Source organism: Hyla sarda, chromosome 1, assembly GCF_029499605.1.
Source record: "Hyla sarda isolate aHylSar1 chromosome 1, aHylSar1.hap1, whole genome shotgun sequence".
Classification (NCBI taxonomy): Eukaryota; Metazoa; Chordata; class Amphibia; order Anura; family Hylidae; genus Hyla; species Hyla sarda.
The window spans coordinates 167,833,111-167,977,289 of record NC_079189.1 but is presented as its reverse complement, the minus strand read 5'-3'; the positions used below and the strand labels follow the sequence as shown (position 1 = coordinate 167,977,289).

Below are 144,179 nucleotides of genomic sequence, written 5' to 3'. Positions count from 1 at the left end.
TTGAGCTCAGATGATGGCTTCAAAGTCCACATTTAAAAATGACAAAAACGTATCTTTTACTTGTTGATGGATTTGGTAAATGTAAGGTATATTTTCTTCTCATTGAATCTGGTTGATGCATTCTACTTTTCTGTGCCAGCGACCTGAAGAAGTGCCAGCAAATAATTGACCAGGAGGGCCCATCAGTCCTGGGAAATTATGATGAAAAAGGACACACGCCAGTTCACTGGGCAGCCCTGGCAGGATCCATGGACCTCATGGGGCTCTTCGTGGACTGTAAAGGACCTGTGGACCTGCCCAGCCAGTCTGAGACAGGACAGCGCCCCATTCATTGGGCTACAGTCAATGGTTACATCTCTGTAGTTGACCTACTTGTGCAAGCAGGAGTTTCTATAGATGTAGAAGATCAGAAGGGGTGTACACCATTAATAACTGCTGCTCAATATGGACAGACCGCCCTATGTTGTTATCTTATTGGGAAAGGTGCCAAAGTACATCTGAGTGATTTGGAAGGAGACACCGCATTGCACTGGGCAGCTTTCAAAGGTTAGTAGATCAAGCAGTACATTTTACATTTATATTTTAATATAGTTTAAAAAAGTAACATTTATTGTATATTGCAATCTGTGTTAAAATCTGTGTCATTGTGTATTATGATGTTTGTATGATATTTGAAATTTTATGTGGCAGCTGGTCAGAGAATACTGGGATTTGTGTCAAACATAGATTAATGTAGAATATTTACTTTTTTTAGGAGGTCTGTTTTTTGGCAGTTCACTTCACCGTAATTTTTAATGTGTTTGTCACCAGATTAAAATGATACTCATATTTATATAACTTTTGTATTACCATACAACTTTTTTTTCTTTTTAATTGCCCTATTCTGACCCCTATAACTCTTTATGTTTCCATATATGGGGCTGCATGAGGGGTCTGTTTTTCATGTCGTGATCTGTAATTTCTATTGGTACCCTTTTAGTTGAGAAGGAACTTTTTGATCACTTAATTTTTTTTCTAATTTATGATGTTATGGAAAATGGCAAAAGGAGGATTTACATTTTTATTAGGGGGTAGGTAGGTCTTTTTATATTTTAAAAACATACTATTAGTTTATTTACCTTTTTGAGGTTCCCAAGTTTGATGGTGGAGGGTCTGTCAATTGGCATACTTCAGTCCTCATTAGGCATATAGATATAGATAGATGGATAGATAGATAGATAGATAGAAAATGTAAAATAGATGGATGAATTATACTGTCTTATTCTGTCTTCAATGGTCTGTTTCTAATGTACGTGCACCTTCCACAAAAGACAAAACTTCATATTTTGGGTGAAACGTACATAATGGCCCTTATTTACTAAGAGTGTTGTGTAGGTTTCTTTGTGGGTTTTAATTCCCTACAATTTATTTTCCACAGTATTTACTAAGGTTTCCCTACAGTTTCCACTTTCCCTACATTTTGCTTTTTTTTACACATGCTCTGACCTGTAGGGTTTTTCTCCACCACATTTTCTGTAGAAACCTTAGTAAATATGTTGGGATTTTGTGAAAATGTCGGGAACACACCCCTTTTTGGTGACCACCCCCCCTTTCCCCGACGGTCATGCCCCTTTTTCGGATTTTCTTAGCAAAATGGAGAGTTAGTTGGGGGTTTTTCAATTCTGGCGCAAATTCTGGCACAGACAGAATTTCTGGCACAAGATCCTGAGCAACTGCTTTTTAGAAAAGCCCCCTTTTATTTGCTTTACATATAGTACATAATGCAATTCATACAAAGCAAATGAAAAAATAAAACATAGTTAAAAAGGATAAGTGCCAAAAAGTGAGCAATAACACACTTAATGGCTATTATAGACAGCTTATCTGTGTATATAATACAAGAACACTCACAATTCTTTATTGTTTAACTGACATGAGATTTTTCTATAAATTTAGCTCACTATAGTACAAAAACCTTTCGGCTGATGTTTCATTCACAGTCCCTGGTGTGTTCCACAATCTACATATAATATACAGCTAAAACCAGAACATCTTTTTGTTTTAGCATCAGTAGATGTATTTATATTGTCGCTCTGTTGCATTCACATAGTTCACTGTAAAATCTCACATGGTCTCAAATTAACCATGACTGGGAGAAACACTGCGCCAGCATGTGCTAACACAACACTGAGGAAAATCTAGGAATGTTTTCCCAGCAGATAGAAAGGAAGTACTTTGAGTGATCTATTATAAGAGGCTGTCATGGCTATAGAACGAAGATTTACTGTAATTCTGCAACCTAAACAATCATGGTCAGCTTTTTTACTCTGAGTCAGTCATATGTCCCTGCCAATTCCCCTTCCAGATTTCTTGTAGAACATCTCATTTTACAGCAGACTATTGCACTGTGAGGTTGCAGCTGCTGCTGTACTTATTCCCTGCCTGTTCCTTTATCTTTGTCATTGTTCAGTACAAGGCAGCATGCTGTAAGCACACCTCATTCACCTCAAATGTCCCAATAAAGATATATGTGTATATGACAAGGAGATGATGATGATGGTTGTAGTGACTGGTCAGAGGTGGTGACATCACTCAGGGGGTGGGGCTTGAGCTCAGAGACAAGATCCAGCCAAGCCTCCTTAGATATCGGAGGCTTGGGAGAGAGGGGGGAGGCGGGAGCTGCTGACACAACACCACAATGGAAATGAAAGGACTACACAACTTCCTGTCAAAGATGAATTACGCAAAAATATGCTGAAGCCAGAACAACATGTGATTATGCTATATTAGAAGTTTCCTATCTTGGGATGTGTAAGGGTCAGGTGGTGGATCCTCTGGGCCTGTGTGGATGATGACGTGAGCCGTGCAAGGGAGCAGAGTTTAAGGTGCCGCTGGTTTTCATCAGAGCCTGCCGCAAAGCGGGATGGTCTTGCTGTGGCAGGCGGCACCCAGGTCGCTACCCCTGGTATGATTGGTACACACAGGTAGCTGGGATGAAGCGTGGTACAGAGGATAAAGACAAGATGTGGTCAGGATAGCTAAAGGTCAGGGCAGGCAGCACAGTAGCAGGATTATTTACAGGGGTAACAGGAACACAGGAAACACAGTAGCTTTCTCTCAGGCACTAGGGCAACAAAGATCTGGCACAGGACAGGGGTAGAGGCAGATACTTATAGACAGGGTGCATTGGATGACACTAATGGACCTAATGGACCTATAAATCCTAGAGCTCCAGCACGCGCGCCATAGAAGGCGGGGGCACACGCGCCGGCACTGAGAGCACGGAAGACCAAGGAGGTGAGTGACGGGCTGGAATTTGCATGCGGGTGCGTCCCACGATGTGAATCCCAGCCGGCCATGAGAGGAGAGCGGGGCTGAGAGGAGAGTGCTCACGGCCAGTGAGTCTGGCCGGAACGCATACGTTACAGGGTGATAGTCTTTTTTAAAGGCAATCTGTCATCAGACACTGATGATAATAATACTTACCGATCCCCGCTCCTTGCCTCCGTTCTGCCGCAATCGCCAGTTGTAAGGGGGAGGCATTGTATGGAGGAGGCATTGCTCTGTGGATTGTCAGTCGGACATCACTGTCCATAGGGGAGGTGGGAAGGATTCCATATAACTAAGAATGAGGCTGTGGTGGAATGTAGGCATGGAGTGGGGATCGCTAAGTATCATTGGCATCAGTGTCAACTGCTTTAGAAGTCTGTAACAGCAGGTCAGTGCAGGTGATGCTAAGGACAGATTTCCTTTAACTACGCTTTTCTGCACTTGGAATACTCCCGTAATGCCCCTATAATGTCTTTCCAATGTCAGAAAAACATTTAAAAAAATTATCAATTAACTGCCCCTTTGATTTTAATGTACTCTTTACCCTTCAACTGGCATCCGTTGTTTTTTTTGTTATTTCCATCAGGGTCAATCAGGTTATTTAAATATATGCTTCTTTACTGACACACAGCAGTTGTCCTTCCCATTTACATTATAATTCCATATTATAATCCCATGGGTTTAGTCATGATATCATACATACAGTTAGCCTGATCACGTCTATGGTGTATTTGTAGCTGAGACTGTGGTCCTGGACACCTCTTCATCTCTTCATTTCCTGAAACTCTGGCCACAACAACAGTTATAATTGTAGTCTTTCTACTTTTCTGCTCAGAGACTTCCATGCATACAGCTTCCAAATTAGAAAAACTGTGCAAAGGGTCATTATTATGTCATATAATTAGGATAAAAGGCTAACTATACCTTTACAGGAACATTACACTCAAGAAAGAAGGATTATGCAATAACAATGACAATCCAAGGGGCTGTTTCTGGTACAAGCCCGAAAGCAAAAAGAACGGACTAAAACATGACCTATTTCCTAGAGAAGAAACCAATACACAGAAACATTTAACAGAAATCAAATGCATATGCAATTCAGCCAAGTGTTCATAAATATATGTAAAAAATCCAAGGCATTTGTAATCCAGAAATATGAATAGTGTATACACAAAAATCTGATCAGTGAGGCACCAAAACCAGAAAAGTAGCTATTATTTGAATTAATGTCCCAATAGTGATACCAGACATTTAAACGATGTTTCTGATACCCATCCTGTTTCTCGCAGACCATAAAAATGATTAAATACCACTCACCTCTCTTCTGTTTCTGCGATGAGGCCTTTTATAGTTCTCTCCATTATCCTGAGTGGTGCAGGACCTTTTCCATCCCTCCATTATCTGGAGTGGACCTGTCAGTGAAGAGAATAAGGTGAGGGAGAAGGTCCTGCATGACTTCCAGAAGGATGTAAAGGTCTCAGCACAGGAGAAGAGGGTAGGGCATACAGTGGGGATCAAAAGTTTGGGCACCCCAGGTAAAAAAAATTATTAATGTGCATAAAGAAGCCAAGGAAAGATGGAAAAATCTCCAAAAGCCATCAAATTACAGATTAGACATTCTTATAATATATCAACAAAAGTTAGATTTTATTTCCATCATTTACACTTTCAAAATTACAGAAAACAAAAAAAATGGCGTCTGCAAAAGTTTGGGCACCCTGTAGAGTTAATATCTTGTACTGCCCCCTTTGGCAAGTATCACAGCTTGTAAACATTTTTTGTAGCCAGCCAAGAGTTTTTCAATTCTTGTTTGAGGTATCTTTTCCCATTCTTCCTTACAAAATTCTTCCAGTTCTTTGATATTTATGGGCTGTCTGTCATGCACTGCTCTTTTAAGGTCTATCCATAGACTTTCAATTATGTTGAGGTCAGGAGATTGTGAAGGCCATGGCAAAACCTTCAGTTTATGCCTCTTGATGTAATCCCCGTGGATTTCGAGGTGCGTTTAGGATCATTATCCATTTGTAGAAGCCATCCTCTCTTTAACTTCAGCTTTTTCACAGATGGCATCAAGTTAGCATCCAAAATTTGCTGAAATTTTATTGCATCCATTTTTCCTTCTACTCCTGAGATGTTCCCTGTGCCACTGGCTGCAATTCAACCCAAAAGCATGATTGATCCACCCCCATGCTTTACAGTTGGACAGAGGTTCTTTTCATTAAATTCTTCTCCAAACGTACCTTTGCTCATTCCGGCCAAAAAGTTCAATTTTAACCTCATCGGTCCACAGAACTTGTTTCCAAAATGCATCAGGCTTGTCTATATGTTCATTGGCAAAGTTAAAATGCTGATTTTTGAGGTGAGGATGTAGAAGAGGTTTTCTTCTGATGACTCTTCCATGAAAACGATATTTGTACAAGTATCTCTTTATAGTTGACTAGTGTACCACAATTCCAGTGTCTGCCAGATCTTTCTGGAGGGATTGTGCAGTCAAACGTGGGTTTTGAATAGTTTTTTTCACAATCCTGCGAGCTGTTCTGTCTGATATTTTTCTTGGTCTTCCAGATCTTGCTTTAACTTCCACTGTTCCTGATGACTGCCATTTCTTAATTACATTCCAAACAGAGGATATTGACATCTGAAAACGTTTAGCTGTTTTCTTATAGCCTTCTCCAACTTTGTGAGCGTCAACTATTTTCAGTTTCAGATTTCTAGACAACTGCTTAGAATAACCCATGGTGCTGATTGTTGGGGCAAGGACATATGAGTCTGAGCATTTAAAACCTTTGAGATTGACATCACCTGGTCTTCCCAGATGATGATTAAGAACAATCCATGACACTGGCAGGTCTCAGCTTTGCAAAGGGGGCAGTGCATGCTATAAATTCTACAGGGTGCCCAAACTTTTGCAGACGCTATTTTATTGTTTTCTGTTATTTTGAAAGTGTAAATGATGGAAATAAAATCTAACTTTTGTTGACATATTATAAGAATCTATCTGTAATTTGAATCTAATCTGTAATTTAATGCCTTTTGGAGATCTTTCCATCTTTCCTTGGCTTCTTTATGCACATTAATACACATTTTTACCTGGGGTGCCCGAACTTTTGATCCCCACTGTATACATAATAGGAGGTTTCCTATCTACCCGACTACCTACCTGCTGGAGGCTTCAACCTAATTCCTTACTTGCCAATCTTCTGGAGGCTTATACCTAAAATGGGAGAGTTCTCTAGCTACCTTTCTTCTGGGGGCTCATACCTAAAAGGGAAGGATTTTTATAGCTACCTACCTACTGGGGGCTTCTAACTAATACAGGAGTTTCCATACCTAACTACTGGGGGATTCTACTTAACAGGAATGATTCCCTACCTCCTCCCTACTGGTGACTTTTACCTAATAAGGGAAATTCCCTACTCCACTACTGGGGACTTCTACCTAATAGGGGGGATTCCCTACCTAACTACTGGGGGCTTCTACCTAATAGGGATTATTCTCCAACTAACAACTGGGGGCATATCTTAATTCGGTGTCAATGTCAGTGAGGTCCTCATGTTCGAATTTCGACTAAGGCTTCACAAAGTATCTCATACTTGGTCATAAATAAAATGGCTTCGGGACATCCCTAATTTAAATCAAGCTTTTATGTTTTTGTTTTTTTATGTTGTTTTTTTTTTATCTTCCATTTTAATTTCCATATTATCAAAAATTATCCTAAAATGGTGTCCTTTCTATTGGTTGCTATGCCAAAAGGTCAGCTTTTCCTCAGCACAGGTTTTGATGAATCTCTCCTATTGTGTCTAAATGCTATTAAAACAGATCAGGCAAGATGGCTGATAATATTGTACTAAAAAATTAAATAAGTTCACTATCAGAGAATAGAAACAAAAAAGAACATATTTTAATATCTGGACCTAATCAGTAAAAAAAAAATCTAAGCGATGCATTCACTTCAAGCCGATCAGTTATTTAGTAGAGCTGCTGCATCCGGGTGTACAAGTGTGTGTATCTGGAAGCACAGAACTCCAGTCATTGTGGCTGGGATACTGCAATGTAGTTCCCATTGGCCTGTCTTGAAGACCACAAAGTCCAGGAAAATTGCTTTAAATACATATCCTATATAAAAAATTAAGCAAATGATTCCTTATTTAATTTACTATGTTTAGTCTTGACAGCAGAAGGAATCTGTCAGTCCATGATATCTACAGCCTTTAAAGGGGCACTCCGCTGCTCATTTGGAACAAACTGTTGGCGCCAGGAGCTCGTGACGTCATAGCCCCCCCCCCATGACGTCATAGCCCAGCCCCGCCCCTAAACCCAAGTCTATTGGAGGGGGCGTGGTGGCTATGACATCATGAGGGGGCGGGGCTTTCACATCATGCCAAACGCTGAGCGTCGGAGTAACCCTTTAACTGTTATGTGTGTGTGACTGTATGTTATTTATTATGTTTTAGTTTTTTTTATATACACTCTATTGTTTATTATTTTTCCAGATTTGAGGCATGTCGAACTAGTATTAATGTTTTCTTGTATTAATGTTTCAAATTCTTGGCCCTGAAAGATAGCTGACACTTAAAATAGCATCTGAAGTGTATTATTATTTCCACAGTACTAGCAGAAAACAATATTTAAAACATGCATTTTTAATGAAAGCACGGAGAGCAAACTGAAGGGCAAATGCTGCTACTTGTATATAGTACAGTGTACAGTTACATCAGAGAAATAATAGGGCTATTTCTAGAGGTTATTGCATTCTATGTAAACAAATCACTGGAGACAGTAAATCCAAGAGATGACTGCAAAAGTTTTCACTGGTTTAAACTCATGTGCCCAGGGAGGACGTGTAATGCTATGCATAGGGATAAGTATGTTATACTCATTCATTTGGCAATAGACCAAACTTTATAGAACACTACAATATGTAGACAAAGGGCCAAACTTAAAGGGGTACTCTCATGGAAAAAAATGTTTAAATATATATCAACTGGTGCCAGAAAGTTAAACAGATTTGTAAATTACTTCTATTAAAAAATCTTTACCCTTCCAGTACTTTTTAGCACTTGTAGGCTACAGAGGAGCCTGTATGCTACAGAGGATTCTTTTTGAATTTCTTTTTTGTCTTGTCCACAGTGCTCTCTGCTGACACCTCTGTCCGTATCAGGAACTGTGCAGAGCAGAAGAAAATCACCATAGCAAACCTGCTCTGGACAGTTCCTGATTCAGGCATCAGGTGTCAGCAGAGAGCACTGTGGACAAGACAAAAAAGTAATTAAAAAAGAAGGGTAAATATTTTTTTTATAAAAGTAATTTACAAATCTGTTTAACTTTCTGGCACCCGTTGATTAAAAAAAAATGTTTTCCACCGGAGTACCCCTTTAAGGGCTTTTGACATGGATCAGTAATGACCAAATAAAAATTTGTTGAAATGTCTGTTCCCTATAAGTGACCCATGTAAAAGGGCCAGCAATTATTATCACAATTGGTCATTGCCCATCTAAAAGGGCCTCTAGGGAACTACATAAGGGTAGCATTGTCTGTTATAATTGGAGCTACATCCCACATAATGCAGACATTTAAAGTGAAATTACAGCAGAACCCAGGTGCCATTTGGAGCAATCCATTGGCTGTAATAAGGTTCCACTAAAGTTTTCCAATGATTACATATGAATTGAAGGGTTAAAGGGGTACTCCGCTGCTCAGCATTTGGAACAAACTGTTCCAAACGCTGGAGCCGGCCCCATCCCCTTGTGACATCACACCCGCCCCCCTCATGACATCAATCCCCACCCCCTGAATGCAAGTCTATGGGAGGGGGCATGACAGCCACCACACCCCCTCCCATAGACTTGCATTAAGAGGGTGGAGCGTGACAACATGAGGGGTCATGGCTATGACATCATAAGTTCAAGAGTTTATTCCAAATGCTGAGCAGTGGAGTTCCCCTTTTAATGAATTTGGGATATATTTGTGGTGTCCCGGTACAGTATTGCATACCGTACCTAGTGTAGAGGTCCCCAAAGTCAGAGTGACTGCATTCAGATAGGGTTCCTCAGGTGGGAGAGCCCCTAGTCACCTCTCCTCAAGTCTATCTCTAATAATAATATATATGTATATATTTAATAATTATATATATTTTATAGTAATGTACAGAACTTACCTTGTTCAGCGTCGCAGGACCTTCGGTCATGTGACCATGCTAGTAACCTCTATGGTATGTTGGAGGACCTTTGGAGGTCCTTGGGTCACGTGTTACCCAGCATTCTCTGTAAAGGGGATTGACATCCGTTTGGACCAATTAGCGTTAGTCCAGCCCCTGCCCATATAAGGGAGCTGCGTCCAATTATCGCTCTCTTGGGTTGCTGCTCTCGTGGATGCTGGACTAACAGGATGGTGCTACGCAACTTATAAAGACACGCTAGGCCTCAAAAACCTGCCAGCCTCAGCTGAACCAAAACCATGAGTTCAAATCTAAATCCCTGCTAATGCTAGTGTGACTACTCGACCGCAACTAAACCCCTAAATCCAGTGGAATAACGCACAGTACCAAAAGACTCTAAATGCTAAAGTCCCAACCTTTGTCAATCTCCAAGGAAAGCTGTTGTTGTGCTGAGAGACTGTTATGTTATTGAAGTTTGCAGAAAACCTTCAGTAAAAGTTAATACTGTTTCAGAAGACTCTCCTGTTGTGGACAATCTATTCTTATCTACCTCCCTATCGCTCTTGGGAAGGGTGGCGGTAGGAAAAGCATTATTGAGGAGCCCTCACCCTGGCATCACGAATAGCAAGGGTTAACAAGCACTCTTTAATTACTGCACAGCTACACTCCCCATACCCTACATCCCCCAGGCTATCACATATTCAATAAGGTAGCTCCAAATTGAATCCTTCGGTGTTAGTTTGGCGTATGGAAAAATTAGGTGAGCAATGAGTAAAGTAGCAGTAGATGCCCAATCTTGATTTAACCTGCATGTTGACAGATAGACATCTTTATTATAAACAAGTATAGCAACTTCTCTACAAGTCAAGGCATATGGCAGTATTGTCATTCAGCGTCATCAGTCAGTAACAGTCAGAAGGACACACTATGTCATTTTTGCTATAGCATTTACATTTATGGTCCAAGTCAGAATATACAGAGAGAGAGTATACAGAGAGTATACAAACTTCAGAAAATCAAACTGTGTTACAGGACCTGTCAGCAGGAAACAGGGGTATAAATAAGCATGTGGCTAGATTAGGCTATTCATCAGGATTCCAGGCATACCTTTTTTATTTCAATAGCCACCTTCATTGGCGAGATAGAAGCCTTTTGGCTATTATGCATATAAGCTTTAAGTGCCCAGGGCGTGTTGCCCAACATGGCAAGAGGCAAGTGCAGCCCATGTCCTTTTTATCTAGCTGCTTTCAGTCAAATAGTGGGGAAGCAAATGGGCCAATGGGTGATAATAAAGAGGACATGTGCCGGACTTACCTGGGCTCTAGCAGTGCTGGGTAAAGCCTCCTGGGCACTCGAGTTCCTTTGCATATTAACAAAAAGGCTTGTATGACGCCCATGAAGGGGACATTAGAAAAAAAAAAAAATTATGCCTGGAATCATAATGACTATTCCTATCAAGCCATGTACTTATTTACACCACTATTTTCCTGCTGACAGGTCCACTTTGGTGTTCGTAAGTTTTTTTAATAAATAATCCAAGAAAAATAAATTCAACCCTGATGGTGCCCATATTTATTTATATTTATCTCTTTATTTTTAGCTAATTTGATGACTGTTTTGTTGGACAACAGTTCCCTCTACACAACATATCTGTCTAAAATATGGTATTTTTAACTACAAATCTACAAGTTTTGGTTAGTTTTAATGGAATGTTTTATGTTATACAGGTTACTGTGAATTGTCACACCTTCTAATATACTCAGGTGCAAGCCCAAGGCATACGGACAATTTTGGTCAGGTAAGCCACAAAGTAGGGGGGATGCTCTCCTCAAAAGTACACATGATTTATAACTATAAGTCTGCTATAGTCATTCAGCCCTCCTATTAGCCATATGGTACATTTGCTTAGCATTTGACTACTGGGAGTTAGTACATGTAGCCATAATACAATACTCTCAATTTTAGCTAGTGAAAGAAATGATTGCTGAATATTACGTATTTGTGAAAAAACTATATCATCAAGAATTTCTCAAAGAGTATTATGAAAAAAAAACTATTACCCTGGGAGTCTGCTGTGTCAGAAATGGAAAATGGAAACAAAAGTTCAGCCTGGATTCTAACCACAGGAATGTCAGTTATTACTTTTACTATTTTTTATTTTTTTTTTAAACTTAAAAAAAAGCTCAAACGTTTAACAAAAGGCAAGTGCTGTGCTATACTTCTTATATTCACTTGGAACTTCAGTTTTAAGTCACTTTTACTATTACAGGATTGCATTTTAAGCAGTTTCCTAAAATAATATAACATAGGGGGAAATGTGCAGCCCTGATCTCCACTCATATCACTGTCCCTACCTACTTGGACGATCTGCCCTAAATGGTGGCCCCCAACTGCTTGAAGGTACCTTACCTAGGTAAGTGCACAGGGCCTAGCAGGGGCACAGCTATAGAGGTAGCAGAGGTAGTAGTCGCATCAGGGCCTAAGGGAGCCCCAAAGCACATCTTCCCCATAAGAGAGCAGTATTATCATTGGCGCATGGTGCCCTGTTGCAGATTTTGCATTGGGGCCCAGAAGCTACAAGCTGCGCCTCTGGGGCGTAGCTAAAGAAAGGAGGGTATGCCAGACAAACCGGGTCAAAACCAGACAGGCACAACATTGACAAAATCATTATCAGAAACAAAGTCAGGTGACAAGCCAAGGTCAGAGCCAGAGGGTAATGTCAGGACAAACATAGAATTAATCGTAAAGTCATATGCAAAGCAGGGTCAACATAAGTGGCAGTGTCAAAAATTAAGAAGAGTGGTCATAGACAAACAAAAGGTAAAAGGGAACCTGTCATCAGATTTTACCATATTTAATACATGGCAACACATTATATATGGTAAAATCTTCTTCCTCACTATCTCTGGGTGACGTTCCTTCCAGCAGGGATGGTGAGGATATACTGTTTGAATGTCTCCCCACAAGCCCCGTAAGTAGTCCCCTGGGCGGCAGCTATACTCAACTAGTCCCATCGTGCCCCCTTAGCGTGACTGACATGTGGAATTACGTGAGTATAGCTCCCCGCCCAGGAGACTACTTCCTGGGTAGGTACACATGGCATATATGGCAAAATCTGATGATAGGTTCCCTTTAAGATCCAGGAATCCAGTACAGAATGCAATGATAGTGAGGTTCAATAGGAAACCACCAATCACATGCATCTGTGGCCAGCATCTGCCAGAAGTTTGTTCCATACATCAATTACTGTTTTAGTAAAATAATTTTTTCTCACATTGCTTCCCCCCACCTAACCTCAGATTGTGCCCCCTTTTTCTTGTGTTTAGCTTCTTATTAAAGTCACATCCTTGTTTAATCCTTTAACATATTTAAATCTCTCCTCCAGACTGCATAGATTTAGTTCTTTAGGCTATGTTTGCAAGGAAAACCTCTGTGCGGACAACACGCAGACTGAGGGGTGCAGGCATAACATGCCGGTACTAGGACCGCAAGGGAATGCGCCGTCTGATAGACAGCAATGCATTCCGTGCGGATTCCGCTGAAAGAATAGACAGGCTCATTCTTTCTGCAAACACTGAAATCGGCATTTCAGCGCCAGATGTTGTGCCGTGTGCACAGCGCAGCAGAATCCCATTGAATACAATGAGACTCTACTGCTGCTGAATCTCCAGCGGAATTCCAATGCAGAATTCCACATGGAAATTCCGGACATGGCCTTAAAAGGGCCATGTCATCAGAAAGTGACCAATTGTTAAAATCAAGTTTTTATGTTAACAATATTTTTAAGAATGTTTTGGGGATTTTCTTCTAATTATTCATTTTACTATTCATATAATTAAATAATCCTTAAATCTTGAAGTTTTCATTCTGGCCACTAGGCCTAAAATTAAGCTGAAATTTCATGTTTTGTCTATGATGAAAAGAAGGAGGCTGCTAGAAAGTGATCTTTACAGCATTCCAGTGAAGGGTGACACCAGTGCATTGATGAGACAATAGCAGCTCAGCCTCACCCTCTCTGTAGAATGATCTCTGCACAGGTCACAGAGCAAGCTCTGTGCACTGAAGGCAAGCAGGGCTCTGTGCACTGAGAACAAGCATGGCTATGTGCACTGAAGACAAGCAGGGCTCTGTGAAATGAGGACAAGCAGGACTCTGTGTATTGAGAACAAGCAGGGCTCTGTGCAGTGAGGACAAGCAGGGCTCTGCAGTGAGGACAAGCAGGGCTCTGTACACTGAGGACAAGCAGGGCTCTGTGCACTGAGGACAAGCAAGGCTCTGTGCACTGAGGACAAGCAGGGCTCTGTGCACTGAGAACAAGCATGGCTATGTGCACTGAAGACAAGCAGGCCTCTGTGAAGTGAGGACAAGCAGGACTCTGTGTATTGACAACAAGCAGGGCTCTGTGCAGTGAGGACAAGCAGGGCTCTGCAGTGAGGACAAGCAAGGCTCTGTGCACTTAGGACAAGCAGGGCTCTGTGCACTGAGGACAAGCAGGGCTCTGTGCACTGAGAACAAGCATGGCTATGTGCACTGAAGACAAGCAGGGCTCTGTGAAGTGAGGACAAGCAGGACTCTGTGTATTGAGAACAAGCAGGGCTCTGTGCAGTGAGGACAAGCAGGGCTCTGCAGTGAGGACAAGCAGGGCTCTGCAGTGAGGACAAGCAGGGCTCTGTACACTGAGGACAAGCAGGGCTCTGTGCACTGAGGACAAGCAGGGCTCTGTGCACTGAGGACAAGCAGGGCTATGTGCACTGAAGACAAGCAGGCCTCTGTGAAGTGAGGACAAGCAGGACTCTGTGTATTGAGAACAAGCAGGGCTCTGTGCAGTGAGGACAAGCAGGGCTCTGCAGTGAGGACAAGCAAGGCTCTGTGCACTGAGGACAAGCAGGGCTCTGTACACTGAGGACAAGCAGGGCTCTGTGCACTGAGAACAAGCATGGCTATGTGCACTGAAGACAAGCAGGGCTCTGTGAAGTGAGAACAAGCAGGACTCTGTGTATTGAGAACAAGCAGGGCTCTGTGCAGTGAGGACAAGCAGGGCTCTGCAGTGAGGACAAGCAGGGCTCTGCAGTGAGGACAAGCAGGGCTCTGTACACTGAGGACAAGCAGGGATCTGTGCACTGAGGACAAGCAGGGCTCTGTGCACTGAAAAAAGAAGGGCTCTGTAAAGTGAGGACAAGCAGGGCTCTGTGAAGTGAGGACAAGCAGGAATCTGTGTATTGAGGACAAGCAGGGCTCTGTGCAGTGAGGACAAGCAGGGCTCTGTACACTGAGGACAAGCAGGGCTCTGTGTATTGAGAACAAGCAGGGCTCTGTGCAGTGAGGACAAGCAGGGCTCTGCAGTGAGGACAAGCAGGGCTCTGTACACTGAGGACAAGCAGGGCTCTGTACACTGAAGACAAGCAGGGCTCTGTGCACTGAGGACAAGCAAGGCTCTGTGCACTGAGAACAAGCATGGCTATGTGCACTGAAGACAAGCAGGGCTCTGTGAAGTGAGGACAAGCAGGACTCTGTGTATTGAGAACAAGCAGGGCTCTGTGCAGTGAGGACAAGCAGGGCTCTGCAGTGAGGACAAGCAGGGCTCTGTACACTGAGGACAAGCAGGGCTCTGTGCACTGAAAAAAGGAGGGCTCTGTGAAGTGAGGACAAGCAGGAATCTGTGTATTGAGGACAAGCAGGGCTCTGTGCAGTGAGGACAAGCAGGGCTCTGTACACTGAGGACAAGCAGGGCTCTGTGCACTGAGGACAAGCAGGGCTCTGTGAACTGAAAAAAAAAGTAGGGCTCTGTGCACTGAGAACATGCAGGGTTCTGTACACTCAGGACAAGCAGGGTTCTGTACACTGAAGACAAGCAGGGCTCTGTGCATTGAGGACAAGCAGGGCTCTGTGCAGTGAGGACAAGCAGGACTCTGTATTGAGGACAAGCAGGGCTCTGTGCAGTGAGGACAAACAGGGCTCTGTACACAGAGGACAAGCAGGGCTCTGTACACTGAGGACAAGCAGGGCTCTGTGCAGTGAGGACAAGCAGAGCTCTGTGCAGTGAGGACAAGCAGGGCTCTGTACACTGAGAACATGCAGGGTTCTGTACACTGAGGACAAGCAGGGCTCTGTACACTGAAGACAAGCAGGACTCTGTGCACTGAGGACAAGCAGGGCTCTGTGCAGTGAGGACAAGTAGGGCTCTGTGCACTGAGGACAAGCAGGGCTCTGTACACTGAGGACAAGCAGGGCTCTGTACACTGAGGACAAGCAGGGCTCTGTAGACTGAGGACAAGCAGGGCTCTGTACACTGAGGACAAGCAGGGCTCTGTGCAGTGAGGACAAGCAGAGCTCTGTGCAGTGAGGACAAACAGGGCTCTGTACACTGAGAACATGCAGGGTTCTGTACACTCAGGACAAGCAGGGCTCTGTACACTGAAGACAAGCAGGGCTCTGAGCAGTGAGGACAAGCAGGGCTCTGTGCAGTGAGGACAAGCAGGACTCTGTGCAGTGAGGACAAGCAGGGTTCTGTACACTGAGAACATGCAGGGCTCTGTGCACTGAAGACAAGCAGGGCTCTGTGCAGTAAAGACAAGCAGGTCTCTGTACACTGAGGACAAGCAGGGCTAGGTACACTGAGGACAAAAAGGGCTCTGTGCACTGAGGACAAGCAGGGCTCTGAGCACTGAAAACAAGGAGGACTCTGTACACTGAGGACAAGCAGGGCTCTGTAAACTGAAGACAAGCAGGGCTCTGAGCAGTGAGGACAAGCAGGGCTCTGTGAAGTGAGGACAAGCAGGACTCTGTGCAGTGAGGACAAGCAGGGTTCTGTACACTGAGAACATGCAGGGCTCTGTGCACTGAAGACAAGCAGGGCTCTGTGCAGTAAAGACAAGCAGGACTCTGTACACTGAGGACAAGCAAGACTAGGTACACTGAGGACAAACAGGGCTCTGTGCACTGAGTACAAGCAGGGCTCTGTGCACTGAGGACAAGCAGGGCTCTGTACACTGAGGACAAGCAGGGCTCTGTGTATTGAGGATGAGCAGGGCTCTGTGCAGTGAGGCTCTATGACATGTTCACAGCTCAAAAATCAGGATGATTGACAAGCCAGGAGCCTGCACAGAGCCCTGCTTGTCCCATCCACACTTCCTGTATTTGATCTCCTCACAGAGACACAAAGGCAATAACTGAAAGGAAAGCATTTTTTCACCCAAAAACATACACATTTTTTGACCAATGTATATTACAAATATACATACAGTATAATGGTATTATCTACATTAAATAAAAAGTTTTTGCAAACGACAGGTACACTAAGCCTTTTCTGATAACTTTTGAGCTTGAGACCTGTCGCTTTTTGTAGCCCGTCTTTGGACCGGCTCTATGTTTCATTTTATTTTTGAACTGCACTATTTTATGAAAGCCTCTTTGTGGGCGAAGTCTACAGAACTGAACACAGAATTCCAGATGTGACTGGCGTTTGGGTATGGACTGTGGGAGATTTGAATCTCGCTGCAATATCGGGCAGCATCAGTAGCGGGTCACCTGACAGGGGTGATTGCAGATGCCAGATCAGACTGCCTGGAAGCCCGCAACAAAAAAAAATGGAATTCTGCCGTGAGATTGAACATGTTCGATTATCCACTACAACAGTCATATGATTTCCATATTTTTTCCAATCACCTGAAACTTAGTGTTCCTTTAATAGTGTCTGACCTGAATAATTAAGGCAAAGGCAATGGAGGTTTTCCATATATTACATGTTATCTATCTTGATCTCATTCCCTCCTGTATCATGCTGCAATAGTAATTAGGTAATTACACAGTATATTGGAGATAACACTGAAGAACACCCAGCCCAGATTCATATTCATTTCTTTAAAGAAGTAGGAGTGGATGCAAAATAACCATGCAATTCCTACTTATATCAGATTGGAAAATATCTCTGCTTACATCTTGTTACTAGCATACATCACAGGGTTAAGTAAGGGTCAGCAGGGAAGTGACTTTAAAGTTCAACACAAGTACAACAAAGCATAATCTAAAGTTATTTTATTATACACTTTTTATTGTAATATTTTACTGAAAGAGTAGTAGATACTTGGGGCAGTCCTCCAGCAGATGTGGTAAATCCACAGTAAGTCAATGTAAACATGCCTGGCATAGACATATATCTTTCCTAAAGTAAAAAGAAAAAGTAAATGATACATGGGCAGAATAGACTTTTCCCAACAAGAATCTATTTCTATTTATACCTCCGATATATACTTCCGATGTAAGTCACTGGCACACAACAGCCATTGTCCACAATGGTAGAAAAAAGCATACATCATGGTGTCTATTTTTATTTTTTGCAGTGGCCCACTGTATAGGAAAGTGCATTCTTGTGTGCTTTCCTATACATGTTGTGAAAGGCATGAAAAGGCACGTCTGAAGGCGTCTGAAGCGAAAGTGACAGTAACCCGGCTGCTCAGTTGGGCTGTTCGGGATTTCACCGCGGCGTCCCGAACAGCTTACAGGACACCGGGAGGGCCCTTACCTGCCTCCTCGGTGTCTGCTCCGTGCCGGGATCCCCTGCATGGCTGGTGCTCTCCTTAGACGTCATCACGTCGTCGCGCACGCCGTCCCATCATCCAATAGGAGCGGCGTGCGTAGCCACGTGATGACGGCGACGGAGAGCGTGGATCCCGGGGAAGAAGACATCCGGAGCGTCGGGGACACCCCGGGGACGCGGCGACAGCGATGGAGCGACATCCAGGGCAGCGGTGACTGGTCCAGAGCGGCGGGGACACGTGAATATTACCTCTTATCCAGTGGTCTTCAACCTGCGGACCTCCAGATGTTGCAAAACTACAACTCCCAGCATGCCCGGACAGCCAACGGCTGTCCGGGCATGCTGGGAGTTGTAGTTTTGCAACATCTGGAGGTCCGCAGGTTGAAGATCACTGTTGGGTGCAGAATCTTTTTTTTCTAGATTTTGCACCTGTAAAATTGGGTGCGTCTTATATGCCGGTGCGTCCTATAGGGCAAAAATTACGGTACATTTTTTCTTACATTTTGTTTTTAAAGAGAAGCCATAAGAGTCATAAAATAGGTTTACACCGGATAACATATTTAACAACTTTTTATGGTTGCAATGAAAACCTTACGGTTAAGATCTCTCGTAGTCTTTTGAATACTTAATGTCTATTCCAGGCATGAACTGACCAACGATGTCCGAGCTGACTGATGTAAGGTGATAGTCGGAAGTAAAGTTACAGACTGATGACATTTGTTTATAACCTTTTCTAAATAAAGAACAAATGGGACATCTTGTCGGACCCTTATAACAGAATGTTGGCTGTGTGCCAGCTTCCGCTGACAGAAACGATGTGAGAGTTCTATGCTGCATGCTTTACAGTGCATTCAGAAAGTTCTCAGACCCCTTTTTGTTTTTTTCATATTTTGTTATGTTGAGGCTTTTGGCTAAAGAAAAAAAAAAAATCAAGTCCCTCCCTATTATTCTGCACTCAGTATCCCATAATGACAAAGTGTTATTTTCGAAATGTTTACAAATTTATTAAAAAGGATTCATGAAAATTTAGCATCAACCTACTGTAAGTATTCAGACGTTTTACTATAACACTTGAAATGTAGCTGTTGGGGCCTCCTATTTCTTTTGCTCCTATTTGAGATATCTCTGCGCCTGTGGTAAATTCAGTTGATTTGATAGGATTCAGGAAAGACACAACCCTGTCTATATAAGTTTTTACAGCTGACAATGTACATCAGAGCAAACACCAAGCCATGAGGTGAAAAGAACCGCTTGTAGAGCTCAGAGACAGGATTGCGTGGAGGCACAGATACAATAAAGGGTGCAAAAAAAATGCTTTGTTGAAAGTTCCCAAAAGCATAGTGGCCTTCATAATTCTTAAAGGGGTACTTCAGTGGAAAAAAAAAAGGTTTTCAAATCAACTGGCTCCAGAAAGGTTAACAGATTTGTAAATTATTTATATATAAAAATATTAATCCTTCCAGTACTTATCAGTTGCTGTATGCTCTAGAGGAAGTTGTGAAGTTCTTTACAGGCGGACCACAGTGCTCTCCGCTGACACCTCTGTCCGTGTCAGGAACTGTCCAGAGCAGGAGAGGTTTGCTTCTACTCTGGACAGTTCCTGACATGGACAGAGGTGTCAGCAGAGAGCACTGTGGTCAGACTTAAAAGAACTATGCAGTATTCATTAGTATCTGTAGTATTCAGCAGCTGATAAGTACTGAAAGGATACAGATTTGTAAATAGTAAAAATGTAAGTAATTTACAAATTTGTTTAACTTTCTGGCACCAGTTGATTTGAAAACATTTTGTTTATCCCTTTAAGTGGAATAAGTTTGAAACAACCAGAATTCTTCCTAGAGCTGGCTGCCCCCACCAAACTAAGTAACTTGGGGGGAAAAGTTACCAATAACCCAATGGTCACTCTGGCTGAGCTTCAAAGATCCAGTGTGCAGACGGAGAAACTTCCAGAAAGTAAGCCATAATTACAACACTCTATACATCTGGGCTTTTAGGCAGAGTGGGCAGGAAGAAGTACAGTTCTCAGTACACATGAAAGCCCCCCTGACGGACTCTTAATCTGTAATAAACAAGATAGATGAAACTTTTAAGCCTCAATTCTAAGTGTCCCATCGGGAGGAAACCAGGCACTGCTCATCAGCGGCTGGGTCCTCAATAAATTAACAAAGATTTCTAACATTCTGTTTTCACATTGTCATAATGGGGTATTAAAGGGGTACTCCGCTGCTCAGCATTTGGAGCTTGTGACGTCATAACCACGCCCCCTCATGATGTCATGCCCCGCCCCATCAATGCAAGTCTATTGGAGGGGGCGTCACGCCCCCTCCCATAGACTTGCATTGAGGGGGCGGGGCTGTGATATCACAAGCTCCCGGCGTCGACTCCAGCGTTCGGAACAGTTTTTTTACAAACGCAGAGCAGCGGAGCACCCCTTTCAGGGCAGGATGCGGGGGAGAAAAAACTGTTTTTTATTTTATTTTAGAACAAGGTCGCAACATAACAAAATGTAAAAAAGTGAAAGGGTCTAAAGACTTTCAGAATGCATTGCATATGCTCAGCTGCCTGAGAGAGAAGGAAAATGGAATAAAAGCGCCAAATTTCCCTGACCTGACATGACTACTGCTATAAAAAGTTCCCAAAAAAATAAAAAATCCAGGTCAGACATTTTATAAGGACAGCATTGCCAATTACCAGCATTGTCTTGTTTTTTGGAAAGTTCTTTGAAAGTTTGCTTGTTTTGTAAAACCATGACCACAATAGTGGTTTTTCCACTGCTAAATTTCTTTTATTGATCTACAGTGACGTTGTAACATAAATGCTATATGTAAGTGTACCCTAGCTATGTTTGGCTAGTACGCAGAATACTTTGTGTTTGGCAAGAAGCCTGAAAATCTGTATAATATAATGAACACTAGAGATGAGCGAACTTACAGTAAATTCGATTCGTCACAAACTTCTCGGCTCGGCAGTTGATGACTTTTTCTGCATAAATTAGTTCAGCTTTCAGGTGCTCCGGTGGGCTGGAGACTCTCTCCTAGGACTGTGTCCACCTTTTCCAGCCCACCGGAGCGCCTGAAGGCTGAACTAATTTATGCAGGATAAGCCATCAACTGCCGAGCCGAGAAGTTCGTGACAAATCGAATTTACTGTAAGTTCGCTCATCTCTACTGAACACATATATTGTAATACTTCAGCAATATGGTAAAAACATACAGCTAAAGAATGCATTCTTGTCTGCAGATGCACATAACACTCCAACTATCAATATAGGAAACTAAACGAACATTTTTGTACTGTATTATGTTCCCTTCTGAGTCCATGCCGTGATACTTACTGTAAAGATTATTAAAACTAGTATTAAAGGGGGGCCTGACATTATTAAATAGAGTCTGCTGTATATTAATTTTATTGCCAAGCCCCACCCCTCTTGTCTGTAGATACAGCCTATAATGTGACACACCAGTCTTGTCAATAGGCTGTGTCTATTAACAAAGGTAGACATTTGAATGGAGTAATATTGCAATACCATCCACAGCCAGTAGAAAAGAGTGGGGCTATGTCTGGCAAAAACTAAAAAAAAATTCCCCTTGAATTTTGTAATTGTTCCTTTTAGAAAAAAAACAATTAAAGGGGTACTCTGGTGGAAGACAAATGTTTTTAAATCAACTGGTGCTTTAAAGTTATGCAGATTTGTAAATTACTTCAATAATTCATTTTTTAGAATTCCTGTATGCTCCAGAGGAAGTTGTGTAGTTCTTTCCATTCTGACCACATTGCTCTTTGCTTCCACTACTGTCCGTGTCAGGAACTGTCCAGAGTAGAAGCAAATCCCCATAGCAAACCTCTCCTGCATTGTACAGTTCCTGAAACGGACAGAGATGCCAGCAGAAAGCACTGTGGTCAGACTGGAAAGAACCACACAACTTCCTCTGTAGTATACAGCAGCTGATAAGTACTGGAAGGATTAATAGAAGTAGTTTACAAATCTGTTTCGCTTTCTGGCACCAGTTGATTTGAAAACATTTGTTTTTTTTACTGGAGTACCCATTTAATGAATCATGTGCAGTACATTTTCGAAGGGACTGAATTTAATTTTTATAATTGAATTTAATTACATCAGAAATATTCCCTATTCTCTACCAACCCAGTCCACTATACCACCATTTCCTTCACAATATAAAGTTACGCCTCTGCTTTCCATTTATTTGGGGGAAACTTTAACTCTTTTCTTGGGATCGGTGGGGGTCCAACCGCTTGTTATCACCTATCCTTTGAGAAGGTCATACAATTGTGATGTTGGGAAAACCCTGTTTAACTCATTAAAAGTCTATTTTATTTTTCTGCAGACCGCACTACATTTAGCAGTATTAAGTGGAAATCTCCCTACTGTTCAGCTGCTATGTGAACAAGTAAGTAGAGTCCTAAAATCTGTCTTTGTATCTGTGGATTTATTTCTTTATCTTTAAATACATATAGCAAAGGTATAGAATGTCACGATGGTTGAAGAACAAAGAATGTTAAAGGGGTTAACCAGGAAAAAAAAAATGTTATACATCAATTGGCTCCAGAAAGTTAAACAGATTTGTAAATTACTTCTATTAAAAAATCTTAATCCTTTCAGTACTTATGAGCTTCTGAAGTTAAGGTTGTTCTTTTCTGTCTAAGTGCTCTCTGAGGACACCTGTCTCGGGAAACGCCCAGTTTAGAAGAGGTTTGCTATGGGGATTTGCTTCTAAACTGGGCGGTTCCCGAGACACATGTCATCAGAGAGCACTTAGACAGAAAAGAACAACCTTCTCATAAGTACTGAAAGGATTAAGATTTTTTTAATAGAAGTAATTTACAAATCTGTTTACATTTCTAGAGCCAGTTGATATATAAAAAAAAGTTTTTTCCTGGAATACCCCTTTAACTGCTGTTGTTCTTATATTGTAGCGCTGCGGAATCTGTAGGCGCTATATAAATAAATAAATAAATAACTACCTTTTTAGTTAGCTGCCAGATCTTAGCAATAAACATTTTTATTTTTTTTTTACCAATAGGACGGAGTTGACTTGGAAAGTGAAGATAACAATAGGAACACCCCATTACGTCTGGCTAAAGGACGGAAAGCAAAGCAAATAGTTTCTCTCCTACAAAGTGCCATTATGCAGTCAAAACATCTACAAGCAAAGTTTAACTGGAGGTGACTGATATTTTGACACACTTTTACGCGTTCTTATGCTGCTGTTAGTGAGGCTTTTGTCTTAGACTGGGTTCACACTAGCCTGTTATAGACACATTTTTGTGTTTTTATTATGGCCCTGAGTCCTGGCCCAATTTTGAGTCTGTTGACCAAAACTGCCAGGACTTATATTACAGACACAAAAATGTGTCTGTTTTAGGTAGGGTGAATCCACACAATGGAACTGAGTAGTGAAAGTGATCGGCACTAACTGAATAGCATAGACTTCATAAAACATCACAGTCCAAGCTGTCAGAGCAGTGGAACACACGTGTATGCACAAAACTAGTGGTGCTCTTTCTCTGTAGTGTAGATACAATTTCTGCATACATAGAAGAATAACGGAAGGCACTCACGGTTTTGATGTGCGGAACTTCTTTATTCGGGTTGCATAAAAGCTTCAACGGCGGGACGCCAGGTCAGGTTAGACAAGTAGCATGGTAGCAGCCATTTTGTGCTTGACAAACAGCGCTTTCTCTGACAACCTGGTGGTCTGAGGAAGTGCTGTTTGTCAAGCGTGAAATGGCTGTTACCATGCTACTTGTCTAACCCAACCTGGCGTCCCACCGTTGAAGCTTTTATGCACCCCGAATAAAGAAGTTCCGCTCATCAAAACCGTGAGTGCCTTCCGTTATTCTTCTGTTTATGCTGAATCCACACTATGGCTGCAAGTCCCAAACCAATTGTGGTTCTGATGACAGGTGTCAGTTTGGGTCGTCTGAACTTAAAAAGTCAATGATGGCTTATTCCAATAACAAGCTATGAAAGTTTTATTGTTGGGGTATGACCCCAAAGACCCCTGCTTACCAACAGATTATAAGCACTATAGAACATCCTTTCCTATAAACAAGAGCCTTGAGGGTTGGACTCAATTTGATGGCCTATACTTAGTAAAGGACAACTATGTTTTAGTCCTGGAATCAACATTTAGTTCTGCAACCAGCTGGGCCTGGAACAGCATTCCTTACCATCTTCAAGATCTCTGCTTACTGTATGAATGAAAGACAGTCACCCGTTTGCTTAATCGTTTCGACTTCAGGCTTGCCTAAACTAATACTTTTTAGCAAACTTTAAAGACAAGAGAAATATTTGTGCTACCTAAGGATTGCCTAGACTGGTATAATTCTATTACCTTTTGGCATTGAGTATTGTTACAACCATTAAATTTGGCTGGATTCACACAAATGAGGACATTTATCAAACCTTATAGAAGTTGTGTGCAGGTATTCAGCTCCACTCCTGTGTCCTGCAGCACCCAAACTGGTGTGGACTACACCAATACATACATGCACAACAAAGAAACGATATCCAGCGCTGCTTCTGTTAAAAGATTTCTTTTATTTCACACCACCAAGGTACAGACAGACATGGTGGACACTGGTAACGAGTTTCGGCTCGTTACCGAGCCTTAGTCATACATTTATCAAACCTTGTACAGATGAACAATGGCGACTTTGCCCATAGCAACCAATCAATTTCGGCTTTTGTTTTTAAAAAGGCCTCTGAAAAAGGAAAGCTAATTGTTTGCTTTGTGCAAGTGCCCCTCCGTTCCTCTGCACAAGAGTTTTGAAGCATTTTACTCTTCATTTTTATTGACATTATTGTTGTTCTCGTTTAATCCTCATTGTTTTCCACCTGAAACAAACGTGTGTGCAAATTCTAAGCAGAAATGCCATTCATGTGCATGGGATGTAGATTGTTGTCAGATTTAATATGGAGCTACACATGGGTTGAATTCTGCATGAACAAAACATCCCATGAAAATAGTTTTTATCCTGAAACACAATGGTCGGCCAAACTATGTCTGCCAAAAGTGTGAATGTTGGATTCAGTCATGCAGTTTTTTTTTTTGGCTGTTGTCAATGTATGGTATGATTGGCTGAATTTGGCAGATTTCTGCTGTTTTTGTCTACAAAAAAAACACAGTGATCTGCCAATTTAGTTTGGTGTGTACAGCAACAAAAGAAGAAAAAAAAAAGAATTGCACTCACCCAAAGTGATGTCTGTATAGTTTATTGTTCCATCACATAAAAGAACAAACGGGATGCTCAAGTCCCAAGCGGGAAGTAAGAACAGTCATTCTTACTCCTCTTCTGGACACTTTTCCTTAGCGTTAGCACCCCCATGCATGATATGCTCTCTGTTTCGTAGTGGCTCTTGTAGTGCATTTGGAGTTACATTGACCTTTCCTTTTTGTACTTTTTAGTCTGGTGCGTTTCCATAGGACTTGTTGGTCCTGTGCAGTGATCAAATTCCCACATCTATGGAAAGGCTGAGATTGCAACTTATCACCTATTCAAAGGATAGGGGATAAGTGTCTAATCAGTGGGGGTACTACCACCAGAGCTCCCACGATGACGAGAATGGGGGTCCCTTGTCCCCATGTGAATAGATCAGCTTTCAATCATGCTGTTTCTTAGAGCTGCTCATAGGCTTTATGATTTCACAGATGTGAATAATGAATGCTACGTATATAGTACTAAAAGAAATTGGTTCCAAATGATGGCAGTCTGATTAATTGGCCAGAACACTTATGTTATTATGCACTTCTGTATGTGAATAGCCAAGTACTGCTGTATGGGGAATGACAGTGAAAAAGCCACAGTGGTGAAAGAGGCCTCTTTATTCTTTAGATTATTGGATTCCAGAAGGTTGGATGCCCACTCATTATAAAGTGATGGTATATATGAGATGTGAATACCCCTTTTGTGGTAGGATCACACGTGCTATATTTTGATGCATATTTGCTGCTGCATATTTTCCTACCCATTGAATTCAATGGGTAGCAAAATCATCTGCATATTTTGCTACCCATTGACTTTAATGGGTAGGAAAATATGCAGCAAAATACAGCTCGTGTGACCCTGCCCTCAAGTTGCATTTTGTGTCTGGTTGTAATACATGATAATTTTTTTATGTTTGCATTCTTACCTACTGTTTATATGATATGAAATTTTATTTGCACTTGTTTTATTCAAACTTATTTGGTTTTTCTTTGTAGTACGTGGTGTTTTGGTCCCCCAGGGAAATCAAAAGCCCCCATACTATTCTTTTATGGTAATCTTTTCACTTGGGGCTATCCAACATACTTTTGTAAGGTACTGTTATTTTTATCGAATTCATAACTTATAATAGTGTCTATGTACACTTTTTGTTAGGACAATAAAGGATTAGTCTACTGCAGACTATTCCAACTCTGTTGTGCCCGGGCTGAAAAAAAAATGAAAAACAAACTTTCACTCACCTTTCTGTATTTCCCCGGAGTGCAGCTACAGCTGATCGTTCCTCCAGTCCAGTCTTCTGCCTTCTTCCTGTGCACAGATCATCACACGGAGCTCAGCCTATCATTGGCCGCAACGATGTCCCGCTTCAGCCGGTTGTAGGCTGATCACCGTATGATGATCCATGCACAGGAAGAAGGCAGAAGACGGGACCGGAGGACCGATCAGCTGTAGCCGCGTACTGAATGAATGCAGGAGAGTGAGTGGAAGTTTGTTTTCAAATTTTATTGGGCCCAGGCAGAACGGAGTTGGAATTGTGTGCCGTAGACTACTCCTTTAACAGAAAAAAAATAAAAAATAAACATTAAACACTTTTTAACTGGGTGCTATTCTTCCTTGTAGTGTATATACTTTTTATTTAAGCAAAATACCTTGAGAATGTGTTTTAATTAGTACTTTTGGTGGCACAAGATAGGGGATAATTGTGAGATCACAGTGAGTCCAACTGCTGGGACCTCCCGCGATCTCCAGAATGGGCCTTTGCTCTTTGTACTGAATGTAGTGATGAGTTGCGCGTGTCGCTGCCTTCTTTACTGCCTATGGATTTGGTGAAAAGAGCCTGGAACAGATTACAAGCTGTCATCCATGCACATATTGTACAAAAAACATCCATAATTCCATTGTTGGAAGTATGACCATTTCTTTACAGAATGTGTGTACTGAAGACTGCTTTTACATAGACTTTGATATAACAAATTATTTCATTCCAAAGGGCTGTCTTTCCTACCAATTTCCCAGCCTTTTTCTTTGTTTGTTTTATTTTTCATCTTAAAGTTTGTGAAAATAGCCTTAACCCTAAACACAGTTACATCATGGACAGGGATACGTTAATGCGAAATGACATATTTTTACATACTATAGCATTAACAGTCTATGAAGACGGTGAGAAATGGCCACTATCAGTAGACAGGATTCACCTTTAATGCCAGGCAGCGGCAATCCTGCCAGTGCCAGACATTAACTCCTTAGATCCTGCAATTAAAGTTGAATTGCTAAATTCCTGGCGCCAGTGACTACCGAAGAGTATTTGTGAAGTCCTACCTGCCTCCGTGCAGTCCCATTGGCGATCTAAGTATTCAAACTGTCTCAGCAGTCTGCATAAGTGGAGCGCCGATAACACTGATTAATGCTATGGCCTATGGCCTATGGCATAGAGTTGAAGAGTGTTAACAATTGTAAGAGTGTAAGTAATATTGTCCCCTATGAGAGCTAAAGAATTGTGAAAAAAAAATGTGACCCCCCCCCCACCTTAAATAAATGTTTCTATAACCTCTCTTTTCACATTTTATAAATCAAATGAAGAAAATAAAAGTAAACATAAACATTTGGTATCACTATGTACATAACTGTCAAAACTATTAAAATATGATATTAATGAAACTGCACAGTAAATGGCCTAAACATAAAGAAATGCCATAAAGTCCATAATTGTTTATTTTAGGTACGGTAATATACCAGAAAAAAAATTATAAAAAGTAATCAAAAAGTCACATGAAAACTAAATAAAAACTAAAGATCATAACGCAAAAGATGAGCTGTCAAAAAGGTCTGTACACAGAAAAATAAAAGTGCTATAAAGGTCAGAATAGGACAGTTTTAAGCATATTAATTTTCTTATAAAAAGTTATGATTTTTTTAAAGTAATACAATAAAAACAAAACTGATCCCCCATAACATAAGCCCCTATAAGGATCTGTAAGTGAAAAATTTTAAGAGTTATGAATTTAAAAATGCGAGAGAAAAACATAAAAACGCAAAACCAACAATTGGCCAAAACAAGAGGACATCACTAAAGAGTTGAAAAAGGTTTAGAGAAAAATATAGAAGTAAATATATTAGGTGAAGTATATGTACTGTAAGTGACCAATGGTGCCATTCATACTGTTCATGTAACAAAGTATGTGTTTCGGTAAATTATCTTTTTGAGAATATGACTGACTAAATATTTTTCTCTGTCTGTGTACAGATTCTGCCTGTCTTATACTATGCTTTCTGGGAATGGCATATCATATTCTTCCTTGGCAATGTATTGATGTGGATCTTCTTCTTAAAAGCATCTTTGATGGATCCTGGCTTTCTTCCTCAGGACACTGAAGAATATCACTATGCTGTTAAGCAGGTGCTGTATTATTGATCTAGACCACTGGGTCAACACAGATAAAGATAGTAAACTAACATGATAATGGATGTTGGCTATTGCATGTCCATAATACATGAATTGGTATTGTCTGCTTGGTACACTTTCAGGAGCTAGGAAGAGCACATTGAAGCAGCACTGAGTGAATGAGCATGCTACACTTGGTGCTTTGTACACTATACACATTGTGTCACACAAATTTGCACCATTTGTGGACATAGTCAAACATTAATCGATTTGATACAATAATGAGAAATAGTCTACTACGCATTCACTGAATAACAAGAGAGAACAATTCTTCAAAATTTGGCATAGTGTACGTTGTGTACATAGTGTCTGAACTAGCCATTACATGGACACTATCAGATATAAAAACCTTTGATATGTTGTACATCTTGGCAAAATAATAATTTTTCTAATCTACTTCTTTAAAAAAAAAAAAAATCACATTTATTAAAGAAAACTGCCTTTGAAAATCCCACCTCTAGGGGTCTCCATACCTTCTGGGAGACTGATGAGTCCCACAGCAGGATGAGGGTGTCCAAGGGTCATGGACACGAGATGGCTGATGGACAAGGCTGCAGGAGGAATACAGCCTGCAGCAACACTGCTGTATGGGTAGGTTCACACTACGTTTTGATGATACGGTCACCGGATCCGGCTGGATGGAGTGAAAACTGGGTGCTCCCGTATCCCAGCCCCGATCTCATTCATTTGAATGAGCCGACCGGAGTCAGATAGTGACTCCGGTCGGTTCATTTTTGCCCCGTATCCGGTTTTCTGACCGGACCTAAAACCGTGGTATACCACTATCTGACTCCGGTCGGCTCATACAAATGAATGAGATCGGGGCTGGGTCTGGCTGCGATACGGGAGCACCCGGTTTTCGCTCCCCCCAGCTGGATCCGGTGACCGTATCATCAAAACGTAGTGTGAACCCACCCTTACACAGAGTTTTACCAAACATGTGCCTCCAGCTTTTGCAAAACTACAACTCCAAGCATGCCTGGACAGTCAAAGGATGTCTGGGCATGCAGAGAGTTGTAGTTTTGCAAAAGCTGTGGGCAGAGTGAGGGAGGGGGAGGAGTCAGCACAGTGCAGGAAAGAGATGGACACGCCCCCTCCCTTTGACAAGATTGAAAAGACATTAGCAGCTGTAATATGCAATTTTTTTGTGAAATATCGGTGATAGAGACATAAATGACATGTACATGATCAGGATGAGGTACTAAGTAACATATAACAGTTTAGTTATTTTTTTGTGGGATCTGACAGGTACACTTTAAAGACAGTACTGTATAAGCAGAACATCACGTAAAGTTTCTTAAGGGAAAAAATCGGTCTGATGGTATAGAACAAAAGATCACACAGAATGAGTCCACAGGCTAAATTCTAAAACTATATTGTGCCCAAGTCCCACTGTTTCCACTCAGAGCTTTCCATTACAGGAAAAGACACAGCATTCATAAACAAAGGACAGGCCCGTCGCTACCTATAGGACAGGCAAACCAAGCAATTGCTTGGGGCCTCGAGCTGGCCCAGGGCCCCAAGCAGAGCCGATGCTTGCCCGTCCTGTAGCGACGGGGCAATTCCCCCATCACTATTAAGGACATCCCTGTGTCCCGACAGATGTTTCCGAGACACAGGGATGCCCCCGTTAACTCTCTGCGGCCCCCCCGTGCGTGCGCTGATAGCAACGGAGGCGCAGAAGACCAGAGCATCGAGGAGGGGGAAGACACGCGCTGGCCAGCTTGGTAAGTGACCAGCGGAATGTCATCTTTGGTGTTCTGACCACCGCTTCTTCGGTCCCGGGAACTAATGCTATGGCCGGACCGGAGGAGCGGTGGTCGGAGCACTGAAGTGGGGCAGTACACAGGCATGCAGCCTCCAGCCATACACTGTATATGTCTGGAGGCTGTATGTCTGTGTGGAACACTGCCAGCCTAATGTGGGGGGAACAATACTGCCAGCCTAATGTGGGGGGAACAATACTGCCAGCCTAATGTGGGGGGAACAATACTGCCAGCCTAATGTGGGGGGAACAATACTGCCAACCTAATGTGGGAGGAACAATACTGCCAGCCTAATGTGGGGGGGACAATACTGCCAGCCTAATGTGGGGGGGGGACAATACTGCCAGCCTAATGTGGGGGGAACAATACTGCCAGCCTAATGTGGGGGGAACAATACTGCCAGCCTAATGTGGGAGGAACAATACTGCCAGCCTAATGTGGGAGGAACAATACTGCCAGCCTAATGTGGGGGGAACAATACTGCCAGCCTAATGTGGGGGGAACAATACTGCCAGCCTAATGTGGGGGGGACAATACTGCCAGCCTAATGTGGGGGGAACAATACTGCCAGCCTAATGTGGGGGGAACAATACTGCCAGCCTAATGTGGGAGGAACAATACTGCCAGCCTAATGTGGGGGGAACAATACTGCCAGCCTAATGTGGGGGGAACAATACTGCCAGCCTAATGTGGGGGGAACAATACTGCCAGCCTAATGTGGGGGGAACTCTGCTGCACCTAATGTGGGGGGAACTCTGCTGCACCTAATGTGGGGGCCTCGTATTGACGTTCCCTCACGTCGCGTTCCCAGAATTCAAGGGCCGGCGTTACTACGTCCTGACGCCGGCCCTAGAGCGTGCGTGAACATCAGGGGGGGACCTCCATGTCCATTTTGCTTGGGGCCCCCAAATTCCTTCAGACGGCATTTTGCTTTACTTTTCAGCAGCTGACATCCTTGAGCAGCCCTCCGAAGGCTTCAGCCATAGACTCTTTCAAAGGGGGAGATTTATCAAAACCTGTCCAGAGGAGAAGTTGCTGAGTTGCCCCTAGCAACCAATCAGATCGCTTCTTTCATTTATTTTTTTTTGAAAAGGCCTCTGAAAATGAAAGTTAGCAGCTTAGCAACGTTTCCTCTGGACAGGTTTTAAAGGGGTTCTCCACTGCCCTGTCTTCCAGAGCTCCGCTCGCAGCGTCCGGAAGTTTATTACTCCGGATGCTGTGTGCGGGCTTCCGTGTTCAACGCCGCCCCCTCGTGATGTCACGCCCGCCCCCTCAAGGAAAGTCTTCCCATAGACTTTTGTTGAGGGGGCAGGCGTGACGTCACGACTAAGCTCAAAGAATCAATAGAGAGTAGTTTTTCAACATATATCTATCTATTCGTCCTTTGTCACTGATCATGTATAGCCAGAGTCTATGAAACGATTGGCCATTAAACCGGAATCATCTGTTCTACAGTTGGAATGGTTGTTCAACCTACTTTTATCTAATGCACTTAAAGAAGCTCATCATTCCTCCATATTCTAAACTCAGGCAGGGGCTGGCAGCCTAATTATCAGTTGGATAAGTATAAAATGTATAACATCAGAGAGAGCTCCTATGTAATAATGAAAATTCAGAAACTTACCGATATATCCCAGACACCACTCACCTCTCAGAAAGGAAGGTGGAGTTAAGAATTTAGGGGATATACCATCCCATATACCGTCCCCTAAATCCCTGTGAGTCTCATCGAGAACATTTAAGTGCCTGCGTTGTGGCAATAGTGGACCAAAATTGTTGTAGCTGCTTTTGTAAGTTTCCTCCAAAGATTTAGTGCATACTTCACCTCATTGCCTTCATTTTTCTTGTGTTCACCAGATTTTTAGAGGAAAACTTCTAGGTAATGACTAAATTATCAGCATATAACATAATGGAGAATAGTTGGTTTCTAACTATGCTTTACGTTTCAGAAACAATATTATAAATACCTTCAGACAATTTTTAATTATTAATGTTTATTGTTCCTTTTAGGCTATCAATTTTAATGACTGGAAAAATGGCAAAAACCCTCTAGGCAGACTTTGTCATACTTGTCATCTTGTGAAGCCTCTGCGTTCAAAGCATAGCTGCATGACAAACCGCTGCGTGGCTTATTTCGACCACTATTGCCCTTACGTCTACAACGATATTGGTCAACGAAATAGGTTTGGAGGCTCTTTCATGTACATTATACTGTAAGATTTTTAGCAGATGAGAGCACAGAACTCGATAAATGCAAACCTCCTACATTGATTTCTTAGTCGTGTAATGCTGGAGCAGAAAGCACTTATAATACAGTGGGGATCAAAAGTTTGGGCACCCCAGATAAAAATTTGTATTAATGTGCATAAAGAAGCCAAGGAAAGATGGAAAAATCTCCGAAAGGCATCAAATTACTGATTAGACAGTCTTATGTCAACAAAAGTTAGATTTTATTTCCATAATTTAGACTTTCAAAATAACAGAAAACAAAAAAATGGCATCTGCAAAAGTTTGGGCACCCTGCAGAATTTATAGCATGCACTGCCCCCTTTGCAAAGCTGAGACCTGCCAGTGTCATGGATTGTTCTCACTATTCCACTATAAAGAGATACTTGTACAAATATGGTCTTCATGGAAGAGTCATCAGAAGAAAATCTCTTCTACGTCCTCACCACAAAAATCAGCGTTTGAACTGTGCAGATGAACATATAGACAAGCCTGATGCATTTTGGAAACAAATTCTGTGGACCGATGAGGTTAAAATTTTACTTTTTGCCCGGAATGAGCAAAGGTACGTTGAAGGAGAAGAAGGGGAACAGAATTTAATGAAAAGAGCCTCTGTCCAACTGTTAAGCATGGGGATGGATCAATCATGCTTTGGGGTTGTATTGCAGCCAGTGGCACAGGGAACATCTCACGAGTAGAAGGAAAAATGGATTCAATAAAATTTCAGCAAATTTTGGTTGCTAACTTGATGCCAACTGTGAAAAAGCTGAAGTTAAAGAGAGGATGGCTTCTAGAAATGGATAATGATCCTAAACACACCTCGAAATCCACGGGGGAACATCAAGAGGCATAAACTGAAGGTTTTGCCATGGCCTTCACAAGCTCCTGACCTCAACATAATTGAAAATCTATGGATAGACCTTAAAAGAGCAATGCCTGACAGACAGACCAGAAATCCAAAGAACTGGAAGACTTTTGTAGGGAAGCATGGACAAAGATACCTCAAACAAGAATTGAAAGACTCTTGGCTGGCTACAAAAAGCGTTTACAAGCTGTGATACTTGCCAAAGGGGGCAGTACAAGATATTAACTCTGCAGGGTGCCCAAACTTTTGCAGATGCCATTTTTTTCTTTTCTGTTATTTGGAAAGTGTAAATGATGGAAATAAAATCTAACTTTTGTTGACATATTATAAGAATGTATAATCTGTAATTTGATGTCTTTTGGAGATTTTTCCATCTTTCCTTGGCTTCTTTATGCACATTAATACACATTTTTACCTGGGGTGCCCAAACTTTTGATCCCCACTGTACATAGCATAGCTAGACCTCTAATGCGTTTTCTTTAGGTTTTTTGTAGGACCCCAGAAAAAGAGGGAAAAATTTGTCTTCTCTTTAGATTTTAAAAAGTATATTTAAGTAAGTCTCACGTTATAAGCAATGATTATATGTATCACTAATTTGCCATTCCATATTATATATTTACATTACAGAACATACTTTGTTGGATTCCTATTTACCATGTGTATCAACTGCCTCCTCAGTATCTACCTGGGATGGAACTTTTTGCAGGTCGAAGGTCAGAGTCTATTAATTGGACTTGGTTCCCTGTTCCTTGCCGTCATTGGTTTTATTTCTGCTATGATGACTGGAATGTGTGTAAGTAGTTATAGTTGTCCAGATGTTGTAGCTAATAAAGTTGAGTTAACATCTCAATTTTAGAGGAGTTGGAGCTGATTTAGTGTCATAGTGCAGACTCTACTGTTTTGTCTATACTGTGTCTTATTTGTATGACGAAAAAGTCAAATTATTTAAATGGTACCTGACATTAGTAATAAAAATGAATATGTTATAGATTAGCCTATTTGAATTACTTTTCTAATATACTGTATAGAGTGTATAGCGCTGAATATTTCACCTTCCTTTCCCTTTGAGCTCAACTAGATTGTAAAGTCATGATGCCTTCAGTGCATAGTACTGAATATTGTGCTGAATATTGTGCTAAATAGTTAGCTCACTTTGCAAGCAACACACTCTAGATTTCAGTGCCAAGAGCTGAGAGGGGTGTGTGAGGCCTCAGCCAATCACAGCCCATCTTACACTAAATTGCTCTTGGCTGTGTGTAGCAGAGTAAGGGAGGAAGTTCTCCCCAGCAGAGCTTCAGATGATGTAACACATGCTGGGGAACACCCCTTCCCAGTCTGCAGAGCTCAGTGAGAGTGAGCAAAAAATATAGAACATAATCAAGGTAGAATATTAAACAATAATAAAAATAAAGGCAGGGAGTGGTTTATCACAATGGAAGGGAATTAACTTTTGAGAATTAAAAAAAATATCAAGCTCATGACAGGTACAACAGTGCTCTTGTCTCAACTAATGTATTACCCCTCATTACCTAATAGACAGTACTATCGCATTTATGAAAAATTTTGTTCAGATTGAGAATATAAAATAAATATAAAAAAAAAAAAAAGAAAGAAAAGGAAAAAAAAATAGACAGTACTAGACACTTTCCAGGTATTTTACTAAAGAGCAACTGGAAGCCCTGATGGAAACTAGTTTATTTTTGGGATGAATGGGAGTCCCAGTGGCCCAGCAGATTACATTAAGTTGAAAATATTAATTTATTAACATACATTTCATATTTACAGCTATACATGGCAGCTATCAACTTAACAACAAACGAGAATTTGAATGCAAAGAAGTATTTTTATCTCATGGATGAGAAAGGAAAGTTTTACAACCCATTTAACAGAGGAATTGTAAAGAACCTCCTTGAGTTTTTCCATTTAATTCCACCACTTTCTGAAGATTCAATTAGAAGAAAGCAAATCAGTGAAATTTAATCCTATTTCTGCTAAGATGTTTTTATGTTTACATGATGTTATTTATACCACTATTTATACAGATCTATTTTTATGGCATTTTTAAAATAAACTGAATATACGCTCTGTTAGTTAGTGTGTTGTTACTGTCTTCTTTTCATATTATTTTTTTATTCTACAGGTATATTTATCATTAACACAGTATGCAGAACTTATGTGCATATATAAGAAAAAGTCTGCCATTCATTCACTATACTAAAATGCAACATCTCCAAAATGACACTCATTGAAATGGATTGCTTCATGACAACCCCTTGTAAGGGTAGGGTCACAGGTGCGTATTTTGCTGCGTATTTCTTTCTGCAAATTTTCCTACCCATTGAAGTCAATGGGTACCAAAATACGCAGCTGATTTTGCTACCCATTGACTTCAATGGGTAGGAAAATATGCAGCAGCAAATACACAGCGAAATACAGTACGTGTGACCCTACCTTTAAACAGAAAGTGGCCTAGCAGTCAAATGAATATCTTATGTAATACATGAATGGATTTTTCCAGAACTAAAACCATTCCTCATCTGCATCTTTCCACTTTCATAGAGAGGGTTTCTGGGCAGGGGACCCCCTCTAGGGGATCTATCTGCATTATTGGGAGAGAACCCCTTAATTTAATGTTGAAAGTAATTTTCACAACACTATTTATTTTAAGTGAGTAAAACCAATATATTATAAATCAGTAAAAAAAAGTTATTCAAAGTAAAGGAAAAAGTAAAGGGATACTTCGGTGGAAACCTTTTTTTTTTTTTTAAATCAACTGAAGCCAGAAAGTTAAACAGATTTGTAAATTACTTCTATTAAAAAATCTCAATTCTTCCAGTACTTATTAGCGGCTGTATACTACAGAGGAAATTCCTTTCTTTTTGGATTTCTTTCCTGCCACGACCATAGTGCTCTCTGCTGACATCGTGATGTGACGACTCCACCCCCTTGTGACATCACGCCCCGCCCCCTCACATAGGCTTGCATTGAGGGGGCGGGCGTGATGTCACAAGGGGGTGGAGTCATTATGTCATGATACTCCGGCCCCGTGGTCATGAGGCTTCAGATTCGGAGCCTCCAGCGCTGCGTGCAGCTGAGACAGGTGGGTGCTGCATGAGAGATTGCGGAGGGACACCCGCGATCAGACATCTTATCCCCTATTCTTTGGATAGGGGATAAGATGTCTTAGGGCCAGAGTACCCCTTTAAGCAGTTTGTGGACGATGAAGACAGTGATGCCATTGACTGGTGCCTATGTTCCTCAGACAGAAATCTAATTGAGAATCTTTGGGACGTTATGTTTATGGGTGTAGTGAGTTGTCGGGATTTGCATGGTCACCTTTTGCTATCATGATCGCTGCTCGGGTGGCTTTTGCCTTAAAGGGGTACTGCTGGGGACCCCCGCAATCTTTCATGCAGCACCCCGCTATCATCAGCCTCCAGAGCGAACATCGCTCCGGGTGTGATGAATCACGATCACGGGGCCGGAGTATCGTGACATCACGGATCCGCCCCCGTGTGACGCCAAGCTCCGCCCCCTCAATGCAAGCCTATGGGAGGGGGCGTGACAGCTGCCATGCCCCCTCCCATATACTTCCATTGAGAGGGCAGAGCGTCATGTCACACGGGGGCGGAGCCGTGATGTCAAAATACTCCGGCCTCGTGATTCATCAGACCCGGAGCGATGTTCACTCCGGAGGCTGATGATAGCGGGGGTCCCCAGTGGCAGGACCCCCATGATCAGGCATCTTATCCCCTACCCTATGGATAGGGGAAAAGATGTCTTAGGGCCGGAGTACCCCTTTAAAGGTCCCCAGCTCAGTCTCAGGACTATTTCTGTAAATGTATTGCTATGCAAGTGTATTTTTCTATACATGTATATGTCTTTTGCATGTACTGAGCCAATACAAGTGCAATGGGTTAACTGTCTGTTCCCAAAATCCTTATCTTCACTGTGTAAAGCTGGTAACATGTCACATGTCCACCCTTCAACCAATTAAGGGTTAAGGGCTTTCCTGTCTCCACTCTATTCCCCAAGAGACAGGGAAGGAACCTAAAGCACAAGTCAGTTAGTTGAGCTCTGGCCTCTGACCAGGGAACATTACCCAGCAGCAGCTCTCACACCTTCAGTGGGAGTCTGCCTCCATCTACAATATTTTAGGGTTAGGTAACACGCTGCAATCTTCCTGGTGTGTCCCACTATAGGGGTAGTACCAACAAAATTGGATGCTTTAGGGACAAGAGCTCAGCTGATGGCCATTTAGCAAAGTAAGAATTAGGTTCAGGTATCCTCTGAGCCGGCTCCTCTAAAGTGATGGACTAACGTCTGGAGTCTCCCTTCTGGATGTCCTCAGATCAATGATGTCTCAGAGTAACCCAAGGGAAGAAATTTTGCAAAGTTTACCACGGAACACCTCTGTAAAGTCTCCTGAAGTACTCACTCACACTTGGATAGCTGCCAAAACAGAAGTACAGCTAAGTCAAGTAAGTCTTAAGTAAAGTCAGTTTTAAGTCAAGTCTCAAGTTGTAGTCAAAAGTCTCCAGTGTCTAATGTCATCCTACAAGAGCAGTATACTACAGGCCAGAAGTGCCGCACACCTCTAAGCTCAGTACGTATCACTAGGAATAGAGAACCAGTCTACTCAGGAGGACTACAAGTCAAACAATTCTCAAGTCTTTATTCTTCATATTGTTCAAGGACTGTAACAGCGACTTACTACCAGCTATTTCTACCTATTGGGTCTATCAAGTGTGATATTCCGAGACTGCATCATCATCATCACCACTGTTTTCTGATACAGTATATTGGATCTGCAACATAAATAAAGAACAAGCTGTTATCCATAAATCCTGGCTTTTAAGGTATTTATTTCCAGGGCATTAATACTGAGAGCTGCTTTATTTAACTCATTCCTGACCTATGACGTACCGTTAGTCATGGGTCGGGTGAGGGGAACATGACGTGGGCCCGTGGGTCGGGTCCTCATCATAACTGGCAAATCCCTGCTGCTGTCAGCAGCTGACATCTGCCGGTAATGACAGATATTGGAGCTGGCTCAGATGTCCGCCATTGAAATGGTTAAATGCCATGATCAATAGCGATCATGGCATTTAAACATTAAAGGCCAATAATCCATGGGGTCTAGGGGACCCATCTGCAGCTCTGCGATGTAATCGCGGGCTGCAGATGGGTTGTTGGGGAGGAACGGGGACTAACATGTCCTTCCCGGTGCTCCGCGGATCGTCGATTGCTTAAAGAGGTATTCCAGGCCAAAACATTTTTTTTATATATCAACTGGAAAGTTAAACAGATTTGTAAATTACTTCTATTAAAAAATCTTAATCCTTCCAATAGTTATTAGCTTCTGAAGTTGAGTTGTTGTTTTCTGTCTTACTGCTCTCTGATGACTCACGTTCCGGGAGCTGTGCAGTTCCTATGGGGATATTCTCCCATCATGCACAACTCCCGGGACGTGACATCATCATTGAGCAGTTAGACAGAAAACTTCAGAAGCTAATAACTATTGGAAGAATTAAGATTTTTTTCAAATTTACAATTTACAAATCTGTTTAACTTTCCGGAGCCAGTTGATATATATAAAAAAAAGGTTTTGCCTGGAATACCCCTTTTAAGGCTGCCTTTGGCAGCCCTTAACAATCCAGCGCCGAAAACAGATCAATGTAATGCAATAGCATTACACTGATCTATCTAAGCCATCTAGGGGGGTCAAAAAATGTGTAAAAGAAAAAAAAGGAAGAAAATGTATTTAAAAAATTTTTTTTTTTTAAACTCCCCCTAATAAAAGTTTAAATCACCCCTCTTTTCCCATTGTCCAAATAAAACACTGTAAAAATAAATAAACATATTTGGTATCACAGCATGCATAATTGTTCAAACTATAAAATTATGATGTTCCTCATGCTGCACGGTAAAAGGCGTAAACATAAAAAAAATTCCAAACACCAAAATTGCAGATTTTTGGTCACATCACGTCCCTGGAAAAACGTAATACAAAGTGATCAAAAAGTCATATATACGCAAAAGTGGTACCGTTAAAAACTACAGCTTAGGACGCAAAAAATAAACCCTAAAATTTTTAAATTAATTTATTTAGTTATTTTTTACACATTAACTACAACCCTACTTCTGGTGTCACCAACCTGCCATCCAAGTGTCCAAATCCGTTTTGCAGCATTTACGCCAGACCCCCACTCACCAGACATGGAACTACAGGCAAATCTGTATCCTGATAACTGTAGTCTCCAACAACAAAGCTTTGGGAGATTTAAACAGATATCCTGCTGCTGGAGTATGATAACAGTTTCGCTTTAAAGGGGTATTTTTTTGTTTTGTTTTGTTTTGTTTTTTCCATATCAACTGGTTCCAGAAAGTTAAACAGATTTGTAAATTACTTCTATTAAAAATCTTAATCCTACCAGTACTTACCAGCTGCTGAAGTTGAGTTGTTGTTTTCTGTCTGACAACAGTGCTCTCTGCTGACACCTCTTTCTGTCTCAGAAACTGTCCAGAGCAGGAGAGGTTTGCTATGGGGATTTGTTCCTACTCTGGACAGTTCCTGAGACAGACAGAGGTGTCAGCAGAGAGCACTGTGGGCAGACAGAAAAGAACAACTCAACTTCAGCAGCTGATAAGTACTGGAAGGATTACTATTTTTGAATAGACGTCATTTACAAATCTGTTTAACTTTCTGGTGCCAGTTGATATGAAAAAAAATGTTTTTTACTGGAATACCCCTTTAAGTTATATGTCTACGCAAAATCCACCCATTTTGCTGTATGAGACCAGTATCCCAGTAAGACTGCATTCACACAGCATTTAGCCAGTTCTTCTGTGGTATATGTTGGAAACCTGTCAAAAAGTTATTCCTTTTTTTTATACTGCAGTATACTTGCAGCAGGCCCTTTCAGGTTTATAGCCCTATTGTAGTTAACACGTGTCTGTATTCGGGCCATTTCTCAAACATATGTTTATTTAACATTCTCCAAAATGCAGCAGAACATGCTGGAGTCCCAATAAATATGTGCAGTAAATTGTTTAGTTGAGTGTGATGGAGCCATTATACTGAATGAGATGCTTCCAGTATGCCACAGTATACATCAGCATAACTTTTTGAGAGGCTGCCAATGTATACCACCAACAGACTGGCTAAACACTGTATGAATACAAGATTATGGTTAATCTTAAGTAAGATATATATTTTAAGCTAAATAAAACATAACTTCTACAGATCATGAAACTAATGTATTTAATACAGAAGTGTGGTTTACAGAGTTGTCAGTAGGTGGCGATCTTACTCTTGAAATAACTCCTAATGCTTTCTAAACATGAAACCACAATATATTAGCATAACATTTTGAGAGGCTGCCAATGTATACCAGCACCAGACTGGCTAACCACTGTATGATTACAAGCTTATGGTTAATCTATGACAGGTATCCCTGCTCCAAGGTGAGCTACTGACTTATTGACTATACACAGGTAAATATATATTGAGTGTTGCTCCCTAATGCTGCAAGCAAATTTAAATACCATACAGTATCAGAGACATAGAGAGACAAGCAGGAATTACTTTAGAGGATTTGTCCCGTTATTAACTATTATGTTTATCTGTTAGATCCCCTAAAACCTAACAATTTCTTAATTGGAATTATGTAATGCTCCTCTAACTAGATCAGGGGTCTCAAACTCAAATTATCTGGGGGCCACTGGAGGTAGAGGCTGGGTGAGGCTGTGCCTCACACATAATGCCCCCATCATGTGCCCCTCATCATCCACCAGCAACACCCCCCACCAACAGTAGCACCCCCATCATCCACCAGCAACAAGTAGCCGCAGCAGTTTCCCCACTTTAGGTAGCCTTAGCACAGATTCCACATATTAGGTAGCCTTAGCACAGATTCCCCACATTAGGTAGCCTTAACACAGATTTCCCACATTAGGTAGCCTTAGCATAGATTCCTCACATTAGGTAGCCTTAACACTGATTCCCCACATTAGGTTGCCTTAGCATAGATTACCCATATTAGGTAGCCGTAGCACAGATTTCCCACATTAGGTAGCCTTAGCATAGATTCCCCACATTAGGTAGCCTTAGCACAGTTTACCCAAACTAGGTAGCCTTAGCACAGTTTACCCACATTAGGTAGCACAGCACAGTTTCCCTACAATCGGTAGCACAACACAGCTTCCCCACATTAGGTAACCTTAGCACAGATTCCCCACATTAGGTAGCCTTAACACAGATTCCCCACTTTAGGTAGCCTTAACACAGATTCCCCACATTAGGTAGCCTTAGCATAGATTCCTCAAAGTAGGTAGCCTTAACACAGATTCCCCACATTAGGTAGCCTTAGCATAGATTACGCACATTAGGTAGCCGCAGCACAGATTTCCCACATTAGGTAGCCTTAACACAGATTCCCCACTTTAGGTAGCCTTAGCACAGATTCCGCACATTAGGTAGCCCTAGCACAGATTCCCCACATTAGGTAACCTTAACACAGATTCCCCACATTAGGTAGCCTTAGCATACATTCCCCACATTAGGTAGCCTTAGCACAATTTACCCAAACTAGGTAGCCTTAGCACAGTTTACCCACATTAGGTAGCGCAGCACAGTTTACCCACATTAGGTAGCCTTAGCACAGATTCCCCACATTGGGTAGCCTTAGCTGCATGTCCCAGGCATCGGGCGATACAAATTCCAGATCCCTGGTGAGGGCCGCAAGATGTCGTTCCATGGGCCGCAAATTGCCTGCGGGTAGTGAGTTTGAGACCCCTGCTCTAGATATTGCTGTAAAATACTTGATATGGCAACTCCTGGCAGTCCCACACTGCCTGTATCTTTTTGCGCAGCGGGGTGCTTCCTTCTGTTGTGTAGGCAGCAAATAAGAATGGACACATTAAGTGGTTGTGTCAGCTGATGACTGCCATCGGGAAATTCACAGTCAAGAGCGGACACACACAGAGCTATGGCAGCAGCAGGGAGCTTGCTCTGCTGTAGCTCTGTGACTGCCAGAAGCGCAGCTACTCCCGCGTGACCCTACCCTTAGAGTAAATTGGTCACTGCTAGAGTAATTCTTCTTATAATAATTTTAAAAATATACTTAGATATACAGTGATCCCTCAACTTCCAATGGCCTCAACATAAAATAGTTTAACATATAATGGTCTTTTCTGGATCATTGTAACTTGAAACCAGACTCAACATAGAAAGCTGCAGACAGTCCAGATCTGTGAAATGTGTCAGTGGTTGGAAGAACTGACCAATCAGAATGGCCATTTTTATTGGAAAAACACCTGTATTACTGAAGCGTATGCACTGACTGGCTGTCTGGTAGCGCCTCCCTACAGTACAGAGTGGTACTACATGTTCTGTACTACTCTTTACTAGTGTTGAGGGCGAATATTCTAAATGCAGATTTTTACCGCGAATATCAGCACTTCGCGATTTAGCGTACATTTAGAATATAATTAAAAGAACGTCCGTCCAGCACTCGGGATATGCAGGTAAAATCAAGTTGCATTGTCTGCCTCTATAGGCGGTACAACACTAGTCAGACTCCCTGATACAGGCGCATGTAAGTGAACTTTGAATATACAGCAAAATAGACTGCCATATGCAGCTTCTACAGTGCACCTTCTCTGTGTTTAAGGAAAACTGAGCAACTGAGCAGAAGAGAAAACTGCCTACAGGATGCACCCTATATTTCTAGGGCCACCTTTCTGATTGATTACTGATAATTACTTGTATATTTACATATCAGTTTAGACCAAATCATCTTCATGGTAGAACTCCATTAACATCTGATTTAACCCCTTAAGGACACCGGGCGTATCCATACGCCCCCATTTTAAAGTCCTTAAGGACTGAGGGCGTATGGGTATGCCCGTGGGAATTTTGGTACCCCCCGCGCGCCAGGCGGGGACCAGACCGGGGTGACTGCTGATATCCATCAGCAGGCACCCCGTGCAAACCCCTTCCGGGTCAATCGGGTCTCTGGTGACCTGGAAAAAAGGGTGAATGGGGCTATCCGAAACAGCCCCATTCACCCTTATCCAGCAGGAGTGAGGTGGCACGGGTGCCGCCTCACGATCACGTGATTGATCGGTCAGAACAACCGACCAATCACGACCCTGCTGGGCGGTGATTGGAATGGCGATCATGGCAGCGATCGTGGCCAGCTGGGGGTCTACTACCTCTCCCTGGTCCAGCGGGGGTCCCCTCTGGTGTGGTGGCAGTGACCGGAGCAGCAGTAGCCGCAGCAGTCCCAACGGCAGGATACAGCAGGAGGTGAGGCCTGTTCACCTCCTGCTGTTGCTTAGCAACAATTCTCAGCATGCAAAGCCAAAGGGCATGCTGGGAGTTGTAGTTTTGCAACAGCTGGAGTTCCAACTTCAACTCCCAGCATGCCCTTTGGTAGTCTGTGCATGCTGGGGGTTGTAGTTATGCAACAGCTGGAGGCACATTTTTTCTATGAAAAAGTGTGCATCCAGCTGTTCCATAACTACAACTCCCAACATGCACAGACTACCAAAGGGAATGCTGGGAGTTGTAGCAGTGTGCCTCCAGCTGTTTCAAAACTAAAACTCTCAGCATGCCCTTCGATTGTCAATGCATGCTGATTGTTCCAGTTTTGCAACAGCTGAAGACACATTGGTTGTGAAATCGAGTTTGTTACCTAACTCAGTGTTTTGCAACCAGTGTACCTCCAGCTGTTAAAAAAATACAACTCCCAGAATGCACTGAGACTGTACATGCTGGGAGTTCTAGTTTTGCAACAGCTGGAGGCACACTGGTTGCGAAACACTGAGTTAAGTAACAAACTCTGTGTATCGCAACCAATGTGCCTCCAGCTGTTGCATAACTACAACTCCCAGCATGTATGGTCTGTCAGTGCATGCTGGGAGTTGTAGTTTTGCAACAGCTGGATGTTTGCCCCCGCCATGTGTACAGGGTACATTCACACGGGCGGGGGTTCACAGTGAGTTTTCTGCTGCAAGTTTGAGATGCGACAAATTTTCCGCCACAGCTCAAACTCCCAGCGAGAAACTCACTGTAAACCTGCCCATGTAAATGTACCCTAAAACACTACACTACATACACATAACATAATAAAAAGTAAAACACTACATATACACATACCCCTACACATTCCCCATTAAAAAAAAAAGCCTTGTTCGGCACTGTTTCTAAAATGGAGCCTCCAGCTGTTGAAAAACAACAGCTCCCAGTATTGCCGGACAGCCACTGACTGACACTTACACCCCGTTTGGGAAACACTGCCGTAGGGTATTTTTGTGGCGGATTCAAATCCCCAATTTAGTCCTCAAATGCCCATGGGTCTCTCTCGCTTTGGAGCCCTGTCATATTTCAAGGAAACAGTTTAGGGCCACATATGGGATATCTCCGTACTCGGGAGAAATTGCGTTACAAATTTTGGGGGGCTTTTTCTCCTTTTACCCCTTATGAAAAGGTAAAGTTGGGGTCTACACCAGCATGTTAGTGTAAATAAAAATAATTTTTACACTAACATGCTGGTGTTGTCCCATACTTTTAATTTTTACAAGTGGTAAAAGGAAAAAAAGACCCCCAAAATTTGTAACGAAATATCTCCTGAGTACGGAAATACCCCATATGTGGGCGTAAAGTGATCTGCGGGCGCACAACATGGCTCAGGAGTGAGAGCATGCCATGTACATTTGAGGTCTAAATTGGTGATTTGCACAGGGGTGGCTGATTTTACAGCGGTTCTGACATAAACGCAAAACAATAAATACCCACATGTGACCCCATTTTGGAAACTACACCCCTCACGGAATGTAACAAGGGGTACACCCCACAGGTGTTTGACGAATTTCCGTTAAAGTTGGATGTGAAAATGAAAAAAAAAAAATTTCACTAAAATGCTGGTGTTACCCTACATTTTTCATTTTCACAAGGGAGAATAGGAAAATAGCCCCCCAAAATGTGTAGCCCCATTTCTTCTGAGTAACAACATTCCCCATATGCGGATGTAAAGTTCTCTGCGTGCGAACTACAATGCTCAGAAGAGAAGGAGCGCCATTGGGCTTTTGGAGAGAGAATGTGTCTGAAATTGAAGGCCATGTGTGTTTACAAAGCCCCCAGTTGACCCCCCCCCCCCCCCACATGTGACCCCATTTTGGAAATTACACCCCTCACATAATGTAATGAGGGGTAAAGTGAGCATTTACACCCCACAGGTGTCTGACAGATTTTTGGAAAAGTGGTCCGTGAAAATGAAAAATAAAGTTTTTCATTTGCACAGCCCACTGTTCCAAAGATCTGTCAAATGCCAGTGGGGTGTAAATGCTCACTGCACCCCTTATTAAATTCTATGAGGGGTCAATTTTCCAAAATGGGGTCACATGTGGGGGGGGTCCACTGTTCTGGCACCACGGGGGGCTTTGTAAATGCACATGACGCAAATGATTTGTAAATGCCGTAATTTGGTTCCTGGTTTTATTTATCTGGCCAGGTAGGTTAGTTGATAGGACCTGCATCATTTGAGAAACCTTAGCTCAAGTGTGTCCTTCATATAAGGATATACTGGCTAATGTCTCAATTTTACATCAGTTTTGAGGGTTAGCTTATGTCATTGTTTACATTAACCACAGCAGTGAAACCACATTGTGATCCATAGGTGCAGGTCCTCCACTCCAACTTAGGTGCACAACTGCACTTGGGGTTGAGCACCTTGTATCACCTTAGATCACGTCAATGTAATTGTTTGTTTAAAGTCAGTCATGGTTAACGCATCCACATACACGTTTATCAGGTGTCAGGATGCCATTGTGGTACTTGTGACCGTTTGCAGGCATCCTCCATTGTATGCAATTTTTGCTGGGGATCGCCCTTAGCAACGGTTCACAAGTGCAGGACCTCTGCCCCAGCAAAGGTGCACAACTGCACTTGGGGTTGAGTTTCCTGCTATAACCCCGTTCATGCAAATATAAGCCGTTATGCTTTTGCTTTGGGCTTATACTAATGCACCCTTTCATCTTGCTTGGCAGCATTAGGGTTTCACCTGTGAGGCCTGCTATAAATGAACCAACCAGGGTGGGGCTTGTAGCTTGTCTCCTCCCTCCCATTGTATGTGTGCTTAGATTCACACTGGAGGTGACTGAGGAGCAATCTGCAAGTCAGACCTATGGCTGCCGTAATTTGGTTCCTGGTTTTATTTATCTGGCCAGGTAGGTTAGTTTATAGGACCCGCATCATTTGAGAAACCTTGGCGTGGTGTGCGGGCTCAAGTGTGTCCTCCATATAAGGATACACTGGCTAATGTCTCAATTTTACATCAGGTTTGAGGGTTAGCTAATGTCATTGTTTACATTAACCACAGTTGTGAAACCACATTGTGATCCATAGATGCAGGTCCTCCACTCCAACTTAGGTGCACAACTGCACTTTGAGTTGAGCATCTTGTATCACCTTAGATCACGTCAATGTAAGTGTAAATGCACATGACCTCCCAAATTCTCTCACCTTCTCTTCTGAGCATTGTAGTTCGCCCGCAGAGCACTTTACATCCACATATGGGGTATTTCCATACTCAGAAGAAATGGGCTTACAAATTATAGGAGGCTTTTTCTCCAATTACCCCTTGTGAAAATGAAAAAATTTGGGGTAACACCAGCATTTTAGTGAAAAAAATCTAGTTTTTCATTTTGACATCCAAATTTTGCGGAAATTTGTCAAGCACCTGTGGGGTGTTAGGACTAAATGTACCCCTTGTTACGTTCCTTGAGGGGTGTAGTTTCCAAAATAGTATGCCATGTGTTTTTTCTTGCTGGTCTGGACCATAGGGGCTTCCTAAATGTCACATGCCCCCCCAAAACCATTTCAGCAAAATTTGCTTTCCAAAAGCCAAATGTGACTTCTTCTCTTCTGAGCATTGTAGTGCGCCCGCAGTGCATTTGATGTCCACACATGGGGTATTTCCATACTCGATGGGGTTACAAATTTTGGGGGGCATGTTCTCCTATAACCCCTTATGAATATGTAAAAATTGGGGGGAAAACCAGCATTTTAGTGAAAAAAAATTAATTTACACATTTTGACTTTAACGAAAAGTCGTCAAACACCTGTCACCTGTGGGGTGTTAAGGCTCACTGGACCCCTTGTTACGTTTCTTGAGGGGTGTAGTTTCCAAAATATTATGCCATGCTGTTTTTTGTTTTTTTTTGTTTTGTTTTTTTGCTGTTCTGGCACCATAGGGGCTTCCTAAATGTGACATGCCCCCCAAAAGCCATTTCAGAAAAACTCACTTTCCAAAATCCCATTGTCGCTCCTTCCCTTCTGAGCCTTGTAGTGCATCCACAGAGCCCTTGACATCCACATGTGAGGTATTTCCTTACTCACGAGAGATTGGGTTACACATTTTGGGGGGCTTCTTCTTCTATTACCCCTTGTAAAATGACAAATACTGGGTCTACAAGAACATGCGAGTGTAAAAAAAAATGAAGATTTTGAGTTTTCTCTTTCACCTTGCTGCTATTCCTGTGAAACACCTAAAGGGTTAACACACTTTCTGAATGTCATTTTGAATACTTGGGGGGGGGGAGCAGTTTTTATAATGGGGTCATTTATGGGGTGTTTCTAAAACAAAGACCCCAAAAATCCACTTCAAAACTGAACTGGTCCCTGAAAAATTCTGATTTTTTAAATTTTGCGAAAAATAAAAAAATTGCTTCTGAACTTTGAAGCCCTCTGATGTCTTCTAAAAGTAAAAACATGTAAACTTTATGATGCAGATATAAAGTAGACATATTGTATATGTGAATTTATATATCATTTATTTGGAATATCCATTTTCCTTACAAGCAGAGAGTTTCAAAGTTAGAAAAATGCAAAATTTTCAAAAATTTCATGACAGTTTTAGATTTTTCACCAAGAAAGGATGGAAGTAACAACAAAAAATTACCACTGTGTTAAAGTAGAATATGTCAAAGGAGAATGTACTGTCTGCCACAGGTACTGCTCACCGAGAACTGGGGTCCCGTCCCAGAGATCAGCTACTTATCCCCTATCCTTGTTACGATTCGGCAGGCTGGATGTGGATCCTCTGTATCAGCGAGGGATTGGCGTGGACCGTGTCGGCGGACCGGTTCTAGGTTGCTACTGGTATTCACCAGAGCCCGCCACAAAGCGGGATGGTCTTGCTGCGGCGGTAGCAACCAGGTCGTATCCACCGGCAACGGCTCAACCTCGCTGACTGCTGAGAAGGCGTGGGACAGAAGGACTAGACAGAGGCAAGGTCAGACGTAGCAGAAGGTCGGGGCAGGCGGCAAGGTTCGTAGTCAATGGAGATAGCAAGAGGTCAGGAACACAGTAATGGCAAACACAGTAAACGCTTTCTCAAGGCACAATGGCAACAAGATCCGGCAAGGAAGGAAAGGGGAAGTGAGGTTATATGGACAGGTGCACAGGTGGAAGCTAATCAGACTGATTGGGCCAGGCACCAATCATTGGTGCACTGGCCCTTTAAATCTTAGAGAGCTGGCGCTCGCGCGCCCTAAGGAGCGGAGCCGCGCGCGCCAGGACGTGACAGCCGGGGACCGGGACAGGTAAGTGACTTGGGATGCGATTCGCGAGCCGCCACGTCCCGCTATGCGAATCGCATCCCCGCCGGCAGTGTCAGTGCAGCGCTCCCGGTCAGCGGGTCTGACCGGTGCGCTGCAGAGAGAGGAACGCCGCGAGCGCTCCGGGGAGGAGCAGGGACCCGGAGCGCTCGGCGTAACAGTACCCTCCCCCCTTAGGTCTCCCCCTCTTTTTGTCCGGATGTCGCTCCACATGGGACGAGGACATTGGGAGTGATTGTAGAGTCTCCTTCTGGAGGACAGAGAAGTCCTGGGGATGCTCATCAACGGCAGGCAGTTCAGAAGGAGTGGGAATGGGGAGGGGGGGCAGAGGGTGAAGCTTGGCACGGGGCAGAGTGTTACTAGGACAGGGGCTATGAGGAGGCATGACATAGTCCTGATAGGCCTTGGGGAGACCAGGTATAGGAGGAGACACTGAGGTTTGACAGACGGGACTGGGAGCAGACGTGAGGGATTTTTTGTGGCAAGAAGCACCCCAGCTCTTGATCTCCCCGGTGGTCCAGTCAAGGGTAGGAGAGTGGCGTTGGAGCCATGGCAGACCGAGGAGGACTACAGAGGTGCAGTTGGGCAAAACAAAAAGTTCAATTTTTTCGTGATGCAGTCCAATGCTCATGAGCAGGGGTTCTGTGCGGTAACGCACAGTGCAGTCCAATTTTACTCCGTTGACTGAAGAAATGTAGAGCGGCTTGGCGAGACGGGTCACAGGGATGTTGAACTTATTAACAAAAGATGCCAAAATAAAATTTCCCGCAGAACCAGAGTCCAAGAAGGCCACAGCTGAGAAGAAGGAGTTGGCAGAAGGAGAAATCCGTACGGGCACAGTGAGATGTGGAGAAGCAGACCTCAGACCAAGAGACGCCACTCCCACGTGAGCTGGGTGCGTGCGTGCGTTTCCCAGACGTGGGGGACGAATAGGGCAATCCACCAAGAAATGTTCGGTACTAGCGCAGTACAGACATAAATTTTTATCTCTGCGGCGAGACCTCTCTTCAAAGGGTCAGGCGAGACCGATCCACTTGCATAGCCTCCTCGGCGGGAGGCACAGGGGTAGATTGCAAAGGATACTGTGAGAGAGGTGCCCAGAGATCAAGGTCTTTTTCCTGGCAGAGCTACTGGTGTCTTTCAGAAAAACGCATGTCAATGCGGGTGGCCAAATGGATAAGTTCATGCAGGTTGGCAGGAATTTCTCGTGCGGCCAGCACATCTTTGATGTTACTGGATAGGCCTTTTTTAAAAGTCGCGCAGAGGGCCTCGTTGTTCCAAGATAATTCAGAGGTGAGGGTACGAAATTGGATGGCGTATTCGCCTACAGAAGATTTTCCCTGGACCAGGTTCAGCAAGGCAGTTTCGGCAGAAGAAGCTCGGGCTGGTTCCTCGAAGACACTGCGAACCTCAGCGAAGAAGGACGGACTGTACAGTGGCGGTGACAGGATCATCGCGGTCCCAGAGCGGTGTGGCCTATGACAGGGCCTTCCCAGATAGGAGACTAACCACGAAAGCCACCTTCAACCGTTCTGTAGGAAACTGGTGCGACAACATCTCCAAATGTAGGGAACATTGTGACAGGAAACCACCGCAGAGTCTAGAGTCCCCATCAAATTTGTCCGGCAGAGACAAGCGGAGGCTAGGAGCGGCCGCTCGCTGAGGAGGAGGTGCAGGAGCCGGCGGAGGAGATGGTCGCTGCTGTAGCTGTGACTGAAGTTGCTGTAGCATGGTGGTCAAGTGCGACAGCTGGTGACCTTGTTGGGCGATCAGTCGGGATTGCTGGGCGACCGCCATGGATATGTCAGCGAGACTTGGCAGCGGCACCTCAGCGGGATCCATGGCTGGATCTACTGTCAGGATTCAGCCGGCTGGAGGTGGATCCTCTGTGTCAGAGAGGGATTGGCGTGGACCGTGCCGGCGGACCGGTTCTAAGTTGCTACTGGTATTCACCAGAGCCCGCCGCAAAGCGGGATGGTCTTGCTGCGGCGGTAGCAACCAGGTCGTATCCACCGGCAACGGCTCAACCTCGCTGACTGCTGAGAAGGCGTGGGACAGAAGGACTAGACAGAGGCAAGGTCAGACGTAGCAGAAGGTCGGGGCAGGCGGCAAGGTTTGTAGTCAATGAAGATAGCAAGAGGTCAGGAACACAGTAATGGAAAACACAGTAAACGCTTTCTCAAGGCGCAATGGCAACAAGATCCGGCAAGGAAGGAAAGGGGAAGTGAGGTTATATGGACAGGTGCACAGGTGGAAGCTAATCAGACTGATTGGGCCAGGCACCAATCATTGGTGCACTGGCCCTTTAAATATTAGAGAGCTGGCCCGCGTGCGCCCTAAGGAGTGGAGCCGCGCGCGCCAGGATGTGACAGCCGGGGACCGGGACAGGTAAGTGACTTGGGATGCGATTCGCGAGGGGGCGCGTCCCACTATGCGAATCGCATCCCCGCCAGCAGTGTCAGTGCAGCGCTCCCGGTCAGCGGGTCTGACCGGGGCACTGCAGAGAGAGGAAGGCCGCGAGCGCTCCGGGGAGGAGCAGGGACCCGGAGCGCTCGGCGTAACAATCCTGTGGATAGGGAATAAGTTAGTTTTGGCTGGACAACTTATTTAAACTACTTGGGAAGGTAAGTCACTACCAGAGGGGTTTAGCAGAAGCTTTCTTCCCTCTGCCCATTAAGAACATGCATTCTTAGCAGAGCAATGCTTGCATGTGTATAGTGAGAGTGAAAGTATCTAAACATGCTATTCTGTATATGTTTCACACAGTGACAGGAGAAATCCCTCTTGCTTGTTATTATGTGCTTAACAGCTTAGTTTTTGGCTGCTTAGCAACTGGAATTTCTGTTTTTATACGTTAACATCTGATCACTGATAAACTTGTTGCTGATTAACTGGTAATGCTTTAACACGGGGTTCTGCAAACCCCAGGGGCCAGGTCGCCATGGCGGCTGAGAGTTCTGTCCTAACATCTAGGTCCCCGTTTTTTAACCGGTGTACCACAGCACCAATGGCACTAACGTAGATACTATGCTCTATCTGCTGCCCTGTTTTCTGTAAAAATGTAGCTCCACAAACGACCCCTCCCCCCTCAATTGCCCACACCTCTGTGCTGGCTAGATGACTTCCCTATTCATAAGCATGCAACAATACATTTCACTCTGCTTCCTCGGTAGCATTACACTGGAGTCAAGCGCAGGCGCAGTGGAGGAGGCAAAGTTCACACATGGATATGGGAGAATGGGGTCGGGCAAGATTTTCATAATGAACAGGGCCGCAGACAGTGTGTAGATGCCATCGGGATACAAGGGGCAAAGTCTCTACAAGGGGTCCTTGTCCCTCCTCAGTAAAGAACATGGTGCTGGCTGGTTTAAAGTGTGGCCTTTCTCATAGGACTTCTAGTAGGTGCACCAGAGAGAAAGCTCTTTTTTTTTTCTTGATGAGAGCTACTTTGCATCTTTTCCATAATGGAGTGTTGCATGGCCTATAAGTCTCGCCACACTGACTTACCTTTAGTCCCATCATCAGAAGCCTCATAGAATAGAGGTTGCAATGTGGCTAACATGGCTTCTTATACAGAGCTGCAGAGACTTCATATGTTGGCATGCTTTATTGGGTGCCATATATATGGAACTATTCCTCTCCTTTGCATCTGGAGGAACTTGCCTTAGTTTTACCGATAAAGTGAGTCAGTATATGGACTAGAAGAGAAATCTTTGCAATGTGTAAGTATATTTAAATAGGCACAGTCATTTGAACAATCTTTGCATAGATCAATAGTACAGTATATTTATAAGTAAATATAAGAAATGTTACGGCGAGCGCTCCGGGTCCCTGCTCCTCCCCGGAGCGCCCGCAGGGTCCCTCTCTCTGCAGCGCCCCGGTCAGACCCGCTGACCGGGAGCGCTGCACTGACACTACCGGCGGGGATGCGATTCGCATAGCGGGACGCGCCCGCTCGCGAATCGCATCCCAAGTCACTCACCTGTCCCGGTCCCCGGCTGTCTCGTCCTGGCGCGCGCAGCTCCGCTCCTTAGGGCGCGCGCGCGCCAGCTCTCTAAGATTTAAAGGGCCAGTGCACCAATGATTGACCATTGACCGCAGCAAGACCATCCCGCTTTGCGGCGGGCTCTGGTGAATACCAGTAGCAACCTAGAACCGGTCCACCGACACGGTCCACGCCAATCCCTCACTGACACACAGGATCCACATCCAGCCTGCCGAATCCTAACAAGAAACTTTACGATATAAACTCTTCCACTCTGAAAATCAGCTCAGCTTTGTCCTGTGTCCTGTGTTTTCAAGATAAGCAATGGAAGGGGAAGCTGTGTTGTATATCTGCAAGACAAGCAATAAAAGTCTGTGGAGGCGGGAGATGAGAGGGGAAGTGAACATACACCAGCTCTGGAGACACAGTGAGACAGCACAGACAGCTTTGTAAGTCAGATATCTCACCACAGGGGTTTATAAACAGTTTAGACTGCCCCTGCTGTGGCTTCTGCTGTCTAGGCTGTACACAGAGAAATAGAAGCACTAGATCTCCTCCCATTTTCTCAGACTGAACATGGAGAAAACGGAATTCATCATTTTTCCCCATAAACATCAGGCTCCACCCACCACCTCTGGGAGACCTGATCATTATAAATATTATAGAAACTTGCAGAGCAGAAATCTGCTAAAGAAAATGCCATATACAAGTTAAATAATGGCCAGAAATACTGCTACTCCTCATGTACACACATAGGGCATCTTATCCTGAAATGTCATCTGAAATTACAGGTATGCTTTTAAATCAGGAATCCTAGTTAGAAATGGAACCAGATATGAACTACTTTTCAGGGTGAACTATAATAATTCCTTTATTAATAATAATTCCTATATATTTTTTAAAGCGACCACATATTCAGCAGTGCTGTACATAGCTGTGAGTATTTCTGGGAGTGTACCTGTCTACCCAGTGTCATATACAGTACAGTCCTTATTCCACAGTGGTGGTTTATGGTACAAGTTTGCTGAACAGAGTAATGTACATAAGATGAAGCTTGCACCTACTATGAAGGTCATACAAGGTTATCTGTACCTATTAAATGTACCTAATACCCATAGTAAAGAACAAAGGGCAGAGTGACCAAAATAGATATTAAAACAAATTAGTAACTCATGTAATTGCTAAATTACATATTTTATTACTACACTTCTCTTTTCCAAGATATTTTGCAATTCTCTGAGCATAGACCACATTCAAAGGAGATATTTAAATTATTTATGCACATTATACATATAATTTATACTGATGACTCATGTTCTGCTGATGTTGCAAAACCACAAGTCATAAATGGAAGTATAAGGGGGATCTGCCAGGAGCTATATTATGGCATACAGTCTGCCCTTCAATACAGTACTAATGCTGCTAACCCCTAAATAAGCAATAATAAAAAATCTATCTGTCTAATACAAGACTTCATTTACAAGAGGAAATTATTGTAATTACATATCTCCATGCACCAACTCTAATTCATTATGATAGAACATACTGTAACATATCCTTAGCTGTGACCACTTGAAACACTCCCAGTTTCAGGCTTAAACATGTCTAAAGTTACTGTTGATATATATATATATATATATATATATATATATACCACTTCAAAAGTATTATCAGACACTATTCTGCTTATGTTACCCACCCTATCTGTATAGGGCTTTGTGGTATAGGATGTGCACTGTATGTACTGCAGTCAGTGCATTGGTTGATATAATATCTATATCAAGTGAAAATAAACTTTCCTCTAAACCAGGGGTGCACAACATTGGGACATACATAATAGTCAATAGCCTGTACTTTCCAGACATAGTGTTACGTTATGCGCTCCGGCCACACACGCTGGCCGTGACCGCATGGTCCCCTTACCTTCTGCTGCCAACGGGGCTGGGACTCGCATCGCGGGACGTGCCCGCATGCGAGCCCCAGTCCGTCACTCTCCGGGTGTTTCTCCTGCCTTTCTGCTCCGGCGCGCGTGTCCCCGTCCCTTAGGGCACGCGCACGCCGGAGCTTTAAGATTTAAAGGGCCAGTACGCTCATTAGTGTAATCCACCTGTGGCTCATTTATCAATTCCTCCACCCTCCTCAGTTCACTGCCGGATCTTTGTTGCCTTGTGTCTTTGAGAAAGCGTTCCACTGTATTGCCTTGCCGTGTACCAGATCTCTTGCTCTTGTGACTTGACCTTGCTCCTCTGCCGCCTGCCTACTGACCTCCTGCTACGTCCTGACTACGCTACTGTGCCGCCTGCCCTGACCTTCTGCTATCCAGACTATGAGTTGCCTTATCCCTCCTGTGCCTCGCATCTCCTCAGCCGCCTGTGTGGTCGAGCCGTGCCAGGGGTAGTGACCTGGGTGTCGCCTGCAGCAGGAAGTCCATCCAGCTTTGCAGTGGGCTCTGGTGAAAGACTCCGCTCCCTGGTACGGTCTAAGTCATCTGCCACACAGGTCTAGCGGATCCACATACTCCGGAGTTCCTGTCTTCAGAAACGTGAGTGTTACAGTAAGATTCGGCCATGGATCCCGCTGAGGTACCCCTGCCTGAAGTTGCAGATCTTTCCTCCATTGTGGTATGTCAGTCGCAGCAGTTGGCCCGACAGGTGCAGCAATTTTCTCAACTTTCAGCCATGGTGCAACAGCTTTTGGCCTTGCAACTGCAGCAGGTACCACAATCTGGCCCACTCCCACCTCCAGCTCCTGCGGTTTCTCCTGGCTCCCAGCTGCACCTGCCTTTGCCTTCCAAGTATGATGGGGATTCCAAGTCATGCAGAGGATTTGTTACACAGTGCTCCATGCACTTGGAGCTCATGTCTGAACTGTTTCCGACGGAACGTAGTAAGGTGGCCTTTGTCATTAGTCTACTGTCCGGAAGAGCCCTGGCTTGGGCAACACCCCTTTGGGACCGTATTGATCCAGTATCCTCCAATTTGTGGCCATTCTTAGCAGAATTTCGCAGTGTCTTTGAGGAACCCGCACGTGCCTCTTCAGCTGAGACGGCGTTGCTGAACCTCTGTCAAGGGAATTCTACCTTTGATGACTACGCGGTTCAATTCCGCATTCTAGCCTCTGAACGTGCCTGGAATGATGAGGCCTTGTGTGCCACATTCAAAAAAGGACTGTCAAGCAGGATTAAAGATGCCCTTGCAGCACGTGATCCTCCATCTTCTTGGACAGAATTTATCTACTTGGCCACACGCATTGATGTGCGTTTTGCCGAAAGACAGGAGGAATTGCGTTTGAGAGAGAACCTGCCCGCCTGACACCGTGTTTCAACGTCCACCTCTTCTGTCTCTTGCGCCTCTTGCCGAAGAGGTTATACAAGGAGATCATTCTCGTCTTACGCAACAGGAGAGGTCACAACGACGCAATGAGAATTTGTGTTTGTACTGTGCTAGCCCGGATCACTTTCTCAAGGACTGTACAGTTCGCTCGCACCTAGGGTACGTGGGAGAGGCATTCTTGGGTGTGAATACTACCTCTCCATGCTTAACTAATCCTGTACAAGTCTTTGCTTCAGCCACAGCGCTACAGCATTTTTGGATTCTGGATCAACAGGTGACTCTATTGATGCGGCTTTAGTCCACAAGTATCATCTTCCCCTTACTCCGCTTGCCAAGCCCTTGTTCATCTCCTCTGTTAATGGACAAAATCTGGACTGTAAGGTTTACTTTGGTACTGAATCTCTTGTCATGTTAGTGGGAGTAACGCATAAAGAAAAGATTGAATTCCATGTTCTGCCACACTGTACTTCTGAGATTCTTCTTGGCCTTCCTTGGCTGCAACACCATTCCCCGCAACTGGATTGGAGAACTGGAGAAATAATACGCTGGGGACAATCCTGTCAAAATTTTTGCCTCCAACCTGTTCTGCGTAAAGTTGTTTCTCGTCTTCCTCCTTTACCTGGCCTGCCGCCACCTTACCAAGATTTCTCTGATGTTTTCTGTAAGAAACAGGCTGAGTCTCTGCCTCCACATCGTCCTTACAACTGCCCTATTGATCTTCTGCCTGGTACCACTCCTCGTGGGAGGATATACCCTCTTTCAGTTCCTGAGACCAAAGCCATGGCTGAGTATATCCAGGAGAATCTCCAAAAGGGATTTATCCTTAAGTCCTCTTCTCCTGCTGGAGCAGGTTTCTTCTTTGAAGGGAAGAAGGATGGCTCTCCGTCCATGCATTGACTACAGGGGCCATAACAAAATCACGGTCAAGAACCGTTACCCTCTACCTCTTATCTCAGAAGTTTTTGACCGTCTATGTGGTGCCAAGGTCTTCTCCAAGTTGGACTTATGCGGTGCGGATAACCTCATTTGTACCTGCAAGGGAGATGAATAGAAAACGGCCTTCAATACTTGTGACGGACATTTTGAGTATCTTGTAATGCCTTTTGGTCTCTGCAATGCTCCAGCCGTTTTCCAGGAGTTCTTCAATGATATCTTCCGTGATCTTCTCTACACCTGTGTTGTCGTATACCTAGATTTCATCCTGATCTTCTCTTCCAACCTAGAGGAGCATCATATTCATGTTCATCTGGTTCTTCAACAACTTCGGAAGAATCATCTCTACGCCAAACTGGAGAAATGTCTGTTCGAGAAATCTAGTCTACCGTTTCTTGGTTACATTGTCTCTCATCAGGGCCTGCAGATGGATCCAGATAAGTTGTCTGCAGTATTGGATTGGCTTCGTCCGTCGGGTTTACGTACTATTCAACGCTTTCTGGGATTCGCTAACTATTATCGTCAGTTTATCCCACATTTTTCATCCTTGGTTGCTCCTATTGTGGCTCTCACTAAAAAGGCATCTAATCCAAAATCTTGGCCTCAAGAGGCTGGAAAGGCCTTCTCCCATTTAAAGTCTGTGTTCGTCTCTGCTCCCATGCTTACAAGACCTGATCTGAAGAGGCCCTTTGCTTTGGAGGTTGAAGCCTCATCTATTAGAGCGGGTGCCGTTCTCACGCAGAAAAATGCCAAGGGCAAGAGTGTAACTTGTGGGTTCTTCTCCAAGACATTCTCTCCTGCTGACAGGAATTACTTCATTGGAATTCGTGAACGCCTCGCTATCAAGCTAGCTTTGAAGGAATTGTGCCATTTATTGGAAGGTTCTTCTCACCCGGTCAGCATCTACTCCGATCATAAGAATCTTCTATATCTTCAGTCTGCTCAGCGTTTGAACCCCACCAGGCAAGATGGTCATTGTTCTTTTCCAGGTTCAACTTCTTCATTCACCTCCGTCCAGCAGACAAGAACATCAGGGCTGATGCTCTCTCCAGGTCCTCTGACGTCATTGGTTTGGACTCCACACCTAGGCATATTATTCCTCATGATCGTTTGATTCCTGCTGCTCCTGCCAAGATTCAGCAAGTTCCTCCAGGAAAATCGTTTGTGCCCGCCAGATTGAGACGCAAGGTCCTAAAATGGGGTAATTTTTCCTTGACAGTAGGACATCCTGGAATACACAAGACTCTACTTCTTATTTGCCGGCACTACTGGTGGCCCCATCTTGAACGTGATGTTTCTGATTTTGTTCGGTCCTGTGTAACATGTGCCCGTGACAAAACTCCTCGACAAAGACCTGCAGGACTCTTACAGCCTTTACCCATTCCAGAGGCTCCCTGGTCCCATATCGCCATGGATTTCATCACCGATTTGCCACCTTCTAATAATAACACTGTCATCTGGGTAATGGTAGATCGGTTTTCCAAGATGGCTCATTTCATTCCTCTACCAGGTCTTCCTTCTGCCCCGCAGCTGGCGAAGTACTTCTTGTTGCATGTCTTTTGTTTACATGGTCTTCCACAGCATATCGTTTTGGATCGAGGTGTGCAGTTTGTCTCTAAGTTCTGGAGAGCCCTTTGTAACCATCTGGACATCAAGCTGGACTTCTCCTCTGCCTACCACCCTCAGTCCTACGGTCAGGTGGGGAGGGTTAATTAAATCCTTAAGACTTATCTTTGGCATTTTGTTTCAGCTCGCCAAGATGAGTGGGTCGACCTTCTCCCCTGGGCTGAATTCTCTCATAATCTTAAGGATTCCGAGTCCACAAGGTCCTCCCCCTTTTTTGTTGTCTACGGATTCCATCTCCGTTCTCCTCTTCCTCTCCCAGTCTCCTCTGATGTGCCTACTTTTGAGCTGGTCCGTCACTTCTCCACCATCTGGCAACAGACCCGTCAGTCGTTGTCCCAGGCTTCTTCATGCATGAAGATGCAAGCGGATAAAGGTAGAAGACCTCCTTTGTCCTTCTCTCCTGTTGACATGGTGTGGCTTTCATGCATGTACATCCGCTTCAAGATCCCCTGTTACAAGCTCGGTCCCCGCTACCTTGGTCCCTTCCAGATTCTACAAAAGATCAATCCTATCTCCTACAAACTCCATCTACCTGCTACGTTACGTATTCCCAATTCCTTCCACGTCTCTCTCCTCAAGCCTCTTGTCCCAACACCTGTCTCCGGCTCATCTGACGTCTACAAAGTTAAATAGATTCTTTTTTTGGTCGACTGGGAGGGTTACGGTCCTGAGGAGAGATCTTGGGAGCCTGAGGAGAATATCCTGGACCATGATCTTCTCAAGAGTTTTCTCTCTTGCAAATGGAGCGGGAGACCAAAGGGGGGGTACTGTTATGTTATGCGCTCCGGCCACACACGCTGGCTGTGAGCGCATGGTCCCCTTACCTTCTGCTGCTGACGGGGCTGTGACTCACATCGTGGGACGCGCCCGCATGCGAACCCAAGTCCGTCACTCTCCGGGTGTTTCACCTGCCTCTCTGCTCCAGCGCACGTGTCCCCGTCCCTTATGGCGGGCACGCGCCAGAGCTTTAAGATTTAAAGGGCCAGTACGCTCAGTGGTGTAATCCACCTGTGGCTCATTTATAAATTCATCCACCCTTCTCAGTTCTCTGCCGGATCTTTGTTGCCTTGTGCCTTTGAGAAAGCGTTCCACTGTATTGCCTTGCACCAGAGACTCCGCTCCTTGGTACGGTCCGAGTAATCTGCCACACAGGTTCAGCGGATCCACATACTCCGGAGTTCCTGTCTTCAGAAACGTGAGTGTAAAAACTTTGCCTATACTCAAGGCTAAAATATGTAAAGATTGTGACATCATATTACACTATCATGAGGGTATGACTGCCATACATATCCAATAAATACTTTAAAGTAGTTCTCAGTTGAGAACTAATACTGCCAATCAGTGTTCTGTTAACTAATGCCACATTACATTGTACAATTTTATATTGTCTTACAGTGTACAGTTAAAGGAGATCTCAGTCGAAAATGATGTTATCCCCTATCCACAGGATAGGGGATAAGGAGCTGACCATGGGGGGTCCAACACCTGGGACCCCCGTGATGGGACCCAGAGGGCTTCATTCATTTCTATAGGAAAACCGAAAAGACCCACAAGTAGAAACAAGAGAGGAGTTTACTTTTGAAATTAGAATTTCCACACAATAGGGAAGAATCGGCCCATGAATCAGTACATTGTTGCAAAGTACAAGTGACCAGGATATGCTAACCTAATTCTAAAGGCCAGGAAGAGGAGAGTAGCGACTATGATGCGTCCTGTCTCAGTCTAAAGGAGGCTGTGAATGTGAAGATGTGAAAAGGCCCAAAAACACATTAGAGGGAAGTCAGCCCAAACCACCAGTTACAGAGAGACTGAACAACTGTATAGTGTGCATGATGGTTTTCCAACAGAAGAGGAAGGAGAGGAGGAATGGTCGTGTTGGACTTATCTAAATTCCCTTTCCCCCACTCGGTACGCCGTCAATCATCAATCGTTCATGTCTATACTGGAACTTTTCCTGCAACACTATATATCAATCTTCTCAATATCTCCTGGCCTACATCATGATCTCACCAGATTGAACAGCATTTTCATGGCAACAGGTTCCCTTTAAGGCCATTACGCCGTCACAAATGTGGGATTGGTGACATTACATAGAGTGAGAGCCATACAATATGAGAAACAGGACTCAATGTTGTCAGTCAGCTGGCGTACCTCTACCTGGGAGCAAGGATGGTCCATAGTGGAGTGTTGCCAAGAATCTGGGTTGCCAAGAATCTGGGTGTCCTGTAGGGTATAAGTGCATGTAATGGCATCAATATTAATATCATAATAGGCAAAGTCACTGTAACATCTGCGCTCCAGCCAGACACGCTGGCCGTGAGCGCTCTCTTGTGTTGTACCCGCTGCCTGCGGGGGTGGGATTCGCATCGAGAGACGCCCACATGCGAATCCCAGCCTGTCACTCACCTCCCTGGTCTTCCTGTCCTTGCAGCCCCGGCGCGCGTGCCCCCGCCTCCATATCTTTGTTGCATTGTGCCCTAGAGAAAGGATACTGTGTTCCTGTTTTCCTGATATCCGTGTTCCTTATCCTTGTTCCGTTACCTGACCCTGCACCTGTGCCGCCTGCCCTGACCTACTGCTACCTTGACTACGTCTTGCCAGTTTCCTTTGTGCCACACCACATCCTAGCAACCTGTGTGGACGAGTCGTACCAGGGGTAGCGACCTGGGTTCGCAGCAAGACCATCCTGCTTTGTGGCGGGCTCTGGTGAAAACCAGCAGCACCTTAGACTCCGCTCCCTGGCATGGCTCACGTCATCATCCACACAGGCCCAGAGGATCCACCACCTGTTGTGGCCCATAACAGTAAGATCCCACTGGGGTGCCTTTGCCAGATGTCTCGGATCTTTCCACCTTCGTGGCTCAGCAGTCGCAGCAGTTAGCCCGTCAGGCGCAACAACTGAATCAACTCTCTTGCCGCTCAGCAGCAACAATAGCAACAGTAGCAGCCACCTGTTCCTTATTCTCCTCCTGTGTCTGCAGCTTCTCCCAGGACCAAGCTTTGCTTGTCCTTACCTTCTAAGTATGATGCAAATCCCAAGCTGTGTAGAAGCTTTGTGACACAGTGTTCTATCCATCTAGAACTCATGGTGGATCTGTTCCCGACGAAGCATGCTAAAGTGGCGTTTGTGGGCAGTCTACTGTCTGGAAAAACTTTAGCCTGGGCTACTCCTCTCTGGGATCGTAGAGATCCGGTCTCCTTGAACCTGTCGGCCTTCCTTGCAGAATTCCGCAATGCATTTGTAGCAGCCACACGAGCCTCCTCTGCTGAGATGGCCCTTCTGAACCTCTGCCAAGGGAACACCTTCGTTGGCGACTACGTGGTTCAGTTCCGCACACTTGCCTCAAAACTTGCTTGGAACGATGAGGCCTTGTGTGCTACCTTTAAAAAAGGACTTTCCTCTAGAATCAAGGATGCTCTCTGAGCGAACTTATCCATTTAGCCACTCGAATTGATGTGCGTTTTGCCGAGAGACAAGAAGAACTTCCTTTGGAAAAAGAACCTGCTCGAACACGGCGATTACCTCGTCTGGCCCCCGTGTTCCAACATCCACCTCTACTGTCTTCTTTGCCTCCTGCCGAAGAGGCTATAGAAGTGGACCATTTTCGCTTAACACAGCAGGAAAGATCCCGTTGACGAAATGAGATTTTTTGCATATATATTGTGCCAGTCCGGAGCACTTTCTCAACGACTGTTCTATACGTCCTCCGTGTCCGGGAGAACGCTCTCATCTTGGACAAGTAGGAGTGGCATCCCTAGATCCCTAGATGTATACATTACCTCTCCTCGCTTGACCACCCTGGTTCAAGTTCTTTCCTCTGCCAAGACTTCTTTCATCGCTTCTGCATTTTTGGACTCTGGTTCCACTGGCAGCTTCATTGGTGCCTCTCAGTTCCATAAACACCGTCTTCCAGTGAAGTGTCTTATCAAGCCCTTCTACATTTCTTCTGTTCATGGACAAAATCTGAACTGTAAGGTGCAATTCTGCAATGAACACCTCCTCATGCAAGTAGGGGATTTGCATGAGGAAAAAATTGAGTTTTATGTGCTACCACTTTGAACTTTGGAGCTTCTTCTTTGTCTTCCTTGGCTTCAATGTCATTCTCCACAGCTTGACTGGAAATCTGATGAAATCACATGCTGGGACGGGCTCTGGTGAAAACCAGTGGCACCTTAGACTCCGCTCCCTGGTACGGCTCACGTCATCATCCACACAGGCCCAGAGGATCCACCACATGCTGTGACCTGTAACAGTCACTATGATAGTCTGACATGTCCCTTTTAAGTTCCAGGAATGGTGGATAATGACATTATTAGGGTGCCCATCCTAAAAATTAAGAGCAGGGTTCAAAAATCTTTATTATGATTGCCCAAGGCTCTTTGATGTGCATGGAGAGCAAAGGCTAACCCGGCTAGTTCGATCCGATCTCATAGAAGAGCTACTGTTTCAGATGTGTTTTGGACTTCATGCCTCGATGGGCCATAGCGGTTTTAATATTATGGCTGATTGTTGTACATGGTGGAGTGACATATTAATGCCCTCTACCCTAATGCTAAATGTTTAAATAGTGACGTCACTTGTATTTTTCCTTTCATTAAATTAATTTCTTAACCTAAGTTACTGTCACTAACTCTAATTAGAGTCTACGCACGTTTCATTTAGAAAGGTTAAGGGTTACATTCCTCTAGGAATACTTTAGATTTCACCCAGGATCATATGAGGCTTTGTAAAGAACATGATTACAAGTCAAGGAGGCTTTGTGAGCAGTGAGCTCAGGCACTAGAGGAAGAATGCCACAGACAAGTGCGGGTGTCACCATTGTACAGGGTTACATAGAAGTCTAATTACTGTCTGGGATTCTCTGTGTCTCAGATCTCTGGTTTTCAGAAGGCTTCCTTTAGCTCTTAACTCCATTATAATGATGAAATTTTTTTTTCTCATTAAAGAACAATAAAACATATACAGTAATAATAAGTTGTCCTCTTCCATCAAGTGAAAAATGTCATTAAAAGGAAAAAGTCAGCCTTAAAGGGGTACTCCGCCCCTATACATCTTATCCCCTATCCTATAAGTTGCCTGCCCCAGCGGCGGGATCCCCGCGATCTCTCTGCTGCACCCAATGTTCGTTTAGAATGTCGGGTGCAGCTCCGGAGGCTCACGCCCTCTCCCATAGACTTGTATTGAGGGGGCATGGCCGTGACATCACGAGTGGGGGGTGACTGTGATGTCACGAGCCTCCCCCAGTATTGCCAGTCATCTGACAGGGAGCGAATTTCGTTTGGGGGCCGCAGGTGAGATCGTAGGGGGTCCCCAGCAGCGGGATCCCTGTGATCAGACATCTTATCCCCTATCCTTTGGATGGGGGATAAGATGTCTAGGGGCGGAGTACCCCTTTAAAGGAGCACTTCAGCCAAAGACAACTTATCCCCTATCTGCAGGATATAGGTTAACTGTCTGATTGCGGGGGTCTGAACGGTGGGACCCGCGCAATATCCCGTACGGGGGACCCAAAACTGCTGCGGCTCTGCGCAGCTATTGCTCATGTTGTCAACCTCACTAAGAGGTCGACAGACATGCCCCCTCCATTCAGCTCTATGGGAGAGGTGGGGATGCACGAACGCTGTATCTCCGCCTCTCTGATAGAAATACATGGAGGGGGCGTGTCAGCTGTGGCGTCATGCTGCGGCCGACACTGCTCCTGCACGGGGAGAGCCGTGGCAGAGCCAGGGCCCCGTACAGGAGATTGCGGGGTATTTAAGGGGATTTAAGTAGAAGTATTCATTACATGCTTTATAGGAAATACAATAGTGGGTGCTCTTAATTTCAAATGTTTAGTATATGTGCCTGAGAAACATCCCTTGGTTATATGGAGTCATGTTAACCATTGCATCTTCCTAACTAGTTGCCACCCAACTTTCCAAATGTCCTGAAAGGATGTCTACATTGTTATACTTAGATACGACCCATCATCCTGTATTACTCAATAACTAGGCAGATATGTCTTTCAGGTTTCTTGGAGAGTCCAATGATAAGTGTGTAGGTGTTATTGCAATAACACATATAGATAAAAGGAATATTAAACAGCTACACAAAAGAGAAGAAATCTCTAGCCTAAATTTATAGGCGACATATGATCTTTTCAAAGCTAGTGCTGAAGTTATAAATTGGTGGCATGGGGGGGGGGGGGGGCATTGGGGGTAAGCTCATTGTACCTGACAAGTCCCAATTGGACAAGTCTCTGAGCCCTCGCTAGTCTTTTTTCATCTCCCTGATGTCTGTGAGATGAATGGGTAGTGGGAGGGCTGAGGCTTTGGTAAGATTACAACTATGAGCTGCTGAGAGACAGAAGAGAGGATGGCAGAGTTTTCCACACTGCATGTACGGATAGCACAGCACATTGGGTCCCTAAAGGAGGAGGGGACAAGGGACCTCTTCTTGACTGTGGCCACTCACTCCTCTGCTGGAGTTAGGTTGAAGGATGGGGAAGAAAAGGGGCTGCATTACAAAAGCATCCAGCTTCAAGGATCTTATAGCTGTAGAAATGACTTGTGAGATTTCAATGTAATGACTGCATCCCTCAATAAAATACCTACAGGATGAGCAATGACTAGAATCACCGTCAAGCTCTACGAGGACCATGTTTAACGTTGGTGGTCACATCATCCCACGGGCTGTCAGTAAGAGCCTAGATGACCTGGATTCTGTCCAAAGCATCTTGTTGCACAGGTAAGTTAGAACATTAATAATTCTTTTTTTTAATAAGATTGTGAGAAGGGCTTGAAAGTGAGAGCAGGTACAATTTGGGAACACGTACATAACAAAATACAAGCAATGTTCCCATATGTAACAAATCCTACGCCATTTAACTCATATAACCACAAACAAGCAAGACGTATATAGAACAGGTATTAAAAGATATATCTTTATTGAAACACAAATGCAAAACACATACATTTAAAATTCATAAAATTATGTAAAGTCACAAAGAGTAATACTGGTAGGAATCTAACAGAAATGAAGGCTTACAAGTACCAACAGACAATGAATGGAGTTGTTAAAAAGTGGTAGATATACTATACCCCCATAAGACAGGCAGCCCTAGTAATGCCTCAAAGTGAAAGCAATGCAAAAGTACTTAATAGATATGGTCTAATGGTAGGAGAATACTAAAAAATAACAACAATCAATACCAAGTGGAGAGTATGGATAGTAAGCCTCCAACACCCAACGTTTTGCTCCAATGGCTTCCGGAAGAAGTATATTTCTGTTCGATTCATACCAGTATTACTCTCTGTGACTTTTATGAATTTTAAATTTGTGTTTCAATAAATATATCTCTTTTAATACCTGATCTGTATACATCTTGGTTGTTTGTGGTGACATGTACATAACATCCAACATTATCTCATCACAATTTCTTTTTAGTAATTTTATCATATTTCTGATTATGAATTGTGTTCATATTCCTGATGCAAAAAATGTAAGCCCCTGCGTAAAAAGGGGGATATGTTGCTAGGTGATCAAAGTTACTTTGGCCATAGATGTAAATTAATCTTTGTCTTAAAGGGGTATTCCAGGCAAAACCTTTTTTATATATATATATATATATCAACTGGCTCCGGAAAGTTAAACAGATTTGTAAATTACTTCTATTAAAAAATCTTAATCCTTCCAATAGTTATTAGCTTCTGATGTTTTCTGTCTAACTGCTCAATGATGATGTCACGTCCCGGGAGCTGTGCATGATGGGAGAATATCCCTATAGGAACTGCACAGCTCCCGGGACGTGAGTCATCAGAGAGCAGTTAGACAAAAAAAACAACAACTCAACTTCAGAAGCTAATAACTTTTGGAAGGATTAAGATTTTTTACTAGAAGTAATTTACAAATCTGTTTAACTTTCCGGAGCCAGTTGATATATAAAAAATGTTTTGGCCTGGAATACCCCTTTAAAGATCAATGGCGAGCAATCTACAGCAACAATTCTCACATTAATATTCACATTTTGAAAAGTTTTGTTTGACAGTAGTTTTCTCCAAATACGTATCTCCAATATCACAAAAAATCTATAACAATTTGATGTATTTTTGAACTAGCTGAATGTCTCCCTTGGAGTTTAATCTGTCTAATCCTATTGTTTTCCGCAAGATAAGCAGCATCAGAGCTGCTTGGCAGCCACATATCTCCTTTACATTAAACTAACAACATTTGCAGGTGTCAGGGCTGATAGCTGTCCACTGAATAAATGACAAGTATTGTGTGGTTGTGACTAGTATTAGTTTCTATGGAGGAGAAGAGCGAAGAGCTTGTCATTCCCCACAAGATGCTATATGAGTGATTTAGTTTTATCTAAAGAATAAATACTATGGTGCTATATCCAATACATGTTAAAATGTAGATGTCACTTTTTACTTCTGTATTGTACTGCCATGTAAAATGATCAAGGTGTACTACCGGGTTTCTCCGAAAACAAGACCAGGTCTTATATTAATTTTTGTCACAAAAAACACACTAGGGCTTATTTTCAGGGTAGGGCTTATATATTTACGGTATGTACATTGAACAACATGGCGGTTCCAAGGCATTTAACGGTATTTACACCCCCCCCCATTATCATCATGCCCCCAACATCCCCCCCCCCCCCCCCCCCCGCCGGTTTATCAGCCCAGCGCTGCACCCCATCGGGGGACTAATCGTATGTCACCCGCGAGCACAGCTTCTCTCCCCCCCTGCCAAATTATCAGCCGCTGCACTGTGCTTTGTATTCCTGTGCCCGGGCTGCAAATATTAAAAAACAAACTTTAACTTACCTTAGTCCTCCGTTCCCCGTTGCTAAGGAACCAGCCTCATGGTCCCTCCGCTGTTCTTGCTGCTTCCTGGCGTTGGGACGTCACAGAGCCTTCAGCCTATCACCGGCCGCAGCGATGTCCCGCCTCGGCCGATGATAAGCTGAGCCGACTGTTATGTAAGAAGCCGGCCGGCTTCTTACATCACAGTGGGCTCAGCCTATCATTGGCCGAGGCGGGACATCGCTGCAGCCGGTGATAGGCTGAAGGCTCTATGACGTTCCCATCCCCAGGACCGCAGCGAGAACAGCGGAGGACAGTGAGGCCGGTTCCTTAGCAACGGGGGAATGGAGGACTAAGGTAAGTTAAAGTTTGTTTTTTAATATTTGCAGCCTGGGCATTGTCTAGGTCAGTGGTCTTCAACCTGCTGACCTCCAGATGTTGCAAACATCTGACCTGCAACATCTGGAGGTCCGCAGGTTGGAGACCACTGGTCTAGTCTTATTTACGGGGTAGGGCTTATATTGCAGCCCACCCCGATAATCCAGCTAGGGCTTATTTTCAGGGTAGGGTGCATTTTCGGGGAAACACGGTATGATGTGTAACTTGGCTCTAGTATCCTGACAACCTCCAGTACTGATCTTCCATGTACTGCGATGAAGCAGGAGGAACATTGTCACAACACCACAATAAGAAAGTTATACAGATAAAAGTAGATCACTGGCATTATACAAAGCATCACAGTGGCTATTTCTTTGTACATGTGGGGCATGCCACAATTTGTGCTCACACTGAGTATTTAGAACAATTATGTGCCTAAATCCATGGCAAACATACCACATATAAAGCATGCTGCCAATTTAAAAGGAGTAGTATGTTCCGCAAAACTCACAGAGACTTTACACTGCATGTAACAGTTTTTTAAACTTATTCAGTGGTATTTTTTGTAAATTGTTTTACTTTTTTGCAGAAATTCAGAACAAAAACAATAATGCCATGAGTCAACTTAGGTTATGTCACACAGCCGCTGTGCTTCGCTAAAAGGAGCTTCATGGCTCAGTCAGAGGCGTAACTTGTAGCTTCTGAGCCCTGATGCAGAATTAACAGGGCTCCATGTGCAAATTATAATACTGGTCTCTTATGGGGCAGCTGTGCTTTTGGGCAACCTATGGCCCCTTTCACACTACAAAAATCCTCCGTTTTTAAACATCCTTACGAAGTTCCGTCTGAAAACCAGCTGAAAACAGCAATAACAAAATCCTATACGTCCGTTAGAAAATCCCATTATAGTCTATGGGGTTTTTCTAATAGCCGTTTTAACCTGTTATAGTCCGTTGTTGATAACGCCCGTTATTTTGTGACGGAAGATAGTATGGAAGGAAATAGTTCATGAATAACGGACTATAACGGGTTAAAACGGCTATTAGAAAAATGCCATAGACTATAATGGGATTTTCTAACAGCCGTATAGGATTTTCTTACTGCCGTTTTCAGCTGGTTTTCAGACGGAACGTCATACGGATGTTTAAAAACTGAGAATTTTTGTAGTGTGAAACAAGCCTTAGGCAGCAGGGCCCCAGCGCGACTGCTACCACTATATCAGTGCCCAGAGCTCGGATCCAAGCTCCGCCCATGCCCCAAGGACCTAATTTACATACCCAAAAAACAAGCAATAACGGCGGAAAGGCGTGGTGGTTCTGGATGCCATAAGTATCATTTTGATCAGTATCACCCGCAGTACAAGCCTGTATGACAGGTTAGTGGGGGTTATACTGATAACAGATTTCCTTTAAATTTGAGACATATCTAAACTTCAATGTTGGTTATTTAACTGATGAATTGTCACCTTCAAAGCTGACAGTGGCATTGAAACAGATCTCGTACATTTCATTGGTGGTCTAGTTTGCAACAAGGCAGGCTGCACTAGAAGATAGCTGATCAGTCAATTCAATGCAGTGTAATACCATTGCACTGAATTGTAAAAGAAAAAAAAAAAAGATTTTTAACCTCTTAAGGACCAATGACGTTGTGGAACGTCATGGTACCCTGGGCTTTAAGGACCAATGACGTCCCACAATGTCATGGCGTTTTTCGGTCCCTGCCACTCGCCGGGAAGAGATCGGAACGGCATGCCTGCTGAAATCGTTCAGCAGGCATGCCTTGCAAATGCCTAGAGGGGTCCCAGGACCCCCGCATGTCGGCGATTGCAGAAAATCGCATGTCAATTCAGACATGCGATTTTCTCCTATTCCGGGCTGATCGGGTCTCTGGTGACCCGATCACCTGTAAAATAGGGATGCTGGGACCTGTCAGTGACAGGCCCCAGTATCCTGCAGGGTAGGAGTGAGGTCGCAATGCTGCGATCTCCTCCCTTCCCCTGCCATTGGTCAGAACTGATTCTGACCAATGGCAGAGCAGGACAGTGGATTGCCATGGAAACCCCCTGTTCTGCCCACCCCTGGATGTCAGGCAGAACGGTGGAAGAACATGGAGGCCGGTACCTGGAGGAGAAGACTCGTGGGGCCCGGCAATCATTGCAGATATTCACCGGAGATCCCGGCTCAGGTAGGGAGTCGACGGTGGGGGGGAGAAATGAAACTGAAAGTAAAGTGATTTTTACTGTGGCAACCACTAGGAAGGCCAAACTGCAACTCCCAGCATGCCCAGACAGCCAAAGGCTGTCTGGGCATGCTGGGAGTTGTAGTTTGGCAACATCTGGAGGGTCACAGTTTGGGGACCACTGTTACAGTGGTGCCCAAACTGTAGCCCTCCAGATGTTGCCAAACTACAACTCTCAGCATGCCTAGACTGCCCAGGCATGCTGGGAGTTGTAGTTCTGTAACATCTGTCCCTTCAGATTTTGCAATTTTCATGAAATTTTTGAAAATTGCTGCTCTACTTTGAAGCCCTCTAATTTTTTCAAAAAGTAAAAATATGTCCATTTTATGATGCAAACATAAAGTGGACATATTGTATTTGTGAATAAAAATAAAAAAAAATTTGGAATATCCATTTTCCTTACAAGCAGAGAGCTTCAAAGTTAGAAAAATGCTAAATTTTTATGAAATTTTGGAATTTTTCACAAAAAAGGATGCAAGTAACGCAGAAAATTTACCACCAAAATAAAGTAGAATATGTCACGAAAAAACATTCTCAGAATCAGAATATTCGGTAAAAGCATCTTAGAGTAATTAATGCTTAAAGTGACGGTGGTCAGATGTGCAAAAAACGCTCTGGTCCTAAGGTGTAAAATGGCCTGGTCCTTAAGGGGTTAAAATGTTGTTTTAAATTATGTCCCAAAATAAAAATTCTAATGACCCCCCTCCCCATTAAAAAAAAAATGTAAACAAAAGACCATAGGCCGAGTTCACATTAGCATTAAAGGGGTATTTCAGGCAAAAACTTTTTTTTATATATCAACTGGCTCCGGAAAGTTAAACAGATTTGTAAATTACTTCTATTAAAAAAATCTTAATCCTTCCAATAGTTATTAGCTTCTGAAGTTGAGTTGCTGTTTTCTGTCTAACTGTTTTATGATGACTCACGTCCCGGGAGCTGTCCAGCTCCTATGGGGATGTTCTCCCATCATGCACAGCTCCCGGGACGTGACATCATCATTGAGCAGTTAGACAGAAAACTTCAGAAGCTAATAACTATTGGAAGGATTAAGATTTTTTAATAGAAGTAATTTACAAATCTGTTTAACTTTCTTTAGCCAGTTGATATATAAAAAAAAAAGGTTTTGCCTGGAATTCCCCTTTAAGCTTTGTCGAGAGAAGTACTTTTTACTGAGTCCGTTTAAATTACGGGATCATATTTTCTCTACTAAACTCTGACACCGGACAGAAATACAACAGACCCCATTCACCTGTCAATGGGACTTGTAGGGACCCAGCGGTGTCTACTGAGCTCTGACCCGTTCAGGGTCTATTCTGCGCAAAAAAAAAAAAGCCTGGCAGACCCTGAACAGGTCAGAGCACAAGGCTAGTGTGAACTTAGTCTACAAAAACACATTTTAGAATGGTGCTATTTTGATTGCATCACATTTCCCCCCCCCCCCCCCCGAGAAAAAATAGAACCAAAAGTGATTTAAAAATCTGATCTATGTAAAAACGGTACTGATCAACACCGCAGATCAAGGTCTCAAAAACAGCTATAGTGTCAGAATGTGGCAATTTAAATGTTATGATTAACATGTTAGTTTTTAGAAGTAGGGAAACATAATCATAACCGTACAAATTGGGTATTGTCATCGTTCTGACTTGAAGACTACAAATAACATGTTACATTTTATTGCAAATAAATGAAAAATAAAAAACAAAAATGAATAACAAAATTTAATGTATTGTTTGTTTGTTTTTCATTTCTGTTTTTGGAGTCGCAGTATTTTTTTATGGTAAAAAAAAATGAAAGGTGGCATTACAAAGTACAATTGGTCCAACAAAAAACAAGCCCTCATATGGGTCTGTGGATGAAATAATTAGAACATTCCAGAACTTCCATCCGCAGGTTTTGTTTTCGCAACCATTGCTCCTCCAGCTGTTGCAAAACTACAATTCCCAGGATGCTGGGATAGTTTTGCAGCAGCTGGATGCACACTTGTTGGCAAACACTGCTATAAAGGGTATCACCTTCACTATTAGATTAGATATTTCTCACTCCTGCATATTTAGTGCAGTGTTTCCCAACCAGGGTGCCTCCAGCTGTTGCAAAACTACAACTCCCAGCATGCCTGGACAGCCCAACCAGGGTGCCTCCAGCTGTTGCAAGACTACAACTCCCAGCATGCCTGGACAGCCCAACCAGGGTGCCTCCAGCTATTGCAAAACTACAACTCCCAGCATGCCTGGACAGCCCAACCAGAGTGCCTCCAGCTGTTGCAAAACTACAACTCCCAGCATGCCAGGACAGCCCAACCAGGGTACCTCCAACTATTGCAAAACTACAACTCCCAGCATGCCAGGACAGCCCAACCAGGGTGCCTCCAGCTATTGCAAAACTACAACTCCCAGCATGCCTGGACTGCCCAACCAGGGTACCTCCAACTATTGCAAAACTACAACTCCCAGCATGCCTGGACAGCCCAACCAGGGTGCCTCCAGCTATTGCAAAACTACAACTCCCAGCATGCCTGGACAGCCCAACCAGAGTGCCTCCAGCTGTTGCAAAACTACAACTCCCAGCATGCCAGGACAGCCCAACCAGGGTGCCTCCAGCTATTGCACAACTAAAAAACCCAGCATGCCTGGACAGCCCAACCAGAGTGCCTCCAGCTGTTGCAAAACTACAACTCCCAGCATGCCAGGACAGCCCAACCAGGGTGCCTCCAGCTATTGCAAAACTACAACTCCCAGCATGCCAGGACAGCCCAACCAGGGGGTGCCTCCAGCTGTTGCAAAACTACAACTCCCAGCATGCCCGGACAGCCCAACCAGGGTGTCTCCAGCTATTGCAAAACTACAACTCCCAGCATGCCTGGACAGCCCAACCAGGGTGCCTCCAGCTGTTGTAAAACTACAACTCCCAGCATGCCCGAACAGCCCAACCAGGGTGCCTCCAGCTATTGCAAAACTACAACTCCCAGCATGCCTGGACAGCCCAACCAGGGTGCCTCCAGCTGTTGTAAAACTACAACTCCCAGCATGCCCGAACAGCCCAACCAGGGTGCCTCCAGCTATTGCAAAACTACAACTCCCAGCATGCCTGGACAGCCGAAGGCTGTCCAGGCATGATGGAAGTTGTAGTTTTGCAACAGCTGGAGGCACCCTGGTTGGGAAACACTGTTATAGAGATAATGCGATGTGAATTACAAAACCACAGTATGAGGAGGCAGAATGCGAGAACAGCCAGCATATCGTACTCAGACTGACAACACGCGAAGCCGAAATGAACTCTGGGAGATAGTGTTCCCACAGCGAACTTGTGTGCACAAAACTGACCTCTATCAACCACAACTACCAGGATCCAATGCGCTGGAAAACATCACGTGCGTGGTCAGGCCAATCACTAACTCTGTGTCCGGAAAAAGGCGGAGCTATTGACTTACCTGGAGCCGTTGCTACTAACGCTTGGTAGTTGAGCAGTGTGGTGTATGTGATGTGCTGAGGTGACTGGCGTAGTGTGAACTGTGCCTGCGTTATGCTGTACAGCAGTGTGGTGTGAACGGGTAGCTAGAGGGGTCGGAGGATGGAAGTGTTGAGAGACACTATCCCCCGTGAGGAAGAAGAGGATGGGGGAGAAGGATGGGACAGCCGCTCATCATCTTATACTGACTGCAGCAGCTGCTGCTCCAGGTACACAAACTGCTAACACTCCCGTGCAATGTATAATCTATAGAAAGATATATATATATATATATATATATATATATATATATATATATATTCACATACTTCGAGTGTGTTCACATGTGCATTGTTTTGCACTATATTTTATATTTTTTTTTCCCCCCAACTTTATCAGGTAATGGTGGCATGTGACTAGAATGATACTTGCTGATTGGAGGGGACCAGCCACAGACACCCCAATCATGACAATGCCCCTTCATCCAGTCTGCACTACGGGGGAGATTTATCAAAACCTGTCCAGAGGAAAAATTACTGATTTGCCCCTAGCAACCAATCAGATCGCGTCTTTCATTTTGCAGAGGAATTTTCAAAAATGAAAGAAGTGATCTGATTGGTTGCTATGGGCAACTCAGCAACTTTTCCTCTGGACAGGTTTTGATAGATCTTCCCCCGACATACGATAATTTCAACATGCGATGGCCTCTCAGAGGCCATCGCATGTTGAAGCATCAACATACGATGCTTTTTTATGTCAGGGCCTGGCCATCGCATAAACGGCTATGCGGCAGGGCAGACTGCTTCAGCTGCCACCGGATAGCCGTATACGGTGCCCCGTGAGCTCCGGTGATGGTCACTCACCTGTCCTCAGGACTCCGGCGCGTCCTCTTCGTGATCCTCTACATCGTCGCCGCTCTCCTCCTTCGTCGTCATCACGTTGCTGCGCACATGTCCCGTCATTCAATAGGAGCGGCGTGCGTAGCGACATGATGGCGGCGACGGAGAGCGTGGTTGCCGGGGAAACAGGCCTTTCCGGAGCGTAGGGGATGCGGCGACACCGATGGACGGCGACATCCCGGGCAGCGGTGACGGGCCGGAGCAGCGGAGACAGGTGAGTACAACTTTCTCTAACAGTGGTCTACAACCTGCGGACCTCCAGATGTTGCAAAACTACAACACCCAGCATGCCCGGACAGCCAACGGCTGTCCGGGCATGCAGGGTGTTGTAGTTTTGCAACATCTGGAGGTCCGCAGGTTGTAGACCACTGTCCTATACTTTACATTGCATGGATCCCTCAACATACGATGGTTTCAACAAACGATGGTCCGTTTGGAACGGATTGCCATCGTATGTTGAGGGACCACTGTATCTCTTTGCTGGTAACATGCAGAGGAGGAAAATTCCCTTCTAGCAGTAAGTCATGGTACCGTGGTCAGACCCTCCTGTCAGCAAGAATACACCCTATAAGGCTAAGGAGAAAAATACTGCAAGCCCTGTCTATTACTCCCGCTACAAAGCAACGGCACCCGACGGACCCTATTGACTATAATAGGATCCATTGGGACCCGTTGTGCCCTGTCCAGATAATGGATGTTAATGTAAAAAAAAAAAAAAACTTAAAGGGGTTATCCAGGAAAAAAACTTTTTTTTTTTGTTTTTTTTTTCTTTATATATCAACTGGCTCCAGAAAGTTAAATAGATTTGTAAATTACCTCTATTAAAAAATCTTAATTCTTTCAGTACTTATGAGCTGATGAAGTTGAGTTGTTCTTTTCTGTGCTCTCTGATGACACCTGTCTCGAGAACTGTCCAGAGTAGAAGCAAATCCCCATAGCAAACCTCTTCTACTCTGTGCAGTTCCTGAGACAAGCAGAGATGTCAGCAGAGAGCACTGTTGCCAGACAGAAAAGAACAACTCAACTTCAGCAGCTGATAATTATTGGAAGAATTGAGATTTTTTTTGTTTTTGTTTTTTTCCCCCCTGGAATTCCCCTTTTACACCTGTTCTCGACGGGGTGCAACGGCAGTGTCAAAGTAGCCTTACGTCAATGTTTCCCAACCAGTGTGCCTCCAGCTCCTGCAAAACTACAATTCCCAGCATGCATGCCATGCTGGGAGTTGTAGTTTTGCAACAGCTGGAGGCACACTGGTTGGGAAACACTACCTTTTAGGCAATGTTTCACAACCAATGTGCCTTCAGCTGTTGGCTGTCTGGGCATGCTGGAAATTGTAGTTCTACAACGGCTTGAGGTTCACTGGTTGGAAAACGCTGAACGTTCGCACTTTCATAATCAGCTGCGGATTTTCCACAAAGAAAATCCACAGCAGATACTATTGCTACCTATTGACTTCAATGGATCCATAACAAATCCTCCACTACTATTGCAGGTTTGCTGTGGACCCGCTAAAGTCAGTAGGTAGCGACTAGAGATGAGCGAACTTACAGTAAATTCGATTTGTCACGAACTTCTCGGCTCGGCAGTTGATGACTTATCCTGCATAAATTAGTTCAGCATTCAGGTGCTCCCGTGGGCTGGAAAAGATGGATACAGTCCTAGGAGAATCTTTCCTAGGACTGTGTCCACCTTTTCCAGCCCCCCGGAGCATCGGAAAGCTGAACTAATTTATGCAGGATAAGTCATCAACTGCCGAGCCGAGAAGTTTGTGGCAAATCGAATTTACTGTAAGTTCACTCATCTCTAGTAGCGACATTTTTCAGATTTTCAACATGAAAAATCCACCGCTGAATTCACTTTGTCAAATCAATATGAGTAAATAGTTGAGCATAGCTTCAAATCAGCCAATCCTGTGTGAGCATAAATTTATAAAGAAACTGATTTTGACAGATCCTATTAGTTTCTATCAGATTCCGGTTGATACCAAACAAGATTCTCATCAGGTGACAGATGACAAACGAAGAGAAAAGATGTCTGAACCTGTTGACTATGGCAGGACTGACTTAAAATGTGTTATGGTTAAACTTTTTGACTATGATTCCAAAAGTTATGTTTGGTGCAAAAACAACACTGCACATCACCCAAAGAACACCATACCTACCTACATACCTACCAAAGGATAGAGGATAAGATGTCTGATCCCCGGGGGTCCTGCCGCTGGGGACCCCGGCGATCTCCCTGCTGCACCCGGCGTTCGTTTAGAGTGTCGGGTGCAGTGCCGGAGGCTTGGGACGTCACGCCCCCTCTCATAGACCTTCATTGAGGGGGCATGCCCGTGACGTCATGAGGGGGGCGTACACACAGGTGTGTGGGTGACACTAATGACAGATTCCCTTTAATTCAATTGAACATCTGTGGGGTGATATAAAGAGGGCTGTATACATGAGACCTGATTGCTACATCAGGGTGTACCATGCTAATAGACTCCTACCTAAAAATGAGTGCTCTAATAAAATCAAAAGGTGCTTCAACGAATTTTAGATTAAGGCAAATTTTCCACTTGGGTTTTTTTCTGGCAGTTTTTGGAAAACAGTCACTGCAGTGTTTGAGCCAAAGTCAGAAGTGGATCCATAAGGGAGGAGAAGTATAAGTCCTTCCTTTATATGTCCTATTCCTTTTGAATACACTTCTGTCTTTGGCTCAAAAACTGCAGTGGTCGTACCGTGGTAATCCGTTCCAAATGGACCATCGTTTGTTGAAACCATCGTATGTTGAGGGATCCGTGCAATGTAAAGTATAGGACAGTGTCTACAAGCTGCGGACCTCCAGATGTTGCAAAACTACAACACCCAGCATGCCCGGACAGCCAACGGCTGTCTGGGCATGCTGGGAGTTGTAGTTTTGCAACATCTGGAGGTCCGCAGGTTGAAGACCACTGGTATTGGAGGTTACACTCGCGTGTCCCCGCCGCTCCGGACTGTCACCGCTGCCCTGGATGTCGCCTTCCATCGCTGTCCCCGTGGTGTCCCCGATTCTCCGGCAAGGCCCCTGCTTCCCCGGCATCCTCGCTTTACATCGCCGCTCTCCGTCGCCGCAATCATGTCACTCCTATTGGATGAGGGGACGGTGTGCGTAGCGACATGATGACTACGATGGAGAGCGCCGACGATGCAGGGGGTCCCGAAGAGGATGCGCCGGAGCCCCGAGTCGTCAGCACAGGGCACGGGGCACCGTAAACGGCTATCCGGTGGCAGCTGAAGCAGTCAGCGCTGTCTGATAGCTGTTTTATGCGATGGCCCCGACATACAAAAGCATCGTATGTTGATGCTGCCTTCAACATGCGATGGTCTCTGAGAGGCCATCGTATGTTGAAATGATCGTATGTTGGGGCCATCGTAGGTCGAGGGGTCACTGTATTCCAAAAACTGCCAGAAAAAAAACAAGTGGAGTGTTCACACAGTAGGATTTCCGGCCAGAGATTCCACAGACAATAGGCCCCGCTGGTACAACATGCCGACCCTTGAACCGTCTGCAAATGCAACGTCCCTGTAGACGGCAATGCATTTCCGAGTGGATTCCACTGAAAGAATTGACATGTCAATGTTTTTTTCTGCAGAGTTCGGAATTGGAATTTCCGCCATGTGCACAGTGCAGCGGAATCCTTTTGGGATTCTAACAATGGGACTCTGCTGCAACAAAATTTCTGAGCGGAATTTTTTTGTCTGGTTCTGCTCGAAAATTCCGCCGTGTAAAGTTCTGACATCATTTCTTTGTCTTATGCTTTAACATCACAAGAACCTGACATTTTAACAAGGGGTGTAGACTTTTGATATCCGCTGTAGATCACTATGAAAAGGTATTGCTGCTTAGGTTTGGATCACTTCAGTCACAGGACATCCAGGACTTGTTACTATAATACAGATCACTATGAAAAGGTATTGCTGCCTAGTTTTGGATCACTTCAGTCACAGGACGTCCAGGACTTGTTACTATAATACAGATCACTATGAAAAGGTATTGCTGCCTAGGTTTGGATCACTTCAGTCACAGGATGTCCAGGACTTGTTACTATAATACAGATCACTATGAAAAGGTATTGCTGCCTAGGTTTGGATCACTTCAGTCACAGGACGTCCAGGACTTGTTACTATAATACAGATCACTATGAAAAGGTATTGCTGCCTAGGTTTGGATCACTTCAGTCACAGGACGTCCAGGACTTGTTACTATAATACAGATCACTATGAAAAGGTATTGCTGCCTAGGTTTGGATCACTTCAGTCACAGGACGTCCAGGACTTGTTACTATAATACAGATCACTATGAAAAGGTATTGCTGCCTAGGTTTGGATCACTTCAGTCACAGGACGTCCAGGACTTGTTACTATAATACAGATCACTATGAAAAGGTATTGCTGCCTAGGTTTGGATCACTTCAGTCACAGGACGTCCAGGACTTGTTACTATAATACAGATCACTATGAAAAGGTATTGCTGCCTAGGTTTGGATCACTTCAGTCACAGGACGTCCAGGACTTGTTACTATAATACAGATCACTATGAAAAGGTATTGCTGCCTAGGTTTGGATCACTTCAGTCACAGGACGTCCAGGACTTGTTACTATAATACAGATCACTATGAAAAGGTATTGCTGCCTAGGTTTGGATCACTTCAGTCACAGGACGTCCAGGACTTGTTACTATAATACAGATCACTATGAAAAGGTATTGCTGCCTAGGTTTGGATCACTTCAGTCACAGGACGTCCAGGACTTGTTACTATAATACAGATCACTATGAAAAGGTATTGCTGCCTAGGTTTGGATCACTTCAGTCACAGGACGTCCAGGACTTGTTACTATAATACAGATCACTATGAAAAGGTATTGCTGCCTAGGTTTGGATCACTTCAGTCACAGGACGTCCAGGACTTGTTACTATAATACAGATCACTATGAAAAGGTATTGCTGCCTAGGTTTGGATCACTTCAGTCACAGGACGTCCAGGACTTGTTACTATAATACAGATCACTATGAAAAGGTATTGCTGCCTAGGTTTGGATCACTTCAGTCACAGGACGTCCAGGACTTGTTACTATAATACAGATCACTATGAAAAGGTATTGCTGCCTAGGTTTGGATCACTTCAGTCACAGGACGTCCAGGACTTGTTACTATAATACAGATCACTATGAAAAGGTATTGCTGCCTAGGTTTGGATCACTTCAGTCACAGGACGTCCAGGACTTGTTACTATAATACAGATCACTATGAAAAGGTATTGCTGCCTAGGTTTGGATCACTTCAGTCACAGGACGTCCAGGACTTGTTACTATAATACAGATCACTATGAAAAGGTATTGCTGCCTAGGTTTGGATCACTTCAGTCACAGGACGTCCAGGACTTGTTACTATAATACAGATCACTATGAAAAGGTATTGCTGCCTAGGTTTGGATCACTTCAGTCACAGGACGTCCAGGACTTGTTACTATAATACAGATCACTATGAAAAGGTATTGCTGCCTAGGTTTGGATCACTTCAGTCACAGGACGTCCAGGACTTGTTACTATAATACAGATCACTATGAAAAGGTATTGCTGCCTAGGTTTGGATCACTTCAGTCACAGGACGTCCAGGACTTGTTACTATAATACAGATCACTATGAAAAGGTATTGCTGCCTAGGTTTGGATCACTTCAGTCACAGGACGTCCAGGACTTGTTACTATAATACAGATCACTATGAAAAGGTATTGCTGCCTAGGTTTGGATCACTTCAGTCACAGGACGTCCAGGACTTGTTACTATAATCCGGATGTCTGAACGTTGCCCTAGTCACGTGCAGATCTGGTCACTTATACGTTATATCTTGTGTGGCAGGGATTGTGTCTCATTCTCCTGGATATTATATTCCTCTGTAATATACTGTACGGGTGACGTAGTACTGTGTCAGTTTAGAGCTGGTTTGTAGATGTCACGGTGGTTGTACCCAATGTCATTGTGTACAGTAGTATGTTTGATGGTGTCTGGTTACTCAGTGCTGCCGGTGTAACGTAACCTGCTTCCTCTCTACTGATCTCTCATTCATGGATATGAAATTTTAATGGCCACATTTGCTATTGTAAATTGACATGGAATAGATCTTTGGATAAAATTGAACGTGCACAATGTCCTATTTTAGAGGATTATTAGAAGATCCTGTCTGCTCCTCACTGACCAGTCCCTACAGTGATGCACAAGACATATCTGAAGATAGAAAATGGGTTTACAGTTTATTCTAGTAATTCCTTTATATAGTGCCAACATATTCTGCAATGTTTTACAGAGATAATCCATTCCCTTTAGGGAATTTATTAAAGTATTGATGCTTTCAAAAGGTACTCCCCCCCCCCCCCCCCCCCATACCTATTACCAGTGCTTTTTTTTATTTAAATTCTTTTATTTCATGTGGCAGCAGATATATACTGGTGCTATAGTGGTGCTATACCTTGTGAAGCCTTATGTGAAAGTCGAATGTGAGGCTCTTACTGACACTCATTATTTGGATGTACCCCCAGTAGGGAATTCCCACCTATTAGGTAGGAGTAGGTAGATTTAAACCCAGTAAGTAGGTAGAGAATCATCCTTATTAGGTAGAAGTCCCCAGCTTCTAATAGGTAGAAGCTCGTGGAAGTAGGTGGGGAATTATCTATTAGCTGGAAGCCCACAAAATATATATATCTCATTTTAGGTAGACGTTCCCAGAAAATAGGTAGGTAACCCCCCCCCCCCCCCCCCCCCCCATAAGGTAGAAGCCCCCATTACTTATGTAGTCAGGTAGGTAGGAAACCTTCTTTTTATATAGATACCCCCCCATTAAGTAGTGTACCCCAATAATTCCACCGCTCTCGCGCTGAGGCCTCTGCATCCTCCTCTTCACGATATCTGGAGTGGTGCAGGACCTTCTTCTGCAAGCCACACCATGATGTTATTTCATCTTGCAGCAAGTCCTTCACTACGTTTGTTTTATGGAGGGCCCTATTTGGTGCACACTACATCTTCCTTGTTTCTGCCCACTAATCATGTGGGCTGTAGCTATACCAAGACCACCCAAAGAGGGCCCTCCCTGTCTTTACAATGATTTTTGACGGATGGATGCATAAATGGAGCTCTTTTACAACTTAAAACTTTGTACTGCAAAATATGAGATACAAACATATGTTTTTTTAGGTGTATGTTTAAGCATATGTTAAACAGATTTATGTCAGTATAACAAGTCTATACAAAAATACCTATAATTGGTAACTTCTAAAGAATGCTCATTTTAGAAATGATTTGCTTGATTTGTTATAAAATTTCAACCCCAAAGCTAAAGGCGGATTTCGAGTGGATATCATTTGTTCAGTATGTATCATGGGAAACCTTCAGCACTAAGGGCTTGGAGGTAGGTCTTATTGGTGCCGTTTTGGGGCTCATTCACATATGCATTAAAGAGGTAATCCCAGTGTTTCACAGGACAGGAGATAAGTGTCAGAACGTGGAGGGTCCAACAGTTGGGATCCCCCTTTTCTCCTGAACCAAGCCCTGTCTCTACCAGCTTAACTTACCCCGCCTTGTCTTCTCCCCCCGCGTTCTGACCCCCACCTTTGCAGACACTCTCGCGGTGGCTATGATGAGGTCTCAGCCTTATAGTATATCCCTTAAAGGAGTACTCCGGCAAATATTTACCACTGGGGACCAGGTTCCCATCCCGGTGATCGCAGTGGGCCCCAGCGTTTGGACCCCCAGCGATCAGCTACTTAACCCCTTAAGGACTCACGGTTGTTCCGTTTTTACACTTTCGTATTTTCCTCATTACCTTTTAAAAATCATAACCCTTTCAAGTTTGCACCTAAAATTCCATATGATGGCTTATTTTTTGTGCCACCAATTCTACTTTGTAATGACATTAATGATTTTACCAAAAAATCCACGGCAAAACGGAAAATCAAATAATTTTGTGAAAAAATTTTAGAAAATAATGCCATTTTGTAAATTTTTACGGGCTTCCATTTCTACGCAGTACATCAGTACTGTAGCCCACCCTCACTTACTGGACTGCACCTCCCACCAACACAAGGGAGGGACACCCCCCCCCCCCCTTCCTCAGAGATGATTTCTAACACTGTGAGCTAATGAAAAGGGGTATTTCTGTAATAAATATAGGTGATGGAGGCAGAACAATTAGATGTACATGGTCGAGATACATATATTTATATATATTTTTTTGCTATCTGACTGGTACACTTTAAGATTCTGCAGATAATAATGTAAACTTTATTGCTTACATCCTAAGTCGGCTCATAATGTGTGGATAATTTTAGAAGCATTTATGTCAGATAATGCCATTGTGTTACATTCGTGCTTCTTTACGAAAGTAAAACATTGATGTTAGTCATAACTCATGGTTGCCATGGAAACTGTCAAATGTGCGATTTCAAGGTAATTTTATTCTGTACATCAAGATAAAAGTTCTGAACAAAAAAAAATATTTCCGAGCAGAATCAGCAAAAACATTCAACAGGTTCAATGTTTTTGCGATGCCGGAATCATGATGATGGTGATGCTGTGAACAGAGCAGCAGAATCTCATATCTCTGTAATCAATGGGACTCTGCTGCTGCAGAATGTCTGTATGGAATAATCATGTGGAATTCCACATGGACATTCTGCCGTGTGAACATAGCCTTGGAAGTGGAGCTGATTGTGCCACTTTTTCTCACTTTTTGTGATTAAGTTAATTAGCAGTTTGGGGTGCTTCCTCCTAACTCTGTTTTTTGTCCTGCTGTACATATGACAATTCATGGGTACACAGCCACGGCCATCTTGGTGTACCCAGAAAGTGGCAGTAACACTGAAACCATAGCGAAGAGGCAGCGGAAGGACATGCATGTTTATTAGCCGGGGCGGAACCCCAAACCAGCAGTGGTGACATCAGCGTGCCTCAGAAAGACATCGTAACCCCGCCAACGCTGTGCGGCAAATTAGCATAACTACAAAAAGAAGGATACCGTCACGACAGACCCGCTTGATGTAGGCATCATTTTAATCTGTGTCAGTCGCACTACCAGCCAGTACCACTGGTAAGTGCGGGTGACACTAGTGATAGTTTTCCTTTTATGGGGTTATCCAATGAAGAATCTTGTTTACAGTTAAATCCACTTTCCAATTTCTGAGCTTATATTACCAGACATATTAATAATACTGTTAGTAAAGTAGCTTTATTGCAATAAGATTGATTGTCTGTCGTCATTCTGCTTCTGAGATGAGAGCTTAGTGCAGGTCCTGCCCACTTAGTCATATACTGACTGCAGTGGTGTCCAATCTAAAGGTTTTCTTTTTCTATTTGTGTGTGTTTTTTTTTTTTTTTTTTTTTTTTTTTTTTACAGAGACTCATTGGACCACCCAGGTCGTGATTGCAGTGGTCCGCTGAGTCAGGATAGTGGCTATAGCTCCTCTTACCGGCTCCACAGCTGACTCCTGCAATCTTTAACCTCTGGTCTGTATTCTAGCAGGCTAGATAAGTAGATCACAGATGACACTGATCAGTTCTATGCCTATGCATAGCGCAGAACAGTATTAACAATAAAAAGATTGCCATAAATAGTCCTGTTTGGGGCCATGCTGAGTGGTAAAATATACAAGAAAAAACTAATACATTTGAAAAGGCCCCTTCCCAATAAAATAAATAAAAATGCAAGAAAAGAAAATAAGCATATTTAGTATCGCCGCGTGCCTAAATGTCCAAATTTTAAAAATATAATGTTAATGATCCTGTGCAGTGAATGGCATAAAGGTGAAAAAAAAATCATATATTAAAATGACTGTTTTTTGGCCACATTACATCCCAGAAATAAAAGGAATTAAAAGTGAACAAAAAGCTCTCATTCAGCCATGTATACGAAAAAATAAGAAGGTGATAGGGGGTCAGAATAGGGTGGTTTTGAACATACTTATTTTGTTTAAAAAGTACAATAATAGAAAATCATGTAAACATGTGTATCATTTTAATAATATTGACCCACAGAATAAAGATTACATGTCATCTTTACCATAAAGTGCACTGTGTAAAATCAAAACCCTCCCCAAAAGCTGCAAACTTGAGGTTTTCTTCTTAATTACCCACCACATCTGATAATCTTTTTGCTGCTCCCTACATTTAAAGGGGTATTCCAGGCAAAACATTTTTTTTTTATATATATCAACTGGCTCCGGAAAGTTAAACAGATTTGTAAATTACTTCTATTAAAAAATCTTAATCCTTCCAATAGTTATTAGCTTCTGAAGTTTTCTGTCTAACTACTCAATGATGATGTCACATCCCGGGAGCTGTGCATGATGGGAAAATATCCCCATAGGAACTGCACAGCTACCGGGACGTGAGTCATCAGAGAGCAGTTAGACAGAAAACAACAACCCAACTTCAGAAGCTAATAACTATTGGAAGGATTAAGATTTTTTTAATAGAAGTAATTTACAAATCTGTTTAACTTTCCGGAGCCAGTTGATATATAAAAAAAAAAGTTTTGGCCTGGAATACCCCTTTAATGGTAAAATAAAAAGTTTAATTACAAAGTACAATTGGAGAATAAGCCCTAATATGGGTCTGTGAATGGAAAAATAATAGTTATGGCTCTTAGAAGGCGAGAAGAAAAAAAAAGAAAAACTTAAAGGGGTGCTCTGCTGCTCGGCGTTTGTAACAAACTGTACCGAATGTTGGAGCCTGTGCCGGGGGGCTATGACGTCCCGAGTTCCCGGCACAGGCTCCAGCGTTCGGAACAGTTTGTTCCAAGCGCTGAGCAGCAGAGTACCCCTTTAAATTTCCTGTGTCCTCTAGGTCAAAGTGGACTGTATATAACTTCTACACGTAGAGTTTGTGTGCGTTTCCTCAGATTTATGTTGTGTTTTTTTTTTTTTATTATTATTTTTTTTTTGGGATGCTCCTAATTCAGGAATGCTGGTAAATCTGCTGATCTTTTGCTAAGTTTAACCTATAGTAGAGAGTAAATATAATAGTGAAATTTTTGTTTTCTGGGGAAATGGTTATATTGTTGGAGTAAGGCTCTATTTATAACGTTTTGGGAAAAATGTAATATTCAGTAGTAGGGCTGGGCGGTATACCAGTTCATACCGAAATTTTTGTCCGGCACGATATAAATTTTTTCCCCGTACCGCAATACCGGTTTGGCCTCTCCCCCCTCGGGAATGAATGATCAGCCCAGTGCTGAACTAATCATATGTGACCCGCGAGCGCTGTTCTGCCCCCCCACACAATTAATTATCAGCCCAGCGCTGCGCTATCCCCATCTGGGTACTACTCACATATGTCACCCGCAAGTGCTGCCCTCCTCGTCCTCCTGTTTGTTGCGGCCGCCTGCGCTGGCTGGAACTCTGTACTGTAAGCTGTATCCCTATGCCCGGGCTGCAAAAGGTAAACAAAACCACATTCCTATGTCTGCCTTATGCTCTTCCTGGGGAAGGTACGTCGGAGAACCATCAGCCTATCAACGGCCGCAGCGATGTTCTGCCCTGGCCAGTGATAGGCTGAGCCCACTGTCATGTAAGAAGCCGGCTTCTTACATGACAGTGGGCTCAGACTATCACCGGCCGAGGCGGAACATCGCTGCGGCCGGTGATAGGCTGACAGCTGCATAGGGATACAGCTTACAGTACAGAGTTCCAGCCAGCACAGGCGGCCTGCAACAAACAGGAGGATGAGGAGGGCAGCGCTTGCGGGTGACATATGTGAGTAGTACCCTGATGGGGATAGTGCAGCGCTGGGCTGATGATTAATTTGGGGGGGGAGCAGAACAGCGCTCGCGGGTCAAATGATTTAAGGGGGGGGGGGGAGGAGAAATACCGTTATATACCGTGGAACCGCCATAAGTTACAAAAATACTGTGATACACATTTGGTCATACCGCCCAGCTCTATTCAGTAGCAATTGGGATAACCGTTTACTGGTTACCCTTAAAATCATCTTCACTGCTCATGGTGCCTTGGATTCCATACTAACCCAAACTAGTGGTCAACAGACAGTGCTATGGCCAAAGACTTAATTTATAAATTTGATAAATTTTTTGTCTCGGGCTGATGAATCTGGACCTTAGGGTCCATGCAAAAGGCATTGCTGTGTTCCTGGGCCCTTTATAATGGACTTATAGCTATGTGGTGCCCCCCATAATATGGGATATATTACTTCTTTTTTTTCTTGAGGATTCTGTATGAATCTAAGCAGAGAAACGTAAGCCTCTGTATAAAATTGTAGTTACAGTATGGTCCCATTGCAAGCTATAGGCGTTGTATTCAAGATCTGTACAAAGTGGACATGAGCTAAGAGATGCTTAGTGTCCGATGTGTATGCTCTGTCTCACCCAGGTCAGTGTCACACCAGATATTGTAAGGATCAGAGGACCCCTTGAGAACAGGGGTCTATGTGGAGCTACTACTACCCTTACATGAAATCCATCCTTGATTTAGGGCTGGTCTAGTCTAATTTTGCCCTTTATAAATCAGACTACACCCCCACCCCAATACTAAACTGCCAATACAGCAAACAAACAAAAAACAGTTTTTCGAATTTCCTAAATGGAGCTGTGCCATTTTCGGCTCAATATCTCCTCCAAAAATGTGTCTCCCTTAATGTGACCCTTATTGAGAAAACTGACAAACCCTTTGTAATGAAATTTCAGCCAGAAGTTCTGTGAATTAGGGTGTTTTTTATTTTATTTTTATTTTATTTATTTATTTTTTACTATCGAAGTGTTTTTCAAGGTTTTAAGTGGTTGGTGCTGAAAACGGGTCTAACTTGAGAAGCTTAGCAGAACAAAGCCCTGAATATAAGTTGGTCTTTGTGCTCGGAGACATACAAAGTAAGGTCCTGTCCCATGATTGTAAAGGAGAAAGCTGCAGCAGAATTAGAAAGATGTCATTCATGTTGAACATTTGTAAAGAAAGCCCGGCCCTTGTGGATATGCTTGTTTATTCAGTCTCCCATCTGAAAGCCACAAATGAATGAGGCTGCGCTGTGTAAATGCTGCCTTAGCTGTGGCTGAATACTAAAATGCTTATATGAGCGGCTTCTGTCTCAGGAGGGGGCATCTGTTCTTCATTCCCATGGCTCGTTTAAAAAAAGAATAGGTTACCCCATTCTTTTGGTATAGTTCCTTCACTATCTGTGAAGTGGGTATTAAGGAGGTGATACTCCTCAGAGGTTCAGGTCATTTGTACAAGGAAAGCAACATACCGGAACAGACTATTTATGGGCATCAAAATCCTACTGTAGTTAGATTTTTGGCTCTTATAGGATCTAAACTAGAGTAAATAGGCCCGCATCAAGTGGCACTTCTATATCACTGTACAATATCTTTGATTAATAACTGTCAGGCTATGTTCACCCATGGCCGTATGACCTTCTGGTTTTCATTATGCAATGTGTGGTTTTTTTAAGGAAATGTAGCAAAAAATACAAGTGTTATTAAAACCTGTGTAGTCATTTTCTGCTGCCACATATGTATTCATCCTCACTCTGTGTGATGTACTGGTTAATAAGGTGGTGTGTATAAGAACTATTGAGGTATATTGCTTTTCAGAACCATTTTTGCGACCCATTATATACCTGTTTAACATATATATGTTAAAGGAGTAGTTCAGTATTGGAAAACTTATCCCTTATCTTAAGGGTAGGTAGGGGATAAGTTTCAGATTGCCGCTGGATGTCCGACCACTAGGATAACGCAATCTCCCGTACGTGGCCCGGCTCACCGGCCAGATAGCGTGTGTCGACCACTGCACAAAACTGCAGACGACACGCCCCTCAATACAGCGCTATGGCAGGGCTGGAGATTGCTGAAGGCAGTGCTCTGGCTCTCCCATAGAGTTGTATTGAGGGGGCGTGTCAGCTGCCACTTTTTGTGGTTGTCGACACGCCCCCTTCCTGCGTACTGCCTGGGCCCGTACAGAAGATCGCGGAGGGGTTGAACTCTCCCGTGATCTGAAACTTATCCCATAAGTCTTCCAGTCCTAGAGTACTCCTTTTAAGGCATTTGTACATGAGGTACATTTACAGTATATAATGTGTAGCAGATCCATTGTAAACATTTAGTATAAAACTGGCCTAGACAAATCATAGCCTGATGTAGTACACATTAGGGTGCATTTCACACCACGTTTTTGCAATACAGTTTTTTTGATGAAAAACTGATTCCTCAAAACCGGACTAAACTGTATAAAAACGTGTGTACAAATTTTAACCCGTGTACAGTTAAAAACTGTGTACGGTTTAAAAAATGATGTCCAGTTGCATCCGTTTTTTAAGAAAAAACGTATATGTTTTTAACTTTTCACTCCATTATGAATAAAGTTTCACTTGTTTGATTGAAATTCCAAGAAAAAAAACTGTGCAAAGTCAAAAACCTTATGGTGAAAACCGGATGGAACTGTATGCACATACAGTTCTGTACGGTTCCCATTGACTCCCATGTTAAAAAAATTAAAAAAATAAAAATTATACGGTTTAATACAGTTTTTCGTATGTAGAAATTATAAATAAAAAATATTTATGTGAACCAGTCCTCAAAAGCACAGGGGAGAGAAAAAGGAAAAGACTAGTGGAGATGGGATCCAAGAAATGGTCTTTATTATATAAAAAGGATATATATGACCAATCGCCTAGCAGGGCCCTTGCTAAAGGCGAATGGAATATACTGGGTAAAAAATAGATATAATAAAAAATACAGAATATAGTAGGATTAAAATGAGATAAATATGATGGGTAAGTAGCACCAAAGAAAATTCATTAATTAAATATCTGCTGCATATATCAGGAGAAAACGTTCTCAGTCCATGTAATTCATAGGGATATTTCAATGAAAAATCCACAAGAAATGTCCAGAATGAAAAGTCACAATTAGTTTGGGTGTGTCCGGAGTAACGATATATGGTAGTGAGTGTAGCGACAATAGCTACAATAGGAAATTCATGGACAGGTAATGCAGACAATGTGGCAAACACTGTCAGCGATGAAGATGTCAAGTCTCGGTGCACAGCACCACTCACCCTCCTTTGGAGTCCTCAGGTCCGGGCTGGCACGGCTGAGTCCGGCACTCTGGATATCAATGCCCGCCTGGGTGGTATGCTGGGTGAATGGCTGAATCTCCGGGGGTCTGAGTGTCCTGGGCTGGCACGGGAGGCGTCCGGCCTTGGGGAGGATGATGTCCAGGAGTAACTCTGCCGACCGGGGCTGTGAGAGGATGCAGGTAACAGGTGGTGCGGATTGCACGTATGAATAAGGTGCTAACAGCGCGCGTGCAGCAGTGGTCCCGGAATCGTGGGCATCCAGCTGTTGCAATTGGAATATGGCAGATACAGTCTATTTGAAGTGATATACACTTATGGATAAGGTGCAGATAATGGGCTAGACGCGTTTCAAGGCCGCGGGCCTTTTCTTCAGTAGCTATAGGTGTCACCTATAGCTACTGAAGAAAAGGCCCGCGGCCTTGAAACGCGTCTAGCCCATTATCTGCACCTTATCCATAAGTGTATATCACTTCAAATAGACTGTATCTGCCATATTCCAATTGCAACAGCTGGATGCCCACGATTCCGGGACCACTGCTGCACGCGCGCTGTTAGCACCTTATTCATACGTGCAATCCGCACCACCTGTTACCTGCATCCTCTCACAGCCCCGGTCGGCAGAGTTACTCCTGGACATCATCCTCCCCAAGGCCGGACGCCTCCCGTGCCAGCCCAGGACACTCAGACCCCCGGAGATTCAGCCATTCACCCAGCATACCACCCAGGCGGGCATTGATATCCAGAGTGCCGGACTCAGCCGTGCCAGCCCGGACCTGAGGACTCCAAAGGAGGGTGAGTGGTGCTGTGCACCGAGACTTGACATCTTCATCGCTGACAGTGTTTGCCACATTGTCTGCATTACCTGTCCATGAATTTCCTATTGTAGCTATTGTCGCTACACTCACTACCATATATCGTTACTCCGGACACACCCAAACTAATTGTGACTTTTCATTCTGGACATTTCTTGTGGATTTTTCATTGAAATATCCCTATGAATTACATGGACTGAGAACGTTTTCTCCTGATATATGCAGCAGATATTTAATTAATGAATTTTCTTTGGTGCTACTTACCCATCATATTTATCTCATTTTAATCCTACTATATTCTGTATTTTTTATTATATCTATTTTTTACCCAGTATATTCCATTCGCCTTTAGCAAGGGCCCTGCTAGGCGATTGGTCATATATATCCTTTTTATATAATAAAGACCATTTCTTGGATCCCATCTCCACTAGTCTTTTCCTTTTTCTCTCCCCTGTGCTTTTGAGGACTGGTTCACATAAATATTTTTTATTTATAATTTCTACATATTACATTAGGCCTTTTGGGTGAAGGCAACACCTTTAACCTCAAGCACATTATTTCTTTTATCCTAAGTGAGCTACACATATTTTACATTTCCTAATACAGTTTTTCACCCGGACCAAAAACTGTGGTAGGCTACGGTTTTGCGTACAGGAAAAAAATGACAAAACCTTACAGGATGCAAAACGGACACAACCTGATGCATCTTTTGGCATTCGGTTTTCCATATGGTGCCGTCTGGTTTTCACATTGAAAACGTATACAGGAACTGTATTGCAAAAACGTGGTGTGAATGCACCCTAACATAAAACAACAATAAAGATGAAAATGATGGTCAGCACTGCTGTTCGTACCTGGACACACTCCCTTACAACACAACTCATTGTGGAGTTAAATCCTAAATCAAAGGTCCTTGCTGATAATCCAAATAATGAAGAAAACAGTTGGCACTCACCACTATGGAGATTCTGATTTTTATTTGTGCAAACAGACAATTAGATCATGGATGCAGATAGAATGACGGACATGCTCATTCGCTTTACAAACGCTTGGTGCAAAGGTCACAACTAAATGTTTGGAGAGCAAAACAGCCTGTCAGTCATTCTATCTGCATCCATGATCTGATTGTCTGTTTTCACAAATAAAAACCAGAATCTCCATAGTGGTGAGAGCCATCTATTATGCTTATTATTTGGACATTAGATGAAAGTTTTGGTGGGATTGGACAACCATCTAATGTGTATAGGGCCTTTCAGCTCTACCCTGGTGGCAGATGTTGGAGGAGAGTGCGGTCCATAGTGTATGGGGAAGATAGCTGCCAGCCAACAAGTGTTGTATGGCCAGTTTAATAGCAAGTTCTATAAGTTGTTGGCTAGTAACGCCAAATATTTGACATGGTTTATGCAAAAATAGCCTAGCCTTGTGTGACTCTCTTTATATGCCTTCCACCCCACAGTCCAGTTAGTAGGCGGTTTTACTCTAGTTTTAACCTTGGCATCTCTTTTTCCATTCTAGTGATCTGGAGCCGGAATGGTTGGAAGGAGTAGAGCGGAATGGGGAACTATTTTATCTTGAGTTGAGTGAAGGGGAAGAAGAAGCAATCCTACCTCTGAATCCAGGTGTAAACCATGTCAGATTTTGTGAAAAGGTGGCAGAAGTTATTTCGGAAAATGCCAAGCAGAATAAAAGTGAGCCACGTTTTAAAAAACTAGCAAAGATATTGAGGAATAAGCACATCAGCAAGAAGAGGTCTTCTAGATTAACCGGACCAACAGGGCCTACGTCTATCCTCAAGCACAGCCACAGAACCGGAATGCTTGTTCATCAGCAGTATAAGGATATTTGCCTTTATGTTAATCCAAGCCGGTTACTGGACAGGGCACCATATGAGAAGCTCTGCCTCCTCCAGAGACTGTTAGGGATCGTTCATCAGTCCTCAAAGAACAGCAAGAGATTGGAAAAGCAAGGTGGATCTGCTACCCTACATCAATGGACAACCATGGAGAAGCTGGTTGTTCATGGTTTTATCCCAGATAGTCCATCTATTCGTTGTGGCCAAATCCTTATTGGTAAGAGGACATTTTTTCTAATGCTCAGGTCCTATATTTACTGAAGCCTGTATAGGTTTTTCCTGTTACCGACTCCCAAACAGGTAACCTTAAGCTGTTCCAAAACAACAACTCCAGTTTGGAAAACACTAGACTAACTCATGGTGTAACTCGCTTGTCCAGCAGTTGTTAAGTACATCAGTTAGAGCCTGAAGGCCAGAAAGATTCAGGTCACAGGAGAATGTATAAATATAAAGATTATTTGATATATTAGATTATTTTATAAATTGTATAGCTTAAATAGTACCTGTCATCAAACCATATATTTTCCTGTTAGGAGAAAGTGGGCGTTCCCCAGAAGGCGCAACGTCACTGAAGCCTTTGAGACCTTTGCCTCGACATGCCGTGCACGCGCTTCCTGAGTTTGGTCTCCTGCCAGGCCAGGAGGAGACAAACGAACTGTTTGACTTGCACAGGGAAAAGAACAGAGCCACCTAGTGGCCATTTTTTCAATGACATTAAAAATATATAAAGGTTGATAATTTTAACAGCAAGTAAATAGTAAAGTGTCTTATAAGTACATAAGGAACAATATATTAAGTTTAGTTTGGTGACAGGTACTCTTTAATGCATTTGCATACAGCTACCCCATTGAAGTCAGTGGCTAGCAAAATAAGCTGCATATTTTGCTACCGATTGAATTCAGTGGGTTGGAAAATATACAGCAGCAAAAAAACGGCCCGTGTGACGCTACCCTTCATCTGTATAGAAATTTGCAGCATATTTACTATTTATCTATTTTGATTTAAAGTGTACCTCCAGTGCAGGGACATTCATGCAACACTGACACATATATATATATATATATATATATATATATATATATATATATATATATAATATCTCAACGTGTGTATGTTCCAGCATCACGTCCAAACGGCTAAAGATATTAACATGAAACTTGGCACACATGTTACTTATATGTCAACAACAAACATAGGATAGGTGATTTAACCCTTACTCACCCCTATTTGCCAGGGGCGGGGTTTATGTTTAAAAGAAAACTCACATGTTTTCTCGGCCGAGTCTCAAACTGCCTACACCCTTACTTCAGCTCTGCTCCGGACGAATGAAGCAGCGCTGAAGACCGCTTCCGGGTGTAGTGAGAAATCCCGCACATGCGCAGTAGTGTCCGGGACTCGGCTGATATGAGACAACATAGTAAGGCAATATATGAATATTCATTAGCCGGGCGGTGCTGCGGGCAGGGCGGCGGTTACAACACAGTGGCAGTTGAAGGCAGTAACCCCGCCTTTGCCAGTTAAGTGCTAATTTTATTACACAGAAAAAGACCTGTAACGGGCAAACTGCGCAGCTGATGCGGGCAAGATAGGACTCAAATTGTTCAGCGTCTCCTGCACTATCCACAGGTACCTGTGGATAGTGCGGGACAAAACATGTGACAGTTTTCTTTTAAAGTCCCATACAAGTCAATGGGAAATATGTTACTGCATAACTTCCAAACGGCTGGAGATATTTCCATAATACTTGGTCACATGTTACTTATATGTCAACTTAAAATATAGGATAGTTAATTTAACCCTTAACTACCCCCATTTGTGAAGGTCGGGGGTTTTTGTTTAAAGTCTCATGCAAATCAATGGAGGACGGGATAGGAGGTCGGGATATGACAACAATATATGAGGATGGGATATGAAGTCAAAAGCTTCCTCCTTTGTTTATTTTCCTCCCCAACAAGGATTAGGAAGGAAAAACCGGGCAACGCTGGGTACTCAGCTAGTTTAAAATAAAAATGAATTAACCTGAAATTCAGCGCCTAAATACCTTTTATAACTATGCAGTCAGTGACACAGCCTCTAGCTCCATATCCACAGCACCAGTTTACAGCGCAAGACCCAGCATAATGTTATTCTATGGCACTAGGTCTTGCACTGAAGACAGGTGCTATGAAGAGGAGCAGGCACCTTTTGTCTCCTATTATATACTAGCATATATACAGCAGGGAGAATGGCACCATTCAGGCACTTAAGCCACATAAAAATAAAAATAAATTACAAACAATTGGAGGTACGCTTTAACATTAAATTTACTTGCCTAGTATTGTGTAGTTTGCCCTTCTGAAGGTTTTCTGTGGTATCTGGCACCAAGACGGTAGCGGCAGATCCTTTTAAAGGGGTACTCAAGTGGAGAACTTTTATTTATTTATTTATTATTTTTTTTTTTTTATCAACTGGTGCCAGAAAGTTAAACAGATTTGTAAATGACTTCTATAAAAAAAAGACTTTATCCTTCCAGTACTTTTTAGCAGCTGTATGCTACAGAGGAAATTTTTGTCTTGTCCACAGTGCTCTCTGCTGACACCTCTGTTTGTGTCAGGAACTGTCCAGAGCAGCATAGGTTTGCAATGGGGATTTTCTTCTGCTCTGGACAGTTTCTGATACGGGCATCAGGTGTCAGCAGAGAGCACTGTGGACAAGACAAAAAAGAAATTCAAAAAGAAAGGAATGTCCTCTGTAGAATACAGCTGCTAAAAAGTACTGGAAGGGTAAAGATATTTTAATATGCAAATCTGTTTAACTTTCTGGCACCAGTTGATATAAAAAAAAAATATATTTTCCACCAGAGTACCCCTTTAGAGGTACTCCACTGCCCCAGCATTCAGAACATTTTGGTCTGACTGCTGGGTGCGGGCTGCAGGGGTTGTATTTTATTGGTAAAAACTGTACAATTGAAATGAAGTTTTAGTACCCTGTTGGGCCACCTTTTAGCATGGATACCAATCAAGGTACGGTTAGATATAAAGGTATATATGTTCCATATGGCATCCTGCGGCACATTTGTCCACAGATGTTGCAGCTTGGACTGTGGATCTTTCCCACTTGTCAGTTGCCGAAGATGGCTCGCCATCAATGCTCCAATGGCAATAAATCTGATGACCAAGCTGGCCAAGGAAGTGTTTTAGTCTATTCAATAACAGGTTACTCTTGTGTGTGAACTGAGCCATTCAGTATGTAACAAGTCCATCACAGGTAACTGGTGCTATTGTTCATCATTTATACATACTAGGGCTGCACGATATGGGGAAAATGTGCGATTGCGATTTTGGGCCTAAATATTGCGATTTCGATATTATACTTTCCAGGGTTTTAGAAAAGATTGCTTACCATACAGTATATGGATAGGCCAGGACTACCAGACTGAAAATCTTTACTTTACAATTCCATACAAAAAGGGGTTGTCTTGAGCAGGAGCCACTAGAAATCGCAATAACCAGTAGGCAACAAAACTGGCTTAATGCGAGGGACCTACCTGTGAAGCCGGGGTAGGGTTTGTTTGCTGGAGGTGACTGTTTAGGCCCTAAAGCATGTGCTGGGGGTTTTAGGGAGACAATAAAGGTCCTGGGGTTAACATCTGCACACACCAAGGAGACCTGTCTTTATGTTGTATAGGTGCTGATGTTCCTGTATAAACCAGCGTAAGCTTGCAGTGACTTATGTTGGAGCAGCCTCTAGGGCCTGTGCAGTCACAATCCACATGTTTAACAGTTTTTTTTTCTAGTATTTATCAGTATTCTAGTGTATATCTATCTCATAGATTTTTATGTTCTTATTTTACCAGGTGATGCACTTGTTGCAGTTAATGATGTGGAAGTCAACACAGAAAACATAGAGCGGGTGCTATCTTGTATACCGGGCCCCATGCAGGTAAAATCTTCTTTTTTTTTTTTTTTTTTTTTTTTTTTTTTAATAGGCCACTTTTACATGCTAATATTCACTAATATTCTCTAATGGGTCATGTTTCTACTTTACTTGGTTTTGCTTCTCAAAGTTTCTTCCTAATCACAGAGTAAAGAAACTATTAATAAATGCAGTAAAGGAGAATTGTTCTTTATTAAACTGCCTGTACATCAGTAACACCTTCTCCCTTCACGTGCTATCTATAGCAGGGGTTCTCAACCAGTGGAATGCGTACCCATAGGGGTAAGCCACCAGTTGTGCGTGGGTACGCATTGCGCTGAGAATACCGGCCATGCATTGGCCAGTATTTGTCAGCGCATTGCAGGGAATGGCCGCGACAGCTTTCAGTAAAGTATCGCGGCCGCAGCTCTGGCTGCGGCTACTATACGGGAGCTGCGTGGTTGCTGGGGAGACGTGCCGCACAACGCAGGAGGACGTCACCCTTTCTGTGCGGCGCTGAACGGGACTCTGGGAGTACACGCCTTTTGTTCGCGGGTACCCCTTGCACGTAAGTTCCCCCCCCCCCCCCCCCGGACATATTTTCAGCCTTTGGGGGTACAGTCGCCAAAAAGGTTGAGAACCACTGATCTATAGTATTGTACTGTAATTGATGCCCAAGCCTGATGCCAGTCTGTTCAGTATAGTGCACTTTCTCTAGCACTATATCATGGCATAGCAGTAAGGAGTAGGTGCTGTGATTGGCCAGATAACTATGCAAAAGAAAGTGCCTGTGTGTATACTAGCAACAGCCCAGCTCTGGTCCTGCCCTCTAAAATAGAGAGAATGAGAAATAAGTGTTCACCATAGAGGACACTTCCAGGGGCTCAACCCCTCTGGTTGATTTAAAGAGAACCAATCATCAGATTTTACCCTATATAACGCTTGGTAAAGCGGTATATAGGGTAAAATCTTTATTTTCACCATTCCCGGGGGATGCTCCTGCCCCCAGGGATGGTGAAGATATGAAGTTATAAACTAGTCACCGCCATGGCCGTAAGTAGTCACCTGGGCGGGGAGCTCTTCTCACCTACTCCCGTTCTTCGGCCGGCAGCGACGCCCCCTCCGCTTGATTGACGGGCAGCGTCATCGCTCTGCTTTGTCTGTTCAGTGAGCGGAATGATGACGCTGCCCATCAATCAAGCGGAGGGGACGTCGCTGCCGGCCGAACAACGGGAGTAGGTGAGAAGAGCTCCCCGCCCAGGTGACTACTTACGGCCATGGCGGTGACTAGTTTATAACTTCATATCTTCACCATCCCTGGGGGCAGGAGCATCCCCCGGGAATGGCGAAAATAAAGATTTTACCCTATATAATGCTTTACCAAGTGTTATATAGGGTAAAATCTGATGATTGGTTCCCTTTAACAAATCTGTGCAAATTTAAAAAACGACTGGTAGGACTTGAAAAAGTCGCAATTTTTTTCACAATGCTTAGAAATTAGATGTGAGACATAGGTGGGCACAGGATCATTAAGAGTTACAGTTCAGTGTATTTGAACCTGTGAATATGATCTGTTTTCTGGAAAGTTTGTAGGTAATATAGACTTTCTCCATATAATTCCTGGTGTCTTCCTGATAGGTGAAGCTGACATTCGAAACAACGGTGTTTGATGCCCAAACTCCATCTCCAAGTATAAATTATGTGCCGCAGCCACCCATGAACAATATGACAAAACTGATCTGGGGTGAAGAACATACCAACTACCAGCAAATCTTGCAAGACTTACCTCACATAATAATGTACCTGACGCTCAGGCTTGACTCGGACTCTTCTAAAGAAGAGGTAAATAACTTTTTGGTATCATTTCTGTTATATATGGGCCAGCAATAGATAACGTTGGCTGGACAGGTAGATTTCTCTTAAAGGGGTACTCCACTGGCCAGCATTTGGAACATTTAGTTCCGAATGCTGGGCGAACATTGTGGGGATCGGCCATGCCCCTTGCTAAGTCAGGCCACGGGCTTGACGGCTGTCAGGCCCCTCCCATAGACTTGCATAGAGGGGCGTAGCCTGGCATCACGAGAGGCGTGGGCCGACCCCCGCAGCACTCTCACACATCGTTCAGAACATTTTGTGCTTTGAATCAAGCTTTAACAGCACTGGATTGAAACACTTCTGTATAAGTTAAAGGGGTACTCCTGTGGAAAACTTCTTTTTTTTTTTTTTTTTTTTTAAATCAACTGGTGCCAGAAAGTTAAACAGATTTGTAACTTACTTCTATTAAAAATTCTTAATCCTTCTAGTACTTTTTAGCTGCAGTATGCTCCACAGGAAGTTCTTTTCTTTTTTAATTTCCTTTCTGTCTGACCACAGTGCTCTCTGTTGACACCTCTGTCTGGAGCAGGATAGGTTTGCTATGGGGATTTGCTCCCACTCTGGACAGTTAGTTCCTAAAGTGGACAGAGGTGTCAGCAGAGAGCACTGTGGTTAGACAGGAAGGAAATTCAAAAAGAAAAGAACTTCCTGTGGAGCATACAGCATCTAAAAAGTACTAGTTATATAGAAGTAATTTACAAATCTGTTTAACATTCTGGCAGCAGTTGATTTAGAAATAAAAGGGGTAGGAAAAATGTAAATTTCTTTTAATATATATAGATGAATAGATCTATATTTAAAAAAAAATTCCCTGGGATACCCCTTTTTTTTTTTTTTTTTTTTTTTTTTAATTTATTTTTTTAAATCAACTGATGCCAGAAAGTTAAACAGATTTGTAAATTACTTCTATAAAAAAAATCTTAATTATTGGAAGAATTATCAGCTGCTGAAGTTGAGTTGTTCTTTTCTCTCTGGCAACAGTGCTCTCTGCTGACATCTCTGCTTGTCTCGGGAACTGCACAGTGTAGAAGAGGTTTGCTATGGTTATTTGCTTCTACTCTGGACAGTTCCTGAGACAGGTGTCATCAGAGAGCACTTAGACAGAAAAGAACAACTCAACTTCAGCAGCTCATAAGTACTGAAAGGATTAAGATTTTTTAAATAGAAGTAATTTACAAATCTGTTTAACTTTCTGGAGCCAGTTACATAGTTACATAGTTAGTATGGTTGAAAAAAGACATACGTCCATCAAGTCCAACCAGGGGATTGAAGGGAAGGATGTAAGGGGATAAGGGAAAGGGATGTAGTTTTATAATTCTGCATAAGCTTTAATGTTATTTTGTTCCAGGAATGTATCTAACCCTGTTTTAAAGCTGTTAATTGTTCCTGCTGTGACCAGTTCCTGAGGTAGACCGTTCCATAAATTCACAGTCCTCACGGTAAAGAAGGCGTGTCGCCCCTTTAGACTAAACCCTTTCTTCTCCAGACGGAGGGAGTGCCCCCTCGTCCTTTGGGGGGGTTTAACCTGGAACAGTTTTTCTCCATATTTTTTGTATGGGCCATTAATATACTTATATACGTTTATCATATCCCCCCTTAAACGTCTCTTCTCAAGACTAAACAATTGTAACTCCTTTAATCGCTCCTCATAGCTAAGATGTTCCATGCCCCATATTAGTTTAGTCGCGCGTCTCTGCACCCTTTCCAACTCCGCAGTGTCCCTTTTATGAACAGGCGACCAAAACGGAACAGCATATTCCAGGTGAGGCCGTACCAATGCTTTATAAAGGGGGAGTATTATGTCCCTGTCCCTTGAGTCCATGCCTCTTTTTATACATGACAATATCCTGCCGGCTTTGGAAGCAGCAGCCTGACATTGCATGCTATTCTGTAGTCTGTGATCTACAAGTACACCCAGATCCTTCTCTACCAGTGACTCTGCCAGTTTAATCCCCCCTAAGACATACGATGCATGCAGGTTATTAGTACCCAGATGCATAACTTTACATTTATCCACATTGAACCTCATTTGCCAAGTGGATGCCCAGACACTTAGTCTATCCAAGTCATCTTGTAACTTATGCACATCCTCTATAGACTGTACCGTGCTACAAAGCTTGGTGTCATCTGCAAAGATAGAAACAGAGCTGTTAATACCATCCTCTATATCATTGATAAATAAATTAAACAGCAGCGGGCCCAGTACTGAACCTTGGGGTACACCACTAATAACCGGGGACCAATCAGAGTACGAATCATTTACCACCACTCTCTGGGTACGATCCATGAGCCAGTGTTCAATCCAGTTACAAACTAAAGTTTCCAAGCCCAAGGACCTTAACTTACCTGTCAGATGTCTGTGAGGGACAGTATCAAACGCTTTGGCAAAATCCAGAAACACTATATCCACAGCCATTCCTCTGTCAAGGCTTCTACTCACCTCTTCATAAAAGCAAATTAGATTGGTTTGACAACTTCTATCCTTAGTAAACCCATGCTGGCTATCACTTATAATACTATTATCCCCTATGTATTCCTGTATGTAATCCCTTATAAGTCCTTCAAACAATTTACCCACAATACACGTTAGACTTACCGGTCTATAATTGCCTGGCGAAGACCTAGAGCCCTTCTTGAAGATTGGCACCACATTCGCCTTGCGCCAGTCCCTTGGCACAATACCAGACACCAGTGAATCTCTAAATATCATGAACAGGGGTACAGCTATTACTGAACTTACCTCTCTAAGAACTCTTGGGTGTAGTCCATTCGGCCCTGGAGATTTGCTTACATTTACTTTACTTAACTTACCTTGTACCATCTCTACATTAAGCCAGTTCAATACATTACATGATGTGTTACCAGCACTGACCTGGCCAATGTCAGCTCCTTCTTCCATAGTATATACAGAACTAAAGAACCCATTCAGTAGCTCCGCCTTCTCTTGATCGCCCGTGACAACCTCCCCATTATCATTATTAAGGGGTCCTACATGCTCTGTCCTTGGTTTTTTTGTATTTATATATCTAAAAAAATATTTAGGATTAGTTTTGCTTTCTTCGGCCACCTGTCTCTCATTTTGAATTTTTGCTGTTTTTATTACATTTTTACAGATTTTATTAAGCTCCTTGTACTGTTTAAATGTTGTAGCTGACCCATCAGATTTGTATTTTTTGAAGGCTATTTTTTTGTTGTTTATTGCTCTTTTAACCTCATTTGTCAGCCATGTAGGATTTAGTTTTAATCGTTTATATTTGTTCCCCTTTGGTATATATTTAGCTGTATAGTTATTTAGAGTTGATTTAAAGATGTCCCATTTACCTTCTGTATCAGTATTTGACAACACCTCCCCCCAGTCTATGTCCTGTAGTGCAGATCTCAGCCCAGGGAAATTTGCCTTTTTAAAGTTATATGTTTTTGCCTTCCCCGCCTGTCTTTGTTTTCTACATTTTAAGTCAAAAGTAACTATATTGTGGTCGCTATTCCCAAGGTTTTCCCGCACAGTTACATTACCAACCAGCTCTGCGTTGTTGGAAATGATCAGATCCAACAAGGCATCACTTCTTGTTGGGTCCTCCACAAACTGGCCCCTAAAATTATCCTGCAATAAATTTAGGAATTTTCTCCCCTTTGTAGTTTTAGCCAACCCCCGGCCCCAATCTATATCTGGATAGTTAAAATCTCCCATTATTACCACTGTACCTGCCCGGGCGGCCCTCTCTATTTGTTTATACAGCCGACCTTCTATCTCTTCAGTGATATTAGGGGGTCTGTAGATTACACCAAATATTATTTTTTCAGTATTTCCCTCCTTTTGTAATTCTACCCACAGTGATTCCACCTCCTCAGAATCATCACACACTATGGCATCGTTCACACTGACTTTCATACCAGTCTCAGTGACCCCAACTATATCAATATGTTCCTCCAGTATCAAGGCCTCAAGCTCCCCCATTTTATTTGCTAGGCTTCTGGCATTTGTGAACATACACTTTACATTTCCATTAAGTTTTACACATATAGTCTCACTAATGGGATTTTCAGAGTTATTGGGGTTAATGTTATTATTTGAGTTATAAGGGCTAATTGTACTATTTAAGTTATTGGGGCTAATGGGATTTTTTGAGTTATTGGGTCTAACGTTATTATTTAAGTTATTGGGGCTAATGGGATTTTTTTGCGTTATTGCGTCTAACGTTGTTATTTAAGTTATTGGGGCTAACGGTATTTTTTGAGTTAATGGGGCTTATTGTAGTTATTGAGTTATTGGGGCTAATGGAATTTTTTGAATTATTGGGATTACAATTTTTCGGGCTACATTTATTTTTACAGCTGGTTTGTAACGCTGTAATTATATATATATATATATATATATATATATATATATATATATATATATATATATATATATATATATAAAAAATAGTTTTTTATTTTCCTGGATAACCCTTTAACGTTGTGAAATTGTTCTGGTTCCAAGAAGATGGTCTTTGGAGTACAGGCAGCTCCAGCCTTCGGCATACATTGGCCGCACTCTGTAACGTTTTCTCATAGTCTCACTGCATTTGTATGCTTTTCTAGCTATAAATCATTTCATAAATTCCACCTACCTACTGGTTGTCATTTATTTCAGACTATTATTCTGGAGGCTTCATGTTTATTTGAAGAGTTTTTATATAGGTGCATGACAGATGGAAGTTTTTTTCCTACAGCGATTTGCTTAAATATCTTTCGCATTGAGCTAATATCTTTTCAGTGTGTGTCTCTGCCTCACAATCCCCTTATCCTACGGGCCAGCAGTCTGCTCTACAGATGTGGACATTAGATGCCATGTACAGATAAAAAAAACAATGTCATCCTGCTTGTTTTCTGTTGGTAAAACTGGGAGTTGAAATTTTGCAACATCTGGAGGGCCACAGTTTGAGACCACTGGTTGTTTTTCTGCTGTATTTGTATCTTCTGATTGTAAATATATGCCTTACGATCCGTGTAGGACAGTGGTGTCCAAACTGTGGCCCTCCAGATGTTGCAAAACTACAACTTCCAGCATGCCCGGACAGCCAACGGCTGTCCGGGCGTGCTGGGAGTTGTAGTTTTGCAACATCTGGAGGGCCTCAGTTTGGACACCAGTGGTGTAGGAGGTATACTGAATGTGAAATTGTGACAAACCAGTTTTTTGCATGGTCCTGTGAACAGTAACTTTATTGAAGGGGATTGAGCCACAGGATGGACATCTCAAGTAAGTTTTTTTAGCACCAGACAAACACATGCTTCTAACTTTCCTTTATATCCTATACCAGTGGTCTCCAACCTGCAGACCTCCAGATGTTGCAAAACTGCAACTCCCAGCATGGCTGTCCGGGCATGCTGGGAGTTGTAGTTTTGCAACATCTGGAGGTCCGCAGGTTGAAGACCACTGTCCTATACACTTGATACTGTTGCCTAGAGACCCAATTCTGCCATTTTTATTGAGATAATGTATCTTTGGTTCTTCTTTAGGACATTGGGGAAGTTTATCAAAACCTGTCCAGAGGAAAAGTAGCTGAGTTGCCCATAGCAACCAATCAGATCGCTTCTTTCATTTTGCAGAGGCCTTGGTAAAAATGATAGAAGCCATCTGGTTGCTATGGGCAACTCTGCAACTCAGCTTTGTTCTTTATTTAATATAAAGCTTTAGGGTGTGATGAGGGGGTATATATATATATATATATATATATATATATATATATATATAATCAACTTGCTCCAGAAAGTTAAACAGATTTGTAAATTACTTCTATTAAAAAAAAATCTTAATCCTTTCAGTACTTATGCTGCTGAAGTTGAATTGTTCTTTTCTGTCCAAGTGCTCTCTGATGACACCTGTCTCGGGAACTGTCCAAAGTAGAAGCAAATCCCCATAGCAAACCTCTTCTACTCTGTGCCGTTCCCGAGACAAGCAGAGATGTCAGCAGAGAGCACTGTTGTCAGACAGAAAAGCTGATAATTATTGGAAGGATTAAGACTTTTTAATAGAAGTAATTTACAAATCTGAATTCGGGTAGAAAACAGACAGGGTCACACATCTACAATCTTGTATAATGATCTGATTGCTTCTCAGCATAAAATCAAAAACTAACAGGTTGTTAGTATACATTTTTGATCAAAAAGTACAAGCCCACTCGCCACGTCAAGGCCACCTACTTAGAGTGGGTCCCTAACGTCCCTAGCATAAAATGACGTAGCACTGGGCGGCGACCACCGCCGCCGCTACACCAGTGCAAACGGGGAGGGGGCAGGGGGGGGAGGAGAAACGACCCACTGGCAGAGCAGCCACAATGCCACTCAAACCAGTCTATGGGCCACACCTCCCCGCAGACACGGCGCCATGGCAGCAACGGACGCCGCACTAGCAGCCTCCCAGTCTGACTGGGAGAGCATGGTAAGTGAGCTATTACACCTTGTTCACACTGGTGTGGTGCTGTGCGGCGTCCGTTGCTGCCGTATCGCCGTGTCTGCGGGGAGGTGCGACCCATGGACTGGTTTGAGTGGCAATGGGGCCGCTCTGCCAGTGGGTCATTTCCCCCCCATGGGCACTGGTGTCATGGCAGTGGTGGTCGCCGCCCAGTGCTACGCCATTTCATGCTAGGGATGTTAGGGACCCACTCTAAATAGATGGTCTTGACGTGGCGAGTGGGCTTGTACTTTTTGATCAAAAATGTATACTAACAACCTATTAGTTTTTGATTTTATGCTGAGAAGCAATCAGATCATTATACAAGATTGTAGATGTGCACCATGTCTGTTTTCTACCCGAATTTACAAATCTGTTTAACTTTCTGGAGCCAGTTGAAGACATTTTTTTTTTTCCTGGAATACCCCTTTAAATCCTGTCTGGGGGCTGGGAGTCCAAGGCCTACTAAAATGACAAGAATCGGACATGACTGTCTTCTCACTAGAGATTCTAGTATTCTTTCACAAACCTTTACCACTTGTTTTGTTCTTTTTTTGTGATGAAGTTCCATCAGTTTTGCTGTCTGAATATTCTGTCTGGTGTAACTAAGATATATTAGGGGAGATTTATCAAAACCCGTCCAGAGGAAAAATTGCTGAGTTCGCCATAGCAACCAATCAGTTTCTTTCATTTTTCAGAGGCCTTTTCAAAGATGAAAGAAGCAATCTGATTGGTTGCTATGGGCAACTCAGCAACTTTTCCTCTGGACAGGTTTTGATAAATCTCCTTTAACCCCTTAACGACCACGTACGTACATGTACGTCCTGGTTTGGCGGTACTTGGCACACCAGGACATACATTTACCTCCTGTGTATGACCGCTAGCATCAGAGCGGTGCTCGTGCCATACACTGCAGGTTACAGCTGCTATCAGCAGCCGCGGACCCACCAGTAATGGCCGACATCCGCGATTGCGCGGATGTCCGCCATTCACCCCTCAGATGCCGTGATCAGTACAGATCATGGCATCTGGGGCAATGTGCATGTTAAAATAGATCAGATCGCCCGCAGCGCTGCAGCGGGGATCCGATCATCTGTAATGGCGGACGAGGGTCCCCTCACCTGCCTCCGTCCATCTCCCCGCGACTCTTGCTCTGGTCTGAGATCGAGCAGCCCAGAGCAGAAGATAGCTGATAATACTGATCAGTGCTATGCCCTATGCATAGCACTGAACAGTATTAGCAATCAAATGATTCCTATAGATAGTCCCCTATGGGGACATAAAAATGTAAATAAATAAATAAAGGTTGAAAACTGTTAAAATGTAAAAAAAAAAAAAAAAAAAAAAAAGTGAAAAATCCCCCAACAAAAATGAAAATTGTCAGTTTTTCCCGTTTACCGCCAAAAAGCGTAATTTAAAAAAAAATAAACATATTTGGTATTGCTGCGTGGGTAAATGTCTAAGCTATCAAAATATAATGTTAATGATCCCACACGGTGAACGGCGTAAACGTAAAAATAGAAAATGTCCAAAAATGCTGCTTTTTTTGTCACATTTTATTCAAAAAAAATTTTATAAAAAATTTGGTAAAAGTTTTATATATGCAAATGTGGTATCAATAAAAAGTACAGATGACGGCCCAAAAAAAATTAGCCCTCCTACTGCCCTATATACAGAAAAAATGTAAAAGTTATAGGTAGTCAAAGTAGCCGTTGGCTGTCCGGGCATGCTGGGAGTTGTAGTTTTGCAACATCTGGAGGTCCGCAGATTGAAGACCACTGCATAGGAGGTAATACTCACGTGTCCCCGCCTCTCTGGACCCGTCACCGCTGCCCTGGATGTCGCTCCATCGCTGTCGCCGTGTCCCCGTCGCTCCGGAACGTCTCTGCTGCCGGCCGGGTATCCTCGTTCTCCGTCGCCGCCATCACGTTGTTAAGCACGCCGACGCACGTACGCGACGATGTGATGGGGAGGAAGTAGAGCGCCGGCCATACAGGGGATCCCTGAACAGAGAAGACGCCGAGGAGGCAGGTAAGGTCCCTTCCGGTGTCCTGAAAGTACTAACCCGGCTATTCAGTCGGGTTGTTCAGGACCGCGGTGAAATCGGGGCGGTCCCGAACAGCCCGACTGAACAGCCGGGTTAGTGTCACTATCCCTTCAGACGGTGATGTCCTGTAGTAGCCGCGGGTCCCGGCTGTTGAAGGCCGCAGGGACCGCCGCGATAGGGGTGTATTCGCCGTATAAGATGCACCGACTTTTTCCCCCCAGTTTTGGGGAAGAAAAAGTGCGTCTTATACGACGGAAAATACGGTATTTGATGCACAGGATTAGAAGCTGTAGAGTTTAATGTAAACTAAATGATTGAACGTGGCATCAAATCTGCAGCTTCAAATCCTGCACATCACATATGCACAGGATAATGCACATGAGTATCTGGGGCAGTTCTGGAGAAGGAAGGAAAAAGCTATTTTATTCCCAATCTTGTAGTTTGTGTTCTCCAATGCTACTCTTCAGTGCTTCTCAAGTCTATTGGGCAGGGCTATCCTTTTTTTGTCCAATTGTCTGTCACTTTGTTGATGACTCAACAGCAAATCTTCCCAGTTATGCAGCGATGTGGTCTTCATCCCCATATTATCCTGTGTTTAGGGATAAAAAGGCCGCTGTACAACCCGCACAAGTGATGATATTGAGCTGCCTATTCTTTCTAGATACCTGTTATTAGGCTGATTTGCTATTTAGGAGTCTGGAAAGACAAGTGGGAGTTACCAACCATTGTTAAAGGGGTTATCTGAAGATTAAAATGGATCACCTGTTCACAGTATAGGTAAAAAGTACATGATTAGTGTGACCGCGAGGACCCCCCCCCCCCCCAATTATAAAAACAAAGGTGTCTTGTCCCCCAAGTGAATTGAGCAGCATTGCACATGCTCAAACTTCGCTCCATTTGCTCGCTCTAGGACTTCTAAAGGTAGCCTTTTTATAAACTGTGGCTAGGGGATGTGTTTTACTATTAGATTAACCCCTTTATATGACTGGGAATAAAACAAATACACTACACCATTCTGATAAAGCCCCTTTCACACTACAGGTATCATCCTGTAAAAAAAAAAACCTCCATTATTACTCCTAGCAAAAAGTCCTGAAGTAGAGCAATGGTCGGCACTATCTGAAAAGTGGTGGTGCACGAGGAAAGGAGTATTGTAATATAATAAAGGAGGTCCCAGCACTCACCGATGCAAGCAAATGGTATTTATTGTATATCCAGGTCACAGAAAACAGCCGTCAAAAAATCCCATTCATGTCAATGGGATTTTTTGAACATCCTTTTGCACCAGGCAGCATTTCCGTTTTTACTAATGTCAGTTATTTTTTCCCGCACAAAAGACGATTCATGCACAAATTTTTTGTCCGGAAAAAAATAATAAAGTGGTTTAACCCCTTAAGGACTCAGCCCATTTTGGCCTTAAGGACTTAGACAATTTAATTTTTACGTTTTCATTTTTTCCTCCTCGCCTTCTAAAAATCATGACTCTTTTATATTTTCATCCACAGACTAGTATGAGGGCTTTTTTTTGCGAGACCAGTTGTCCTTTGTAATGACATAACTCATTATATCATAAAATGTATGGCGCAACCAAAAAACACTATTTTTGTGGGGAAATTAAAACGAAAAACGCAATTTTGCTAATTTTGGAAGGTTTCGTTTTCACGCCGTACAATTTATGGTAAAAATGACGTGTGTTCTTTATTCTGAGGGTCAATACGATTAAAATGATACCCATTATTACATACTTTTCTATTATTGTTGCGCTTAAAAAAAATCACAAACTTTTTAACCAAATTAGTACGTTTATAATCCTTTTATTTTGATGACCTCTAACTTTTTTATTTTTCCGTATAAGCGGCGGTATGGGGGCTCATTTTTTGCGCCATGATCTGTACTTTTTTTGATACCACATTTGCATATAAAAAACTTTTAATAAATTTTTTATAATTTTTTTTTAATAAAATGTATAAAAAAAGTAGGAATTTGGGACTTTTTTTTTTTTTTTTTTTTTCGTTCACGCCGTTCACCGTACGGGATAATTAACATTTTATTTTAATAGTTCGGACATTTACGCACGCAGCGATACCAAATATGTCTATAAAAAAAAAAAATTACGCTTTTTGGGGGTAAAATAGGAAAAAACGGACGTTTTACTTTTTTATTGGGGGAGGGGATTTTTCACTTTTTTTTTACTTTTACTTTGACATTTTTTTACATTTTTTTTTACACTTGAATAGTCCCCATAGGGGACTATTCATAGCAATACCATCATTGCTAATACTGATCTGTTCTATGTATAGGACATAGAATAGATCAGTGTTTTCGGTCATCTTCTGCTCTGGTCTGCTCGATCACAGAAGAGAGCAGGAGACGCCGGGAGCCGGACGGAGGAAGGAGAGGGGACCTCCGTGCGGCGTTCTGAATGATCGGATCCCCTCAGCAGCGCTGCGGGCGATCCGATCATTCATTCAAAACGCGCACTGCCGCAGATGCTGGGATCTGTATTGATCCCGGCACCTGAGGGGTTAATGGTGGACACCCGCGAGATCGCGGGCGTCGGCCATTGCCGGCGGGTCCCTGGCTGCGATCAGCAGCCGGGATCAGCCGCGCATGAAACGGGCATCGCTCCGATGCCCGCGGTTATGCTTAGGACGTAAATGTACGTCCTGGTGCGTTAAGTACCACCGCACCAGGACGTACATTTACGTCCTGCGTCCTTAAGGGGTTAAGGACCGGGCGTTTTTCGGTTTTTGCTCTTTCGTTTTTTCCTCCTTACCTTTTAAAAAACCATAACACTTAAAATTTTGCACCTAAAAATCCATATGATGGCTTATTTTTTGCGCCACTAATTCTACTTTGTAATGACGTCAGTCATTTTACCCAAAAATCGACGGCGAAACGGGGAAAAAAATCATTGTGCGACAAAATTGAAAAAATACAGCCATTTTGTAACTTTTGGGGGCTTCCATTTCTACGTAGTACATTTTTCAGTAAAAATGACACCTTATCTTTATTCTCTAGGTCCATACGGTTAAAATGATACCATACTTATATAGGTTACATTTTGTATTACTTCTGGAAAAAATCATAACTACATGCAGGAAAATGTATACGTTTAAAATTGTCATCTTCTGACCCCTATAACTTTTTTATTTTTCTGTGTTCAGGGCGCTATGAGGATTCATTTTTTGCGCCGTGATCAGGAGTTTTTGTCGGTACCATTTTTGCATTGATCTGACTTTTTGATCGCTTTTTATTCATCTTTTCATGATATAAAAAGTGACCAAAAATACGCTATTTTGGACTTTGGAATTTTTTTGCGTGTACACCATTGACTGTGCAGTTTAATTAGCGGTATATTTTTTTAAATCTGACTTTTCCGCACGCGGCGATACCACATATGTTTATTTTTGTTTTTATTTACACTGTTTTTTTATTTATTATTGGAAATGCAGGGTGATACAAACTTTTATTAGGGGAAGGGATAATTCAAAGGGTTAATGATTTTTTTTACACTTTTCTTTTGCAATATTATAGCTCCTATAGGGGGCTATAACATTGCATTTACTGATCTTTAACAGTGTTCAATGCATCTCCATAGGGATGCATTGATCAGGGTTTTCGGCGATTGATTGCTCAAGCCTGGATCTCAGGCTTGAAGCATTCAATCGGCGATCAGACTGCAGGAAGGAAGGTAAGAGACCTTCCTCCTGTAGTACAGCTCTTCGGGATGCCGCGATTATACCGCGGCGATCCCGAACAGCTCCCTGAGCTAACCGGCACTTTTTACTTTCACTTTTAGCCATGTGGCTCAGCTTTGAGCGCGTGGCTAAAGGGTTAATATCGCGCGGCACCACGATCAGTGCCGCGCGCTATTAGAGGCGTGTCCCGACTTCACTATGATGCCAGGCCCGCCGCGATATGATGCGGGGTCACTGTGGGACCCCGTGTTATATCACTGGAGCGGGACCAAAGACGTACTCATACGTCTTTGGTCCTTAAGGGGTTAAAATTAAACATTGAAGTCTATGGGAACTGGATGTTCAAAAAAAAACATCCGTTATCAGTAGGGATGTAAGAAAAAATCGATTCTCGCGATAATCGCGATTTTTCATTTGCCGATACAGAATCGATTCAAAATATTTTTGAATCGATTCTTTTAGGGATGTGGAATTTTTATCTGCGGACGCCCGGAACAGCATGTCATGTCCCGGGCATCAGGAGATAAAAGTTCCACATTTGTGGAGCCGGGCAGGCCGGATCTGACACGGCTATGGAGCGGGCTCCGACTCGTGCCCGCTCCGTACTATGCGACCCCCGGCTGATTTCAGTAGCCGGGGGCCGCCGCTAATAGCCAGCATGCGGCAATCGCCGCGGCTGGCTATTAAAGGAGTATCCGGTGCACACTTTTCTCATTTTATCCTATCCAGACTGCAAAATAAAACGCACTTTATCTTACCTGCCAACGAGCCCCCGGAGCTCCGGTACAGGTGTTCGGTCCCCGGGCTGTATTCTTCTTACTTCCTGTTAGTCCGGCACGTCACATGGAGCTTCAGCCTATCACCAGCCGCAGCGATGTCCCGCCTCCGCTGGTGATAGGCTGAAGCTCCATGTGACGTGCCGGACTAACAGGAAGTAAGAAGAATACAGCCCGGGGACCGAACACCTGTACCGGAGTGTACCGGAGCTCCGGGGGCTCGTTGGCAGGTAAGATAAAGTGCGTTTTATTTTATTTTGCAGCCCGGACGGGATAACATGAGAAAAGTGTGCACCGGAGTACTAGATCGCCGCTGTCAAAGCTGACAGCGGCGTCTATTGGGATCTGTGAATGCTCCCAGGTGGGCGATGTATCGGGATATATCGCGATGTATCGTCACCTAGACGGTATCGCGATATATCGGGATATATCGAATCGCCACACTGGTATCGCGATTCGAATCGAATCGCCAAATTCTTGGCGATTCACACCCCTAGTTATCAGTTATTGTCAGGCTTTTTAACATCTGTTTTTTGTACTGAGCATGCTCGGTACAGCTTTACTAAAAAAGGGTTAAAAACCTGATTTAAAAAAAACGGATGTAACTGGTAATAAACCAGATGTTGTTCATCAGTTATCATCTGTTAAGAAAAAAAAACATTAAAAATAATGGATGATGGTCATCAGTTACCATCCATTATTACCAGTTATTGCATCCGTTTTTTGTTTTTTTTCCATCCGTTCTTGTAAAATAACAGCAGTAAAAAAGCAGGATGATATGTGTAGTGTATAAGGGGCCTAATACTGATTCATCAATGACCTTGTATACAGGCCCCTGCCTGAAAGGGAGCCTCACTGCCCTGAAATGGGACTTTTCACTGTCATTTTTGTAACACTTGGTTTGTTTTTCTTGTTCCCCCGAAGAAGGTATGTTCGCCCACACATACTATAAACCTTTAAAGCAATAAGTCTTACTGATACCAAATCCCATATTGTGGGCAATGGGAATTTAGAGTCTCTTAGGAGAACATGTGCCACTCATTGGGTTGTTATTTTCATTCTTTACTTCAATAGTTTGGTAAAGCCAGAGAATATGCTGAGCACACAGAGTGGACTATAGGGATTACGCAGTGGTAAAGCCAGAGAATATGCTGAGCACACAGAGTGGACTATAGGGATTACGCAGTGGTAAAGCCAGAGAATATGCTGAGCACACAGAGTGGACTATAGGGATTACGCAGTGGTAAAGGCAGGGCCTTTGAAGTGTGGAAATCTGGACTGAATCTTTACTATTTTGGTCCAAGCCACGTCAGTGCCCGTGCAGTCTGAAGAAATAAAATTATATGTGCTCTGCAATGGCAGGTTTATTTTAGTAAAATTGTACAACATAGGAAATCAGAATGTTAGTTATAGGGATCTGTAAACTATGGAAAGAGATGTGAATAGAAACTAGAATTCAGGCATTGTATCTGTCCTCACATTTGTATGGTCATGGGGCTACCATTTTCTGTTATTTTTGTGTACAGCAAGGAAGGGTCTGACAAAGTAAATCAAAGTATCAAAGTTTTTATACATATTGCATGTGTTTTTAGTCTTCACTATATATGGTTCATTTTGGGTATAAAAGCATAGTTACACTTTGAGGACTCCTTATCTATCGGCACAATATTGCATCAACTACAACCCTTAGTTTGCGTTCACATTACAACTTGTCTGTATACCTCTGGCATATAGGATGTTAAAATACCATCATAAAGGTTTTCATACAAATATAGTGGTGTAGCCAAAGGCTTTACTAAATCTAACAGTCTACTTGAGACTATGTTTGTTCTGTTTTAAGCTGGTATACATTTTATTTTTTTTTGTTTTTACTGGTCCCAACCTACAAATGACTGACCCTCTTATGACAATACAAAATGTTGTTATATGTCAACAGTACAAAAGAGAGCAGCCCACCCATTAAAAATACCCACCCTTAACACATGTAAACTCCAAGGGATGATGGGGACATCTGGGACTCCTGGATAATAGTGTACCCCTGCTTCCACCTCTACATGGGTTTTGAGAAGGTTAGGTCTATTAAAGCCTACAGTCACAACATGGGCAGCCCGCTGTATACAGAATTTGGAATTAATTTATGGTGTTCCAACCAGTGCTGTGGAGTCGGAGGAAATTTTGGGTACCTGGAGTCGGCAAACAATGCACCGACTCCGACTAAATACGGTAGTTACTGTAATGCCACCCACCCAAGTCAGTGTCGAAAAATTATTTTCAGCCCTAAAAATAATAAAGTCTGACTTAAGAGCCTCTATGAAAGAGGATCTGGCAGAGGCAATTCTCTTCCTTAGAACTCTACATTGAATTGATTTGCATTTGCTAAGCCTAGAACTACATTTCAAGATTAATATAAACTATTTCTAGGTTTTACAGATTTTGTTTTTGGTTCATATAGATAAGCTTTGTTTTTGTTCTAAAACAACCAAAAGTCTCTATGACAATGCACCATTGCTCTCAGACACGGCCGCCACTACCTTAGCGACACTTCCTTAGAGACAACTACTTCTGCCCACGGTCCGGATGCATCACGGAGATCCCCGGCTACCAATAATCTGTCCAACACTTTTGTACTACACTGGGATGTCATTCCTGCATGTCACCACCTGGATTGTTTTCTCATATTGATTCTACTTGTCTTTATTCATGCTAATGTTGGTTTTTGTTTTTTGTTTTTTTCCTGCAAGTGATGCTTCATTCACTGCATTGTAGTTTGGCCCCTCCCCCTTTTATTGTGGTGCCAAATGTAACTGTATTTAAACCCTGTATGTACTGTATAGCACTATCACTGATGTGAAGAAGGGAGCGTTGTCCCCCGAAATGCGTTATCCTGTTTACTTTGCTTTATTCTCAATAAAGCGGTCCAGCTTTGTTCCACATCACTTCTCTGGTCCGATCCTTCTTTTCTACACTGGAATCCACAGGATTTTTTTGCATAATTCCATGGTACTTTCTCCAGGTTTGGCAAGCCCTTTCCTGAACCCTTGGCCCGGCAGCTGTCTCCAGCATTGTTACCCCGCTTGGTGGGTTGATACACGAGTTTTCCACTCGCTCCAGGTGAGCACCCATTACCTACGGGCAACCTGTGCCCACCTGACTCTACTTCATCGTTCGTTCTTTATTTGCGGTAACACACTTGGCACCCCCTGCCGGTCTTTACTTTTCTCTTCATATACATATTCTACAGACATGATGGGAGTTTTAGCTTTACAATAGCTTGAAAGCCACTTGAACCAAGGTTATTGGTGGGGGTCCCAGCATTTGGACCTCCACCCAAAATATGGGCTGCTTATTCTAGAATGCCCAGGCCTATTTTTGATTCCAGTCCGGCCCTGCCTGTAAGTCACTTATATCATTGTGTATTCTCTTGACTGTGTCCCATCAGTGCTGTAGACACTGATATCTTTGTGACATGTATGTTGCCTTTCTTTCCTTCAAGGAATGTATAAAATACATTTGCATATTAATACAGAGGAGTCGGAAGTACAAAAGCCTGAGGAGTCCACAGCATTTATCTACCGACTCCACAGCCCAACTTCCAACATATACCTGCAGCGTACAGACAAAATGTGATGTTTATACCCCCAATCCGAGGCACAATCACATAACATGTAAAAACACTAATCTCTTATGTGAACTCTAAAGCAGCTTTAGATGTAAATGGCTCTCCACAATTGTCTGTCTTTCCTCTTGCTCCTAATAATCTGCTCCCAGCACTTCTCTTGGGAGAAAGAAAGGTTTTACATGTAAAGGTCCAACCTGTTTAATTCCTGTTCCAATTGGTCATATATAATGGAAAATAGATTAGATTTGAAGGATCTGTCAAAGAGGAGTTGTAGCCCTGATAGTCAGGGGGACTACAATATGGTGTAGGGTTCTCCGATTGTCATGATGTATGTGATCAGTCCTGAAAGCTACCTACAGGTTACTGGCACTTATTGTGATCACAGGTCCTATTTAAAGGGTACCTCTCATCAAAAAAACTTTTGATATATTATAGATTAATGTATGCAGAATAACTTTACAATTGCATGTTATTAAAAAATATGCTTCTTTCTATTTAATTTTCCACTTTGAAGAAATGACCACTAGGGGTCTCCCTACCAGTCCTGGCAGCAAGCATTTCAGACTCATGCTGGAGTCCTAAACACTACGAGCTGCCAGTCTGCTTTGTTCACAAAGGAGAACACTCAGAGCTGCCAGCCTGCTTTGTTCACAGCCTGTTTGGCTGTGAACAAAGCAGGCTGGCAGCTCTGAGTGTTTAGGACTCCAGCATGAGTCAGAAATGCTTGCTGACAGGACTGATCGGGAAAAATACAATAGAAAAAAGCATATTTTTCATTAACATGCTATTGTAAAGTTATTCAACATTCATTAATCTAAAATATATCAAAAGTTTATTTGATGAGAGGTACCCTTTAAGGAAGATCTCAAGTCTGTTACAGCCTTTACCTCCGTAGAGCCAAACACATGAATTGTTGTCCATGAATCCTTTCTTCCACTATGTCAGAACAAGTAAATGTTTGTTAGTACAGTAACTAGATTGGTTTTCCTTATATATATTATAGCGTGTTGTCTCTCACTGAACATGTGCTATCTGTTCTTCATTAAACAGCAGGAAATTCTCTACCAGTATCCTGTGTCTGAAGCCTCCCAGAAGCTTAAGAGTATACGAGGATTATTTTTAACACTAAGTGATATGCTGCAGAATGTGACAGGAGCCTGTATTGTTAGGTAATGGGAACCAGAATTCAGCCTTTATTTTTTTATCTAAATTATTAACCCTGTAAAAGTAATTTGAAAAATGCGCATGATTTTGTTACATTAACCCCTTAGAATTGTGACAAGGTGATTTTTGCACCATTACTGCTGTTATTAAAGGGGTACTTCGCTGCTCAGCATTTGGAAGAAACTATTCCGAATGCTGGAGCTGGCGCCGGGAGCTTGTGACGTCATAACCCCACCCCCTCAGTGCAAGTCTATGGGACAAGGCGTGACGGCTGTTTGTTCCAAATGCTGAACAGCAGAGTACCCCTTTAAACACATGAGAATCCCCTCCATGGTACACAGCTATTTCTCAATCTTTCCATTTCAGAGAGTGGGACAAAAGCTGGAAATTTCGCCAGCACTACTCACACCTGACTTTCCTTTCTTTACTTCTCAGACCAGCAGCCCTAGTCTGAGCAGTAAACTGCTGCTGCTGGTGACGAGCTACAGAAGGGGCAGCGCTGTCCATAACATTATGGGCGATTGGAGATAATGGGCATGCCTTGATTTTACCAGGTGCAGTGTGGACCTTGTGGAGGAGGAAGACTGACAATAATAATTTATATAGTACCAAATTATTCTGCAGTACTTTTACAATTCGGAGGGTACATATACAGAAAGATATCAAGCATTGTAAAAAATATACACTAAGCAAGGGCTTACAACCTATGAGAGACAAAAGGCAGACTACCTAGACTGTGTATTCATGCTGTAAACAGGTATGTCATCAGCCCCATGTAGCTATTCATACTACACATAGCACAAGCTTAGCCCTCTGTCCTGATGTCTAGGCGGTTAGGCTATGTTCACATAGCATTAGCAGTACCTGCTTCATGTACATGTTGGGAAGTCCCCGGCATACAAATATGATGGATGGTGGCATTCATTATACCACTTGGTGGCATTCATTATACAAAGGCTCCCTTGGAGAAAAACATATACCGCATGGTATGCATTTTTTTATTAGCAGAATCCAGCTGGATTACCTGTACATACCTGTACTTATTCCCGTAGATCTAAGTGATTTGTTCATCTATATAAGGGTTAAATGCAACTAAATGTATATATGTACAAACAGTTGTTGTGAGCAGGAATCTAGAATTCTGCACATCCTAACATCATGGTAAATTCTTCTCTTTTCAATGACATTGTATTCTGTCTTTTTAAGCACATCACTTATTTTGAACAAGAAGCTGGTCCATGTTTCATACTGGAAAGAGTCTGAACATTTATTCCTAATTTGTCTTCCAGCAGAGAGGTGAGGTTCATTTTTCTGGTATCGGTTTTGTTTCTTGAGAGATCACAGTTGTGATTCCTATATAAAAAAAAAAATTAAAAAAAATATATATATATATATATATATATATATATATATATATATATATATATATATTGTTACTGGTAATAGACTTTTTATTTTTATTTTATTTGTGCGTGTGGAATCAACAGCTGTATGCATGGCGCTGACATGTTAACATGTTGTGAATTAATCTTTTTTTTTTTTTTACATGTTTTGCGGAAAATCACTGCAAAAGCAGACCTGCCCAATTTTTGCAGTGGTATGGCTGCTTAACTGTAGCAGATTGCGGTGGGTCTGACCGCTGGGACCCCCATGATCTCCAGAAAGGGACCATTAATTTCTAGCAATCAGCTACATATATTTCCCTGGGGATAGAGAATGTTCGTTTTGGCTGAAGTGCTCCTTTAGGGTACGTTCACATGTACAGGATCCTGCGCAGATTTGATGTGCAGGATTTGTACCTGCAGATTAGAAGCTGTGCTCAGTCATCTAGTTTACATTGAAATCTGCAGCAGAAAATCCTGCGCATCAAATCTGCGTATGTGTGAACGTACCCTTAAACAGAAAACAATGCTATAAATGAACATCGCGATGGTCATTTCATAGTGCTGATCTCTTATTGGATCATTTTAGTTTGTAAAGGAATGACAGCAAGAAATCGCTCTGATCAAAATAGTTATAGTAGACAATTTTATGTTTTGTTTTTCCCATCTTAAAGATTCTAGGCCAGTATGTTTTGGAGACATGCATGTTCTTGTCCAGAACATTGAATAAACTGCCATTTACCGTATATACTGGAGTATAAGCCGACCCAAATATAACCCGAGGCCCCTAATTTCACCCCAAAAACCCAGGAAAAAAAAAGTTATTGACTCGACTATAAGCCTAGGGTGGGAAATACATCACCCCCCCTGTCATCATCCAGACTCCAGTCATTAACACCCTCATCATCATCACCCTGTCATCATCCCCCCCCTTCGTCATCCCCCTTCATCATCATCCCCCGTCATCATCCCACACCCCCCTTCATCATCCCCCTGTCACCATCCCACACCTCCCCTTCATCATCACCGCCTGTCATCATCCCACACCCCCCCCTTCATCATCACCGCCTGTCATCATCCCACACCCCCCCTTCATCATCACTGCCTGTCATCATCCCCCTGTCATCATCCCACACCCCCTTCATCATCACCGCCTGTCATCATCCCACACCCCCCCCCCCCTTCATCATCACCGCCTGTCATCATCCCACACACCCCCATCATCATCACCACCTGTCATCATCCCACCCCCCCCTTCATCATCACCACCTGTCATCATCCCCCCCCCCCACCCTTCATCATCACCACCTGTCATCATCCCCCCCCCTTCATCATCACCGCCAGTCAACAGTGGTCTTCAACCTGCGGACCTCCAGATGTTTCAAAACTACAACTCCCAGCATGCCCGGACAGCCGATGGCTGTCCAGGCATGCTGGGAGTTGTAGTTTTGAAACATCTGGAGGTCTGCAGGTTGAAGACCACTGAGGGCGGAGAGTTCACTCGAGTATAAGCCGAGGGGGGTGTTTTCAGCACGAAAAATCGTGCTGAAAAACTTGACTTATACTCAAGTATATACGGTATGAGGTCTCATTATTACCACATTATAAGAAGTTTACTATACAGTACTGCTTTTCAAAGTGTTTTGAGAATGATTTTTCTACTTGACCTTTTTAATGTTTTATTTTTTTTTTATCAGAATTTCACTTCTACATTTAAAGAATATGACAGCGGATGTAGTTAGAACATTAAAGTTCATGTACACGTCCTTGGATAGGTAGGTGCAACCAAATGCTTTGTCAGTATGTGATGTGAAAAGCAGCAGTTTATTGTCATGCTAAGTATGTTGAGATAATTTAATTACGGAGTCAATTCTTTAGGTTTCCACCCACAGTGTTTTTGTGCATGCTATGTGGTGTACGTCCAAATGAATTTTTCACCGTGAAGTTTCCCTTTCCAGGACAGTATTGTGTGCTTTTCTTTGATTTGGGTTCCTTTTTTTGTGTTGCAGGGCCTTCTGTCAAGCGGAAAATGTACCCCGCCTCGATCATTTCTTTAGCCTGTTTTTTCAGCGAACAGTAAGGCTATCAATTTTAAGTGCAAGCACTAGCCAGGGAGCACAGTTCTATGATGCCTGTAGCGCCCACTTAACTGACAACCTTCCAGGGGTACGATGGCTGTCCTTGCCTGAAGATATCAAGGTATCTTTTTACCTTTAAAGGGGTACTCCGGTGGTTGTTTTTTTGACTATATGACATCTTCTTTGTACGTTTTGTTTTTTTGCAACATACATGTGTTACATGTTTTGGCAGCATGTATGTGTTTTTCTTACCTGTTTGTTGGGCAGGAAGTTCTGTAGTTCAGAGGGTTTCCTTTTTACTGTTGTCCACAGTTCTGAGTCTGTTGGGAAAAAGATGTCACCGTTTTTTTTTTCCTCTGTCTGCTTGAGAGGAATAAGCCACACCCCCTCATCTCATCCAGCTGAATACACAGCTTCTCCCCTCCCCCCTGCTCTGTATTCTAAGGACGCAGGTCTGCACAGGAGAAGGAACACAGAGAAGATAAGTGTTATCTGAAGGGGAGGATGAGAAGGTGCACGGGCTGGGGATGTATGGACTGCAGGGGAAGAAATCTCATACTGGGAATGATCTCTATGGGGGAGATTTATCAAAACCTGTGCAGAGGAAAAGTTGCCCATAGCAACCAAAGATCTTTCATTTTTCATAGGCCTTCATAAAAATGAAAGCAGCAAGCTGTTGTGTGTGTGTGTATGCTAGTGTTTACAAACCAGTGTGCCTCCAGCTGTTGCAAAACTACAACTCCCAGCATGCCTGGACAGACTTTGGGCATGCTGGGAGTTGGAGATTTGCAACAGCTGGAGGCACACTGGTTGGGAAACACTGTTCCAGCCTATTTAGCATACACATCATGTAACACCAGTGTTTTCCAACCAGTGTGCCTCCAGCTGTTGCAAAACTACAACTCCTAGCATGCCCAAAGGATGTCAGGGCATGCTAGGAGTTGTAGTTTTGCAACACCTGGAGGCACCCTGGTTGGGAAACACTGGTGTATGCCCTATAGAGGTGTGGTAAACTACAACCCCCAGGAGACTAGAGAGGCAGCATGCTGGTGTTATACCACAGACTGAAGACTCCTGAATGACACATGCTGGGAGTTGTAGTCCCTTTTGTGTGTGTGTATGCCAGTGTATCCCAACCAAGGCTGATTATTTTAGTGTGCTGTGTATAAGGGGGGTGACGCGGGAAAAAAGTAGGGTGGGTAAAGGGTGGAACAAACAAACAAAAAAAAGGAGCCGCCCCAAACCAGCAAGACATGTGGCATGCTGGGATTTGTAGTTTTCAGCACAGCAAGAAACAGGAAATAGAAGCAAAGATAGGAAAACAAAGTGGGGGATAAAAAGACAATAAAGAACAGAAATAGAGTAGGCTAAACAACAAGAATAGAAATGAAACAAAACAAGTAGGGTAAGTCAAAAACAGAAAAACATGTTGACCACCAGAGTACCCCTTTAACATTGTTCACAGCTAAAAGTTATATGGAAAGCATGAACTAAATCAGCTGCTCTATACTTGTTTGAGTAAAAAAAAAATCTTAAAGTGTACCTATTTAAAAATAATTTTTTTTAAACCTGCATGTGTTTGGTTAACCCTTCAAAGTGGTGGCAATGTGATTTTAGTGTTCTCACTGCTGTCATTAAGCCCCCAAGAGTCCCCTCCTTAGTGCATAGCTATTTCTCATTCTCTCAATCAGTGGCCAGGGCCAGAGCTGGGCTGTTTGCTGGTAGAACACACACACAGGGCTTGCTTTCCTTTACTTTTCTGGCCAATCATAGCACACCATAAACCCCTCTTTGCTATGTCATGATATAGTGCCAGCTGTCCAGTGCACGTTCACCAGCCTTGTGCATATAGAGACAGAAGAGGTTAATGATGCACTGGGTTTGTAATGGGCTATTTGAATAAAAAGGGGGGGGAAACAGCAGCAAGAAAGGGGTTACACTAAGCACTGAACTGCTTTTGGTGTTGATGATAATGATGGTGACCACCTAAAGGGAGGGGTAGATTAAACTACAGCAGTGTGTACATATAGCAGCAGATACACTGCCCAAGGGTCAGTTTTCCAAAATTTTATGGGTGGTTTCAGAAGCAGATTGGATAATCTTCAGCAGGTAGACTGCCTGTCTCTCTGCCTGTCTCTCTGCCTGTCTCTCTGCCTGTCTCTCTGCCTGTCTCTCTGCCTGTCTCTCTGCCTGTCTCTCTGCCTGTCTCTCTGCCTGTCTCTCTGCCTGTCTCTCTGCCTGTCTCTCTGCCTGTCTCTCTGCCTGTCTCTCTGCCTGTCTCTCTGCCTGTCTCTCTGCCTGTCTCTCTGCCTGTCTCTCTCTCTGCCTGTCTCTCTCTCTGCCTGTCTCTCTCTCTGCCTGTCTCTCTCTCTGCCTGTCTCTCTCTCTGCCTGTCTGTCTGCCTGTCTCTCTGTCTGCCTGTCTCTCTGCCTGCCTGTCTCTCTGCCTGCCTGTCTCTCTGCCTGCCTGTCTCTCTGCCTGCCTGTCTCTTTGCCTGCCTGTCTCTCTGCCTGCCTGTCTCTCTGCCTGCCTGTCTCTCTGCCTGCCTGCCTGCCTGCCTGCCTGTCTGCCTGTCTGTCTCTTTTTTCTCTCCTGCACATAGAACATGCTAAGCCTAGTTCTGACCTAGTTGTTACTAGTGACAGAATTCCCCTAATAACAGGCAGTGTATGAAAGATGGCAGGCAATGGGAGACACCTAGTAAAGGTCAAGATTTAGAGGTTTTTTTTCTGGGGTAAGGAGTGATTTTGGGGTAAATTTAAATGATTACAGATATGTTACCGATTGCATAGGCTATGGCATGGAGGGAAGTCATTTGAAACTACAGCAAACATTAAAAAAAAAAATACACAGACTTCACAATATCTTAAAATATTTTTAAAAATATGATAAGAGTTTTTATAAGTGTATACACTGATCAGTCATAACATGAAAACCAGTGAAGTGAATAACCCGGATTATGCTGTTACAATTTAATTGGGTGGGACATATTTGACAGCAAGTAACCTGTTCTTAAATGTGGAGTTTTTGAAGCATGAAAATTGTGCAACTGTAACAATCTGAGCAACTTTGACAAGAGCTAAATTGTGATGGCTAGACAATTGGGTCTGAGCATCTCAAACAGTGGGTCTTAAAGGGGTATTCCACTGGCCAGCGTTCAGAAATAAATGTTCCCAAAGCTGTTTTTGCGTTGCGTGTGCCAGTCACGCCCCCTCGTGATGTCATGGCCACACCCCCTCAATGCAAGTCAATGGGAGAGGGCGTGGTGGCTGGCACGCCCCCTCCCATTGACTTGAATTGAGGAAGCGTGGTCATGACATCACGAGGGGGCGTGGCCAACCCACGCAGCATGAAAACAGCGTTCAGAACATTTAGTTCCGAACGCTGGCCAGCGGAGTACCCCTTTAAGGAGTGCATGCAGTGGCTAGTAACGACCAGAAATGGTCCAAAGAAAGACAATTGGTGAGCAAGCAACAGGGTATCCGGTACATAAAGCTGATTAAGGCAATTGGGATCCATGGAGGCCCCTCCTGACAATGTAGAATACTAATAAGTATTTGCTCTTGATGCCAGATACCAAAGAACAGTATCCGAGGTCTTGTGGAGTCCATGCCTCAATGGATCAGAGCTGTTTGGTACCCTTTAAGCTGTAAGAGGAGGAAGTTTTAAATATATGTAAATAAATCCTACAAATAATATAATGAAGGCATGGGATTACTGCCTCCATCTCCAGAGGGAAAGCCATCTCCAAAATTGACCCCGAGCCCATCTCTTTATCCATATCCTCTTCTTTGTCTTTGTTAGTATGGCTGAAAAAAAATGACATACTGTCTAGTCTTCAACTTTAGCAATTTAAAATGGCAGCCACTAATCCATATCTAGTAAAATATTATAAATGAATAACTGATGCAGGTGCTAGGATGGAGTGCTGTGAGATTTGGGGACATCACTGACTACTCATCCACCCTGTGTACTAATCTCTGCTGGCTCTCTATTACTGATGGATCATTGTCATATGTTTTTTAATGGATCTTCCTATCTAGACATTTATGGCAGGTCCACAAGATTTGCCATAAATGTCTTTTGTTTGAAAAACCGAAACAGACAAGCTTAGTTCTGAGTTCTTCATGCAGTTTGCGTAACTCTCATTGATGTAAATGGGAATTGCGTAAACTACATAATCCCATACATAATAACTAGACTGCTTATTTTATAATCTGTGTGTTCAGTATCATCAGGTGTCTGTGACGTAGTATAAAGCTCACAGTCAGGTGTCACTTACTTGAGTACATTTGCTTATATTTGGTTGGAGTGGCTGTGATTTTAGGTAAAATTCTATTTTGTTGTTTTGTATTTTTTTGGCTCCTCTTATGGACTTTGGTTTCATAGTCTCCCACACCACCGCATCCTGCTGTGTAAATTCACAATTCTCAATCTTGTTGCTAAGAAGCTGTGCTCAGTGTAATGATGCAGAGCCTTGAGGATTCAGCCCCAATGAGCGCTGAAGAATCCTCTTGTTAATGAAGTAGCAGACTTGACAGGGTAGGATCAGTCCTGACTGTGAACTGGTCTATCTCTCTTGTTGAAGATGAAACAGGGATGCCAAAGTATGATATCATTTCCATTTTTTACAGAGCCACCTTTCTTTAGATCTAAATCTGCTGCACGGTCATGCCAGATTGCGCTGATTGTGCTTTCTTACACAGCGGAATGTGCTTGGCATGTTCTCCTGCCGTCTGGCAGTTTGATGTGCTTCTGCTTCTTCTGTATGGCGCACAGATCGGCTGAAGCCACAAGTGTAACCCCAGACCCAGATTGCTTTCAGTCTCTTGGAAGTTTAAGATCTTAATTAAAGTTGAGGGGTGGTCGTGCTGGATGATGCTGGAAGGATTCCATCCAATTTTGGCTCTTTTGGAGGCGAGGTTTAATCTGCTTTACTTTTAGCTGGCATAATAAATAGAGTTGTGTAGTTTTGTATTGAAGGATAAAGTGCATTTTGGGCTCTATCCAGTCACAGAAAGTATCCACTTACAACAAACGGGCCCCAATCTATTCTCTGCCACAAAAGGGAAAAATACTTGGCATTGAAGTTGTTGCTCTGTGCTCAACCTACCAATTCATCAGGACAGAGGTGCCATTGAGGTGCCCTTTTGGATAAATTATGATCATTAAATATTTCTTTCATATTTAACACTAGCCCTCAGGTATAATCACATATTAGTTTAGTTTGGTTATATGTCTCATAAAGACTAAATGCTAATGACCTCTATGAATTTTGTTCTTCATATTAACAAGAGATGCTCCTTTTAAGGCCCCATTCACATCACATTATGAGATTATGTTGCAGGTATATACCTTGAAATAACTTTAAAACAGGTATTCTACCTTATACCACAACAGTACTTACATCTTTGTGAGACACACCAAACTTAGTATCCCAGATCCACTGCAGTATATGTTTTAAATGCCTTTTTAAAGGTATTTCAATGTATGCCAGTGACCTAGTCCCAAGACATGATGTGAAGGAGTCCTAATTTGGGAGCCTTTACTAACATGTGGAAAATGTTGGCATGCTGTCTACCCCATCAATCCTAATCTTGAGATAACTTCATTCTTGCCTTATGCTTAATGCTATAGTTAAAATGTACAGTCAATAATTTGCCAATCAAGCAGCCAAAATGTAGACAACATCTGGTGAGGGAAGTCAGAATGGGCAGGTCTAACTTATAAGCTACTATAACAAGTCACAATCTAAATCCATATACCCTAGTAAGGCACATGGATGTCATAATGGTGGACCCTTCACTTGGTAACATCAGATGAAGCACCAACTCTACATTGTGGCGTATTACACTTCTCACGTTGCCCATGTGGTTTTTAGACCAGTCTTTGGCTGTCATTGCATCCAAGACAAAAACTGGGATTGTTGCTATAGAGGGATAGACCTCCACTCCAGCCTCCGTTTCAGTCTTCCATTGACCTCAAGCCATTGTTTTCAAAGGCAGTTGTGGTGCAGAGGAATACCTGTAGCTGGGCATCTAGCTCGTAGTCCAATGTCATACAAATGCCTTCTTATGAGATACGAAACACAGAACAATGCTGAAATCTCAGCCTATGTGTATAGTAATCTCCGATAGCGCTAAACCATGGTCTCCCAGTTCAAGGATTCTTTCCCTTTCAGTTTGGCACATACAGGAGTTATCGAAGAATCACACAGTACTGACTTTAACCGATTTCTAAGATCTCATGTGGCTGAAAATCTTTACTTTCGATTTGGCTTTATACATTGAAGCCCACTCCACGTGCCACAGATTTGGAGCTAGGTGCTTGTGTGGTGTATTACATATCGTACCTTGGTAGGGGTCCCCAAAGTCAGAGTTCCTAGGAACCTCAGGTCTATTCCTCCCCTAGTCACCCCTTGAATAGTTAATATATTATTCAGGTAAATGTATATAAAAAGTGTACTTACATTGCGCTAGCGTCGCAGGACCTGTGGGTCACGTGACGATGTTTTAGTCTCTATGGTAGGTAAAAAGGACCTTTGGAGGTTCATGGGACATGTGATACCCACAATGCCTTGTAAAGCTGATTGACAGACAGTGTGGACCAATCCTAAAACGGCCAGCCCCTGCCCATATAAGGAGCTGCGGCCATTATTCGCTCTCTTGGGTTGCTGTCACTGGATGTGTTAGGACCTCCGCAACTTTCAACAACAATTACTAGGCCAAAGCCTTGCGGCCTCAGCTGAATCAGTTAGTGAGTTCTTCTAAATTTCACCGCAAATATCGGCAAGGACCCTGGACCTAAACATAACCCTAAATCCAGCGGATCTGCGCATACTAAATCCCTACAAGCTGAGGAACTTACTCAAGTCCCAGCCATACGTCAATCTAAGCTGAGCTGTTCATATACTCTGGTACAAAGACTGTTGCTTATGTTTGCATGTTACAGAAAATCTTCAGTAAAGTTTACGCAAGTTTTCAGCAAAGCTCTGGTTGTGGACAATACTTTATTCTGCATCTACCTATCGCTCTTGGGAAGGGTGGCGAAAGGCCAAGCCATACAGCATTTAACCCTCACCCTGGCGTCATGACTGACAAGAGTTAACTATAACCGTGATATACCTCACAGCAACACCCCAACTGCCATACACCCCCCCAAGGCGTTACCACAATTGTAAATGTTATCATTTGCAGATCCTAGTGACGCCAGCTACTTTCTCATTGTATATAACCTTACGGCTTCTCCTTCTTGGTGTTCAGCAATTTCAGTGTTGAGGAGTGCATTTTAAACGTCTGCCTTTAACGCTGCAGGTTTTAATAGTTAAAGAACACGTTCTGCCCTGCTACATGCGCATATATAGTAATAACTGCAATATGGTTTGTTGCGGAGTAAAGATGTATGGTTGTATAAAGAACGCACTCCACATTAATAGGTGACAGGCATGACTGAATAGCTGTTACTGTCTCGCTCTGTGTAGTGAGAGGTATGTAACCATCTATACTTATGGTGACTATAAAGCGTATGTAAGCTGTTTTTATCATTGCCATAGACACTTTAATGTACATTTAAGTAAAAGTTCTTGTGTGGGGGTTTAGTCCCAGTGACTGAAATGGAAAGTAATAACTTTCCAAGAAATGAGAGATTGCTCCGTCCTAATTCTCTAAATATTAAGGCCTTGACATCACCTTCAGGGCAGAGGATAATGGGGGAGATTTATTAAAACCTGTCCAGAGGGAAAGTTGCTCAGTTGCCCCTAGCAACCAATCAGATTGCTTCTTTCATTTTTCACAGGCCTTTTCAAAAATGAAAGAAGCGATCTGATTGGTTGCTATGGGCAACTCAGCAACTTTTCCTCTGGACAGGTTTTGATAAATCTCCCTCAGTGTTTCTAGGAGACACCAGAGCAGTTAATCTTTTTTTATTATTAATCTGACCCAAGCTATGTGTAGAATTTCCTTATTTCACTTCTTGGAAGTTGTAATGGAGTTGTGTTGTACGATAGTGAAGGGAGTCATATTTCCCCCAAATAATCTACCAATATAGAGCCCAGGCACAGTATTTATATAACCGTGTCAGATCTATAGAACATGCGGCCTATGTGGTATGGAAGTCCCTCAAGTTACAATATTGGTTCCAGAACGACCATTGTATGTTGAAACCATTGTATGCTGAGACCATAACTCTATGGAAACCTGGTAATTGGTTCTGAAGCCACCAAAATAACATCCAAAAATAGGAACAAAGTGAGGATTAAAGATAAATAAGTAGATAACTAATACAGATAAAGCAAATCCTTACATATAAAAGTAAGAAAGATCTGCTGGGAGCTGTAAATCACGGTCTGTTTCAGTGTTTTCCAACCAGGGTGCCTCCAGCTGTTGCAAAACAACAACTCCTAGCATGCCCGGACAGCCTTTGGCTGTCCGGGCATGCTTGAAGTTGTAGTTTTGCAACAGCTGGAGGCACCCTTGTTGGGAAACACTGGTCTATGTAGAGGACAAGAGCTTCTTCAGGGTCCTGTACAGTACACCAAATGTCATAAAAAAAATAGTAAAATAAAAAAGTAAAATGGAGCCGCCGTTACTTGGTGTCCAAAGGAGCAACTTACATGGCATAGGTTTAAAATTAATACAGAACATGTAATACCTCCCTGTACTGTAGGGGGCGCTACCAGACAGGAATTCAGTGCATGCACTTTAGGAATACAGGGGTATTACCAGTGAATGTCCATTCTGATTGGTCGGCTCTTCAGCCATTGACATGTTTTGCAGATTCTATAGCATTGTATGTTGAGTCTGGTTTCAAGTTACAATGGTCCAGAAAAGACCATTGTATGTTGAAACGATGGTATGTTGAGGCCATTGTAAGTTGAGGGATCACTGTATATGTTACCTGTATGTCCATGTCTTCCAGAAAAGCAAGATGCTCATCTGGTTTGGCTCAGGACAGGTGTTCATTGCCATATTGTCTGACTCAGATACTATACACCTAACATAGAATGAATTACCTTTGACTTGGATAAACCCTGAGCCACTGATACCCTTATTATTCCCACCCCTAAAACATAGCTTTTATTAAGCACATATAAAATGTATTTATGGTGAATACAGAACTCTAAAACCACAGTCTCAGCTGGTGTGTCTGTCACTATTCACTTAGTATCACTTTTGTCACTCATAGTGCTCAACTCTATAGTACATATACACCAGTGGTCTGCAGTACCACAGTGTTAACACCACCAGAGACTGACCTAAAAGCAGAGACTATGCCCCCTCTACATGTTTCACTGCCACCGCTTGCCCGTTCCTCCTGAGGACGCTGCGGTGGCAGTGAAACATGTAGAGGGGGCATAGTCTCTGCTTTTAAGTCGGTCTCTGGTGGTGTTAACTAACACTGTGGTACTGCAGACCACTGGTGTATATGTACTATAGAGTTGAGCACTATGAGTGACAAAAGTGATACAAAGTGAATAGTGACAGACACACCAGCTGAGACTGTGGTTTTAGAGTTTTGTATTCACCATAAATACATTTTATATGTGCTTAAAGGGTACCTCTCATCAAATAAACGTTTGATATATTTTAGATGAATGAATGTTGAATAACTTTCCAATAGCATGTTAATGAAAAATATGCTTCTTTCTATTGTATTTTTCCCGATCAGTCCTGGCATCAAGCATTTCTGACTCATGCTGGAGTCCTAAACACTCAGAGCTGCCAGCCTGCTTTGTTCACAGCCAAACAGGCTGGCAGCTCTGAGTGTTCTCCTTTGTGAACAAAGCAGACTGGCAGCTCGTAGTGTTTAGGACTCCAGCATGAGTCTGAAATGCTTGCTGCCAGGACTGGTAGGGAGACCCCTAGTGGTCATTTCTTCAAAGTGAAAAATTAAATAGAAAGAAGCATACTTTTTAATAACATGCAATTGTGAAGTTATTCTGCATACATTAATCTATAATATATCAAAAGTTTTTTTGATGAGAGGTACCCTTTAATAAAAGCAATATTTTAGGGGTGGGAATAATAAGGGTATCAGTGGCTCAGGGTTTATCCCTGAGTCAAAGGTAATTAATTGTCGTTTTGACCCTGACCCATCTTGGGGTAATCTTTTTGTGTAACATAGAATTAAAACATCTTGCATAAGGAAAAATATAATTTTACTCTTTTAGGTTTTTCCTTGTGATTTTTTTTTGCTACAGTATATGCACCAAAGGGGACCCAAGCTTCTAATGGTTCCAGTCTCCTCAGGCTGAAGCTGACTAGACATTTAATGAATAGCATACTTCTATATCCCTGTAGGGGCGCAGGGTACTGGGGAAGGTGTGACCCTGAACAAGGCAAAGGGTCATGTGTTTAGTTTTTTTCTTTTTTTACTTTATGTGCACCATATGTGTAATGCCAATATTTTTTATATCAGCCAGTCATATTGGTTATCATACAGTTGTTTTTCTTAAGCCGATGCACCAGGTTCACTGTATGTTGTTTGTTAATATTTCAGACAGAGATTGATACAGTACTGAGTGATCTGGAGGCCCTTGACTTTGCAGAACTGGTAAGTGCTTTACGTTGTGGAAGTAATTGACATAAGAAGCTACAATATACCAATGTGATTAACCAAATTAAGCTGACATCTACTTTGCATGACCTTTTTATTTTTATTTATTTTGTAAATGACTTTTAAATTACATTTTGTGCTGAGGACAGCAGAAATGTCAATGTGATGAAATAATTTACTGACTTGTAGTAAATTTACCACACACTGGATGTTTGCTTGTACGATTTCAGGTAGACAGTTGCTAACACTTCCATTGAAGCACCTAATTGCTCTATGTATGGTCAGCTTTTGTTTTTAATGAATGTTTTCTACCATTACAGTCTGAAGACTACTATGAGATGAGACGGTTGTACATGATTCTAGGGACCTGTCTGTTTTACAAGGTAAATTATTTGTTTCCCAGCATGCTTTGAGTCACTGCATGGTACAGCAGTGTATAGTGGTGGCACGTAGTTGCCCTTTTTTCTTTTTTTAATAGTGCCTCAAACTTAAAGAGAATGTGTCATCAGAAAATGACCTATTGTTTAAATCAATGTTTTACTTTATTAGATTTAATAAGAATATTTGGAGATGTTTCTTTTTCTCTTCTAACTTTACTATCTATATTCTAAATTGATCCTGACATTTTCCAGTTAAAATAGCTGAGACTTCTTTTTCTGTGTGATATAAGGAGAAGACTGCTGGAAAGTGATCTGTACAGTATTAAAATGAATGGTGATACCAGTATATAGAAAAGACAATAGCAGCTTAGCCACCCCCTTCCTGTAGAATGACCTTTGCATAAAGCAAGATTACAAACATGTCCCGTACAAAGAATAGGGTCTGGAAATGTCCATTGTGTCTTTGTCCATAGGGCTTACAGTAAAGCATCTCATTAAATGTTGTTAAAAACGGCAAGATGGCTGCCCCCATAATGTGCTTAAATAAAGTTACAATTAGAAAATAGAACTAGATTAGAAATACAGATCAGGTTTCAGTATCTTGCTCTAATCAGTAGTAAAAAAAAATAAAATAAAAAAAAATGAAAATCTGTCAGCAGTATCACTGGCACTAAAGCTGTCACACAGGCTTGTAGTGCGGGTGATGCTGATCAAAACGATACTCACGGCATCCAAATTCGCCCAGCTGTTCCACCACAATTAGTCTTTTTATTTTTATGAAAAGAAGGGGCATGTGCGGAGCTCTGAACTGAGCTAGGAGCACGCTTACGTAATCTTCACTGGGCAAGCGCTCCGCCCGGCTCATCAATATTCATAACCCCTCCCTGCTCTTGCGCCCCCTGTTAGTGTACAGCACATGCGCTGCTTCCTGGGTACTCCTGGAGACGGCGCATTGAACCGTACACTAACACGGGTGCAAGAGCAGGGAGGGAAGTGGCACCCGGCGAAGATTACCTCCGTGTGCCCCTAGCTCGGTTCAGAGCTTTGCCCATGCCCCAAGGCCCTCATTTGCATAAAAAGAAAAAGGCGAATTGCGGCGGAACGGCTGGGCGAATCTGGACGCCGTGAGTATCGTTTTGATCAGCATCACCTGTACTACAAGTCTGTGTGACGGCTTTAGTGCGAGTGATACTGATGACAGATTTCCTTTCAGCATTGGTATGGAGCTACGGTGACTTGTGATGCAGCTGCCTAGCAGTCCTGCTATGCTGATAGTCAAGGTAATCTATTGATGTGCCTATCAGGTAGATGACAGAGCCACCATCACCTACCTGGCTGACACATTAGTAGGTTACTAACAGATTGCAAGCATCCCATAGTAAGCTACTGCTTAAAGGAAATGTACAACCTCTGGTATTGCTGAGTAGAGGACAATATTGTGTAATTAATGCTACCGCTAGTATCTTGATGTGCTGTGTCGTTGTCCGAGAAATTAACTATTTGATGCACAGGGAGTTGTGTTACTGTATCTCTAGGAGCACCCCTGTGCCCAGAACCCTCGGATCACCTCCTGTAGCCATGCCTGACCTAGAAGAATAGTAGAAGGCACATAGAAACATTAAGTGCCAGTGCTGAACATGTTTTAACTGGAAGTACACTTTTAAAGGGAGCTTATTCAGTGTGTAGGGCAGCATGAGTAACTATGTCCCTGCTCCTAGATTGTCATAATACAACAAATCCTTGTATCATTAGGCAGAGAATTACGGATGAGCTGTAATCGGACCAAGTATTGCAACTGAAAGAGGGATGGTATCACATAGTATTAATGTGGAGTTAACTTTTTTTTTTTTTTTTTTTTCAGTTTAATGAGTTGGGTTTTTTAATTTCTTTTTTTAGGGTTATCTGTTGTCCAATCACTTGCCTAAGGAAGATCTGATTGATGTTGCCCTTTACTGTCGACACTATTACTTATTATCATTAGCATCAGAGCGGATTGGGCAGCTTGTGGTATGGAGAGAAGTGTATCCCCACGATCATCTGGAAAAGTATGGCTCACTCAGCAGGGATAAATACAACCAGCCTGAGGCAAGGTACTTCCTTCTCATCGTAGGCCTGGTAAGCATTGCTCCAGATTTGAATGAATCTAAACAATCCCTCCTTTGTTGTTACTCATTTTGCTCAGTATATGTCTTTAAAGTTAAATTTCTATCATTGATGGTTTCAGAAATGTATATGGTATCATTCTATTCTTGCTGTAATATAGGTCTGCTGCCCATATATTGATTTTGGTGAGTTAGTATTGAGTAGTGATGAGCGGCATTGCTTATATTCGAATTCATGATATTTCACGAATACATTGACGCATATTCGTCTTATATTCGCGTATTCGTTATATTCGCATATTTGCGTATTCGAGGAAGGAAACAGTGAGGGGGTGGGCAACTTTACTATTGGTTGCTAGGGATGTTGTTGATAACCTCTGACTAGTGTATTTGCATCATTCTAATTGGCCCACAAGTGAAAAGAAGGAATATGGGAATATTCACATATGCGAATATAAAAAAAGTGAATATTTGGAATCTCGAATATATAGCAAATATATTCGCGATAAAAATTCGAAAATGCGAATATTCGCGCCCAACACTAGTAATGAGGTGGGTTTACACAGCAGCCAGCCAGAAGAGACGGAGATGCAGTGTAAAGCATTGTGTAAGGAAAGGGCAAGCAGAGTGAACCTCTGATGATATATGAGTCAGACCTCAAATTACCTATAATTCCCATTAGATGATGAACCTAAATAATATATAACCTTTAACGCGTACCTGTAGTTTTAGGTACATTTTTAAGATTAGTTGCCCTTTGTATACATGAAGGAGCACTATTCGGGCAATTTGATGTATGACATTCAGGAAGGGCCTGGGTATGTTCTTGTGGTATAACATTGTATATATATAGGAGAAGGATTTTCTCTTTATTATGGGACAGTTGGCATCTTGACCATAGGGGCTTTTGCCTTCTTCCAGGTAAACACTGTAGTATAGTGGTCTTCAACCTGCGGACCTCCAGATGTTGCAAAACTACAACTCCCAGCATGCCCGGACAGCCAACGGCTGTCCGGGCATGCTGGGAGTTGTAGTTTTGCAACATCTGGAGGTCCGCAGGTTGAAGACCACTGCTGTAGGATGGAATTGTGAACTTGATGGCCCTGTTTTTTATTGCTGGATCTCAGAATCTGACAACAGACTGCCACTGAAAACGCATAACCGCATATTTGAGTAAAAAGTGTGTACTTAGGTGTCATGTGAAAAATCTTAACAAAGGTGGGCTTATGCTTTTATTCTAGGGGTAAATGTTCTTTGTTTTGCCAGCTATACCACCAGCCTCCTCCATCTAAATTCTCCTGTATGAGAAACCATGTGCATGAAGAGATTTTTAATATATAATATAGCCAAATGTAACTGTGGGGCAGCACAACCAGAAAAAAGGTGAAACAGGTGATGGGTGCCAGCAGTCTGTTGTCCCAGGTGACGGGTCAAAGGTAGATAGTAAATTTCAAAAATTCCGCAGCACACCAAAAATAGATGCAAAAGTGGTGGATTTATTAGCCTGACTGCATAGCGACGTTTTGGCTGCCCGCTTGCAGCCTTTCTCAAGCTCAAGGGCTTGAGAAAGCTGCAAGCGGGCAGCCGAAACGTCGCTATGCCGTCAGGCTAATAAATCCACCACTTTTGCATCTATTTTTGGTGTGCTGCGGAATTTTTGAAATTTACTTATTATTATTATTATTATTAATAATTATTATTAATTATTTATTATGATTATTTATTAATGATTATAATTATTATTAATTATTATTATTATTATTATTATTATTATATATATATATATATATATATATATATATATATATATATTTTTTTTTTTATACTTTTGCAGAAGCACTTTATGCTGTGCTCACTACTGGAAGCTGGCGGCTGTGCATCTAAAGCAGTTGGAAATCCAGGACCCGACTACATATATGTGGATCAGCTGAAAGCATGTCTACTTCAACTGGAAATGCTGGACACAAGTATAGAAGAAAGGTTGAACGCTTCTCCAAACCCTTGTTTATCATGTGCCGATTGGTTCCTGCCTTCTGCTAGGGACAAATTCCACAACGTTGTCAGTTCTGTCATGATGAACAAACTTCAGACGCCCAAGAAAGCCAATCAGTCATTGAGTAAGAAGGGTCTGATTCCTGACACCCAGACTTCTCTAAAGACTCGTAGACCAAGTCCCACTCGGAGTAGTGGAGGATCTGATAATGGTAGTGATTGTCTAGGGGAAAACACTGGTGTTGGATCTCACTCCACTCCAGACCTGACCCGTAAATTTGGAAGAAGAGAATCACAAGGCTCGGGGGGATCAGAAGGAAGTGGAGGGAGTGGGGGTGTTCTCAAGGTATGTATTTATTGTAATGTAGTTAATGGTGCAACAAACTATCCTTTTTTGGTTGTTCTTATCAAAGTTCTTTTACAGTACTTTGTTACTGACATTGAAATATGCAAGAGTGTGGCTACTTATATTTTACAGTTGTATTTTTTTAATTTTTTTTTTCAGATCAGCAAAAAAAAATACACTCTTCCAAATCCTTTTAATTTGGGAAGCTTGAGAAAGAACCTTTCAGAGAGGCAGACAGAAGATCTGTATAACACTGTGAAGTAAGTGACTCCTTTAAATGGGTACTCCACTGGAAAACGTGTGTTTTTTTTTTTTTTTTTTTTTTTTTAATCAGTTATGCCAGAAAGTTAAACAGATTTGTAAAATACTTCTATTTAAAAATCTTAATCCTTCCAGTACTTAACAGCTGCTATATGCTCCACAGGAAGTTCTTTTCTTTTTGAATTTCTTTTCTGTCTGACCACAGTGCTCTCTGCTGACACCTCTCCATTTTAGGAACTGTCCAGAGTAGGAGCAAATCCCCGTAGCAAACCTACCCTGCTCTGGACAGTTCCTAAAATGGACAGAGGTGTCAGCAGAGAGCACTGTGGTCAGACAGAAAAGAAATTCACAAAGAAAAGAACTTCCTGTGGAGCATATAGCAGTTGATAAGTACTGGAAGGATTAAGATTTTTTTAAATAGAAGTAATTTACAAGTCTCTTAAACTTTCTGGCACCAGTTTATTTAACCCCCTTAACAACTGACGTAAATTTACGTTCAGGTGCTGCGGTACTTAGCGCACCAAGACGTATACTTACGTCCTATACATGACCACGAGCATCAGAGCAATGCTCAGATCATGCGCGGCTGGTCCCGGCTGCTGATCGCAACCAGGGACCCGCCGGTAATGGCCAACATCCGCGTTCGCGCGGATGTCCGCCATTAACCCCTCAGATGACGTGATCAATACAAATCACGTCATCTGCGGCAGTGCGGTCAGAAATATGGATGATCGGATCACCTGCAGCGCCACCACCGCGACGAGCCCGTCATCCAGAACTGTGCACAGAGGTCCCCTCACCTGCTTTTGCCACCTTCCACGGGTCTGAGATCGAGCAGACCAGAGCAGAAGATGACGGATAACACTGATCAGTGCTATGTTCTATGCATAGCACTGAACAGTATTAGAAATCAAAGGATTGCTATAGATAGTACCCTATGGGGACTATTAAAGTGTGAAAATAAAAGTAAAAAACCTCCATAAAGTGTAAAAAATAAATAAATAAATTTATTAATTCATATTTGCTATTGCCACGTGCGTAAATGTCTGAACTATTAAAATATAATGTTATTGATCCTGTACAAAGAACGGCGGGAAAGTAAAAAAAAAAAAAAGGGCAAAATTGCTGTTTTTTTTGTCACATTTTATTCCCAAAAAATGTATAAGTTTTATATACACAAATGTGGTATCAATAAAAAGTACAGATCATGGCGCACAAAATGAGCCCTCATACCGCCGCTTATATGGAAAAATCTAAAAGTTATAGGTTGTCAAAATAGGAAAATTTTAAACATAATAATTTATTTATTTTTTACCGCAAAATAATATACAAGGATGTAATCATGGGTATCATTTTAATCATAATGACTCACAGAATAAAGAACACATGTCATTTGTACTGTAAATTGTACGGCGTGAAAACGAAACCTTCCAAAATTTGCAAAATTGCGGTTTTCTTTTTAATTTCCCCACACAAATAGTATTTTTTGGGTTGCGCCATACATTTTATGGTAAAATGAGTGATGTCATTATACAAGAAAACTGGTCGTGCAAAAAATAAGCCCTCATTCTAGTCTGTGGATGAAAATATAAAAGAGTAACGATTTTAAGAAGACGAGGAGGGAAAAACGAAAATGCAAAAATAAAATTGGCCTGGTCTTTAAGGGGGTTAAAAAAAAAATGTTTTCCAGTTGGAAAATGGTGATAAGAATTGTCAAAATAACATATATTAAAACGTTACATTCTGTTGATAAATAGCAGATTGCTCTAGCTAGAAGAATGCCTGACATAGGCCAAACCTACCTCCATGTTTTACAACAGGAAGATAGCGAATTAGTGAGAAGCTCTGATCTAGAGAACTTGTGAACCCGTTATGTCAGTGTTTTCCAAACAGTGTGTCTCTAGCTGTTGCAAAACTACAACTCCCAGCATGCCCGGACAGCCTTTGGCTGTCCAGGCATGCTGGGAGTTGTAGTTTTGCAACAGCTAGAGACACACTGTATGGAAAACACTACACTATGTTTATTACTTATAGGGGAAAACATAGTGACGGGGTTTCCTTTAAAATGTTATATTATTAAAGGGGTATTCCAGGCCAAAACTTCTTTTTTTTATATATATATATATATATATATATATATATATATATATCAACTGGCTCCGGAAAGTTAAACAGATTTGTAAATTACTTCTATTAAAAAATCTTGATCCTTCCAATAGTTATTAGATTCTGAAGTTGAGTTGCTGTTTTCTGTCTAACTGCTCTAATTGTAATTTACAAATCTGTTTAACTTTCCGGAGCCAGTTGATATGTATAAAAAAAGGTTGTGCCTGGAATACTCCTTTAACCCCTTAAGGATGCAGGACGTAAATGTACGTCCTGGTGCGGTGGTACTTAACGCACCAGGACGTACATTTACGTCCTAAGCATAACCGCGGGCATCGGAGCGATGCCCGTGTCATGCGCGGCTGATCCCGGCTGCTGATCGCAGCCAGGGACCCGCCGGCAATGGCCGACGCCCGCGATCTCGCGGGCGTCCGCCATTAACCCCTCAGGTGCCGGGATCAATACAGATCCCGGCATCTGCGGCAGTGCACGATTTGAATGAATGATCGCCCGCAGCGCTGCTGCGGGGATCCGATCATTCATAACGCCGCACGGAGGTCCCCTCTCCTTCCTCTGTGCGGCTCCCGGCGTCTCCTGCTCTGGTCTGTGATCGAGCAGACCAGAGCAGAAGATGACCAATAATACTGATCTGTTCTATGTCCTATACATAGAACAGATCAGTATTAGCAATCATGGTATTGCTATGAACAGTCCCCTATGGGGACTATTCAAGTGTAAAAAAAAAAAGTAAAAAAATGTAAAAGTAAAAGTAAAAAAAAAGTGAAAAATCCCCTCCCCCAATAAAAAAATTAAACGTCCGTTTTTTCTATAGACATATTTGGTATCGCCGCGTGCGTAAATGTCCGAACTAATAAAATAAAATGTTAATGATCCCGTACGGTTAACGGCGTGAACGAAAAAAAAAAAATAAGTCCAAAATTCCTACTTTTTTAATACATTTTATTAAAAAAAAAATTATAAATGTATTAAAAGTTTTTTATATGCAAATGTGGTATCAAAAAAAAGTACAGATCATGGCACAAAAAATGAGCCCCCATACCGCCGCTTATACGGAAAAATAAAAAAGTTATAGGTCATCAAAATAAAGGGATTATAAACGTACTAATTTGGTTAAAAAGTTTGTGATTTTTTTTAAGCACAACAATAATATAAAAGTATGTAATAATGGGTATCATTTTAATCGCATTGACCCTCAGAATAAAGAACACACGTCATTTTTACCATAAATTGTACGGCGTGAAAACGAAACCTTCCAAATTGCGTTTTTTTGCGTTTTAATTTCCCCACAAAAATAGTGTTTTTTGGTTGCGCCATACATTTTATGATATAATGAGTTATGTCATTACAAAGGACAACTGGTCGCGCAAAAAACAAGCCCTCATACTAGTCTGTGGATGAAAATATAAAAGAGTTATGATTTTTAGAAGGCGAGGAGGAAAAAATGAAAACGTAAAAATTAAATTGTCTGAGTCCTTAAGGCCAAAATGGGCTGAGTGCTTAAGGGGTTAACCACATATAATTATGTGATGCGTATTTTTTTGCATTGAAAGGAAATCATTGGCTCTGCATAATAACCTTTTTTTCTTTATTTTTTCTAGATTAACATCAGGGTCAGAGAATACACTTTTTCATTACATATACCTAGAAACTGTGCAAGGAGTCTTTATCTGTCCAACACACAAAGAGGTGGAGGACCTCAGCGGCGCCATTCACCCACTGCTGATCAAGAACTTTCATCGATGCTGCCTGTCCATACGCTCTTTGTTTCAGCAAACTCTCACGGAAGAGGTATAGTTCTCTTCAACTATAGGTGGCATTACATATGCTTCAAATATCGGTAAATGACCGTTAGTTAAAGGGGTTTCCCCATTTGTGCACATTATCCCCTGCAACAAGTGGAAAGCCCTTAGAAAATGAATGGCATGGTAGCCGTATGTGTGACCAGCTTTGTTCATTCAGGAGTGCAATTTTACTGTTTTCTGGGAATCAGTGGGGGGTTCCAGCAGTCTTGCTCCCACCGGTCTGCAAGTAATTCGGATCAGCAATTAAAGGGGTACTCCGCCTCTAGACATTTTATACCCTATCCAAAGGATTGGGGATAAGATGTCTGATTGCTGGTTTTCCCGCTGATGGGACCCCCGAGATCTCCCTGCAGCACCCGGTTGTGGTGCCTGAGGCTTGTGACGTCACGGCCACGGCGCTGCATCGCTAGTCATCAGGCACGGAGTGAAGTTCGGATGACTTGGGTGCCGCAGCAGAGATCGCGGGGGTCCCCCTTTAATGGCTTATCCTATAGATAGGTCATCAATAGCCTGGAAAACCCTCTAGGAATCTTAGTATGAATCTTTACCTACTTATTCAAAGCTATATTTTGTCATTTCACTTCGCCAAATTGCTCACATAGGCCTGAAAATAGGTAACAGGGTTATTCTGGGCACAGGAGATACTGTGGTGTAGTGTAGACATCATCCCTTTTATGATTGCTCTGCTAATGATCTAAAACTAACATCTTCTTTCATCTGAACCTCTTACTCCCATCTCCAAGACTGCTCGTGCCTCACCAGTTCTCTAGAATGAGATACCCCAAATCCTCAGACTTAAACCCAACAGCCACACTTTTAATGCTTCAAAGAGGGCTAGAACATTCCCTGACTGGTCTCCCCTACTATCACTTTTTGCCCCTTTTGAGACCTCTGGTATGTTAGTCAGGCCAGGCATAATAGTACAGAAGCCGTGTCCAGTTGTGAGACCAATGAAGAGGAATGAAACACAAGTTTGTTGACCGTGTTTTTACTGTTAGGAAAAGTGGGAGCAGATCTGTCTGTGCCACTCTTACTATGGCAAAGTCTGGTTTACAGAAGGCAAATGTCCATTTCATGGCTGTCTTTGTTCCAGAGGAGAGATATTGGAGTTAGAGAGTTATAATGCTGACTTGTACAATAGTGTCACCTTCATCTTATAAATGACCCAAGGCTTGAAAATAAGGCCAGGGGTTGGCTGCATTGTCACATACTCAATGTTTTTTTATCCCGGTTTCGGTTTCATTCATGCAGGCTGTAAACGGATTAAAAACTGTTTAAAAAAAATCCCATTCATGTCAATGGTATTTTTTTACAATCCGTTTAAATCCGTTTGTACCCGTCTGCACTCATTTCCATTTTTTTGGACGGCAGAAGAAACGGCACATGCAGTATTTTTTCTTCTGTCAAAAAAAAACAGAAGCAAAAACGGATACAGTAAATTTAACATTGAAGTCTATGAAAAATGGATGAGCCTTTAATGCCATCCATTTGCATCCTTCTTTCAGGCCGTTTTTTTTTATCCGTTTTTACTTCTGAGCATGCTTTTTTTTGGGGGGGGGGGGGGGGTGTATTAACTGAACAAGAACGGATCCAAACGGATAATATCCATTTGCATCCGTTATTGTCCGTTTTTTTGAAAAAAAATTTTTAGTCCGTTTATTTTTTTGACGGGAGAAGAATGGGACGGGTCTAGACGGCTGTGTGAACGCAGCCTAAATCGCATGTCCTTAAGGGATAAATATGGAGGGGGGGGGGTTAATTTCTCGCTTCAGACAGCAGAAAAGCTATAATTGTGGCAGCCATTTTATGACTTGGACCAGATTACACAGTGATTTAAGAAAATACAGTGTTGGCCATTGAGAAGATTCGGTTTTCTATATTAATAAAAATGGTTTCATTGTCTGTTGATGGAATTTAAATAACAATTTTTATTATTTTTTCCAAGAAAATGGTACAAATGATTGGTTCAAGTCATACAACAATATAAAATAACAACTAAAATAAAAGCAGTCCTATACAAACATGCCTTAGTCACTTACATGATAGACAGATGGCCGAATAGAATGTCACCTTGTTACCCAACAGTGTTTGAGACGCAGGGCAGTCATATTGTATCATTGGCCTGTTTACTTATCTAGATATAAGCTGGTATGAGTACCAGACTGTGTTAATCCAACCAAATCTGTCTTTCTATGTGTTTGAACAAATGCTGTAATAATATTGCTCCTATTTAAACCTGCAGAGACACAGCAATTCCAAGGCGGATGTGTGCAAGGACTTTACCGGGCTCGGGCCTGTTAAAGAACATGGGGTTTTGTTTGAATGTTCTCCTGAGAACTGGACTGACCAGAAGAAATCGCCTCCCAAAATGTCTTACTGGGTAATTGGGTAAGAAACTGCATCTTATTCCTTCTCATTGTGTCTTGGTAAAATGATGTGATAGATGGCTTTTACCTTCAGACCTACCGTATTTTTCGCCCTATAGGACGCACCGGCGTATAAGACGCACCCAATTTTTAGGGGCAAAATCTAAAAAAATAAAGATTTTGAACCCAATAGTGGTCTTCAACCTGCGGACTTCCAGATGTTGCAAAACAACAACTCCCAGCATGCCCGGACAGCCGTTGGCTGTCCGGGCATGCTGGAAGTTGTAGTTTTGCCACATCTGGAGGTCCGCAGATGGAAGACCACTGCATAGGAGGTAATACTCACGTGTCCCTGCCGCTCCGGACCCGTCACCGCTGCCCTGGATATCGCTCCATCGCTGTCGCCGTGTCCCCGTCACTCTGGAACGTCTCTGCTGTCGGCCGGGTATCCTCGCTCTCCGTTGCCGCCATCACGTTGTTACGCACGCCGACGCACGTACGCGACGACGTGATGACGAGGAAGGAGAACGCCGGCCATACAGGGGATCCCTGAACGGAGAAGACACAGAGGAGGCAGGTAAGGCCCCCCCCCCTGGTGTCCTGTAAGCACTAACCCGGCTATTCAGTCGGGCTGTTCGGGACCGCCGCGGTGAAATCGCGGCGGTCCCAAACAGCCCGACTGAACAGCCGGGTTAGTGTCACTTTCCCTTCAGACGCGGCGGTCAGCTTTGATCGCCGCGTCTGAAGGGTTAATAAAGGGCATCACCGCGATCGTTGATGTCCTGTATTAGCCGCGGGTCCCGGCCGTTGATGGCCGCAGGGACCGCCGCGATAGGGGTGTATTCGCCGTAAAAGACGCACCGACTTTTTCCCCCCAGTGCGTCTTATACGGCGAAAAATACGGTAAATGCTGAGCCATAAATTCACACCTATACGATTTGGACTATAGATGAGCAGAGGCGGTCTTGTTAAATGTAACTATGAACAGTAAAATGCAGCCGGTTGCTATGTACACTGGGAAGAGGGCAAAGTATGTATTTTAATAAAGTGCGGTGTTAGTGATGCAGTACAGAACAATGGGCCTGTATACATGGTAAATCACTTATGTGGATCTCACGCTGTATTGAATCATCCAGGCTGACTGCTGCCTCTTTCTTCCAGGAGACTCTTTCTGCAGCCTCAGCCTCAGGAGTTCTATGTCTGCTTTCACGACTCCGTCACGGAGGTTGCCGTGGAGCTGGCCTTCAAGCTGTCCTTTGGGATGCCACTTTAGTGCTGGCGACAAGCAGGACTTATATTCATCAACCACATTGTCTTGATAAAGTCCATGCCGTTTGCCTTACACATGCACTTGTGACAGATTTTTACGGGTGTTTCCTGTAGATTTACAGAATTCTTTTTATAGATGAGCTGTATGTTGACGTTTTGCTTCTTTTAAAGAAAATATTTATTTTGAAATATTTTTTGTAATGATATTTTATACGGTTGCTATATGTATTGCATATTTGTTACTGTCTAAACATACTGACGAGTAATGTTAATTTTCTACTTGATATCGTCAAAAGATAAACAAGTTTGCACTTAAATGCTGCTTCTACATGGAATCTGAGTGAGTTGCTTATCTGGTCTGGTTACATAATGCACATAAGACTTCTAGATGAATCCCCATAGTAGTTTGACAGATAGGCAGCAAATAAAGTATATGTATCGGCAACTACACATGGATTCACCAGAGATTGCCATGTAATTGTTCTAGGCCACCCCTTCTTATTTACTATTAACATTGTTTTCTATGCTTAGTGCATTCTACTTTATTCATACATTATTCATACTTTATTCATACATATGAATGCAACATTTCTGTGTCATCAAGTATAATCAGGTGATATTCGTCTCATTTTAAGTCCATACATTTTCTGGATTATTTGGACAGATGTCCTGAAAAAGAACCTTTAAAACATACATGTCGTTTCAAAAGATTGTTTTAGGAAACCTGCATGCTTATGTTAAATTAACCCTTCAGAGTGATAACAAGTGCTCTCACTGCTGTTATTGAGCACAAAACTATTTCTCATTCTCTACATTAAAGGGGGCAGGACCAGACCTGGGCTGTTTGCCAGTAGTACACGTGCAGAGCTTGCTTTACCTTACTTCTCTGGCGAATGAAGGCACACATTCCTCTCTGCTATGCCATGACATAGTGCTGAAGAAAGTGCACTGGACTGAACAGGCTGGGTTTTCATTGTGCTGTGTAAGCATAAGGGAAAGAAACAGCAGCAGCAGGATCACAGCATGGAAAGGGTTTACTCTAAGTACTAAGTTGCTTGAAAGGGAGTGGAAAATCCCACCAAGGCCCTTCTTCCTGAGTACTTTGTTTGGCAGGGTGGTTGTTTCAAACTTCTACCGTTTATGAATTGGAGGCCATTGTGCTCTTGGGGACTTTTAGTGCAATAGATTTTTTTTAGGGTCTGTGGCCTTACACAATCCTGCCTTTTATGCTCTACGGGCAGTTCTTTCCGCCTTATGGCTTGGTTTTTGCTCTGATAAGCATTGTCAGCTGTGAGACCTTATATAGACAGGGCTGTGTCTTTTCAAATCATATCCAATCAACTGAATTTACCCTAGGTGGACACCTCAAAGATGATAAAAAGAAATAGGAGGTCCCCATAGCTAAATTTCAAGTGTCATAGCAAAGAGCACAGAGGTGTCATAGTAAAGGTCAGAATGATGGGAGTAGTGCTG

General features: G+C 42.9%; 2 protein-coding genes across 4 annotated transcripts in view; both read left to right on the top strand.

Moving 5' to 3' along the window:
- Positions 1-35,603, top strand: part of LOC130361127 (uncharacterized) — a 43,001-nt gene extending 7,398 nt beyond the window's left edge. The window contains exons 3-11 of one of the 2 annotated variants that reach the window (XM_056563729.1): positions 140-546; positions 11,194-11,264; positions 22,349-22,411; positions 23,045-23,187; positions 26,228-26,324; positions 28,474-28,626; positions 32,448-32,620; positions 34,156-34,321; positions 35,314-35,603. In XM_056563729.1, coding sequence (XP_056419704.1) covers positions 140-546; positions 11,194-11,264; positions 22,349-22,411; positions 23,045-23,187; positions 26,228-26,324; positions 28,474-28,626; positions 32,448-32,620; positions 34,156-34,321; positions 35,314-35,508 — 1,468 coding nt within the window. In that variant the 3' untranslated portion in view covers positions 35,509-35,603. The remainder of the gene's footprint in view (positions 1-139; positions 547-11,193; positions 11,265-22,348; positions 22,412-23,044; positions 23,188-26,227; positions 26,325-28,473; positions 28,627-32,447; positions 32,621-34,155; positions 34,322-35,313) is intronic. The other variant, XM_056563739.1, reaches the window with a different exon arrangement.
- Positions 35,604-65,480: 29,877 nt separating this feature from the next.
- INTU (inturned planar cell polarity protein) lies at positions 65,481-143,034 on the top strand. Of its 2 annotated transcripts, none has more exons than XM_056563714.1 (16): positions 65,481-65,755; positions 92,202-92,755; positions 96,374-96,459; positions 98,071-98,274; positions 115,934-116,052; positions 117,254-117,343; positions 119,127-119,204; positions 119,439-119,628; positions 130,005-130,058; positions 130,382-130,444; positions 132,338-132,556; positions 134,378-134,881; positions 135,041-135,141; positions 138,868-139,057; positions 141,314-141,459; positions 142,599-143,034. In XM_056563714.1, the coding sequence occupies exons 1-16, from the start codon at positions 65,667-65,669 to the stop codon at positions 142,708-142,710; spliced, it is 2,799 nt and encodes a 932-aa protein (XP_056419689.1). In that variant the 5' UTR covers positions 65,481-65,666; the 3' UTR covers positions 142,711-143,034. The 2 variants fall into 2 exon arrangements, with proteins under 2 accessions (XP_056419689.1, XP_056419680.1); XM_056563705.1 differs by lacking the exon at positions 65,481-65,755 and adding an exon at positions 73,784-74,108.
- The last annotated feature ends 1,145 nt before the right edge of the window (positions 143,035-144,179 follow it).

Bases quoted from the DNA above. Each gene is read 5' to 3' on its own strand.
- INTU (XM_056563705.1), top strand. From the start codon at position 74,002: ATGGAAGTGTTGAGAGACACTATCCCCCGTGAGGAAGAAGAGGATGGG. The intron at 132,557-134,377 runs GTAAGCATTGCT...ATACTTTTGCAG, and splicing joins TCCTTCTCATCGTAGGCCTG to AAGCACTTTATGCTGTGCTC. The intron at 139,058-141,313 runs GTATAGTTCTCT...TTAAACCTGCAG, and splicing joins AGCAAACTCTCACGGAAGAG to AGACACAGCAATTCCAAGGC.